Below are 144179 nucleotides of genomic sequence, written 5' to 3'. Positions count from 1 at the left end.
AATCAATTTAATGTTTAGGGACTCAAACCCTTTTAGCCAATTAAACCACCAAGGTTATCATTTAAATCATTACATGGCCAACAAGGCCTTCATAAAACCATTTACCAATTGTTCATATTCATTAGGCCAATGTATTAGTTCAAAACACATTTCCATTCAATTTATGGTCATCAAGCCCTTTATAAAATCATTCATCCTTCATTGGCATTCTTATACCTAGCATTAGCCCAAAACCCAATTCATCATGTGACTAGTTTGTTCTCTTAGACATTTTTACAAACATATTGAGGGCATACCTTTAACAAGACCAAAACCAACGTAAAAACCATCTAGTTTTGGGTTAACCATGACCTAATTGTCAAATCACAATCACCAAACGTCTTCATGTGCAAACCCATCTTTAAAATATGTAAGAACACAATTTAACCAAGATTAAACAATACTCAATAATATGCAACAAAACCCTTTATCACACCCCTTTTTTAACTAAAAAAAGATTCAATTTTAAGTTTAAAAGGGTTTTATTATTAAGTGACAAAAGAAAATATTTTTTTCTTAAAGGATCTTTTACAATTAAATTTAGAGTCGCCATTTGACATAAATTGGGTACGCAAAGTCACCTTTGGAAATTCTTTTTCAAAACAATTTGACTCTAAAACTGATCTACGAAAAGAGATTTCGGCTAAGGAATTTTATTGACCGAGGGAAAGGTGTTAGGTACCCCTCAATCCCGTGATTGAAGCATCATCGCTCCATAGAGTGTATCGGCTAGTATGACACTATGAATGTATAAAACCACATAAAACACAAAAAATAATCAATCAAGAAAACTAAACAAAACAGATCAAAAAATATAGTGTCCAATCTGAATTATACTATCCCAAAAATAGAAAAATGTGGAAATATAAATCCTATTCTAAACTAATCCTTGAATAAGCTCCACCCGACTTTTCGAACCTTGATCGCACGCTATCTTCAAGTACAACTTTCTCGGGGCGTTCCTCGGGTAAGAAAATATAGATACCTCAGGGAATTCCTCGACCAAATAGTATAATTGATCCAAAAGTGATAAAAAAAAACCATACAACACACATTTCAAGAATTCACTAATCTGGAATTCTTAAATTTGCCTACCCTCTATCGTTTTCCTATAAATTCACGGCCTTAAACGTAATACTATTGAGATCAACATAATTGACGTTCACTTTGATTTAAACAACCACCAATTAACATAAGTTGATATTCATCTTTATCAATCTTCGATTCCCACCCTCAAATTCATTTCAACCAACATGATTAATTAAATTTCATACAAAGTCAACAACAAACCACGACAAATAAAATTGTTCAACCAACTTGTCAAATTCACCAACCACATGAATCACGTAAATCATAACATCAACATTACAAAAAAATAAAAATAGGAAGAAATAGAGTAGAAAAATTGACCTCGATAAATTAAATTTCTTTTTTTTCTTTTTCTTTTTGATGATCATGAGCTTACCAAAGTCCGATCAAAATCCTCAAATAGAAAACCTCGACCACGAACTCACCAATCGAACGAACCCTAAAATCCAAGCACAATTAATTTAATCCCTTTTTGTTTCATCATAATCTTAGGCCAAAACTCTAGAGATTTTCGCCGAAATTAACACTAAAAGAGTCGAATTTTTTATTAGAAGTGGGCGAACAATGGAAATCAATGGAAGAACATTTATAAGGTAGTGCCGATGGTGGATTTACCACCAGAACAATGACCAAGCCATCAGTTTTCTCACTTTTCACTCTTTGATCACTCTCTTGATCTCTGTGTTTTTCCCTCTCTCTTTATTTTGCTGTCAATCTTTCCTCACTAGTGTACATGTGGCTTTTCTGGTGAGAGCATATGAATTTTCATTGGGTTATGTATTCTTTGGTGATGTGTGTGTATCTAGTATGTGTGTATATTATTCTCTGTGTATCTCTATCAATGAAAAAGTAGAGTGATATGTTTATGTAAGGAGAGTTGAGGATCTATTTTTGTGTGGGTGATGTATATATATTCTTTTTAGTGAGAATCTGTATATGTGAGTGTGTCAATGGTAAGGAATATGTAATCTGTGTGTTGTGCGTATATAGCGTGCCTCCGTTTATATGATGTTATGTGTATTGTCAAAAATATGAGGGGAGAGGGCAGCCTAGGGGTATAGGGGTATGTGGAGGGTCGGGTGTAGGGTGGTGTGATGTAAGGTGTCAAAATTTTATTGAGGGGAGTGGTTAATTTTTTATCAAAAGAATATTGGGGATTGAGTTTGTTAGGGGTTTGTTAGTTTGTCTTCTAGTGGAAAAATTATCACATGGTTGAGGGTACATGATAGGATAAGGTAAATAGGCGGAAAATAATTTTTGGAGAGATAAAATTACGTGTCTACATCATGCCCTCTTTGATTTAAACACAAAGTATTTTCAAACAAAGAAGTAGACAATGAGACATAATTTTGACTCGAGCATTATTAAAAGAAAGAAACAAAAGAAAGAAGGGAAATCGAGTCTTGATTTTGGAAATTCTACCTGTCTCAAGTTATATGAGAGTCAAGTCACAGGTATCTAAAAGGACTGGAAGGAGAAGGACTATACCCAGTTGGAGAGTCGAGTGAGCCCTGTCGAGGTTTTGGTCTGCGGCTCTGTTATTACATCAAAGATGAAAATTACAATTTAAAAAAGTAAATGAAATTTCAAAAGTCCTATCTATGCAGCTTCTTTTGGACTCCTTAATTGAGTTTCTGATGCTTTCAAAATTTACAAAAGATTTGATCTTCCTTGGTTGAACTTGAAATAGATTCTTTCTCTATACAAAATCTGATATTGGAGATAAACTTACAAATTGACCATGTTCTATCAATGGTACTTCTGAACCTTGATCCTGAATTTGAAAATATTCACCCTATTCTTTAAGTGGGCTCTTGACTTACAATTTCTTCGCGTTGTTTCTTGACTTTCAATTTCATCACCCTATTTTCCAGGCGTGCTCCCGACTTGCTATTTTTTAATCTTTTGATTTTTAATTTCTTCACCCTATTCTTCGGGCGGGCTCCTAACTTGTAATTCCTCACTTTATTAACTTTCAATTTCTTCACCCTGCTGCTTGACTTTCAATCTCTTAACCTTATTGCTTGACTTTCAATTTCTTAACCCTGTTCTTCAGGCGAGTTCCTGACTTGCTATTTTTTTTATTTTTTTTATTTTTAATATCATCACCCCACGGGCACCCAACTTGTAATTTCCTTACTTTATTGACTTTCAATTGCTTCACCCTGTTGCTTGACTTTCAATCTCTTTAACCTTGTTGCTTGACTTTTAATTTCTTCACCCTATTCTTCAAGAGGGTTCCTGGCTTGCTATTTTTTAATTTTTTTGATTTTTAATTTCACCTTCGAACGGGCACCCAACTTGCAATTTCATCATCTCATTTTTTAGGCGGGTTCCTGACTTGCAATTTCATCACCTTGTTCTTCAGGCGGGCTACTGACTTGCAATTACCTCTCCCTATTCTCTGGGTGAGCTCTCGACTTACAATTTCATCACCCAATTTTTATAGCGAGGTCTCGAGTTGTAATTTCTTCACTCTATTGTTTGGGCGAGCTACAAACTTATAATTTTATCACCCTATTCTTCAGGCAGGATCCCAACTTGTAATTTCATCACCCTATTCTTTGGGTAGGCACTCGAGTTGCAATTTTTTCACTCTATTCTCTGGGCGAGCTCTCAATTTGCAATTTCATCACCCTATTCTTCAGGTGGGATCCTAACTTGCAATTTCCTTACTCTATTCTCTGAGAGAGCTTGCGACTTTTAATTTCATTACCTTATTCTTTAGGCGGGCTCCCGAGTTGTAATTTCTTTGCCCTATTTGTCGGGCGGGCTCCCGAGTTGTAATTTCTTTACCCTATTCTTTGGGCAGGCTCTCGAGTTGCAATTTCATCACCCTGTTCTTCAGGTGGGCTCCTGACTTTCTATGTTTCTCAGATAATTCCTTTAAAACCTTAGTATTTCCATGAATCCCCTAAATCTGTCTATTGACAACAACCTTCTGCAGGCCTTGTTCTGACTCACAATCATGTTTCTTTTATGTGCGGGTTTTTTGTCTTGCTTTGTGCAATTGAAGAAGTTGGTAGCCAATTTTGAAATCTTTTCTCACTTATTTTGACATGGAATTGACTCAAAGGCAAGATAAAAATGACAATGATTTTTTTATTTCGATAACTGACTCAATAAAATAAAATAAAATAAAAATAAAGAGAAGAAAGAAAAGATAATGAATGTCCCCATTGAAAAAAAAAAGAAAAAAAGAATTTATCTGAAAATAATAGTCAATTCTAATGATTATGACATGTATTTTGGATCTTTCACCAATTGTTGTTGAGTTAATGGCCCTAAAATTGAGTTACTTCATTGGGCCAATTCGCATTCAGAGACCTCATTCGGCTAGTGACGCCTTGAAGGGTTTTTGACAACAACCCTATCTCATTTTCTTTCTCTCAGCTCACCACCATTGCCCTATGGTGTCGGTGAGGGTTTTCACAAATCAGACTCTCTTATTTTCATTTCTCTCAACTCACAGTTGTCTTACGGTACCGGTGAGGGTTTTCACCAATAAGACTCATATTTTTATCTCTCTCAACTTACCATCACTTTATGGTGCCCGTGAGGATTTTCACCAATAAGACTCTTATTTTTATTTCTCTCCTGATTCCTTATACCGAGGAAGACGAGTAGTTCCCAGAATATGTCATCATATCTATTGCATGCTTAGTCTAAAAATTATCAAAGATTGATCTAAAGGTTTTTCTTTGGTTATAACTTGGCTTTTGGATAAGGTTAGAAAGAAAATATGACATAAGGCCCAAACGATACTTGAAGTGAGGTAGGACTTACAACTTTTGGAATCGACTCAAACAATAAGGATTAACTCATGCCCCAGTTTTTTTTGGTTGGGTGATTCTAAATTGTTTATTTAGTTGGACAGAGTCCCGAGTAGGAAAGCCTACGTATCTCACTCCTGAGAGAGGAGAATCAGGTAATACGAAGTTTCGACAGCTCGCTCTTTTGCTTGATTCTAATTTCTTCTCTTTTTTTCTGACTCTTGTTTTTCCCTTTAAAACCTTTTCTGGGTTTATTTTCTTGACACTCTTCTTTTTCTTTCTTTTTGACACATTTTTCTTGACTCTATTGTTTTACTTGACACTTTTCTTTTGAACTTTGTTGATTCTTATCTTGATCCCAAAAGAGGGGTGTGAAAAGAATAAAAATAAAGCTCGAACGGGGTTTACAAAGGATGACATAATGTTTGGATAGTAGAATGAAATGCCTCCTCATATCAATACTTGAAAATGCAAGTACATATCATGCAATGTGAAAGTGAGAGATGGAGATCCTTCATGACATTTTTACAGCACTAACTTTAACTGAATTTGTGCATCACTACTTTTGCACTTTGTTCAACATACAACTCCACTTTTGTTGTACATTCCCCATGTTGAATGACTCATTATTTCGTGGAGCTGATTTTCTTTCTGTTTCCTTTAACACATGATCGCACATTCACTATGTTACCTAATTGAGACTTGTCTTTCAATTAATGATCAAGTTATTCTAGTGATTCTCAAAATAATTTCCTTGATTTTCAAAGAAGGCTTTGACTTGATTACCAAATGCCTCAAAACTCTATCTATTTTCTCAGATGCTCTCTTTTTCTAACTTTAACCCTCTGATTCAATGTTTCAAGATTAAACTGGATTTTAAAATATGGCTGAAAATTCCGCAAGCATTTCATATCACTAAAATCAACATAAATTATATTATGTAAAAAAAGACAGACAAATTAAAATAAGATAAAAGTAAAAAAGGACACTATATTTTGATGAAAGGAAAGATAGAAGGGCTTAAACATAAACGACAAGGACATAAAACAAGATAGATTCTAAATTACAACCTTGAAATAATTCAGAAAACAAAAAGGGGAAACAAGACTAGCTACCAAGACCCCTTCCTAGTAAGGAGAGGGGTGTCTTCCCAATTACAGAGCTTGACATTTAGCCACTGATTTGCATATCATGACTAGAGCTTTCATCACCATCAAACACATTTCCCTCAACAAATAAGTTATGGATCTTCATGCTCAACTAATTGCTTCCCATGTATTGTTCATCACCATATGTTGGTGAAGGATTCTATATGGCGGTCGAGGTGTAAACGTTTTGCGTTACAATCACGTTTTCTTGAATCATCTTTTCTATTTCTCTTTTCAAAGTACGACAATCTTCAGCACTGTGACCCTAAATATTAGAGTGATATGCACATCATACATTAGGGTCAAAATTTCTTGAATGTGAGTCAGGTGTATACCCAAGGAAAGGAGTAATCATGCCCCACTGTCTCAATATCTAGAACAAACTGGCATAGGATTCCCCAGTAGGAGTGAAATTATCATTCTCCTTCCTCCTCTTTGCAAACTCTAGCCTTGGTTGAAACTTGGATTTAGAGGTACCTTGGTAAATATGTAGGGTCCAAGGATAATGTTGAGGAATCGGTGTTTGCCATTGTGGATAAGATGATGGAGTATACAATTGTGCATTGTTCAAAGGATATTGAGAAGGTGGAATGGAATATCTTGGATTTTGGAACGAGAACCATGTTGTAGGTGATTATATGGATCTAATATGTAAGCTCGAGAATGAGGCTGACAGTATTGGTGAGTTGGACCTCTCGAGCTCTGCTTTGGCCCTGGAACGATAATAGGTATATTTATCTTCTTCTTCTTCTCTTCAGTCTCCCTTAATTGATTGCAGTATCGTCCCAAATGTTTCACAGAATCCTCATGTCCATTATGTTCCTCAGATTTTGATATCTCAAAGATTTGAGAAAGGTCAACACTTGAAGACATGCCCCAGTATTTATATGAACATCTTCTTTACCCTCCAGTCCTAGGGAACTTTCCATGGCATTTTTCTGCACTCTTTATTTTTCCAACCATTTTCTCTGGCTCTTCAGGTACGCTAGACTTCTTGTTAATAAATTTTGGTGGTCCAATAAACTTAAAAGTAGGCTCAGAAGTATAACAATGATCACCAAGAGTATTGAACATGGGCCCACTAGAAGTATGGGAAAGCCCAACCATTGGGCGACTAGCCAATGTGGATGTCTCAATAGAGAATTGAGCAACAAAATCACAGAAGACAAGTGGTGTTGTGAATGTAGTAGGCTTATGCTGAGGAGCTAGAGAAAGAGTGGTGGAAGTATTGGGATGCTTTTGGCTTGGAATAAATTCTGAGTCATGTTGTAGTGCATCAACAATAGTAGGAAACCGACTTTGCAATTTTGGTGGAAAACTTGAGCTTGGTGGTAGATGGAGGAGGGGGCAACCCACTCGCCTAAGCTTGGTCCATTTTCGTCATTTGTTGCCTTAGTATCCTAATCTCTTGCTTTAAACTCTCATTTTCTTGACTCTTTATTTGATCCATGATGTCACTTTCTATATCTTTGTTGAACACAACTAACCCTTTCTTGGATTTGGTGTGACGTGGAGAAACAACTAGAATACGACAAACCAACCACCTTAAACTAACTGAATAAGAAATAACAAACGTGTTAGAGTTCAACACTTTCTCAAAACCTTTTTCTTTCTTTTTTTTGGAAAGATCACCGAACCCAAGAAGGGCGCCTCGTATCTCAGCCTCGAGAGGGAAGAATCAAGTGTGTGTAGTTCGTTAAATTTTGGCACAACATAGCCGATCAAACTCTCTTTCTTTTTCTTTTTCTTTTTCTTTTTCTTTTTCTTGAAACTTTGAGAAGAAAAGAAAATAACAAATTGTCAAAAGAATTGACAAAAATCTTTTTGAATTTTCCAGCTTCCTACACAAAATGAAACTTATGATTACTAAAGAAAAATCTTTCTGGATTTTCAAGTTTGAATTTCATATGAAAATAAAACTTGAAACTATTAAAGGAAAATCTTTTTATGATTTTTTTAGAGATGTATATGATACCTACTCTAAATGAAGAGTGAAGAAAATCTTTTTGAATTTTTCTGATTCCTACACAAAATAAAACCTATGATTACCAAAGAAAAATCTTTTTGGGTTTTCAATTTTGAATTTCATATAAAAATGAAACTTGAAATTATCAAAGAAAAATCTTTTTGTGGGGTTTTAGAGATATATATGACACCTACTCTAGTAAAGAGTGAAGAAAATCTTTTTGAATTTTGTAAATAAGATCCCCAAACCCACAATAGGCTGCCTACATATCTCACTCTCTAGAGAGGAGAATCAGGGGTGCATAGTTCGTCCAGATTGGACAATTAGGGATTAACTAATAGATTGACTCTAACTTAAGAGATACTACCAAAGAAAAATGATGAAAAATGTCAATAAAATCTTTTTTTAGTTTTTGATTTGACCCTTCACATAAAACTGACACGAATAACTATGCAAGAAAAATCTGTTTTGGTATTTTCATTATAAGAAATGTACAAAATTCTACCATCTTTTGTATTTTTCTTTTATAAAAAGCTCCTATTAAAAAAATCTTTTTGATGTTTTTTTTTGTTTTGAGAAAATGAGTGCAAAAGGTAAAACTCTTTTTGATTTTTGCATTATGAAAAATACAAACCATAAAAACTCTAAACAACTACGAAACTCTTTTTTTATTCACCTTCCTTTTCTTCTTTTTCCCTTTTTTTTCTTTTTTCGAACTGTTCTTGCCTAAACACACACTTTTCCCCAAATCAATCCATCAAATGACCCTGTTACCATCCAAGATGCAATAATTAGCGCGTAGAGATGCTTTAGGAGTGAGTCTCCTATAAAGGACCAAGTGGATCCCACTGGTCTCAATATGATGCAGATAAGCATAACCTAAAGGCTGAACTAGGCTGGGGTCGACTAACAAGGCTGTTAGGGGGTACATATATTCGATAGTGGTTGTGACTACTTTCCACCTACTCCATACATCCAACGGTCCCCCTCCTAAAATAAGGATGATTCAATTAGAGTCCGTGTACACATAAGCATAAAAGTGGTAACACATAAAAGAAAACTGTAAACACGTAGCACATACACATCTAACAATGATAAAACAATAACACAAATAATAACACAAACAAAATATTTTTACACCTATAGTGTCAAACTAAGCCGATACAACTCAAAAATAACCTCAGGTTTTGGAAAATTCCCCAGCAAAGTCGCCAGAGCTGTCACACCCCCTTTTTTAACCAAAAAAAGATTCAATTTTGAGTTTAAAAGAGTTTTATTATTGAGTGACAAAAGAAAACATTTTTCTTTAGAAAAGGATCTCTTACAATTAAATTCAGAGTTGCCACTTGACATAAATTCGGTGTGCCAAGTCACCTTTGGAAACTCTTTTTCAAAATAGTTTGACTCTAAAATTGATCTGCGAACAGAGATTTTGGCTAAGGAATTCTATTGACCAAGGGGAAAGTGTTAGGCACCGCTCAATCCCGTGGTTCAACCATGGTCTCTCCATAGAGTGTATCGGCTATTATGACACTATGAGTGTATTAAACCTAGTATGACACTATGAGTGTATTAAACCACATAAAACACAAAAAACAATTAATCACATAAACAAAACAAAATAGGTCCAAAAATATAGTGTCCAGTCCGAATTATATAGTCCCAAAAATAGAAAAATATGGAAATGTAATCCTATTTTAAACTAATCCTAGAATAAGCTCCACCCGACGTTCCGGGCCTTGATCGCACTCCATCTTCAAGTACAACTTTCTTGGGACATTCCTCGAGTAAGACAATACGGATACCTCGGGGTATTCCCCGACCAAATAGTACAATTGATCCAAAAGTGATAAAACAAAACCATACAACACACATTTCAAGCATTCACTAATTCAGAATTCTTAAATTTTCCTACCCCCTATCATTTGTCTATCGATTCATGGCCTAAGACATGATACTATCGAGATCGGCATAATCAACGTTCACTTCGATTTAAACAAACATCAATTAACATAAGACGATATTCACATTTAATCAATCTTCGATTCCTACCCTCAAATTTGTTTCAACAACATGATTAATTAAATTTCATACAAAGTCAACAACAAACCACGACAAATGAAATTGTTCAACCAACTTATCAAACACATCAACCACATGAATCACGCAAATCATAACATCAATATCACATAAAAATAAAAATAGGAAAAAACATAGTAGAAGAAATGGACCTCGATAAATTGAATTTCTTTTTGATAACCGTGATCTAACCAAAGCCAGATCAAAATCCTCGAATAGAAAACCTCAACCACGAACTTGCCAATCAAATGAACCCCAAAATTTGAGCATAATCCCAATTGATTTAACCCCTTTTTGTGTCATCATAATCTCAGGCTAAAACTCAATAGCTTTTCACTGGAATTAACACCAACAGAGTCGAGTTTTTTATTAGAAGTGGGCGAACGATGGCAATTGATGGTAGAATGTTTGGGGGGCGGTGCCGGCGGTGGATTTACCATTGGAACAGTGACCACGCCATCAATTTTCTCACTTTTCACTCTCTGATCACTCTCTTGATCTTTGTGTTTTCGCTTTCTCTCTTTATTTCACTGTCGATCTTTCCTCACTATGTGCGTGTGTGGCTTTATCGGTGAGAGCGTGTAAATTTTTGGTAGGTTGTGCGTTTTCCAGTGATGTGTGTATCCGATGTGTGTGTATGTTATCTCTGTGTATCTCTATCAATGGAAAAGTGGAGTGTTGTGTCTGTGTATAGAGAGTTGAGGATCCAATTTTTATGGGTGATGTATGTATATTCTTTTTAGTGAGAATTTTGTATATGTGAGTGTGTGTAAATGGTAAGGAATGTTTAATCCATGTGTTGTGCGTATATGGTGTGCCTCCGTATATGTGATGGTGTGTGTATTGTAAAAAAAATATAAGAGGGACACCTAGGGGTATAGGGGTATGTGGGGGGTAGGGTGTGGGGTGGTGATGTGAGGTGTCAAAATTTTATTAAGGGGAGTGTTTAATTTTGTAATCAAAAGAATATTAGGGATTGGGTTTGTTAGGTGTTTGTTATTTTGTCTTCTAGTGGGAAAATTATCACATGGTTGAGGGTACACGATAGAATAAGGTAAATACGTAGAAATAATTTTCGAGGGACAAAATTACGTGTCTACTCCCTCAACATTAGTTTTCAAAACCACTATTAATGAACCATAATCAATGTTTAAAGCACGTGATATTTGAGAACTAACAATAAGGGAAGAGTCACATTCCTTATTCAAGAAGATTCATGAAAAAAACTTGACTCTTGAGCCTGTAGATGAGCACCTTGTAGAAACCTTAGCCTAATCTTCAAGAGAGTGTTTAGAGAGAGTTTTTAGAATGTTTTGATATTTAAAAGTGTGTTATAAAAGGCTACAATGTGTTATAAGACATGGGTACTTAAGGGTTTTTGGGTGGGAAATAGCTAAAATGTCCTCAACTTAAAAGCTGAAAAATAGTACGTAGGAGGGTACGACTTCCCCCTAACTCGTACCCCAATCATACGAGTGGTACACATCACTCATACCATAGACAGTATATCGTACCCTAATTCTGTCCGACATACGAGTTCATGGCCTAATTCATACCCAATCATATGATTGGTACCCATAAATTGTACCTTAGGCAGAATCATCTAAGCTAGACATAGGACACCATACGGTTTTGACACTATAATTCTCGTACCCTAACATACGATTAGTATGATGTCCATTCATACCATATACATAAATTAACCAAACCATACTGAGTATCTTACGACCAAAGACTCCCAACCGTATCCACATCATACGATAAGTAAGCATATGTCGTATGATATCCATCGAGCTCAAAATACAGAAATATTCTAAGGGTCAAAACTAGGGTGTTTCAAGTTATCAGTTATTTACTTTTTCTTCAACTTACTTTTATTTCAGTCAGTTAGAGTTAGTTGGGGGACTGTCCCAACAACTCATCACGTTTTAGAGGCTTTTAGATAGATCTTTATATTTTTATCATGATTGGTTGTCAGACGGTTCTTTGTTCTATTTCCAATTTTATTAGGTATTCTATTTTACATTAATATGGATTCCACCAGTTATTTTAGTTAGCTTTCTCCCAATGTTTTTTCACTTTATTCATTATTCTAATGCATGTCAGGTCATGGGTTAGCTTGGGGTCACTTGTGACCTTAGGCACTATGTTACAACTAGGGGTAGTCTTGGGTCGTTACAAACTTGGTATCAGAGCAGCAGGTTTAAAGTGTCCTAAGGTTTCTGAAAGTCGCATTAAGTATAGTCTTGTTTATAGGTATGAAACGCGTCATGCTTATGAGCGAGAGGCTATGGAATATTGTAGGAAGGTCTCACTTCTTTCATAATTCATGCCATGTGATAAAGTGTGAACTTTATTAAAATTTCTCTTCTAATTTGTCCTCTATCCGTTTAAGGATAATGCCTCCAAAGAGACTAATGAAAGGAGAAATGAGAACCAGCAAGCACCACCGCCAGTTCACTAAGAATCCTTGAATAAGAAGGTCTCTTATGTTGAGTTAGGGGTGATTTCATAATGCTAGCCCAATCTATGACTACTCAAAATAACCAGACGATTGTTGCCCTAGCCAACTCAGTAGTGAATATGGCGGCAGCTAAAATCCAAAATTTCACTCAGATGAAACTGCAAGCGTTCTTTGGGTCTAAGTCTGAGGAGGATCCACAAGAATTCTTGGATAGTGTTCAAAAGGAAACTGATATCATGGGTGTTACTTCTACTTAGAGTGTTGACTTGGCTGCTTACCAACTACAAGGAGTGGCTCATACTTGGTTCAAGTAGTGGAAGAAAGATAGAGGTGTAGATGCAGGGCTAGTAGAGTGGGATGAGTTTGCTGCTGTATTTCTGGATAGGTTCTTTCCACTTGAGTTGAGAGAAGCTAAAGTACAGGAGTTTATTCAGTTGTAGCAATGGGGTATGAGTGTTAAGGAGTATTCACTTAAGTTTACTCAGTTGGTGAGGTATGCTCCGACAATGGTGGCTGATTCTAGGGCTTGAATGAGTAAGTTTGTGTCTATTTTTTTGAGGGGGATGTGGTTAAGAAGGGTAGAACAACTATGTTGATTAAGGAGGTGGACATCTCCAGGTTGATGGTCCATGATCAAAATATTGAGGATGAGAAGCTCAAAGAGAAGGAAAGAGAGAATAAGATGGCCAGAACTGGTAGTCTCATCCGAGGTCAGATGGTGAGAATCATTCTCAGTTCTACCAGAAGTCTTCAGTCCCAACCCCATCTTCTGCTAGTGTAATAGTGCCTAAGTGACACAACCCGACCTAGGACCTTGTCATAATGAGCATCACAAGTCCAACCGGGACTGGGGACCATCCCTACTACCCAACCCAACAAATCTACGGATATCCCAAGTTAGATTAATTTCGAACATATAATAGATAGAGTTAGCACATAATCCAAGACTCTGGGATAGGTCTATAACCATGACCACCCACACGAGTTCAACCTTCTATTACCCAACCGATAACCAATACCAAACCAAACCATAATCCAAAACCATAACCATATAAGTTCCACAATAAGTATACATAGTCCTAAAATAAAAGAGGATGGAGCAACTAGCAATACAATCAATCGGTATTAGCCCCAATACCAATGCCAATACTAAGGCTGACACCCCTATTGATCCCGCCCATTCTAACCTATAGTAGTTCAACAAAAACCTCTAACCAAAAAAATACCAAAACCCGGTTGGGATATGCCCCCAACCATAGCCAAAACCAATATCCATAAATAAACCAAAGTATGAAATAACATCCATAAATGGAGCCTTCCGGGAATAGAGAAGCTCACCACTTCAATCCAATAGTTGATCCCGAAGTCCAATCACTATGTAGGAGGAGTAGAACTACCGGCTCTTGCATCATGTAGGGATTCAGCCGTCCGAAGACGGGTTAGCGGGTGAACTCTAGCATGAACTAAGGATAAGGATAAAATAAGGCTAGCAATTAAAACCTAGTAAACCAACCATATGCATACAAACCCTACTTATATATAAACATGCCGGGAAAGGGAATCGGGTTTAGCATGCATTTTATACAATTAACCTAGGTATGAGTAGCTTAACTATCCTTCACCACTCATGGGCTATATGGGTTCAGTGTAATCCCCTTAACGTGCCCCGATGTGTGTAGCCGCAGAAACCGAAGATACCATTAGAGTAGAGGATTCCTAAATACCCTTACCCTCCATGATACATATGTACAGTGTACTTAGAGGATTTCCATGTACCTCATAGTATCATATAAGGTTGCCGTGGCCTACCTCTTATGCCGACAAATATGAGTTTCCATTGTTCATTCATTGAACTCCTACTTCATGATTAGCAATCATACCCCACCGTTATTTCCCAATTAAAACCATTTCCAACCAACCTAACCACTGTTATTAAACGAGGCTATACATAGTGGTATCATCATACCGACTATAACTGCAAGTATTGTTCGTAGCCAAATCTTTTTGAGATCAAGGGATTCCCATTTACCCATAGTTTATGTTATCTAATTAACTTGGGGGAGTCCCATGTACCCCACAAGTGTTCCATTATTATGATTACTTCGGGGAATTCCATAGTACCCTACAGGAATGATTGTTAAACCCAAAACCATTTCTTTTTGACCTTTCCAAAGCATTTAGCCATTTATGGTTCCATTATCAAGTTTAAACCATGTATAAGTTCCATTAAAATCTATCAATGTAGTGAAAACATTCTCATAGGAATTTTATAAAACATATTAGGGGCATAGTATTTCCAAAACTAAAGCAACTTACAAAATAACCATTTCCATGGAACCAATTATCCAAAACCACCATTAAAGCATATGAAAGCATAATTAAAACATGGGATAACCATAACCAAAACCCCCAATATTTGAAAATCCAAAACCATACAATAATTAAATCATGAAAACATTAAATAAAGCCATGCCTTTTGTTAGAACTAACAATGAGAGAAGAGAACATTCCTTAAACCAAGAAGATTATGGAGAGAATCACCAACACATGCCCTAAAGTAATACTTAAGATGAAACCCTAGCTTTCTTTGCCCAAGAACATTGGAGAGAATTAGAGTGTTTTTTCTAAGTGTTAAAGAATAGAATAATAGGGCAAATAACCTCCAAAATGAGTTAAAATTCGTGGGGCCTCATTAGGTTAAGTGGGGAAATGTCCAGATTTCTCTCACTTAAACTACACCAAAATCTCGTCAAAGGGATATCCCTATCAGTCGTACCCTCCAATATGAGTGGTACCAACCACTCGTACCTAAGGCCATCTTTCTTGGACCCAATACTGTCCAAGGTCTGACTCACCCTAAATCATGTCGTATCAAAGCATATGACTGGTTCCCATGATCCTTACCCCTGGCAGAATTGAATCTAAAGAGGATTGAACACTTCCCACTATACGAGTTCATGGTATGACTCGTACCCTGGCTTATGGCTCATAGTGATCCACTCGTACTTAGATCCAACTTAGTCTACTAAGTCTAAGATTAAGTGAAGGAAAAACCCAAACCAAATGACCCTTGTCCAACGATACGACTCATACCATCCAAGATATATCCATTCTAGAAACCAAATCCAACCCACTAACCAACACTGGTCAGCATACGACTAACCCGTACCCCTTGTATCCCAGTGTATGAGTCATTTCACCTAGGCGTATCCTATCCAGAGACCAAAAATATAGGAAGTTTTCTAAGGGCCAAAAACACAGAGTGTTTTAGTCTCCCCCACTAGGAACATTCATCCCCAAATGACGGATAAGGTAGGGTAACCACTAGCACGTTTCATTTGCATTATATAATATCAATCCAACCTTTAACCGAATTAGAAAATGCAGATGCAAAGATATTAATTTCTCATTTAACAAAGTTTGAAAATAAAAGTATGTTGAAGAACACATACCTTCCACACGAATCCCTAGAGCAGAAGTCCTCCTCCACTTCCCATGTAGCCTCTTTCACCTTATGTTTCTGCCATTGAACCTTAATCGAGGCCATAAACTTGGTCCATAACCGACGAACCTGTTGATCTAATATCTCAATCGGGACCTCTTCATAAGACAAAAAATCCAAGATACCCAATCCCTCCAAAGAAACCACCAAGAAGAATCACTAAGACACTTCCTCAACATAGATACATAAAATACCAGATAAATAGAGCTCAACCCAGAAGGCAACTCCAATTCATAAGCCACATTACCAACCCTCCGCAAAATTACATAAGGACCAATAAATCGGGGATTGAGCTTCCCCTTCTTACCAAGCTGCACTACTCTCTTCATGGGAGATACCTTTAGGATCACCTTATCCCCAACCTCTAACTCCAAGTCTCTATGCCTTACATCTGCATAGGACTTTTGGCGACTTTGAGGAGCCTTAAGATTATCTCGAATCACCTTCACTTTATCCATAGCCTGATAAACCAAATTTGGACCAAACATATCCGCCTCACCAAGTTCAAACCAACTAATAGGAGATCTATACCTCCTACCATACAATGCCTTAAAAGGGGCCATTCTAATACTAGAATAATAGCTATTGTTGTAAGCAAACTCTACCAAAGGTAGATGCTCAACCAAACTACCACCATAGTCAATCACACATGCCCGAAGCATATCCCCCATTGTCTAAATAGTTTTTTCCATTTACCCATTCAACTGAGTTTGAAAAGCAGTACTCAGACTCACCTTAGTACCTAGTCCCTTCTGAAAAGACCACCAGAAATGAGATGAAAATTACATACCACGATTAGAGATAATAAAAATAGGTACCCCATGCAACTTTATTATTTCATAAAGATAAAACTTTGCATAGTCCTCAATTGAAAAGGTAGTCCTCACTGGAAAGAAGTGAGCAAACTTTGTCATACTATCCATGATGACCCAAATCAAATCAAAGTGGTTTAGATATCGAAGAAGACCGGTAATGAAATTCATTTTGATCACCTTCTATTTCCATTTGGGCAAATCAATTTCTTGATATAACTCACCAGGCCTCATGTGCTCAACTTTGACTTGTTGGCACACTATGACTTGGCTACAAAATCAGCCACATCCCTTTTTATTCCATTCCACCAATATATCTCCTTGAGATCATAATACATTTTTATCGAACCAAAATAAACAACATAGCGTCATTCATATGCCTCACCCAATACCCTTTGTAGCAAACCTTCGAAGTCAGGAACACACAATCACCCTTGGTACCATAAAGTACCATCATAGGTGATCTGAAAAACCATCACTTTTTGCCCACCTACATCACTTTTGATTTTTATTAAGGTAGGATCTAGCACTTGCTTCTCCTTGATCTCTACACTAAGAGATGATCTAATCACTTCCTAAACCATTACCCAACCATCCTTGGAGTCCAAAAGACGAACTCCAAGATTAGCCAAGTGGTGAATGTCTTTTCTAATTCCCACTTTTTTTCTCTACATGAGCCAAACTTTCCATGGACAACTTACTATGGGCATCAGCAACCATGTTAGCCTTACCTAGGTAGTAGTGAAGACTTATATCATAGTCCTTGAGAAGCTCCAACCATCTCCTTTGTCTGAGATTTAGCTCCTTCTGAGTGAACACATACTATAGACTCTTATGATCAAACAAAATATCTTCGTGCACTCCATACAAATAATGTCGCTAGATTTTCAAAGCAAAAACCACCACTAAAAGCTCTAAATCATGAGTAGGATAATTCTTCTTATGCACCTTCAGCTGCCTGGAAGCATAGGCAATCACCTTCTCATGTTACATCAAAACACAGCCAAGTCCCACCCGAGATGCATCACAATAAACTATAAATCCCTAGTTATCTTAAGGCAATGTCAAAATTAGAGCCGAAGTTAGCTTATTCTTATGCTTCTCAAAACTCCCTTCACAGGTTTTTGACCAAGAGAACCTTACCTTCTCCTGAGTTAACTTAGTCAAAGGAGTAACTACTGTCCAAAATCTTTCCACAAATCGCCCATTATACCTGGCTAAACCCAAGAAGCTCTGAATGTTGGTTAGAGTTGTGGCTCTAGGACACCTTTTAAATACAGCCACCTTTTGAGGATGAAAAGTTGTCTTAAGGATATCCTCTTCCCTTATTTTAAGTTTATGATACCCAGACCGAAGATCTACCTTAGAAAATAACTTGGCACTTTGAAACTGATCAAATAAGTCATCTATCCTTGGAAGAGGATACTAGTTATTGACCATTACCTTATTCAACTGTTGATAATTAATTCACATCCAAAAGGAACCATCCTCCTGGTGCACGAACAGCACTGGTGCACCCCATGGGGATATACTAGATGAATAAACCCCTTATCCAGAAGATCCTTAAGGTTCCCCATGAGTTCTCTCAACTCAATCGGAGCTATTCTATAAAGAGGAATAGATATTGGACGAGTGTTCGGAACCAAATCAATACCAAAATCAATCTCCCTATTCGGAGGAACACCAAGAAGATCATTCGAAAAGACCTCAGGAAACTTACTTACTACCATAATCGAGTGAAAAGAAGGACCAAGTGATAAATACACCCTTTAGAGATAAATATTTGAGCTCTAAGATAAGAAATAAAACTCCCCCTAGGAGATGAGGAACCACCCTTCCACTCTATAACTGGTTCGCTGGGGAACCTAAAGACAACCTTATGGGTCCGACAATCTAAGGATGTGTAATAAGAGTGTATCCAATCCATCCCCAGAATAACATCAAAATCTACTATTTCCAGCTCAAATAGATCTACAAGGTCTGTTTGCTACCAACAGATACCACACACCCCCTATAGACTCTTTTAGCAATAACTGAGTCACCTACTGGGTAGAAATAGAAAAAGGATCTGAAACAACCTCAGGATCAAAACCAAAACACACATCCACATACGGGGTCACATAGGAAAGAGTGGATCTCGGATCAAGCAGACAATACACGTCACAAGAAAAGAGTTGTAACATACCAGTAACGACATCAGGTGATGCCTCAAATTTCTATCAAGATACAAGAGCATACAACCTATTCTGGCCTGTGTCGGTACCAAAAACAGGAGCAGATGTCTAAGCCACACCACTAGGCGCAGGAGCAGAAGATGAAGCAATTGGAGCCTTGATCTCTCCCGAAGCACCCTTACCAATCATATGATTTTTGAGCATATGGCCTGTCTGACCATATTTAAAATATTTGTCCCTCCTATTATCATAAAATCCCCGATGAAGACGAATGTAGAACCGTCAAGGAGGACACAAAGAAGTCGACTGTGCCCCAATCACCTGAGATTGGGCACCTTGTGGCTAAAAATTATCACCACCTTTTGGACGCCTGTCACCCCACTGCTTTGGGTAAGGAGCGCTAGCAGAAGAAAAGGAACCAAAACTAACTCACTTCTTTTTTAGCTATTTACCGCCATCCCGACCATCCTCCTGCTGGGTATCACCCTCCTCAGAGAACTTTTTCCTCTTACCCAGCCTTTTCCCAAACTTTTCCTATTTTCTCTTTTTATCCTTCACTTGTTGCATGTGGACAACCAACCTCAAAATATCCATATCCTTAATCAGCAAAGCAGTCTTGCTTTCAAGGATCAAATCCTGAGATAGCCCAGAAGTGAACTTTCTTATCCTCACTCTCATATCAGACACTAAGTTCGAAGCATACCTTGACAGTTGATGGAACTTCAAGGCGTATTCCTTGACAGATATTTTTCCCTACTTAAGATTCACAAATTCTTCCATCTTCTCTTCCCTCAGCTCCTGAGAAAAGAAGCAATCCAAAAAAGCATTAGAAAAAGCCTCCCTAAGGACGACTCCTTAAAATCACCTCTATCCCTATTGTACCATTAGAACGCAACATCCTTGAGCTGATAAGCTACAAAGTTTACCCCTTCCATATTCGTGGCCTGCATCACCCTAAAGATTTTCTCCATCTCATCTAAGAAAGCCTGAGGATCCTCCTCCACCTTTGCTCCAGTAAAAGTGGGAGGATTTATCTTCAAAAATTAGCCAACCCTTGTGGCCTCAGTAGATAAAACACAACTGAGCAATAACATCAATTGATTGGCAAAATTCTGCCTTAAGTCACCTCACCTTGAGGAGGACTAGTAGCAATAGGGGGACTCTAAAACAATCAGGGATAGGACCTTGAGATCGAGTGCGAACTCCAGGTGCGGGGCGTACTCCATCAACATCATCCCCAGATGGGACAAAAGTATTTTCTTATGTTCTAAATCATCGAGGCATGATCTAAAAAGCAAACAAATATATATTAGAGGAATTCCAGGACTTAGACTCCAAGCTTAAAAATAGAATACCATGAAAGTGAAATATTCCTAAATGCCTTGTAGCCTCTCTCTTATGTATTTGGTGCACTACACTCCTCTAAAAGAGACTCTACTAGACACGGCTTTATGGACTCCTAGTTGACCATGAACCTAAAGATCTAATACCAACTTGATATGACCCGATCGGGGTCTTGTTATAATGGGCATCCCAAGTCCAACCGGGACTAGGGACCACCACCTTACCTAACCCAACCAACCTATATATATCTAGAGTTGGATGAATTCTGAATATATAACAGATAACATTATTACATAATCAAAGACTCTGGAATAGGTATATGACTGTCACCACCCAAATGAGTCCAATTATCCATTACCCAACTGATAAATAATGCCAAACTAAACCATAACCATATGCATTCCATAATAAGTATATATAGTCCCTAAATAAAGTGGATAGAACAACCAATAATACAGTCAACCGGTATCAGCCCAAATACTAATTCCAATACTAAGGCTGACACCCCTACCGATCCCGCCCATTCCAACCCATAGTAACAAAAACCTCTAACCAAAAGAATACCAAAATCCAATTGGAATATGCCCCCAACCATGAGTTTTCAATGTTCGTTCATTGAACTCCCACCTTCACTGTTTGCTATCACACCCCGCCATTATTCCCAAATTAAAACCATTTTCAACCAACCAAACCATTGTTATTAACTGAGGCTATATGTAGTGGTGTCGTCATAGTAACTATAACTTACAAGTATTGTCCTTTGCCAAACCTTTTTGAGATCAAGGGATTCTCATGTACCCATTGATCATGTTGTCCAATTAACTTGGGGGAGCCCTATGTACCCCACAAGTGTTCCATTATTATGATTACTTAGGGAATTCCATTGTACCCTACAAGAATGACTGTTAAACCCAAAACCATTTCATTTTGACAATTACAAACCAATTAGCCATTTAAGGTTCCATTACCAAGTTTAAACCATGCATAAGTTCCATTAAAACCCATCAATGTAGTGAAAACATTCTCATAGGCATTATATCAAACATATTGAGGCATAGTATTTCCAAAACCTAAGCCAGTTACTAAATAATCATTCCCACGCAACTAATTATCCAAAACCACAATTAAAGCATATAAAAGCATAATTAAAACATGGGAAACCATAACCAAGCAATTATAACCAAAAACCCTAAATTATATTTGAAAACCCAAAACCATACAATAATCAAATCATAAAAACATTGTATAAAACCATGCTTTTAGTTGGAACTAAAAATGAGGGAAGGGAACATTCCTTAAACCAAGAAGATTATGGAGATAAATCACCAACACAAGCCTTAAATTTATCCTTAAGATAAAACCCTAGCTTCTTTTTCCCAAGAACTTCGAAGAGGAATAGAGAGTGTTTTTCTTCTGAGTAATAAAGAATAGAATAATAGGGGAAAAAACCAACTAAGTGAGTTAAAATTCATGGGGACTCATTAGGTTAAGTGGGGAAATGTCCAGATTGCCCTCACTTAATCTGCACCAAAAACTCGTCAGAGGGATAGGACTATCCATACCAATCGTACCCTTCAAAATGAGTGATACTCACCACTCATACCCAAGGCCATGTCTCTTGGACCCAATACTATACAAGGTATGACTCACCCAAAACCATGTCGTATCTAAGAATAGGACTGGTGTTCATGATCTGTACCCCTTGTAGAATAAAATCTAAACAGAATTGAACACTGCCCACCATACGAGTCCATGGTACAACTCGTACCCTGGCTTATGGCTCATAGTTAGCCACTCATACTCAGATCCAACTTAGTCTACCAAGTCTAAGATTAAGTGAAGGAAAGACCCAAACCAAATGACATGTGTTCCCCGATACGACTTGTACCATCCAAGTCATATCCATTCCAAAAACCAAATCCAACCTACCAACTAACACTAGTCAGCATACGACTAACCCATACCACTCATATCCAGTGTATGAGTTATTTTCCCTAGTCGTATCTTTTTCAAAGGCCAAACATCTAAGAAATTTTCTAAGGGACAGAAACCCAGGGTGTTTCAGTCTACCCCACTAAGAATATTCATCCCCGAATGACAAACAAGGTAGGGTAACCACAATCACAATTCATTTGTATTATCTAATATCAATCCAACCTTTAACCGAATTAGAAAACACAGATGCAAAGTTATTAATTTCTCCTTTAACAGAGTTTGAAAATAAAAGTATGTTGAAGAAAACATACCTTTCGCATGAATCCCAAGAGCAGAAAATGGATGTGGGTACTTGGACTTTATGTACTCCTTCGCTTCCCATGTAGCCTCTTCCACCTTGTGGTTCTACCATAGAACCTTAATCAAGGCCACATCTTTGGTCTATAACCGACGAACTTGCCAATCTAATATCTCAATCGGGACCTCTTCATAAGACAAAGAATCTGAGATACCCAAGCACTCCAAAAGAACCATCAAAGAAAAATCACCGAGAAACTTCCTCAACATAGATACTTGAAATATTAGATGAATGGAGATCAACCTAGAGGGCAACTCTAATTCATAAGCCACATTACCAACCCTCCGTAAAATGTATAAGGACCAATAAATTAGAGACTGAGCTTACCCTTCTAACCAAACCGCATTACTCCCTTCATGGGAAATACCTTTAGGAATACCTTATCCCCAACCTCAAACTCTAAGTCTCTATGCCTTATATCCACATAGGACTTCTAGAGCCTTTGGGTAGCCTTAAGCCTATCCTAAATTACCTTCACCTTTCTCATAGCTTGAAAAAACAAATTCGGACCAAACATATTTGCCTCGCCAAACTTGAACCAACCAATAGGAGATCTATACCTCCTACCATACAATGCCTCAAAGAGGCCATTCTAATACTAGAATGATCGCTATTGTTGTAAGAAAACTCTACCAAAGGTAGATGCTTAACCCAACTACCACCATAGTCAATCACACATTCTCGATGTATATCCTCTAATGTTTGAATTGTTTTTTTTGCTTCCCCATCCATCTGAGGATGAAAACCAGTACTCAGACTAACCTTAGTACCTAATCCCTTCTAAAAAACATAAGTAATTAGATAAAAATTGCATACCATAATCTAAGATAATAAAAATAGGTACCCCATTCAACTTTACTATCTTATAAAGACACAACTTAGCATAGTCCTTCACCAAAAAGGTAGTCCTCACTGGTAAAAAGTGAGCAGACTTTGTTATCCTATCCATGATAACCCAAATCAAATCAAATTAGTTTCGAAACTGAGGAAAACCAGTAATAAAATCCATGTTGATCACCTCCCATTTCTATTCAGACAAATTAATTTCTTGATATAACCCACTAGGCCTTATGTACTAAACTTTGACTTGTTGGCACACCATGCACTTGGCTACAAAATCAGTCGTATCTCTTTTCATACCATTCTACTAATATATCTCCTTGAGATCATGATACATTTTTATCAAACTAGGCTAAACAATATAGTGTGATTCATGCACCTCAACCAATACCCTTTGTCGCATACTATCAACATCAGGAACACACAACTTTCTTTGGTATTGTAAAGTACCATCGCTGCTAATCTCAAAGACCATCATATTTTGCCTACCTATATCACTTTTGATTTTCATCAAGGTAGGATCTATCACTTTCTTCTCCTTGATCTTTATATCGAGAGATGATCTAACCACTTCCTGAACTATTACCCCACCATTCTTGGAGTCCAAGAGAAGAACTTTAAGATTGGCCAAGCAATAAATGTCCTTCACTAATTCCCACTTTTATTTCTCTACATGAGCCATACTTCCCATGGACAACCTGCTAAGAGCATCAACAACCACTTTAGCCTTACCTGGGTGGTAGTGATGACTCATATCATAGTTCTTGAGAAGCTCTAACCATCTCTCTTGCCTAAGATTTATCTCTTTCTAAGTGAACACATACTGTAGACTCTTATGATTAGAAAAGATATGTACATGCACTCCATACAAATAATACCACCAGATTTTCAAAGTAAAAACCACTGCTAAAAGCTCTAAATCATGAGTGAAAGAATTCCTCTCATGCACCTTCAATTGTGCTGAAGCATAGGCATTCACCTTTCTATGATACATCAAAACATAGATAAGTCCCACCGAGGATGCATCATAATAAACCACAAATCCCTAGTTACCTTCAGGCAATGTCAAAACTAAATCCGAAGTTAGCTTATCCTTAAGCTTCTCAAAACTCCCTTCACACGCTTCTGACCAAGAGAACTTTACCTTATTCTAAGTTAACTTAGTGAAAGGAGAGGAGCAGATACCATTGAAAAGCATTCCATGAACCACCTATAATACTCAAACAAATCCAAGAAGATTCAAATATTGGTTGGAGTCATTGGTCTAGGCCATCTTTTAACTACAACCACCTTTTAAAGATCTATCATGATCCCCTCACTAGAAATAATATGACTAAGAAAAGTTATAGCTTTCAACCAAAACTCACACTTAGAGAACTTGGCATATAATTACTTCTCTTTTAAGGTCTGCAACACCACACAAAGGTGATTGACATGATATACCTCACTTTTAGAATACACCAGGATGTCATCATTGAACATAATAACAAAAATATACAAGAACTGCCTGAAAACCCTGTTCATCAAATCTATAAATGTCGTCGAGGCATTAGTCAAGCCGATATACATAACCAAGAACTCAAAATGACCATAGTGAGTATGAAAAGTCATCTTAGGGATATCCTCATCCCTTATTTTAAGCCATTGATACCCATACCAAAGATCTATATTAGAAAATTAATTGGCACCTTACAACTGATCAAATAAGTCATATATCCTCGAAAGAGGATACTTGTTCTAGATCGTTACTTGATTCAACTATCGATAATCAATATACATCTGAAGGTAACCATCCTTCCTATACATGAACAACACTGGTGCACCCCACGTGGATACACTTGGACAAATAAATCCTTATCAATAAGATCCTTAAGTTTCTCCTTGAGTTCCATCAACTCAATCGAAGCCTTTCTATAAGGAGGAATAAATATTATTCGAAATTGATTCTTGAGTCAATTCCAGTAGTAAATGCATTTCCAAAAGTATTTCATAAAGATCTTCCTACAGTTCCTCCCGAGCAAAAAAATTAACTTTAGAATTGATCTCCTTCTAGATATCCAACCTATTTTAATTCCACCTTACAAAATGGCGCCAAATAATATTAAAGAATTGAAGAACAGTTAAAAGCTCTCTTAGACAAGGGTTTTATCAGGTCAAGTATCTTTTTATGGGGTGCTCCAATTTTTTTTATGTGCAAGAAAGACAGTATACATCAATTATCATCAGTTGAACAAAGTCACAATCAAGAATAAATATCCTATCCCTAGGATTGATGACTTGTTCGAAAAACTTTAGGGTGATAATTTTTTGTCTAAGATAGACCTTAGATCCGGTTGTTACCAGCTTAGAGACAAAGAATGTCACATCCCAAAGACAGCCTTCAGAACTTGGTATTGAATATTTAGTTATATCTTTTGGACAATGAATGCCTCTACAAGTTTTATGGAATTAATGAATATGGTGTTCAAGTAGTACTTTGATATGTTCATTATAGTCTTCATATATGATACCCTTGTTTATTCTCGGAGTGCAGGTGAAAGTGTAGATCATTTGAGGATTATTCTGAAAACTCTTAAAGAACATTAGTTATTTGCTAAGTTCAAAAAGTTCAAATTCTAGTTGAAATTAATAGCTTTCCTTAGTCATATTATTTCTAGTGAAGGTATTTAAGTTGATCCTCAAAACACTGAATCGGTAAGGAACTGGCCTTGACCCATTTCTCTATCAGATATTCAAAGTTTCTTGGGCTTAGCTGGCTACTACAGGAAGCTTGTTTAAGGATTTTCCTCTATTGCTTCTCCCATGTCCAGACTGACTTAGAAGAAAGTCAAATTTCAGTGGTCCAATTCTTGTGAGAAAAGTTTTTAGGAGTTGAAGACTTAACTTACCTCTACTCCAGTTTTTACTCTACTATAGGGTTCAGATAGTTTCACGGTATATTATGATACTTCTAGAGTTAGTCTTGGTTGTGTATTGATGCAGCGGGGCAAGGTTATATCATATGCCTCTAGACAATCCAATCCTCATGATTAGAACTACTCGAATCATGATCTTGAGTTGGTAGCAGTTGTTTTTGCCTTACAAATTTGGAGACATTAACTTTATGGGGTTCATGTCGATGTATTCACTAATCACAAGAGTCTTCAATATGTATTTAGTCAGAAAGATCTAAATCTTTATCAGAAAAGGTGGATAGAGCTGCTAAAAGACTATGATATGAGTGTTTTGTGCCACCTGAGTAAGGCCAATGTTATGGTCGATGGCCTTAGCAGATTGTATACAGGAAGTATCGCGCATGTTGAGGATGAAGAAAGAGTTATTTTGCGAGGTTCATCAGCTTGCTAGTTTGGGAGTTTGGTTGGTTGATTCAATCAAAGGTAGTGTTTGGGTTTGGAATCTTGTTGAGTTGCCAAGGTAAAGAAAAAGCAAGATAGAGATCTCATTTTAAAAAACTTAAAAGAGGCAATTTGGAATTAGAAGGTTAAGGTTTTCTCCCAAGGGAGAGATGGTTTTCTTCACTGTTAAGGCAAAATTTTGTGTTTCATATATGGATGACTTGAGATAGCAAATGTTAAAAGAAGCTCACAGTTCCTAATATTCTATTTCAAGGACCTACTAAGATGTACCGTGATTTGCAGAAAGTCTATTGGTGGAATGGCATAAAGAAGGATATTGCAGAGTTCATGGATAAGTGTCTAAATTGTCAGCAAGTTAAGGTTGGGCACCAGAGGCCTAGTGGTACTCTTTAGGAATTCAGTATTCTTACTTCAAAGTAGGAAGTGGTGAATATAGATTTCATTACAGGTTTGCCTCATACGCATTGATAACATGACTCTATTTAGGTCATCATGGACCGAATGACTAAGTCAGCTTATTTCTTTCTAGTTAATACTTCAGATTCAGTCAAAGACTATGTCAGACTCTACCTTAGGGAGTTGTTGAAATTATATAGACTTTCTTTGACCATTATTTTAGATAGAGTTACCTATTTTACCTCTCATTTTTGGAAGGCTTTCCAAAAGGGTTTTTGTACCCAAGTTCATCTTAGTACAACTTTTCACCCGCAGACAAATGGTCAAGCTGAGAGGATCATTCAAACCTTAGAGCACATATTGAGGGTGTGTGTGATTGATTTCAAAGGTAGTTGGGATGATCACTTTCCTTTGATTGAGTTTTGTCATAATAACAGTTATCACTCTAGTATTTAGATTGCTCTATTTGCGGTGTTTTATAGTTGGATATTTATATCCCCTATTGGTTGGTTTGACATTGGTGAAGTTGCTTTGATAGGGCCAGTATGAAGCGATGGAAAAGGTTTAACTGATCAGAGAATGGCTAAAAACTACCCAAAGCCACCCAAAGCCATCAGAAATCCTGTGTAGATATAAGGAGAAAGGAACTTGAGTTTGATATTGGTGATTCTATCTACTTAAAGATTTTGCCCATGAAAGAGGTGAGGACGTTTGGTAAGAAAGAGAATCCCAATCCCCGTTACACTGGTCCTTATAAGATTTTGAGATGATATGGTAAGGTAGCCTATAAGTTGGAATTGCTTGTAGAGTTAGCATTAATGCATCCAGTCTTCCATGTCTCCCTATTAAAGAAATACATTGGTGACCCAACATCTGTAGTCTCTTTGGAAAGGATTGACGTGGAAAATAGCCTCTCTTATAAGAAGGTCCCAGTTGAGATCCTTGATCATCGGATCCATAGGCTAAAGAATAGAAAGATTGCCTTGGTAAAGGTTTTGTAGAGAAATCATTCAGTTGAGGGAGCTACTTGGGAAGCAGAGGTAGATATAATGAACAAGTGCCCCCATCTTTTCTCTTCGAACTCAGTCCCAGGATGAGGTAATAATTCTCTTAATTAATTAATTCTTTTATTTCTATCTCAGACTATACAAATATCTTCATATAATAGAAAGCATTCATGAATTCAGTTCAGTCCATGCATCAATAATAAAATCAGCTATCAATTTATGGTTCAACTCGTAAGCGTTTAATGCAAAATCTTAGTTTTTCCCCTAGTACCTCGGCTTAGTCAGTTTCATTTGAGGATAAATGATCCCAAGGGGGAGATATTGAAATGCCCCAAGTTTCTGAGCTCTAGGTCCATCAAAAGATAGGCTATTGAATTAGCATTCCAATGCCAAGTCTAGATGTACCGTAGAATTGTTGCCAAGAAATTAAGTGGCTAATAAATTTAGCTAGTTCCAACGAGTCCAACACATGGCTCATTGTCAAACTAAACAAGTTATTTTCTGTGAACCCATTGTCACAATAGTATAGAACTAAGTACTCAGCCCTTGGCAACGACCCTTTATAATGACTCGTTATCATACCTAATGAGTCATTAGAAGGAAAGTCATTGTCATAACCAAAAAGACTCAAAATTCAGGTCCTCAGTTCACGATTCAGACCTCGACTCATGACCAGTCATTACTTGAGTCGTGACGGCTGTGACAAAAAATTCTTGCATGATTTATGAAGGATTATTTAGTACTTTCCCATTCTTTTAACCCCTAACCCATATTGTTTAGGCTTCCCCATGGATAGAATATAAGCTTAAACTCTTCCAATTTCACCATTTAATCTTAAAATTGAATCCATAACAAGAATAAGTGGTTCTTTCATACCCAAAAACATATTAGGGTTCTTAAATCTTCAAGTCCTATTTTAGAGAGTTCATTAAGGATTTAATCTCCAGTTATGTGGGATTTTATCAATGGTTCCCTTCCACCCATTAAGTCCCAAAAACTTCTAAATCCTTAAGTTTACTTTCTCTTATGTTTGGGTTCCAGGTCAAATATGATGTTCTTTACTTTACTCAGTATACTTTTTAATTGCACCATGAATACATGTCCTCCCATAAGAGTGATATCTTCCATGTTCAAAAATCTTGAATTTTCTTAATATGATTCATCATTGAGTTTTTGTCTTGAAGTATAAAGTTCCCTATTATGATCAATTTATAATATTATCATGTTCAGTTACATTATTTAGTGCTGGTGGGTTATGACACCCAACACCTAAGGAATTATTCATATATCAGTGTACATGTCTTGAGCACTTTAGATTCTCCATTGTGGATATTTTCATAATTCAATTATAATGAGAAATTTAGTTTATGTTTTCAGTGTCATTCAGTTGGGAGTAGTACATAGCATCGAGTGAATGCAGGGATAAAGGCTCACCTGCCAGTTAAGGATTGAGACCTTTAGTAAAAGTTCCTAAGTTCTAGAACTATGTCACCACCATAGGTTATGAGGGGTCACCCTCTAGTTGATGATTGACACCCTAGTCCTTCAGTACATCAGTTTAGAAGATCCATGCCAGCCAGTGTTAGTACCCCTGGCAAGGTATCAGCACCCTTCTGAAATACCCTGGGATCTAGTCCTTAGAAATTTCAAAAGTTTTGAAATCTCTGGACATCATACGACTAGGGTACTTGTCATAAGATAGGGTACAATTTAGGGGATCTTGGTCGTATGTTAATCAGTGTGGATTGATTGGTTTTTGTCTGAGGTACGAATGGATCATACTAGTCATATATTAGGGTACTAGTAGTATGATGCCAAACTGTATAATGCCCTAAGTCTAACCTAGAGGAGTGTATTCTACCTAAGGTACAGTTCTTGGGTACTTGTCATATGTTTGGGTATGGGATGGCCTTAGTGTTTGTATGTTAGACAGTGTTAGGTCCAAGGGATGCCTAGGGTATAAGTTATGGGTACCGCTTATATGGTATGGTATGGTACGGTTTGGGGGTAGAGGAGGTCGTACCCTCTTGTGAGAATTCTATATAGTTTAAGTTGAGGGTAATCTGGACATTTCTCCTCTTATCCTCTTAAGACCCCACAATATAAAGCACCTTTTTAGGGATTCATTAACCTATTTGCAATCATTCAAACTCTCTTAAGCACTCTCAAATTCTCTCAAGGTTCTTGGGTCAATAAAGGTTAGGGTTTCATCAATAGGAAAAATTTGGGGCTTACGAGGGTGGTTTCTCTCTATCTTCTACTTAATCGAATGCAAGTTAATCCTTTCTCATTTTTAGTTCAACTAAAGGCATGTTTTAATGTATGATTTTCATGGCATAAATATGGTATGGTTTTGGGTTTTGAACTATATGTTGGAGGTTTTGGTTATAAATGGTTAGTAATGGCTATCCCATGTCTTAATTATAGTTTATCATGTATTAACGATGGTTTGCACATGTGGTTGCATATGAATGGATTATTGGTACTTTGTTTTGGTTTTGGAAACTATATTCCCGCAACATGTTTGATAAAATGCCTATGAGAATGCTTTTATTACATTGTTAAACTTTTATTAAAACCTTTGCATGGTATATAGTAATGGAACCCTAAATTGGTTGGGATAGTTTTAAATGGTTAAATGGTAAACTCTTGGTGGTCATGGTTATGGTTAAACTGAAAGACTTGTGGGTTACATGGGAATCCCCCAAGCAAGCATTATAATGAACTACTTGTGGGGTACATGGGAACCCCTAAAGTGAAATTAATAATAATGAAATCTATAGGTACATAGGAATTCCTTTTCTTTAAATAGGTTGGCTAAGCACATTGCTTGTAAGCTATAGTCGGTATAGAGATACCACTTCTTATACCTTGGTTAATAATAAATGGAATTGGTGGTTTAGTTATGTGCTAATGGTTTTAATTAGGCAATAATAGTGGGGTGTGATAGCTAGTCGTGAAGGTGTGAGTCAATAGATGGATACTAGACTCATATTTGTCGACATGAGAATTGGTCATAGAGACCATATACTATACTTATGGGGTACACAGGAATCCCTTAACCTATACTTGTATATATGTATCATGGCGAGCAAAGGGTACACCAAAATTCCCTACTCCTATGGTATCTCTAGTTCGTGCGACTACATGCATCGGGGCCTATTTTGGGGTAACGCTAGACCCATATAGCTCACAGGTGGTTCTAGTATAATTAAGATACGCATACCTAGGTTAATGGTTTTAAATGCATGCAAAACCCAATTCTCTTTCCCGACATGGATTATATATATGTATTGTTGTGAATGCATATGGTTGTTTACTTGGTCTTAAAGGTTGGAATTATTTTATCTTTTTCCTGAGTACTTGCTAGTGTTCACCTATTTTTGGGTGGTTATATCCCCACGTGATGTAGGAACTAGTCGTACTACTCCTCTGCTCAGTGATCGAATTTGGGATCAGTTTGAGTTGGATTGAAGTGGTGAGCTTCCATATTCCTAAAGGCTCTATTTTATGTCATGGATTTCTTTACATACTTTGGAAATTTCATAGGTTTTGATTTTTACTATGGTTGGGGGCATATCCCAAATGAATATTAGTTTACTTTGGATAGAGGCTTTTTAGGACTACTATGGGTTGGTATGGGCGGTGTCGATATTGGTGTTAACCTTGGAATTAGTATTAGTATTAGGGCTAACATCGGTTGAATATATTTGATAATGATTGTTCCATTTTCTTTTGGACTATATATATAAACACATTAGGTTATTATCTCGGGTTGTGGGTTATTGGACGGATTCACTTAGTTGGGTTGGTTTAGGAAGTAGACTAATCCTAATGTAAATATATCTACAAATGAATTATCTTGTTATGTATTTGGAATTCATCCAACTCAAGGTATGTGTTTGGAGGTTGGGTTGGGTATCGGGGGTGGTCCCCAATCCTGGTTGGACTTGGGATGCCCATTAGGACAAGGCCCTAATTCGAGTCTTGTCAAGTTAGTATCAGAGCTTTAGGTTCATGGTTAATTGGGAGTCCACAAAGTCATGTCTATTAGAGTCTTTTTAAGGGTGTGTAGGATGCCACACTCATAAGGGAAAGGAAACAAGGCATTTTTGAAATATTTCTCTTCCTTGTGTCCTATTTTTAAGCTTCGGAGACTAAGTCCGGGAATCTTCTCTAATCCATATTTGTTCACTTTTTAGATTATGCCTCGATGATCTAAAGTTCACAAAAACTTCTTTATCCTAACTGGGGTTGATGTTCATGGGACACGCTCTTTTCATGGGATCTATACTCAGTCTAGGGGTCCATTCCTTAATTTATTTGGAGTTCCACCAGTTTCCTCTAGTCTTCCTCAGGTTGTTGTGATGAATGCTGAGTTTTATCAGTCGATTTATATGATTGCTCAATTGGTAGCCTCTTAGGCTGAGCATGGTGTTCCTATTACTCCATCTTCTAAGGCTACAAGGGTTGGCCAATTTATGAGGTTGAACTCTCCATCCTTTACTAGTTTTAAGGTAGAGGATGATCCTCGGGGTTTTTTGGATAAGATGGAAAAGATTTTTAGGGTTATTTATGCCACAAATGCTAAAGGGGTATAGTTTGCTACCTACCAACTAAAGGATGTGGCATACCAATGGTACGAGGAATAGGATAGGTAAAGGGGTGATGTTAAGGAGCCATCTTTATGTGACACTCTCCAATGCATTTTTGGACCACTTTTTTCCTCAGGAGATGAGGGAAGAAAAAATGGAGGAATTTGTTAATCTAAAATAGGGAAAGATGACAGTCAAGAAGTATACCTTAAAGTATTACCAGTTGTCTCAGTATGCTTTAAAGATGGTGTAAGATATGAGGGCTGAGATGAGAAAGTTTGCCTTAAGATGGCCTCGTGATTTGTCCTTGAAAGCAAGAATACCTTGCTGATTAAGGACATGGACATCTCTAGGTTGGTTGTTCATATGCAACAAGTGGAGGAGGGAAAAAAGTGGGTTGAGGTAGGGGAAAGATAGGGTAATAAGTTTAGGTTCTCTAAGTAAGGTAGTGGCCAATAGCATAGTAGTAGGGATGGTTGTAATTGGCTAAAGAAGAAGTGGGAAAGTTCTGGTTCTTTCTCCATAACTAGTGCTCCTGACTCGAAGTCATTGGGTGATAGGCGTCAACTGGGTGGAGACAACTTTAGGGCACAGGGTGCCCAATCTCAGGTTAGTGGGGATCAGTCGGCTTCATAATATCCTTTCTGTAGGTTCTGTGGTTGGTTGAATTGGGGTTTTTATGATAAAAGGAAGGATAGGTGCTTTAAATATGGTCATCTAGGACATATACTTAGAAACTGTCTTGTTGGTAAGGTTGCTTCAGGGGCAAATAAGGTTCCAGTTGCTTCATCATCAGATCCGACACCAAAGGGTGCACTATCTAGTTCTAACACTAGTTGAAACCGTCTATATGTACTCACTACCCAACAAGAGTCCAAGGCATCACCTGATATCATGACTGGTATGTTGAAAATCTTTTCTTAGGATGTTTATTGTTTACTTGATTTGAGGTCTTCTCTTTCTTATGTAACCCTATTTATGGCTGTGTATTTTGGTTTTAGTCCCAAGGTTATTTTGGATCCCTTTTCAATTTCTACCTTGGTAGGTAACTCTATGGTTGCTAAAAAAGTCTATAGAGGGGTGTGGCATCTGTTGGTAGTAAGGAGACTTTGGTGTATTTGTATAAATTAGACATGGTGGATTTTAATGTTATTTTGGGCATAAATTGGTTACACTCGTGCTATGCATCATTAGACTTTCAGACACGTAAGGTTGTCTTTAGGTTTTATGGTGAGTCAATTATTGAATGGGAGGGTGGGTCCCTAGCTCCTAAGGGGAAGTTCATATCATGTCTTAGAGCTTGGAGATTAATCTCCAAGGAGTGTCTCTATCATTTAGTCTGGGTTAAGATTCTAACTCGAAAGGTCCTTCCTTGCATTTTTTTAGTGGTGAATGAATTTCTTGAGGTCTTCCTTGATTACCTTTCTAGTGTTCCCCTAATAAGGAGATTGAGTTTGGGATTGATCTGGTTCCGAACACTCATCCAATTTCTATTCCCCATTATAAAATGGTTCCATCTAAATTGAAGGAGCTTAAGGGGAAACTTAATGATCTTTTAGAAAAGGTTTTCATCTATCCTAGTATGTCACCATGGGGTACACCGATGTTATTCGTGCGTAACAATGATGGTTCCCTTTAGATATATATAAATTATCAGTAATTGAATAAGGTGACGGTTAATAACAAGTATCCTCTTTCAAGGATAGATAACTTGTTTGATCAATTGCAAGGTTCCAAATTCTTTTCTAAGATTGATCTTTGGTTCGGGTATCATCAGCTTAAGGTTAGGGAGGTAGATATCCCTAAGACAGGATTCCATTCTTGGTATAAGTACTTTGAGTTCTTAGTGATGTTATTTGGGTTGACCAATACTCCAACAACGTTTATGAATTTAATGAATAGGGTCTTCCATTAGTTTCTGGACCTGTTTGCTATTGTGTCCATAGATGACATCCTGGCGTGTTCTAAGAGTGAGGTGGATCGTGCCAATCACCTCTGTGCTATGTTATAGACCTTAAAAGAGTAATAGTTGTATTCCAAATTCTTAAAATATGAGTTTTGGTTGAACACTATCACTTTTCTAGGTTATTTCTAGTAAGGGGATCATGGTGGATCTGTAAAAGGTTGTAGTGATTAATAAATGGCCTAATCCCATAACAACAATCGATATTTGAAGTTTTTTGGGTTAAGCTGGCTACTATAGGAGGTTTGTGAAGAGTTTCTCGACTATAGCTGCCCTATTGACTAAGTTGACTAAGAAAAAGGTGAAGTTTACTTGGTCTGATGCTTGAGAGGGTAGTTTCAAGAAGTTGAAGGATAAGCTAACTTTGGCTCCAGTTTTGACTTTGCCGAAAGGCATTGAAGGGTTTGTGGTTTACTGTTATGCATTTTGGGTGGTACTTAGTTGTGTTCTAATGCATCATAGTAAGGTAATAGCCGATGCTTCTAGACAGTTGAGTGTACATGAGAAGAAATATCCTACTCATGATTTAGAGTTGTTAGTGTGGTGTTTCCAAAGGAAATCTGGCGGCACTATTTGTATGGTGTACACGTGGATATCTTCTTGGATCATAAGAATCTGCACTATATGTTTACTCAGAAAGAGCTTAACCTGAGGCAAATAAGATTGCTTGATATTCTCAAGAATTATGATATGCGTCTTCACACCATCCAAGTAAAGCTAACGTAGTTGTTGATGCTCTTAGCAGGTTATCCATAGGGAGTTTAGCTCATGTGGATAATGAGAAATGGGAGTTGGTAAAGGACATTCACCAATAGGCTAACCTTGGAGTTCTTCTCTTAGAATCCGAGAATGGTGGTGTGTTGGTGCAGGAAGTGGCATGGTCGTCTCTTGGTATAGAGATTAAGGAGAAGAAAATGCCAGATCCTGTCTTGATAAAAATTAAGAGTGATGTAGGTGGGAAAAAGAAGATGGTATTTGAGGTTAGTGGTGATGGTACCTTGCGGTACCAAGAGAGGTTATGTGTTCCTGACATCGATGGGTTGCGATAAAGGATATTGGCTGAGGTACATAAATCGCTCTATGTTGTTCATCCCTATTTGATGAAAATGAATCATGATCTCAAAGAGATATATTAGTGGAGTGGTATGAATAGATATGTGGTTAGTTTTATTACCAAATGTATGGTGTGTTAACAAGTGAAAGTTGAGCACATGAGGCCTGGAGGCTTATATCAAGAAATTAAATTGCCTGAATTGAAATGGGAAGTAATCAATAAGGATTTCGCTACCAGTTTTCCTCGGTCCCAAAATTAATTTGATTCGGTTTGGGTGATCGTGGATAGGATGAAAAATTTAGCTCACTTTTTGCAGTAAAGACTAACTTTTTGGATAAAGATTATTTGAGGTTGTAACTCTAAGAGATTATAAAGCTGCAAGGGGTACCTATTTCTATTATCTTTGATCGTGGTACACAATTTTCATCTCACTGTTGGTGGTTATTTTAGAAAGGGTTAGGGACTAAGGTTAGTCTGAGTACTACTTTTCACCCCGCAGATGGATGGGCACACAGAGAGGACTATTCAGATATTGGAGGATATTTTTCATGTGTGTGATTGACTATGGGGTTAATTGGGTTGAGCATCTACCTTTTGAGAGTTTGCTTACAATAATAGTTACCATTTTAGTATTTGGATGGCTCTTTTTTAAGGCATTGTATGGTAGGAGGTGTAGATCTCCTATTGGGTAGTTCGAGCTTGATGAGGTAGATATATTTGGTCCAAACTTGGTTTATCAGGCTATGGAGAAGATGAAGGTGATTTGGGATAAGCTTAAGGCTTCCTAAAGTCGCCAAAAGTCCTATACCGATGTAAGACATAGGGACTTGGAGTTTGAGATTAGAGATCAGGTGTTCCTAAAGGTGTCTCCCATGAAGGAAGTGATGCAGTTTGGGAAGAAAGGGAAGCTTAGTCCCTGGTATGTTGGTCCTTATGTGATTTTGAGAAGGTTTGCTAATATTGTGTATGAATTGGAGTTTCCTGCTAGCTTGAGCTTCATTCATTCGGTGTTCTATGTATCTATTTTGAGAAAGTGTATTGGTGATCTATCTCAAGTGGTGCCTATCGAGGATATTGGTATTTCAGATTCTCTATCTTATGAGGAGATCTCGGTTGAGATCTTACATCATCAGGTTCGTCAGTTACAGACCAAGGATGTGGCATCGGTAAAGATTCTATAGAGAAACCATAAGGTGAAAGAGGCTACTTGGGAAGTGGAAGGGGACATAAGTCTAAGTATCTGCATTTGTTCTCCAATTCGTATATTCATGCTTAAGGTATGTATTCTTAATAACATCCTTGTTTTCTGGTTTTGATTAAAGAAAAGGTTGATTTCCTTACATTTTTTTTCTAACTTAGTTAAGGGTCGAAATGGGGGTGTTGGGATATAAATCATGCTTATACTACCTTGTCCCTCATTCGGGGATGAATGATCCAAGTGGAGGAGAATTGAAACACCCTGGGTTCTGGTCCTTAGAAATTTCTAGAGTTTTAAACTCTCTGGGCATCTTATGACTACGATTTAGGGGGTCTTGGTCATATGTTAATCAATGTGGATTGATTGGTTTCCATCCAAGGTATGAATAGATTATACTAATCGTATATTATGGTACTAGTGGTATGATGTCAAATTGTATCATGCCCTAAGTCTAACCTAAAAGAGTTTATTCTGTCTAAGGTATAGTTCTAGGGTACTTGTCATATGTTTGGGTACAAGATAGACTTGGTGGTCGTATGTTGGATAGTGTTGGGGTCCAAGGGATTCCTAGGGTACAAGTGATGGGTACCACTCATATGGTATGGTATGGTACAATTTTAGGGGTGAACATACCCTCCTGCGAGAATTCTATATAGTTTTAGTTAGGGGTAATCTGGATATTTTCCCTCTTAACCTCTTAAGTCCCCATGACATAAAACACCTTTTTAGGGCCTCATTAACCTATTTTCAATCAATCAAACTCTCTTAAACACTCACAAATTCTCTCAAGGTTCTTGGGTTAAGAAAGGCTAGGGTTTCTTTATTAGGATCAATTTGGGACTTACAAGGGTAGTTTCTCTCTATCTTCTTCGTAATCTAAGAAAAGTTACTCCTTTCTCATTGTTAGTTCGACTAAAGGAATGATTTAATGTATGGTTTTCATGGCATAAATATGGTATGGTTTTGTGTTTTGAAATATATAATGGAGGTTTTGGTTATAAATGGTTGGTAATGACTTTCCCATGTCATAATTATGGTTTATCATATTTTATTGGTGGTTTGCACATGTGGTTGCATGGGAATAGTTAATTGGTACTTTGTTTTGGTTTTGGAAACTATATGCCCTCAACATATTTGATAAAATGCCTATGAGAATGTTTTGTTACATTGTTGAACTTTTATCGAAAACTTTGCATGGTATAAAGTTATAATGGAACCCTAAATTGGCTTAGATGGTTTTAAATGGTTAAATGGTAAAGTCTTGGTGGTCATGGTTTTGGTTAAATTGAAAGCCCTGTGAGGTACATGGGAATCCCCCAAGAAAACATCATAATGAACTACTTGTGGGGTATATGGAAATCCCCCAAGTGAACTTAATGATAATGAAATTTATGGGTACGTGGGAATCCCTTTTCTTTAAAAAGGTTGGCTAAGGACATTGCTTGCAAGCTATAGTCGGTATGACGATACGACTTCTTATAGCCTTGGTTAATAATAAATAGAATTGGTGGTTTGGTTGTGTGCTAATGGTTTTAATTGGGCAATAATGGCGGGGTGTGATATCTAACCATGAAGATATGTGTCCAATGGATAGACATTGGAAACTCATGTTTTCCGACATGAGGATTGCTCTTAGCAACCACATACTATACTTATGGGGTACACGGTAATCCCCTAAGTTACACTTGTAAATATGTATCATAGAGAGCGAAAGGTACACATGAATCCCTTACTCTTATGGTATCTTCGGTTCCTGTGGCTACATGTATCGGGGCCCATTTAGGGGTAATACTGGACCTATATAGCCCATGGGTGGTTATAGGATAGTTAAGACACACATACCCAGGTTAATGGTTTTAAAGGTATGTTAAACCTGGTTTCCTTTCTCGACATGGATTATATATATATATGTATATATATGTGTGTGTGTGGTTGTGAATGCATATGGTTGTTTACTGGGTCTTAAAGGTTTACAGTATTTTATCCTTATCCTAAGTACTTGCTAGCATTCACCCGCTAACCCGTCTTCAGGCGGTTGTATCCCCACATGATGCAGGAACCAGTTATTTGTGTTGGATTGAAGTGGTGATCTTCTATATTCCAAAAGGCTCCATTTCATGTCATGGATTTCTTTACATACTTTGGATATTTCATAGGTTTTGGTTTTGGCTATGGTCGGGGGACTGACTCAACCGAATATTGTTTTACTTTCGGATAGAGGCTTTGTAGGACTACTATGGATTGGTTTGAGCAGTGTCGGTATTGGTGTTAGCCTTGGAATTGGTATTGGTATTGGGGCTGACACCGGTTGACTATATTTGACTATAATTGTTCCATTTTGTTTTGGATCATATATATATAACACATTGGGTCATTGTCCTTGTTTGGTTGGTTATTGAACGGATTGACTTGGTTGGGTTGGTTTAGGAAGTAGACTTATCCCAAAGTCAGTATATCTATAAATACGCTATCTTGTTATATTTTTGGAATTCATTCGACTCAGGGTATGCGTTTGGAGGTTGGGTTGGGTATCGGGGGTGGTCCTCGGTCCTGGTTGGACTTGGGATGCCCATCACGATAAGGCCCTAATTTGGGTCGTGTCACCTCCCAACTGGGGTTATAGGTTGGACCCTGATTTGCATAGATTGGGTTATGTTGGTTATCGTTAGCTCCCACAGTTCTTAGTTTACACTTCAGTCTATGTTCAGTTCAATTTTGCATTGACCTTGTGCTCAGTTATTCATATATTGAGTTTTGATTCAGTATATGCTAAAACTTGGTCTTGCATTCTGTTTACATGTTCATGCATTCATGTTTAGTTTATACTAAGTTAGTTTTCCCTCTTGCATACTCAGTACATTCAAAGTATTGATCGCATACTTTTTGTGCTATATTATAGGTTCGGCCACTCAGTACCCGAACCACTCTTAACATGCTCCCGCACCACTCAATACTAGATTTGGTGAGTCCTCGTCATTTGGGGACTAGTTATCAGTTATTTACTTTTTCTTTAGTATACTTTTATTTCAGTCATTTGGAGTTAGTTGGAGTTTTGTCCTAACAACTCAGCATGTTTTAGAGGCTTTCAAACAGATATTTAGATTTAGAATGATTGCTTGTTAGATAGTTCTTTGTTTTATTTCCAGTTTTGTTACGTATTTAGTTTTACATTATTATTGATTCTACTAATTATTTCAATTAGTTTTCGCCTAGCTTTTGGTCACTTTATTCATTATTCTAATGCATGTTAGGCCATGGGTTAGCATGGGGTCACTGGTGACCTTAGGCACCATATTACGACTAGGGGGTAGTCTCAAGTCATTACATCTACCTTGGATTCAGAGGTTATTTTGAGATATGATAGTCGTATTTGTGTTTTGAGGGTTGGAGACCTAATTTAATTGATATTGTCGGAGGCTTCCAGCTCTAAATATTCTATTTACCCTTGTATAACTAAGATGTATGAAGATTCGAGGTAGCATTACTGGTAGAGTAGAATGAAGAGAGATGTAGCGGTGATCTTAGGTGTATTTATACACCTAAATGTCATTATTTACGTGTGCTTAGCTTAGTTCGGAGGATATCTTAATGTACTTAATGAAGTGTAGAGTGTGTATTTGTGTACTTTGATGAGCTTGAGCTATACTTGTTCTAGTGATGCTAGCTTGAGCTATACTTGTTCTAGTGTACTTTGATTAGCTTTGTTATGTTATATGAGCTAATTATTTTTATATAATATTGTAGGAGACAATTTGAGGTGATATGGAAGATAAATGAAGCCTACAAACAAGTCACAAAAAGTGAGGAAATAAGGGTCAAGCAGACCAGAAAAAGAGAGCAAAGATTGATCAAAACTCACCTCGAGGGATTGGCCTTGCGCCGCACCCCCACCCCCTACCCCCATCCCAAATAGCATGGGAGGGGTCCTTGATCCGCACCCCCTATGGTGAGGGAAGACTCTTTGGTGTGCTATGGGCCTAAATCACACCCCCTTGTCCTTTCAATGACCATGGGACGAAAATCCCCTCCCCCATGGACGTCTATAAATTAGTTTTTCACATGTTTAAGTTAGGGGCAAAGTGGTCAATGCATATGTTTCATATGGGGAAGCCTATGGAAGAACTAAATCACTATATAAGGAGTACCTATCCATATTTACGAGATATTTTTTGATCAACACATAATTGGAGAGGAGAAAGCATTAAGGGCTCCAAACTAGGGTTCTTTGTTCTTTAACTTTATTTTTTTTGTAGTTTTTACTTATGATTCATTTCTGGTGATTCTGTAAATGACTAATAGTAGATAAACACTTCTTTCTTTGGTTTATACCTACAACATGATTGTGTAATTATGGTTTGTTAGTTGGTTAATGCGTTTATCATATAATTGATTATTCTTGCGTTCTTGTTTTAGACTATGAGTAGCTAAACACCCTCTTTATAGGGTTAAGGCTACAACATGATTGTGTAATTCTGGTTTTCAAGTTGGTTAATGCCTTTATCAAGTAATTGATTATTCTTGCATTCTTGGTTTACTATTCCGAAGAGTCATGAACTTTTAAGCAAATCCAAGTCCTAAAACGAATCGATCATAGGTGTGGAGAGACAGAATGAAGAACGTAGGGAGTGTGGATTATGTATTTAATTGATTTAATACTAATTGTTAAAAGAAGATTTACAGTTAGGATAAAGATATACTGAAACGCCCTACTTGGTCAATGAAACGGAAAGATGATGTAGTACATCTAAATTAGAGATGTACATCCCTGTTTAGCTGTGTAGTTGTGAGAATAATTTGGGTAGATGATTGAAAGGATGACCATCCCCAATTTATGTTATAAACCTTGTAAATCAGTAATCACAATAAACACCAACAATGGTTAGGAACCATAGTTATGCATGAATGTGAAGTATATGCCTCAACCCTGGAATTCTCAATATATTGTTTGCAATCCAAGTCTCATATCGCTGTTATTTCTATTATTTAGCTTTTAACAAAACAAAAATCAAACTTTTTTTGGTTGCAAAGTGTATTTATTTAACATTAATAGTAATACTTAAATTGGAGAGTTTGCTAAAAATCAAGTCCTATGGGATCGATATTCGGATCATAAGAGTCACTTTACTACTTATTTGGCCATGTACACTTGTGTGTGGTCTTGGACGCAACACATTTTTGGCACCATATCTAAAGACTTGAAAAATTAGCAATAGTCTAATTCTTAATTTTGCTATTTTGTTAAGTGTTGATAAGTTGGTCTTAGCTACTGAATTTCCAGATACAGGTTTGAATCTTAAGTAAGCTCTAGCAATAAAAAGGGATTTGGTCAAACCATATCCCAAACTTGAGCGACACTTGCACCAGTGAAGGAGAGAAGAAGTAATTTTCTACCCAATCCTGCAATTTCAACAAGAAGAGACCATTTCTATACCAATTGGTGATGAACAACCAACTCGTAGGATAATGCATAAAGTGTCAATCCCACCCACAACTAATTTGACCTCCAGTATTCAAAACCAGCTATAGGAGGTTGATTTGAGCCTAAGTAAAACATGGTAAAATTGTTGCACAACTACAAGCAATTTATTTACCTGTCACATGAGGATCTACAAATCCATCTACAGAACTTCTTGGAGATCAATAACACTTTTATTTTCGCTGGAGTCTCCACGGATTATATGAGGCTCACTTTTTTTCCATTTTTACTGTTGAGGGAAGAAAAGTAATGGTTAAAGTCAAAACCTTCAAACTCAATCACAACTTGGGATGATTTGGTAAAGAATTTCTTTATCTAATTCTTTCTTTCTGGCAAAACTGCAAGGTTGAGGAGTGAGATCCTAAGTTTCTAGTAGAAGCCAAACAAAAATCTCTATCATGCATGAGAGATATTCAAGTATCTTCTCAGAGATTCCCACATCACTAAAAAAAACAGGTATTAGCTCATACTTTTGTTGAAGAACTTGACCATAAAACAAAAATTTTGCTAGATTCAGCTACAATTGATCTCCCTTCTTGTCCGATAGCAACATTACTCAGAACATTATTTTAAATTGAGTTATGATTTAATGGGTCATTTTCTACAGATCTATGATGAGTTGTATACTCTTCTTAACTAAATTTTACAAGGTAATTAGAGTGGCAGGGTGATGTTTCTAGAAGTGTGATGAAAAAAGCCTGAAGGTATGATAGAGTAGATAGTATTACAGCATTAACTACACATTTGGCCTTATTTTTGAACCAGATGATGATGCAGTTAAATAATTTGGGTTTAACTCAACCTTTAGGCATAGGTTAATTCAATTTAGTAGGGTCAGACTTAGTGTGAAATTTGTACGGGTAGTGGTCTCTTTGCTGATCTATTTGGGCTAATTAGCTCAAGCGTAGAACTCAAGACCTTAAGGGGGTTTGCCTAATGATATATAAAATCCAAATCAAGTTATGGCGATAACTTTAAAAAGTTGTGGAGATTTGACTGATGCACCTCCAAAGAGAAATCATGAGGTGCAAGAAAAATTGAGCACACCTAAGCAGTCGAAAAATCAAGTTAAATCTAGAGAAGCTAATAAAAAGAGAAAGTGTGAGTACCCAAACAAAAAGTTAGTTGAGAAATCTCATGAGAGAACGCCACCACTATTCCCGCATAAGCTTAAAAAGGACAAATAGGATGCTTGTTTTAAGAAGTTCTTCACATTCAGAGAACTTTACACTAACCACCCTTTGTTAGATGTTTTGTAGGGAATGCCTAAGTATACTAAGTACTTGAAGGATATAGTGACAAACAAAATGAGGCTATGTGATATTATGACTGTAACACTTACTGAAAAGTGTTGTTCTATGGTTATGAGCAACATGCCTAAGAAGCTCAAGGACCCTCTTTCCATACAAATTAGTAAAAATGATGTTATTCAAACTCTGAGTGATTTTGAGGGCAAGCATCAACTTGATTCCCCTTTTGGTGTTTAATACTCTAGGTTTGGAAAGCCTAGGCCCTTTTTCAGTTGTGCTACAGATGGAAAATAGAACTAAAGTTTTCCCGAATGAGTCATTGAGAATGTTCTCATCAAGGTTGGTAAGTTCATTATTCCCATTGGATTTATTGTTCTTGATTATGATGCAGATGACAGTGTACCACTCTTATTGGGACGTCCATTATTATATACTGAGAAGCATTGATAGATGTTAGAGAGGGCATGCTCAAGATGATATTGTATGATGAAGAGGTGGTTTTTAGAGTTTAAAAAGTACTTAACAACCCTCACACTATAGAGATCTATGCATGATCACAGTGATGGAAGTGGATGTGTATGGGGTGGAGAAGACCAAACCTATCATTATATTTCGTGCTCATGGAGATGCCTAAAGTGACAAATAATCCTGAGCTTGATAAGCTTGAAGGGAATTCTGAAAAAGTGAGTATAAGAAAAGTTGCAGACCTTGATTGTGAGCACTCAAAAGGTCAGAAAAGAAAGAGAAGATGGGCCCCAACAAGAAGGAACAAAATGAGAGAATATGGATAACGAGTTGTGATGTGAGTTGTGTCCCGATAATAAATCAGGTGCAACTAGGGAGGAAACGCAAGTTACGATAGTTATTTTTATTTTCTTGATTTTTCTTCAATATCACCTTTTGTCTTATTTTTTTGTGTTGACAGGTTGAAGGGAGGTCTCAGTACCTGAGATCTAAGCTAAGGATCATAGCAAGAACAAAGTTTGCGGTCCCCTGAACCTCCTTGATGGATGAGATGCTACTAGGCAGACCTAGAGGCCTCAGAGAGTATCTCCATTCTTTGATATATATTTTAGGGACAAGGTAAGATTTTAAGTTTGGGGTGGAGAATCTTTTGATATTTGTTTAGGGTGAAGTGCACTATAGGATTTTAATTTTTATTTATTTTCAAGTTTTTGATAAAATTTTAAAAAAATTACAAAAAACTTTTATCTTTGTTTATTTTTAATTCTTTTTGTTTGATCTATTTAATGAAAGCACACTTCACCCATTCCTCAATTTTTTTGGTTAGTTTCTTAGAGAAAGCCCTTTAAACCCAATATCTTTTTGATTTTAGGAGTAATTTTAAAATTTTTGTCATTAGGAATAAATAGATATGTTTTTTCTAGGTTCTATACATGATGTAAGTTGGTTTTGTATATTAAAGCATGTATAATAATTTGAATGACTATTTTTTAGACACCTAAGCTCATTTATTTGACTCTTGTGTGATGTTGGCTTAATTTTCAATTTTTTCTATTGTTTGGTTGGGAGTCTATAAAGATCCTTCTTGAGTTGAACATGTGCCAAGTGTGTGTGAGGTTTTTGTTGTATTTTGTGATTTTATATTGATGTCTAGACCTTGCCCGATGTGTTTGTAAAGTGAATAAAGAATGTTAAGTTTAGTAGATGATATACGCATTCCTTTGACAACCTTGTTTTATACATGTTTTATCTACCCTTTTTGTATGACCTTAGTTAGCTCTGTTGAGTCATTAGCTAATCTTTGGTAGCCTTATATGTAGCTTATTTCTTTTCTTTCATTTGACCTTAATTTGATACAGAATGTGTTAGTTGAAAAATTAATATGTTAAGGAGTGGATAAGTCAAGAGGGAAAAAGTGAGAGTGATACCCCAAAGAAAAAGCTTTTGGTGTGTTAAAAAGTTTATGTTTTTTTTAGGCGTGAGGAGTAGAGTAATTAAAATAAAAATTGATCAAAAGTGAATCATGTGTTTGTAACAAATAATCCCTACAAAATATGTATAAGCTAGCTTAAAGAGATGGGGCAAAACAAAAGAAAGGTGGGAAGATAAAAGTTTATGGAAATAGGTTGGCTGTAGATGAGTTCTAATGTAAAGTGTGATATATTAAAGCAGTTAGGGAAAATAGTCATGATGTGTTATAGAAATATAGCACTTTTGACGCTTAAAATATGGAAAATATCCAGGTTTCTGAGGTTATTTTGTTAGATATGATGCTTTTTGGGTATGTTTTGCAGGAAATCATGTTTTGGATGCCAAGTTTGTGAAAAAGAAGTTTTTGGCTACTTTTTGGAGCAACTATGGATATTCAGGACACTTTCTGGATTGATCATGATCAAAGCATGTTCGAGAATAGAAGAAGAGCTAAAAAAATGACTATTGACACTTAGCAAGTTAACCTATGAACCACATGTAGGACTTACGAACAACAGGTAGGCAAAGCAAGTGAAGGAAGACCAAAATCCTGAGAGCTGAACTTGCAGAAATTTTTTGCCCGCAACCAGCGTCCTATACTTGTGCCCAGGGTAAGGATCAGGTACTACCTGCACCAGGGGTTTGAGCATAGGTACAGACCACATGTGGCCACTGACCTAGTTTTCTCCTATTTCGTTTAGGATTTGGTTTTAGGCTTTCCTTATGTACTATAAATACTCTTTATGTGTTTTTTAGTAGGAGTTATGCACTTATGATACTCATAAACATATTTTGATTCCAAGATCCAAGTTTGATCTTGGAATTCTCATGTATTAACTTTAGTTTATTAATTCAGTTATGGTAATGGGTTTTTACACTTCTTATCATTGTGATTTCATCTATGCTTTCAGTTATAAATGTTATTGATTTCTTCTCAAGGATGAGAGGCTAAAAGTTATGGCTATGGTTGTGAAAACCCTGTGAATTGACAAAGCAGGGGAAGTGCGACTATTGAAGTAAACTGATACCCATGCATGCATTGCTTTATCTTAGTTATAATAGTTTTCTTAATGGATACATACATTATAATCCCTCCTAGATATTGCTACTTACTCCAAAAGAGGATTAGTGACTAGGAAAAGATAAAGACAATAGTAATTTGGAGTTTAATTGTCGATCCACGCTTCTAGGTTCTATCTTTGTAAGATGGTTAGATTTTATCTAATAACTAGAGACTCAAAAGTTAATAGTTAACTGGGATCAAGATAAGATTTAGTAAGACGACATCCTAAGGTAAAGGGTGAAATCCTTCTGCTTGTCCAAAAGATTGTAGAAGGTACATAACTTATTGATTCTACATACAAAGTATCGGGTTAATTCAACAAAGCATGATAAGCCTATAGAGTTAAAAAATCCAAGTGAACACAATTATGGTATTCACCTACACTGATTGCAACCGAAGCTAATATAGTTTCTTGCTCTAGATTACTATATCAACCCCCCCCCCCAATTAATTTTCTTGTTTTTCCCATTGACTAAAACTGCTGAGATCTGTAATTCCATGTGTTCCCTTAGGATTCTACCCTAATCTTTGTTGGGTTATTATATTTTAACAGCAACCATATCATAATCTAAAATGAGGTGTTATTTAGATGCCATCAAAATTTTGGCGTCGTTGTTGAGGAGCACGGTGTTGATTTGTTATTTAAAGTTGTTGCAATTTTTAAGTTTTTCTTTTTTTCCTTGTTCGTAGTTGGGTATACGTTGGTGTATGCCTAGCATGCAGAGTAGAGGTAATCCCTTACTCCCCGTGAATCCGAATCCAAAGAGGATCTTACAAACACCTACCTATTAGGGTGTTTAAGCAGAAAAAAAAATGAACCTCCTAAAGGGGTTCATGATATTGTACCTCCCCCTCCTCCCAAAGAAGTATGAGATATTGTTAATCATGTAACTGGTGAGTTGATAGCGTAAGTTAAAATTGAGGGGATGGCAACAGAAGAAGCTCAATGGGTAGCTAGAGAGGCAGAGATAGCTGAGTAGAGACAAGCAGCAGACCGCCGAGCAGCACTTGGTGGAAATCAGAATAGAGTTAGAGGTTTTTGTGTTCATGTAATCGTATCATATCAGTATGTGCAGCCATATATAGATGATGAATAAGATTTGGGATAGGTTGAGCTGGCAGAGACTGGAGCCATAGTTCCTCCTATTTTACCCCCAGTTATCAAGTTTGACATCACGAGCACAACGATCCAACTTCTAAATCTGAAGAATGTGTTTGTAGGTCTGCCTATAGATAATTCAAACCTTCACTTCCTTCTGTTTTACTTTGATTTAGTGCTTTAGGGATAGTGCATAGTTTTAAGTTGGGGTTGGGCACATCATGCCACTGTGGGTTTTTATTGTCATGCTTCTTTTCCCGCCGATCATGGTATGGTTGTAGAATCGGCATGTCTAGGATAATTTTATGTCATATTGTCTTTTGTTTTGTATTGTGTTGTGTTTTCATGTAATTAGGAGATTTTTGAGTATTTAGGGCAGTAGTCATGTTTTGATTGATTTTTGATACCTCTCCAAAAATTTGTGTTGTAAAACTGTGTGAATGTATATATGTGTGAACATTATGGATCTTGTTATGGCATTAGAATTAGGGACATGATAATCACTTGCTAACAATTGCATGAACTAGATAGGTAGTAGTTCGTACTATTGACTCTGTGCCATGTGTGTGTGAGATACTACCCAGGTTCCTTTGTGTGTTGAATTCAGAACTTGTCTGGTTATTCTTTCCTAGGTTTAAAGATAGTCGATTAGGAAAGGATCATAGACCGTTTTTTATTTCATTCCACTTTTAGCCTAAATGACCTTCCATATGTGAATTGTATCCCTTGATCTTTGTTTTGAGTCTTGTAGCCTATTTTTATTATTTCACCATTCACCTTCCCATTTATATTACAATGAACCTATTTTGGTCCTGGTCCTCTTTGGATATTGTGCAAACTCAACTCAAGCAAAATGCCTAAGTTAATGGTGGCTATCATAGGGTTGTATGATGTAGAATGGGTGTGAAAAGGGTAAAATAAGAGAAAAAGTTAGTAAGGCAGGGTGCAATAGAAAAAAAAAAGAAAAAAATTGTGAAAAAGCAAAAAAGAAAGAATAAAAGACCACACCCAACATGAATGTGCAATAAAGAATAAAAAGGGAGAAATAAGAGTGAAATAAAAAGAAATTGGCTAGTAAGTGAGACCCCAAGGTTAGTGTAGTGCCAAGAAGGTTTAGTCACTTAATATATCCATATGTACCATACCAGACCCCAAGCCTACATTACAAGCCGAGAAAAGTCCTATAGTGATCCTAACTTGACTATCTGAATGCTTAGGTAAAAGAAAATATGGGCAAGCCTATGGTATATGACATGCATTGCTTCAAACTTTTCTTCTGAGTGTGAGTGTCTCATGATTGTCTCTGCAATGACATGCATTATTTCATACGAGTGAGTGGGACATCTTTGTTTTGAGGGCATTTGAGTCATATTTCTAACTATTTGCTTGTTTTTGGATAGTGTAACTTGTACATATGAGTGAGTGTCTGTTGCTAATGTAATTTCCATACCTTGATCCCATTGTGTCATATTATTGTGCTTCATGTTCATACACAGTTATTTTAAAAAGTAAGACTGGAGGGGGTGTTGTGTTCTGAGCTTAAAGTGTTGACTGGCTACTTTGAATAGCTTAGATTCTCTTAGTTAAGCATCGTTTTTGTTTTTATTGTGTTTTGTTTCCTGAGGACATACAAACATTCTAAATTGAGTGTGTTGATGTGCTATAGAAATATAGCACTTTCAATGCTTAAAATGAGAAAAATATACAGGTTTCTGAGGTTATTTTGTTATATCTGATGTTTTTTTGGTATGTATTGTAGGAAATCATGTTTTGGATGCTACGTTGGTGTAAAAGGTGTTTTGGCTACTTTTTGGAGCAATTATGGATGTTCAGGACACTTTCCGGCTTGATTGGGATCAATGGATGTTCGAGAATTGAAGAAGACCTGAAAAGATGGCTCTTGGTACTTACCAAGTCAACCTACGAACCGCATGTAGGACCTACGGACCGCAGGTTGTCAAAGTAAGTGCCATAAGTCCAAAATCTCGAGAGCTGAACTTGCAAGAATTTTTCACCCACTACCTGTGCCTTGTACCTGCGCCCAGGTCTAGGATAGTAGGTACTGCCTACACACGGGGTCTGAGCACAGGTACAGACCACATGTAGCCACCAACCCAATTTTTTCCTATTTCGTTCGGGCTTTGGTTTTAGGATTTTCTCATGTACTATAAATACCCTTTATGTGTTTTTTAGTAGGAGTTACGCACTTATGATACTCACAAACATATTGTTATTCCAACATCCAATTTTGATCTAGGAATTCTCTTGTATTAACTTCAGTTGATTAATTCAATTATGGTTGTGGGTTTTTACATTTCTTATCATTGTGATTTCATCTATGCTTTCAATTATGAATGTTATTGATTTCTTCACGAGCATAAGTGGCAAAAACCTCTAGCTAGGGTTGTGGAAACCCTGACGGAATAAGAATTAAGGGAAGTGAGACTATTGAATTGAACTGATACCTATGCATGATTGCTTTATCTTTGTTATAATAGTTTTCTTAATGGATTCACAAATTAAAACCCCGCCTAGATATTGCTACTTACTTCAAAAGAGGAGTTGTGACTAGGAAATAATAATGACAACAGTAATTTGGAGTTTAACTGTCGATCCATGCTTCTAGGTTCTATCTTGGTAAGATGGTTAAATTTCATCTAATAACTAGAGATTCAAAGGGTAATAGTTAATTGAGATCAAGATAAGGGTTAGTAAGGCGACATCCTGAAACTCAAAAGGTAAAGGGTGAAATCCTTCTGCTCGTCCGAAAGACTGTAGAAGGTACATAACTTATTGATTCTTCATGCAAAGTATCAGGTTGGTCCAACAAATAATGATAAGCCTACGGAGTTAAAAATTCTGGGGGAACACAATCCTAGTGTTAACCTACACTGATTACAACCGAAGCTACTATAGTTACTTGCTCGAGATTACTGCATCAACTCCCCCCCCCCCCAATTGCTTTTCTTGTTCTGTCTATTGACTGCAACTGATGAGATCTATAATTCCACATGTTCCCTTGGGATTCGACCCCAAACTTTGTTGGGTTACTATATTTTAACAGCAACCGTATTATAATCTTAAAGGAGGTATTGCTTGGACGTCATCAAAATTTTAGCATCGTTGTTAGGGAACATAGTGTTCATTTGTGATTTGAAGTTGTTGCAATTTTTGAGTTTTTATTTTTGTTTTTGTTCGTAGTTGGGTATACAATGGTGTATGCCTAGCACACGGAGTAGAGGTAATCCTTACTCCCCATGAATCTGAATCCAGAGAGTATCCTACAATCACCTAGTAGGGTGTTTGAGCAAAAAAGAGATGAACCTCTTAAAGGGGTTCATGATGTTGTACCTCTCCCTCATCCCAAAAGAGTACAGGATACTGTTGATGATATGACTAGTGAGTTGTTAGCTCAAGTTAAAACCGAGATGAGGGCTATAGAAGAAGCTAGCGGGTAGCTAGGGAGGCAGAGCTAGCTAAGTAGAGAAAAGCAGCAGACCGACAAGCAGTACTCGATGGATATCAGAACAGAGCTAAAGGTACTCGTGTTCAAGTATTCCCAGCATATCAGTATGTGCAGCCATATATAGATGATGAAGAAGATTTGGGATACATTGAACCGACGGAGAACGAAGCCATAGTTCCTCTTGTTTTACCCCCAGGCATTAAGTTTGGCATCACGAGCACAATGATCTAACTTCTAAATCTGAAGGGTGTGTTTGTAGGTCTGCCTGAAGATAATGCAAACCCTCACCTTCCCAATTTCATTGGGATCTGTAGTTCGTATACAAATCCAGGGGTGAATCAGAAAGCATTCAAACTATGGTTATTCCCCTTCTCACTTACAGAAGAAGAATCTTTATGGTTAGGTGAACTGCCAAGAGGCTCTATCTCTACATGTAATGAATTGCATAGTCAATTCTTGAACAGAATCTTTCCTCCATACAGGATGTTGCAGCTTAAGGATAAGATTTATAATTTCAAGCAGCTGCAGTCAAAATTTAAGTACGAGGCAAGGTTTAGGTTCAAGAAGAAACTGAGTATGGTGCCCAATATAGGTTATTAGGGACGTCTACAGAGTCTTGACCATCAGCTCTAGAGCCATGGAAGACACCATATCTTGAGGAGCTTTTATGAGACTAAGTTTGGAGGCAGCTTTGAAGATGTTAATTCAGATCTTGCTCATTAATCAAGGGTGGCAAACTCGGGAGGTTGAGAGGGGATTTGGCACTTATGCTATTAGTGCCTCATGCGACCAGAAAGTAGCTGATGACATAGTAGCGCAAGAGATTGAGTTTCTAAGAACTAATCTTGGGGTACTAGAAAAGCATCTTATAGCAGCGACTTTTGAGAAAGTGAATGCAGTAGCAGTACAAAGTCAGTTTCCAAAGTTTACGAGTAAGAATTGGAAGAAGAAGAGAATTATTTGGATTGTTAGGTGGCGGGTTTCGAGCGCAAGGGCAAGTAAATCAAGGTCAAAACTACTATGACTGATACAGAGACCATAGTAGAGAGTTAAATGGTGACTAAAGAAAGAAGGATAACTACAAAGAGAAGGGAGATAGGTACATTCCACCTAGCAGACGAGATGCAGAATCTAGAATAGAAGAAATGATGGCTAAGTTGGTGAAGGGTCAAGAAAATTAAGAGATCAGCCTTAAGGAGGTTAAGTCTAACATTTTAGGATTCACCCAGAAGGTCGAGTCACATGCCACTACTATCAAGCAGTTGGAGCATTAGTTCGGGCAGATGTCAACAACTCTGAACCAAAGGCAACTAGGTACCCTTCCAAGCAACATGGTTCAAAATCTGAAAAGTGATGATCATGTACTTGCTATTACCATGGGGAGTGGTATCACTGCTATGGATCCCCCATGACCTGTTGCAGAAGATGTTGATGATGAGACACCTGCTGGTGAGTTCGAAAAGGTAACAGGTGATAAAACTAAAGCTCCTGAAGAAAAAGGTAAGGGTCTGGTCATTGAGCTAGAAATCAGACAAATTTCGAGACCTCCCCTACCTTACTCTCAGAGATTAAGGCAAACGAAAGAGGAAGGTAAGTTCAAGCAATTCATTAAGATATTAAAAGATTTGAGTTTGAACATTTCTCTTCTTGAGGCGCTAAACCAGATGCTTGGATACACCAGGTTTATGAAACAATTGAGGATGTTGATGGTGTGCACCACTACAGTGCAGTCACTAGGTCTTTGGCGAAGAAAAAGGGTGATCCCAGAGCATTCACTACACCATGCACTATTGGGTCATCCCCACTTGCCAGAGCCTTGTGTGACTTTGTCACGACCCCATTTGGAGTCATGATGGCACATACCACATCCTACCAGTTAATAAGTCAATACCGTAACCCAGAGCTATTGCAATGGGTTACCTTGGTAAGAAAAAACAACATGTACCCTAAATGTGAAGACAATATATAATAACAACATTTCACAACGAAGGACAACCGATATTCAGACACAAATCCCATGACCTGATAGTATTAATAAAAAAGCTTCTAACATTGACAATAGGAATTTACAATCTCAGAATCAAAAATGTCTTAAATAATCTAATACATTTGTCTCGAAAGCAAAAGATAAATAAGGATAGAGGGGAAAGAGGGCAACTCAATCTCCAAGAGCTCACCCTGTCTCCGAATAGTCAACTCACATGAACTAGCTTAATGGCAGCAACAAGAACCTGGGTCTACACCAAAAAGGTACAAAAGTGTAGTATGAGTACCAAAGCACGGGTACTCAGTAGGCATCATCGGCCGATTGATCTCAAATATAATGTAAAGACGATATAAAGTAAGACAATAATCTTAAAGCCAAGGGATAAGATCGAACCTGAATCTGCTTTGATACCACTATAACAACATTTATTCTACTAAAGCAATAACGTGAGATACTATCTCAATATACTCCATAATCTCCATAACAACCGAATATCATCTCCAAAGCGTAAAGCCATATACACAATCGCAAAGAATCTGCTTGCCATAATCATCATCAACCATCTTTAGAACAATAAGCATAAGAAATTACCATGATGTCCTATACCTCCAAAAAGTACACAAAAAGAGAGTACAATAAAGAACCCATCACGGCGTCTCATACCACCGGAGAGTACATAAAAGAATATCAAACAAAACTTATCACGGCATCCCATACCACCCGAGAGTACACCAAAAGAATACAATCAATAATACAATAAAGTGCCACTATTCTATCAGTTAACCATAATTGTGGGTAGCTCAATTCTGCCATAGCTCATACCAAATTCCACTTCCAAATACCCATACCGTAATTTAACACAAAGATGGCAACATTTTCATAGCATAGGCATATATTCATTAATTCTATAATTCATTGACAGACACCACGAGAATTCAATACTTGTTATCTTTATCCTTCCATGAATTAATTGATTACAAGTCTTATCATTACTAGCTATCAAATTGGGGGGAAACTACAAGCCATCCATATTATAGGTTATTCAACTATCATAAGGCCATTCTTTAGCTAGCATCTTCATGACATGAATAATCAATTAGGCCATCTCAACCTCACATATTAGAAGATAATTTAACTAACCATCATGCAATACTAGGTTCATCATTACTAAGCATGTCACAATCTTAAGGGCTAATTTCCATTTTTTAATCAAGTAAAGTCCACCAACTTTGCAATAAGAAGGTGTCTCCCAAGCTTAAAGGAAAATTCTATAGATTTGTAGTCCCGCCGGCTATGTTGTATGGCATGAAGTGTTGGCCTGTTAAGAATTCTTACATCCAGAAATTGAAGGTGGTAGAAATGAGGATGTTACGTTGGATGTGTGGTATCACAAAGGCTGACAGGGTTAGGAATAAGACTATTCGGGATAGGGTGATAATGGCATCGGTGGAGAATAAGATTTAGGAAGGGAGGCTGAGATGGTTTGGGCATGTGAAGAGAAGGGGCACGGATGTACCAGTTCATAAGTGTGAGAGATTGGCCTTGAATGGTTTCAAGTGGGGTAGGGGTAGACTAAAGAAATACTGGAGAGAAGTAATTAGACATGACATAGAGAAATTATGGCTCACTGAGGACATGACCCTAAATAGAAAAGTTTGGAGGAAGAGTATTAGGGTAGAGGGCTAAGGGGTGTGGTCAAGTCATAGGTGGGAGTTAGGTGAGTCTCGTGTCGCTTGGTTAGTAGTGCTAGGGTTGGGGGGTTTGTGCCTTTTGTTGGTTAATGTACTTTTTGTGGTTGTGGTACTGCTGTTATTTATCATGTTGTATGTTTGCGATGTTTGACCAAGGTCTTGGTTTTTTTTCTTGAGCCGGGGGTCTATCGAAAACAACCTCTCTCTACTTCTTTGAATGTAGTGGTATGGACTGCTATATTCTATCCTCCCCAGACCCTACTATGTGGAAGTATACTGGGTTTGTTGTTGTTGTTGTTGTTGTAAAGTCCACCGACAAGTTTACTAGGCTTCTAGCCTCCAAATAGAAATCATATATTTTAGAAGTAACTAGTTATCACATAAGCCACTTTCCTAGGCAAGATTTCAGAATACAACTTCTTATTTAAGTCAAGGATATATATATTAGGTTAGCCCTTGATTCTACGCAAGATTATTCACACCACTAAGTCTTAACTCAATATTAGGCATAGGTTTCCTCTAGTTACTAATTAGCATCAACAAGGGTCACACCTCTCATTTAGTGACTTGGAACAAGAAATGAATAGCATTATACCAAGAGAGACCTCATATCTCAAGCACATAGATGGTTAGCCTCACATGGCCTAACCTTACAAATATCAATGCATATAAGTAAATTTTCCCCACACGGCATTGTAATGTTTTTACCTCTTTCGTATTCACTGGGCATCATCACAAGATCAACATATTCCTCCAAATTTACCGGACATCATCATAATATAACATTTTCTTCCGAACTCGAATCGAGCAAAATCATATTATCACATTTTCCTTCGAACTCGAATCGGGCATCATCATAATATCACATATTTCTCTGGACTCGAACCGGGCATCATCATAATATCACATATTACTCCAGATACAACAACATACATCTATATGCTTAGCAAAACTAATAAACATACACAAGTTCATAATATAAGAAAGTAGGGATGTCGGATACACTTGCCATTTCACCTTGCTAATAAGCTTCACACATAATATGAGCATAAACAAGAGCATGAGTATTTACAAGACATGCATAATAACCACTTAACAAGATTTTTCAAATCATGATCACAAGATTATTTGATAATCAAATTCAACTATCACAACTCCTATGTAAATATATAATTTAGATAATCAACACGATTCTAGGTCGCTAAGCATCTTACTTCGAGCTTAAGGTGGGTCAAGTCCCACTTCTAAATCCCCAAGAAATCCAAAGCTTTGCTAACACAAGTCTAGCTTCTACCCGAAATTAGGCTAAGTCATTCATACCTCACATAAAGGCGTACCAATCCTTTCTAGGTCTATAGGGAAAGTATCTTCAAAAATCCTTCCTAAGTTAACCCAACACCAAGGTCATCTCCTATCTAGGCATTATATAGATCAATACACTCATAAGGATAGAGAAGCATACCATTCATGACTACTTAGAACAACTATAGTGTTCTCACACTAGTCATGAGACCACAAATAAGCTGTCAAAGGTCCTAGACTAAGGGTCAAACATCATATATTACCATTTAATAGCCTATAGTAATTAGTAAATCCCAAGTTCACCATTTAATCAATCAACTATCATCTAAATTCCCCGCCTAATCTTGCAAGATATCAATAATTACATTACAAACAAGCTCAATCTAGTCAATGGGTAAGCCTAACCTACCTTGAATCCAAGAAACTCACGATCAAACGAGCTTTTCCTTTCCATTTTGTGAAGCTTCCTCTTCTACAAGCAATGCTATCAACAATACAATCTAAGCATTACAATAAGAATAACAATACCCATTATAGCACCATTGTGCCATGGGTTTCAAATGGACACCAAAACCCCAATTGGGTTTCACCCTTGGAAAGGAGTTTCCAAGACCAACCCATAGCCTAACTATCTTTAGGAAGTTAAAACCCATAAGTAATTTGAGTCAGTTACTTAATTTTGGGGCTACAATTGACCCACAATGATTTTGGGGTTTTAAGTTAAGAAACCATGAAATAAATACCAAGTTAGAGGAATTCTTACATTTGATTAGAGCAAGAATCAATCACACAAGTTGTTTAAGCTCTAATTCAACCCGCAATACACACTTAGAAGGTTCTACACTCAATTAGGGTTTCTAGGTTTAGAGGGAGGAACAAAATGGAAAAAATCATGTAAGATAGCACTTAAATATGGACCACCCAGCCCTCTGATGTCATGGTCGCGGCCCCCGTGTCACCACGGTCTTAGCCTTGCGGTCGTACCTCCTTAGCCATGGTTGCGGCATCTCGGTGCATGCTATGCATAGCTGAAGCTTGGAACTTGGTTCCGAGCTTCGTCCAATGCCTTAGGATGCATTCGAGGTCCATTTCGAACAAATAAGATATGAAACCCCATAGTTTGTGACGTTGCAGATATGTTGGCAAAGTTGAACTTTGCATACGAGGTTGTTTAATAAAGTTCTCGCTTAGTGGTCAATTAGGACCAACAAAGACTTCAAATCGAGGAAAGGGTCTCTAAAACCTAAATGAACTGTCAGGTAATTGAATGATCGGTCCTCATAAGTCATTAATGACTTAGGACAGCTATGGAGAGATTTATCGGAGGAAGCAGGCAAGAATATGGAAAATGGCCTGAAGGGTCATTATAACATCCACTACTAAGGAACTTTCATCCCCGAAAGTTAAAGTCAAGCAAGTACCTGAAGTCTTGAACAGGTGAGGATACTAGGCCCGCATCTCACTCTTGATATCTCAAGTAGCTTCCTCTACTGGACGATGCCTCCATTGAACCTTGACCACCTAAATCTCCCTAGTACGCAGTCGTCTCACATCACTAGCCAAATTAAGCACGAGCTCCTCCACAAAGGTCAACTGATCATCCAACTAGACCGAATCCCATATAAGCACATGTGAAGGATCCAAAATATACTTTCGTAACATAGATACATAAAAAACCGGATGAACAATGGCAAAGTCTAGAGGTAGGGCCAACTCATACCTCCCATAGATAAAACTTAAAGGAATACATAATCACCTTCTCCGAATCTCAAGGCACGAAGTCTACAGTCGGCATAGCCCTTCTGCTACTCTGGGCTGCTCTCAGCCTATCCTGAATCACCTTGACTCTATCTAATGAATCCTGAAGCAAATCTATACCACAGGGTCTAACCTTGGATGTCTCAAACCATCCTATAGGAGAACAACACCTCCTACCATAAAATGCAGCATGAAGGGCCATCTCAATACTCGAATGATAACTGTTGCTGTAGGCAAACTCTGTCAAAGCTAAGTATTGATCCCACTGACCTCCAAAGTCCATAACACAAGCTCAGAGCATATCCTCAAGAAACTGAATAGTCCACTCTGACTGACTATCGATTTACAGATGAAGGCTATACTCAAATCCACTTGAGTACCCAAATTCTCTTAAAATGCTCACTAAAACCTTGAGTAAACACAGAACCACGATCTGATATAATAGACACAGGAACCCCATGTAAATGAACTATCTCCCAAATGTAAATCTAGGCCAATCTCTCGGCACTGAAGGTCATTTGAATAGGAATGAAATATGTTGACTTAGTCAAACAATCCACTTCAACCCAGATACCATCGTGACCATGGTAAGTACGAGGCAAACCACTGATCAAGTCGATGGTGATTCTTTCCAATTTCCAGTTGGGAATAGGTAATGTCTGAGTCAAACCAGTAGGATGTTGATGCTCAACCTTAACCTGCTAACAACATAAGTAACGGGTTACAAAGTCTGCCATATCTCTCTTTATACTATCCCACCAATACAACTGCCGTAAATCTCTATACAACTTGTCTGGACCGGGATAAATAGAATATCTAGAACCGTGAGCCTCATACAAAATAGATTGAATCAAATCATCAAGTTAGGGAACACAAATATGACCCTAAAATCTCAAGATACCCTCAAAATCTATGGTCTATCTCCCAGACTCACCGTTCACTACTCGTTCACAGAGAAGGCACAACTTATTATCCTCAAACTGACAATCACGAATATGCTTAAACAAGGAGGACCTCGCCTCTACACAAGCCAAAACCCTCGCTAGATTCGAGATATTGAGGCGAACCATCAAATTAGCTAAGGACTGAATGTCCCACGCCAATGGCCTCTGAGAAACTGAAATACAAGTCAAACTACCCATACTCACCACCTTGCAACTTAAGGCATCTGCCACCACATTAGCCTTACCTAGATGGTACAAGATAGAAATATCATAGTCCTTTGGCAACTCCATCCATCCACACTGGCGAGCATTAAGATCTCGCTGATCATAAGATGCTGAAGACTATGATGATCTGTGAAAATCTCATAATGCATGCCATACAAATAATGCCTCCAAATCTTGAGCGCAAAAACTACCACCGCCAACTCTAAATCATGAGTGAGGAGTTACGCTCATGCACCTTAAGCTGTCTAGAAGCATAAGCAATAACACGACCCTACTGCATCAAAACACAACCACGCCCAACACCAAAAGCATTACAAAACACTGTAAATTCCTCACTCTCAACAGGAAGGGCTAACACCAGGGATGAAGTGAGACAATTCTTGAGTTTTCCAAAGCTTGACTCATACTCTTTGGACCATCAGAAAGGAACTTCCTTCTGAGTCAACTTAGTCATAGGGGCTGATAAGGTAGCAAAGATCTCAACAAATTGCCTATAATAACTAGCCAAACTAATAAAACTGCGAACCTCAATCAAAGATGTAGGCCTAGCCCAATCACGAATCGCTGAAATCTTAGTTGGGTCTACCATAATACCTGCCTTGGATACCATGTGCCTGAGAAAAGATACTAACTTAAGACAAAACTATCACTTGGAGAACTTGGAAAAAAGCACATGCTCTCTCAAAACCTAGAGAACAATCCTCAAATGTTGTGCATGCTCCTCAGTACTCCTCGAATACATAAGGATATTATCAATAAACACTGACAAAAGAGTCTAGATAAAGTCTGAACATATGGTTCATCAAGTCCATAAACACGATTGGAGCATTAGTCAGCCCAAAAAACATCACCAAAAACTCATAGTAACCATAACGGGTCTTAAAGGCTTTCTTCAAGATATCCTCAGCCCGAATCCTTAACTGATAATAACCAAACCTCAAATCTATCTTAGAAAATACGGTTGAGCCCTGAAGCTGGTCAAATAAATCATCAATGCAGGGCATAGGAAAACTGTTCTTCACCATTATCTTAGTCAGCTGCCTATAATCAATACACATCCGCATCGACCTATCTTTCTTCTTTACAAACAAAATAAGGGCTCCCCACGGGGACACACTCGGTCTAATGAACCCCTTCCCAAGAAGATCCTAAAACTGAGAGTTTATCTCCTTAAGCTCTGCAGGAGCCATACGATAGGGTGTCATAGAAATAGGTTGAGTACCAAGCACAAGGTCAATCGCAAACTCAATCTCACGGTCAGGGAGAATACCAGGTAGATCATCAGGAAACACATCAAGAAACTCACATACAATAAGAACAGAGTCGAGTGTTGAACTCTCTACACGAGTATCACATACATAAGAAAGATAAGACTCAAAGCCTCTCGACATAACTCGTCTAGCACAAACATAAGAAATAATCCCCATTGGTTCATGACTAATCGCTCCTTGCCAAATGACTGAGGGTATATAGGGCATGGCGAAGGTAATAGTCTTGGCAAAATAATCCATGACCGCATATAGTGGGATAACCAGTCCATGCCTAGAATCACATCAAAATATAGCATAGCCAGAATAATAAAATCAGCATAAGTATCAACATCACTAACTGTCACGACACATGATCTGAATACCCTGATCCACTACTAAGGAATCACCTACGGGAGTAGATACACGCAATGGCATAGATAATAAATCACTAGTCAAATCCAATTGTGGTGCATAATAAGCAAATATATAAGAATAAGTGGATCTAGGATCAAATAAAGCAAAAGCTAACTTACAGCATATCAAAATTATACCTATAACTACAGCACCTGAAGTCTCAACCTCAGGCCTAGAAGGTACTGCATACAACTGACCACGCCCATCACCTAGCTGGGCTCTTGAATGAACACCTACCCTGCCTGCCTGAGTACCACCTCGAGTGCCCTGGTAACCACCTCTAAGGCTTTGCACATTACGCCTACCTGAAGAGGGAACTGCCCTAATGGGAGTAGCTCGTTGAGCTAAAACAACCATCGCCCTATGACTAAGGCACTCTCTAGAGAAATGAACAGGAAGTCCACAAGTAAAACATGACTCATGAGAAGAATCAGAACTCACATAACCAACAGATAAACCTCTCATAAACTGATTACCGCCCTTACTAGGGTGTCCACTAGAAGTAAACTGATCCCCATCAACTGTCTGAAGAGCTTCCTTGAACTGGTTAACTTTGAGGCTGAAAAGATGGATGCAGAGGATGTCTAGCAAAAGAAATGCCACTTTTGAACCGAGAACTACTACAGCTCCCACCAAATCTGCCCTGATACTTAGGCCTTTTATCATAGCCCTCATGTTGCATGTCCTTAGCAGCCTCACAAAGGTCCTACCAGTAGCAACTAAACTTTGAGTAACCATCCTAATAGGAAGTCTCAATCCTCTCACAAAGTAGCGAACCCTCTCATACTCTGTATCTAAGATAGCAGTCGCATGCTTAGCCAACTTATAGAAACGAGCCTCATACTCAACGACTGTCATAGAACTCTACTCTAATCTAGAGAACTGATCTCACAAATAATCTCTAAGGCTACGCAGCATGAACTTCTCCAAGAACATCTCGGAGAACAGAGCCCAAGAAAAAAGGGAAAATCCAACTGGTCTAGAACTCATGAACCCTTGCACCAGTGTCTAGAAGATAAGTCTAACTTAAATATGGTGTATTCCACAACACGAGTCTCCACAAGGCCTAATCCATAAAGCTTATCCTCACAAGCAGTTAAAAACTCAAATGCATCCTCTCCGGGAGCACCAAAAATCTAGGTGAAGCCAATATCAAGAATCTAGCCAACGTCTTCTGCTCCTCAGCAGACATAATAGGCTGGGTCCTAACTGGCTAAACAACTATCGACTGAACAACTGTCAGAATAGGAGGAACCTCAACTCTAGGAGCTGTAGCTTCAGGTTGCACTCCTGCTCCAGTAGTCTGGGAACCATCAATAAAACTCAACAACTGAATAAAACCATCTCTAAGCAAAGAAGAGGGAATAAATCCTGGTGGAGCCTGGTCTATTCCCTGGCCCACCGCTGGCTGAGGTAGTGGAGTCTCTGGCTTGGGTGCAGGAATAGGGTCTGGGGGAGGTACACCTTGGTCCCTAACTAGGGACAACTCACGAGTCTGGGTCTCAAGACCCACTTCACGTATCACTAAAGCATGAATCCTGGGCATCTGCAAAGAATTAAAGTCAAAAAAATATTCTACAAACCAATTCAGACTCTTAGCACGATAAGAATGAAACAAGTGAAGGACTCCTAAGAATGTCCCATAGCCTCCCAAAGATAGGAAACGTACATCAATATTCCAGTCCGCACACTCTATTAGACACTTGCTCTTGTATCAATGATATCGATGAAACCTTGGCTCTGATACCAATTTGTCACAACCCCATTTGGAGTCATAATAGCACCAACCACAGCCCACCAATAGGTAAGCCTATATAGTAACTCGAAGCTATTACAATGGGTTACCTTGGTAAGAACGTCCAACATGGACCTTATATGTGAACACAGTATATAACAACAATATTTCACAACTAAGGACAACCAATATTCAAACACGAATCCCACAACTTGATAGTATTAATACAAGAGCTTTTAAACTTGACAATAGGAATTTACAATCTCAGAATCTAAAATATCTTAAATAATCTCATACATTTGTCTTGGAAGAAAAAGACGAATAAGGATAGAAGGGAAAGAGGACAACTCGATCTCCAAGAGCTCACCTTGTCTTCGAATAGTCAACTCACACGAATTAGCTCTATAGCGGCAACTAGAACCTGGGTCTGCACCAAAAAGGTACAGAAGTGTAGTAAGTGTAACAAAACACGGGTACTCAGTAGGCATCATCGGCCTACTGATCTCAAATATAATGTAAAGACGATATAAAGTAAGATAATAATCTTAAAATCAAGGGATAGGATTGAACCTGAATCTACTTTGATACCACTATAGCAATATCTATATACTACTAAATCAATAACATGACATACTATCTCAACATACTCCATAATCGCCATAACAACGGAATATCTTCTCAAAAGCATAAAGCCATATACACAATAGCAAAGCATCTACTTGCCATAATCATTATCAACCATCTTTAGAACAATAAGTACAATAACTTACCACGATATCCCATACTGCCGAAAAGTACACAAAAAGAGAGCACAACAAAGAACTCGTCACAGCATCCCATACCACTAGAGAGTACACAAAAGAATATCAAACGAGAACTCTTCACAGTATCCCATACCACCAAAGAGTACACCAAATGAATACAACCAATATTACAATAAAGTGCCACCATTTCATCAATTGAACAAAACTGCGGGTAGCTCAATTCTGCCATAGCTCATTACTGAAATCCACTTCCAAATACCCATACTGTAATTTAACATAAAGAAGGCAACATTTTCATAGCATAGGCATATAGTCATTAATTCTATAATTCATTGATAGATACCGCGTGAAGTCGATACTATTTATACTTAACCTTCCATGAATTAATTGATTACAAGTCTTATCATTACTAGCCATCAAATTAGGGGAAAACTACAAGCCACCCATATTATAGGTTATTCAACTATCATAGGGCCATTCTTTAGCTAGCATCTTCATGATATATGTTATCAATTAGGCCATCTCAACCTCACATATTATAAGATAATTTATTTAACCGTCATACAATACTAAGTTCATCATTACTAAGCATGTCAACAACCTTAAGGGCTAATTTCCATATTTTAATCAAGTAAAGTCCACCAACTAGTTTACTAGGTTTCTAGCCTCCAAATAGAAATCATATATTTTAGAAATAACTAGTTATCGTATAAGCCACTTTACTAGACAAGATTTTATAATACAACCCCTTATTCAAGTCAAGGATATATATATTCGGTTAGCCCTTGATTCTACACAAGATTATTCACACCACTAAGTATTAACTCAATATTAGTCATAGGTTTCCTCTAGTTACTAATTTAGCATCAACAAAGGTCTCACCTCTTATTTAGTGACTTGGAACAAGAAATGAATAGCATTATAACAAGAGAGACCTCATATCTCAAGCACATAGGCAGTTCGCCCCACACAGCCTAACCTTCTAAATATCAATGCATATAAGTAAATTTGCCCTACACGGCATCATAATATTCTTACTTCTTCCAAATTTACCGAGCATTATCACAAGATCAATATATTCCTTTGGATTTACTAGACATCATCATAATATCATATTTTATTCCAGACTCAAACTGAGCATCATTATTTTATCATATTTTTCTCTAAACTCGAATAGGACAACATCATAATATCATATATTCCTTAAGATTCAAATCAGGCAGCATCTTAATATCACATATTCCTCTAGATACAACAACATACTTCCACATACATAGCCAAACCAATAAACATACACAAAAGTTCACAATATAAGGAAGTAGGGATGTACTGTACACTTGCCATTTCACCTTGCTAATAAAATTCACACATAATATGAGCATAAACAAGAGCATGAGTATTTACAAGATATGCACAATAACCACTTAACAAGATTGTTCAAATCATGATCACAAGATAATCCGATAATCGAGTTCAACTATCACAACTCCTATATAAATATATAATTTAGACAAACACCATGATTCTAGGTCACTAAGAATTTACTTAGTTCAAGCTTAAGGTGGGTACCACTTCTAAATCCCTAAAAAATCCAAAGCTTTGCTAACACAAGTCTAGCTTCTACCCGAAATTAGGCTAAGTTATTCATACCTCACCACAAGGGCTTACCAATCCTTTCTAGATCTATAGGAAAAGTCTCTTCAAAAATCCTTCCTAAGTCAACCCAACACCAAGGTCATCTCCTATCTAGGTATTATATAGGTCAATACACTCCTAAGGATAGAGAAGCATACCATTCGTGTCTACTTAGAACAACTATAGTGTTCTCACACTAGTCATGAGACCACAAATAAGCTAACCAAGGTCCTAGACTAAGGGTCAAACATCATATCTTACCATTTAATAGCCTATAGTAATTAGTAAATCCCAAGTTCACCATTTAATTAACTATCATCTAAATTTTCAGCCTAATCTCACAAGATATCAATAATTACATTACAAACAAGCTTAAATTAGTCTATGGGTAAGCCTAACCTACTACGAATCCAAGCAACTCATGATCAAACAAGCTTTTTCTTTCTTTTTCGTGAAGCTTCCTCTTCCACAAGCAATGCTATCAATAATACAATTTAAGCATTACAATAAGAATAACAATACCTATTATAGCACTATTATGCCATGGGTTTCTAATGGACACCAAAACCTCAATTAGGTTTCACCCTTGTAAAGGAGTTTCCAAGACTAACCAATAGCCTAACTATCTTTAGGGAGTTAAAACCCTTAAGTAATTTGGGTCAATCACTCAATTTTAGGGCTATAATTGACCCATAATAATTTAGGGGTTTTGAGTCTAGAAACCATGAAATCAATACCAAATTAGAGAAATTCTTACCTTAGATTGTAGCAAGAATCAATCACACAAGTTGTTTAAGCTCCAATTCAACCCACAACACACACTTAGAAGGTTTTACACTCCATTAGGGTTTCTAGGTTTAGAGGTAGGCATAAAATGGCTAAAATTCATGTAAGATAGCACTTAAATATGGACCACCCATCCCTCTGATGGCGTAGTCGCAGCCCCCGTGTCACCACCATACAGCTTTGTGGTCATACCTTTTATCCATGGTTGTAGCACCTTGGTGCATGCTATGTATGGTTGTAGCTTGGAACTTGGTTTTGAGCTTCGACCAATGCCTCGAGATCCATTCGGTGTCCATTTTGAACGAATAAGATATGAAACCCCATAGTTTTTGATGTTTTGGATGCGTTGGAGAGGTCAGATTTCATATTCAAAGTTGTTTACTAAAGTTTTCTCTTAGTGGTCAATTAGGACCAACAAAGACGTTAAATTAAGGAAAGGGTCTCTAAAACCCAAATAAACCGTCAGGTAACCAAACTATCGGTCCCTGCAAGTCATTAATGACTTGGGATAGCTATGGAGAAACTCTATTGGAGGAAGCAGTCAAGAATATAAAAATGACCTGAAAGGTTATTACAACTAAGGAGCTAGTAAATATGATATCGTTGGCCGTATTCAAGCAATTAGGTTTGAATTCTCTAGAACCGACTTCGATACGGCTGTTGATGGTTGATAGCACAGTGAAAAAACCTGTGAGAATCTCTTTTGATATGATTGTGAGAGTGGATAACTTCATCTTTCCAATTAACTTTATCATCCAAAACTGTGAGGTTGACACTGAGATGCCTATTATATTTGGAAGACTATTTATAGCCACAGGTAGAGCTGTGGATGACATAGGAAAAGGTAAGCTAAAATTCAAAGTCAATGGTGATGAGGCTACATTTAACATCTAAAAATCAATGAAGCAGACAACCAAAATGAGGGTAGTATCGGTGATTAATTGTATTGATGACCCTGGAGGATACTCCTATGGGTATCTTGATAGATTTTGATTAGTAAAGATACACGCGTCGTGCTGTGACGTTAAATCGAGCGTTGCATGAGAGGTAACCTATGGGCTTATGAGTGAAGTCTAAGTAACCAACATCTCCACATCGTGCCACGATGTTAAATCAAGTACTAAGTGGGAGGCAACCCACTATTGTTAGTGTTCACGTTTTTGTGGTTTTTCCTTTTTGTAGATTTTAGCTCTTTGACTTACCCAAAATATGGAAAAATTGCTACATTCATCAATTTCCACGTAAGTGAGTTGTGTGATCAACCCATCATAGTTCCCACATGGTAAGTTGAGTAATAAGTTGAAAACTTTAAATTTTGAGGATGAAAATGGAAAGTTATAGACTTTGGAATTTAATTTTAATTTTTTGAACCACAAACTTAGGTTACGAGACCATAAATATCTAAAAAATGTTTGAATATGAGTAGATTCTCCCAATCCTAACAGCTCAGTAGAAGAGTACCTAAGGCAGCGACGTAGAGACACTTAGTAGGGGTAACACACAGATTCATGAGAACAGACATGCCAGGCTTCTCAGACAGTTGCATCCTTCCAAAGATAAAATAAGCGCGGATATCACCCCCACAAACTCATTCACCTGATGATGATGAGGAGGAGGAGGAGGAGGAGGAGGAGGAGATAGATTTTGATCTACTCCACAGGTTATTGCTTAAGACCCCCAGTCTGAGGAGGGGTCCTAGGATTTATCTGATAAGGTAGAGCACGAAGAGCCATCTGCGATGCCCTAGTTTGAGTAGGTACCACTACTTAGGGATAATAGTCAAAGGTACCCTAGTTTGAGGAGGGTACAGAATAGGCTACTCACAATGCGTTAGTACAGCAGGAGTAGAGTCCTGCTCCTGAACCTGCCTTAGATGCACCTCCTGAAGATGGACATCAGAGGTGATATGTGGAAGGGATACGAGAGATATATAATATTGACATTCATGTTTAAAAGGCATGTAGGCATACCAAGTGCATTTATGAGGATCACCGAAATAACCTATGGGGTCAGATCGAGTACCATAATTAAAGGCGGCATTTGATAGATATCAGCTAGAGTGGATAACTAAGCTACTTGGTTCCTATAGCCTATCTATGGTATGGGAATTTTATGAATCCTACAGCCCTACAATAGTCATTCCTATACACAGATATCCAGGCCTAATAAGATTTGCTAGGCAGCCACAGCTTGACCATACACTGGTTAGAGGGGTCAGAGTTGAGATTTAGACAATGGCTATCTGCAGAGTTATCTTTGGCCCATATTACATCAATTATGTATCTACAACTTAGTTTTACTATAGACTGAGGGTCATAAATGATCAAAAAATCATTTGGGAGGCTGAGCACCAGTGAGAGAGAGTTGAAATGGCTAGGTGGATAACCAATTATATTTCACCTTTGGTTTATACGACCCCATGGATTTAGGGGCACGCTGTGATAAAGAAGATCCTATTGACATTTGAGGTCAAGTTTTGGTGGATGCTGATTAGATACCAAAAAATACCCACTACTTTGGATAATACATTGACATGGGAGGGAACAACACTAGTTGCGTGTGTGATGGCCGATTATACCATTAATTTTCTTGTCATCCTTAGGTATGAGTTACACGATAAAGCATTTAGGGAGCTGAATAATCTGCCATTACCTTGCATGATTTAGAGGTTATATGATGAGGCTGGTGTGCCTGAGATACCAGGGGTAGACGATAGGATACTTGCGATGATGACTGTACAAACAAAGACTATGAAGGATCTAGCAAGTCCAGGCACTTCTAGAAGATCGAGACAATAGGTAGCAGTATACTACGAGCCCAGTCTGAGGGCCCAGTAGTTTCCAAAGAGCCTGATAAGGCACATCAAGGTGATGTAAGTGTTAGCATTTAGCCCCGACTTCGACATCAGAGACAGTGGGTGTACCTTTAGAGCCTACTCACCCATTCACTACAACTCTTGCTTCAATTACTATATCTAGCAAGTTTTTATAGAGCTTAGTGGACAGCCAGAGGTCTACTGAGACTAGAGTAAGTATTGTTGAAACTAAGATGACTACCCTCTACGAGCAGATAAGATCAGGGGTCAGGACTAAATTAGAGTCGACACTGAGTATTGCACTGTCTGGGCTATATAAAAACTTCCAAAAATAACTTGATGAGTTTGAGAGATGGGTTATAACCCTATATATAGAGACAGATATACCGGATCTAGCCCAGTAAGAGAGGAGTTTGATAAATTATAAGCATAGGTACACCGTCTCATAGAGATTCATGTTGTAGCCACTCCTTCAATTATACCCCAGATGGTCCAAATTTCGACGTGCATCGAGAAAGTTAATTTCTTTACAGAGGGTGATGAGTAGGTCCCAACAGTTGGGGCCAATATAGGTAACATAGATGACTTATAGAACCCTAATTTACCATATCACCAGGCCGTTAAAAAGAATAGACATGATTCAATGAAGTCTGCATCCATCGATAGGTAGAGGCGTGCATCTATAACAATGGGTGCATCATTTAGCAGTGCACCGCCACCTCCACCACCTCCGCCAGCTGATATGCCCCCATATTGGGATGCTCATGATTCGGGCGTCTAGTGCATCCCAGATATGTTCTCACATTCCCCTGTTTTACTTTGATTTAGCATAATAGAGATAGTGCATAGTTTTTAGTTAGGGGTGGGCCTATCATGCCACTGTGGGTTTTTATTGTCGTTCTTCTTTTCTCATCGGCCTCGGTATGATTAAAGAACTGGCATGTCTAGGATAATTTTGTGTCGTATTATTTTTTGTTTTGTATTGTGTTGTGTTTTTATGTAATTATGAGATTTTTGAGTATTTAGGGCAGTAGTCATATTTTGATTGATTTTTGATACCTCTCAAAAAATTTGTGTTCTAGAAATGTGTGAATGTATATATGTGTGAACATTGTGGATTTTGTTATGGCATTAGAATTAGGGACATGATAATCACTTGCTAATAATTGCATAAATTGGATAGGTAGTACTTGGTATTATTGACTCTATGCCATGTGTGTATGAGATACTACCCAGTTTCTTTAGTGTGTTGAATTCAGAACTTGCCTGATTAGTCTTTCCTAGGTTGAAAGATAGTCGATTAGGAAAGGATCAGAGGCCATTTTTTATTTCAGTCCACTTTTAGCCTAAATGGCCTTCCATGTGTGAATTGTATCCCTTGATCTTTGTTTTGAGTCTTGTATCCTATTTTTATTATTTCACCATTCACCTTCCCATTTATATTACATTGAACCTATTTTTGCCCAGGTCCTCCTTGGATATTGTACACCTCAACTCAAGCAAAATGCCTAAGTTAAGGGTGGCTATCATAGGGGTGTGCAGGGTAGAATAGGTATAAAAAAGGAGAGAAAAAGTTAGTAGTATTGGGTGTGGTAGAAAAATAAAATACAAAAAATAAAGAAAAAATATGATAAAGCGAAAAAGAAAATAAAAAACCACACCCAACATGAATGTGCAATAAAGAAAAAAAAGAAATAAGGGCGAAATAAAAAAATTGGCTAGTAAGTAAGACCCCAAGGTTAGTGTAGTTCCAAAGAGGCTTAGTCACTTGATATATCCATATGTACCATACCAGCACCAAGCCTACATTACAAGTTAAGAAAAGTCCTATAGTGATCCTAACTTGACTATATGAATGCTAAGGTAAAGAAAATATAGGCAAGCCTATGGCATGTGACATGCATTGCTTGAAACTTCTCTTCTTAGTAAGGGTGTCTCGCGATTGTCCCTGTATTGATATGCATTAATTCATATGAGTGAGTGGGACATCCTTGTTGTGAGGGCACTTGAGTCATATTTCTAACTATTTGCTTATTTCGTATAGTGTAACTTGTACATATGAGTGAGTGTCTATTGCCAATGTAATTGTCATACCTTAATCCCATTGTTTCCTATTATTGTGCTTCATGTTCATACACAGTTGTTTTGAAAAGTGAGACTGGAGGGGGTGTTGTGTTCTAAGTTCAAAGTGTTTACTATCTACCTTGAATAGCTTAGATTCTCTTAGTTAAGCGTATTTTTTTGTTTTTGTTGTGTTTTGTTGTCTGGGGACATGTAATCATTCTAAGTTGAGTCTGTTCATACGCTATAGAAATGTAGCACCTTCGATGCTTAAAATGAGAAAATTTTGCAGGTTTCTAAGGTTATTTGGTTAGATTTGATGCTTTTTCGGTACATTTAGCAGGAAATCATATTTTGGATGCTAAGTTTGTGAAAAGGGTGAAAAGGTATTTTTGGCTACTTTTTGGAGCAATTATGCTTGTTCAGGATACTTTCTGGCTTGATCGTGACAAATACATGTTCAAGAATCGAAGAAAAACTGAACAGATGACTCTCAGCAGTTACCAAGTCAACATACAAACTACATGTAGGACCTAAAGACCACAGGTAGGCAAAGCAAATGCCAGAAGTTTGCAGGAATTTTTCACCCACTACCTGCGCCCTATACTTGTGCCTAGGGTTAGGACCGAAGGTACTACTTACGCTCGGGGTTAGAGCGCAGGTATAGACCATATGTGGACACCGACCTAATTTTATCCTATTTTTTTGGACTTTGGTTTTGGGGTTTCCTCATGTATTATAAATACCCTTTATGTATTTTTAGTAGAAGTTACGCACTTATGATACTTACAAACATACTTTGATTCCAAGATCTAAGTTTGATCTTGGGATTCCCATATGTTAACTTTAGTTGATTAATTCAGTTATGGTTGTGGGTTTTTATACTTCATACAATTGTTATTTCATCTATCCTTTCAATTATGAATGTTATTGATTTATTCACAAGCATGAGTGGCTAAAACCTATATCTAGGGTTGTGGAAACCTTGGCGGATTGACGAAGTAGGGGAAGTGTGACTATTGAATTAAACAGATACGTATGCATGTATTGTTTTATCTTTATTATAATAGTTTTCTTAATGGATACACAAATTAGAATCCCTCCTAGATATTTCTACTTACTCTAAAAGAGGAGTAGTGACTAGGAAAAGATAACGAAAATAGTAATTTGGAGTTTAACTGTTGATCCAAACTTTTAGGTTCTATCTTATTAAGATAGTTAGATTTCATCTAATAACTAGAGACTCAAAAAATAATAGTTAACTTGGATAAAGATAAAGGTTAGTAAGGTGACATCCTGAGACTCAAAAGGTAAAGGGTGAAATCCTTCTGCTCATCCAAAAGACTGCAGAAGGTAAATAACTTATCGATTCTACATGTAAAGTATCAGGTTGGTTCAACAAAGCATAACAAGACTATGAAGTTGAAAATCCCTGGGGAACACAATCCTAGTGTTCACCAAAACTGATTACAACTGAAGCTAATATAGTTACTTTCTCGAGATTACTACATCACACCCCCCAATTACTTTTCTTGTTTTGGCCATTAACTACAACTATTGAGATCTGTAATTCTATGTGTTCCCTTAGGATTCAACCCCAACCTTCATTGGGTTACTATATTTTAATAGAGACCATATCATCATCTAACAGGAGGTGTTATTTGGACGTCATCAAGTAACCATTACTGCCCAGAATACTTCCTACTCATCTTTTAGCCTACATTACAACTTTTAAGGTCCTACTTGATCCTAAGATTTGATATTCTGATATTAATGAAGTGCGACACTAAGGAATATATTGTGGTTCATCTTATATGACATGTGAATTTGTTGTGAGTCTAAGTGGAATTTGATTCTTACACCCATTCTTGTGATAAATGACATATTGATGAGTGAATATGGGTGACTCTCTTGTGGTAGGGGGCATGTTTAATAATGGACGGGTGACTTATATGATCTCTTTTTTGAGTAATATTCAGGGGTTTCCCAAGTTGTTATATTATATTCTTGACGTTAGAAAGTCTTGAAGTAGTATTCATATGGTTTAATTGTAATGTGACATGTCTAATGTAGAACTTACTATTAATGTAGTCGTTGTAGTTCAAGCATCTTAGTTGTAGTAGTGATTTTAGATTCTTCCTTGATGGTGTTTAATGTAATGAGTTTTTTGAGGATAAACAAGTATTTAGGTGTGGGATGGTTATCTTAGGCGTATTTATACACCTAAATGCCATTATCTACACGATTTTAGCTTAGCTTTGAGGATAACTTGATGTGCTTAATGAAGTGTAGAGTGTGAATTTGTATATTTGTATGCTAAGTCATATTTTTAGATTGTTTATGGTGCATTTGAAACAAGCCAAGAGTCAAAATGATCAAATAGAGTTTAGACAAGAAAACTAGTGATGCTAGCTTGAGCTATGCTTGTTCCAGTGTACTTTGATGAGCTTTATTATGTTGTATGAACTAAAACTTGCTATATGATGTTGTAGGAGACCAATGTAGGTCATAATAAATCTAAATAAATCCAATAACTAAGCCACAAGAAGTGGGGAAACAAAAAACAAGCAGATGAAAAGAAGAGAAACAAAAATTGTCTGAAACCTGGCCTTGTGCCACACACCCGCATCAGAGGATCCTTTATATGCACCATCTATTGTGAGGGAACACTTTTTAGGGTGTGTTATGAGCCTTTATCACACCCCTTTGTGAAATGCCCCAAACTTTGGCCCTTGCAAATTTCTTGAGTCTTGAATTTTCTGTTCATCATATGACTCACACCATAAGTCATATGGTGTGGTGAAGGATCTAGGGACCCTATTCGTATGTTGGTTAGTGTGTTTTATGAAAAATTCTATCCTGGCTATAAGAGACTCCATACAAGTCGTAAAGTGATGTAACAAGAAGCTAGGGTCCAATCGTTTTTTATACAATGTCTAGCCCTTGACGTTCTGCCTTAGGTATGACTTGATGGTACTAGTCATATAGTATTGTGATGAGTAGAGAAATAAAGTCATAAGTTAGACCAAGTTTGATGTCCAACCTTCTGTTCTGGTGACGGCTTGAGGGTACCAATCGTATAATGTGGTGACGAGTTAGAGAATTAACTCGTACCCACCTGTGGGTTTTCTACAGCTTTTAAGCTAAGGGTATTTTTGACATTTCTCACCCCAAGCCCTTCATACCCATGTATTATAATGTTTTTTGGTCATTTATTACATACTTAACAAGATTAAAACACTCTCTAAACTCTCTGAAAAACCTCTCAAGAAGATTGGGCTAGGGTTTCTTTAAGCTGGTCATTTAGAAGCTTAGATATCAAATTCTCCTCGTGAATCTTCATAACTCTGGCATGTGACTCTTCCTTCATTATTAGTTCAAAAAAATCATATGTTTTAAACATTGTTCATAAATCATTAATAAGGGGTTTTGAAAACCATGATTGAGGGCTTGAATGAATAATATAGAGTAATGTTTTCTCATGGTTTAAATTATGATTATACATATTTTCATAATTTTCTTGCACATGTGGGTACTTGGGAATTATGATTTAAAATAAGGGGTCATGGTTAATCCTAAATTAATGGTTTTGTCTTGAATAATGGTTTGATAATGGTATGCCCTCAACCTGCTTGTGAAATTGCCTATGAGAATGATCTTGTCAAATATTGAATTGTGTTTTGAACTAAGTTATTGGCCTATGAATGTAAGTGGCTGGTAAATGGTTTTATGTATGCCTTGTTGGCTATAAATTGGTTTGAATTTCTAAATAGGTTTGAGTCCCTAATTGTTGAATTGAATTGATGTCTTTAGTTAAACAATGGGTTCGAGTCCCAAAGTTGATTAATAATTATTATGGCATATTGTACGCTTGCAAGTAGGGTTGGTATGACGATACCAACGGAATGTCGTTGGTAAGTTATCGGGTTAATAGTGGTCTATGTGTAATGAATGTTTTAATTAGGCTTTAAAGTGGTATGTGTAGTCGGGCCGTGAAAGTGGAGTCCGAAGGACTAACACTAGAAACCATGCTAGCCAGTGCGGGTGACTAAATGACTGGAAGGTTCAAGTCCCCTATATTGTATATATTGATGCTTAAGTCACCTTAATTATGTCGGGAGGTTCGAGTCCCCCATAAAGGCATATATGAATATAGATATTCTCTGGTTTGTGTGGCTACACGCACTAGGGCCCTTCCAGCTAGGGAAGATATAGGCCCATATAACCCGTAGGTTCCTTATTATATGACGGTTATGCTACACAACCCAGGTTAAGGTTTTCAAATGTATACTAAACCTTGTTCCCTATCTTTTCATGATATATATGTATATGTATGATTGCATACAGTTATTTTACTTGATTTGGAATAATGGTATTATATTACTCCTCTATTTGTGAGTTACATGCTAGTGCTCCAACCGCTAACCATCTTCGGACGTTGTATCCCCATGCGATATAGGTACTAAAACTTCTTCTACCTTTTCTACGTAGTGATTAGGTGCTCGAGTTAGTTCGTGAGTTGACATTGAAGTGGTGAGCTTCCATACTTTAGAAGGCTTTGTTTCACGATCCTTGTCTCCTATGTCTTAGACCTTGTTTAGACTTTGTTTTGGATACCGTTTGGGGCATGTCCTAACATTTTATTGATTTTGAATTTCGTAGAGGCTTTGTTGAATTACTGTGTATTTGGATGGTTTGGTTGGTTTTTTAGCGACGAACGATTGTTCAGTTACTGATGGTTGGTATAGACTTATCATTTAATTATTATTAGTCTTATTTTTTGCTGTCTTATTATATGTTCGAAATTCATCTGACACTTGAGGTGGATGAGCTGACTAGGTTAGGTGAAGGAAGTGACCTCCGGCCTATGTAGTACTTGAGATACCCATCACAGCCAAGACCTGGTTTGGGTCGTGAAACCGTGGCCCTACATTCCCATGCGATGCAACCCCTACCCCCACCCCAGGACGTCTAACAGTTTATTTTTCACTTGTTTAAGTGAAGCACGATAGTTATATTTAGCCTATGTTTCGTGTGAGGTAGCCTATGGAAGATCGAAAGTACTCTATAAGGAGTACTAAGCTATATTTACAAGATATCTTTGGATCAACACATAATTGGAGAGCGAAGAAAGCACCAAGGGCTCCAAACTAGGGTTCTTTGCTCTTTAACTTTAGTTTTCTTGTAGTTCTTATTTATGAATTCATTTATGGTGATTCTTTATGTAACTATTAGTGTCTAAACACCCTTTTTAGGATTGAGGATACAACATGATTGTGTAATTTTGGTTTGTTAGCTGGTTAATGTGTTTATCAAGTAATTGATTATTCTTGCATTCTTGTTTTACTATTCTAAAGAGTCGTGAACTTTAAAATAAACCCATGTCCAAAATGAATTGACCATATGAGTGGAGGTACAAAATAAAAATGTAGGGAGTGTGAATCATTTCTTTAATTGATTTAACACTAATTGTTAAATAATGATTTGCGGCTAGGATAAAGATATACTTAAGCGCCCCACTTAGTTAATGAAACAGGAAAATAACATATTGCATCCAAATTAGAGACTCACATCTCCGCTCAACGATGTAGTTGTGAGACTAACTTAGGTAGATGACTTAGAGGGTGTCCATCCCCAAGTAATATTATCAACCTCATAAATCAATAATCACAATAAATACCAACACCGACAAGAAACAATAATTATTTATGAATGTGAAGCAGATGCCTCAACCTTGGAATTCTCAATATATTGTTTGCATCCAAGTTTCATATCATTGTTATTTCTATTATTTAGTTTTTAAGAAAACAAAACTTAAACTCTTTTTGTTTCCAATCATATTTTTTTAACCTCAATACTAACGCTTAAATTAGAGAGTTTGCTAAAAAACAAGTCCCTATGGGATTGATAATCGGCTCGTAAAAGTCGCTTCACGACTTGTTTATCCATGTGCACTTGGGTTCAATAAGTAGACTTTGTAGCTTGTTGCCTATGTTGTCAACCGGTAGAGGCTGAGCATTAAAGACCTGGTGGCCTTATTTAGAGATTACTTATTCCCAAGTGGAAGTAAGAGTGGATCACTATAGACTTCAGTAGAGGTTTGGCTCGCACTTCCCGTGGTTTTGATGGCATTTGGGTTGTTACAGATTAGTTGACCAAATTAGCTCATTTTCTCAATATTTAGATGTCTTTAGTGCAGAGTGTTTTGCTCGTATCTATGTTCGTGAGATAGTTTGCCTACATGGAGTACCTTATTCAATTATTTCAGACAGAGGGTCGATGTTCACTTCTAGCTTCCGAAGGACTTTTCATGAGGAGTTAGGTACTCAGGTTGACGTTAGCACTATTTTTTGCCTTTAAACCGATGGGAAGTTAGAGCAAACTATTTAGGGTCACGATCCGAACCAGGGCTTAGCCATGACGGGTATCTCAAGCCTACTATGGGTCGGAGATCACCCCCTTAGCCTAACCTCAAGAGCATAATAATAACAATAAAGTGGAAGCCAATCAAATAATAACGAAAAGATTAATAGATAACTTAAATGAAAACTAGGAGTCAAAACAACAACCAACCCATACTTGTCCACAAAAGCCTCTAATACCAAAATATCAACTAAGTCGGGACATGCCCCCGACTGTGACAAAAAATATCAAAAAGTACTATAATAATAAAGAAAGAATAATAAAATGACAATGACTTCCGAAAGATGGAAGCTCACCACATCACGACAACTCAACGGGCGTGATAAACCACCTAATGCGGCACATGAGCAATAGAAAAGCCTTTGGACCCTACATTATGAAACGATGTAGCATCCTAGGACGGTCAGTGGGATAAGCATTGGCATGTAACTCAGAAAAAGGGATAAAATAGTGTCATGTCTAAAATCAACCAAAACCACATGCACACATTCATATATATATATATATATATAAAAGATGTCCGAATAGGGTAAGGGCTATGAACATGAGAGTTTTAAAACAATTAACCTAGACTGTGGAGCTTGATCCATCCTAAAGGACCCCATGGCTAGATGGGGAGCTGAAAGGGCCCCAGTGCGTGTTAGCTAATGAATTAAGGCAAAATCGAGGGAAAACTAAAGCCGCCAAGGTAATAGCCGTCCCAAATATATGTATATCTAGTATGCATCGATTACACAGTCATATAGACCCCCAATATTGGCAAACATGGTTTCCAGTGTTCATCCCCTAGAACACATACCTTCACAATGATCTACACAACCTCCTTTAAGCCCAAATTAAAATCACCTAACTTATAATTCGAATCATTAACCCATGAGTCATTCATTAAGGTATTTACCACTTGGTATCATCATACCAAAATGCTGGCAAGCTAAATTAAACATGTTAAACAAATCCACATAACTACATTGACTCCCAAGTTCCATTTAAAATCCAAACCATGGCCACCAAGGCTAGCCAAATCCATTTTTGTATCCATTTATCCATTAATGCAATGCATTAGGTCTAAAAAAAAGTTAAACCATGTAATTTGACATATTCAAGATTAATTTTACAAAGTGATTAGGGTTAATGCCAATTCTAAGACAAAATTCATCCAATTTAGGAAAACCCATGTCCCCTATTTCAATCATTTAAACAATGCATTAGTTCAGTCCTAAAAACATCAATGTAAAACATCGGATGAATAATTCAATCAGTAACAACCAAAATAGCTCAACCTAATTTCAAAACCCTCAAATTAAATCACATACAGATCCATTCAATTAATGCCATAATGTAAAATTCAAGTTTACGGAAGAGAAACATGACTGAAATACACAAAAAAATTAAAGTAAATTCATAGTTTCAAGCCCAGATGATGAATGCACTGTAAAACCCTTGAATATTATTTTATTTTGAGTTTGAGATGGAAAGAGAATGATGATCTTTCAAAACTGAAGGAAATAATATTATTTTATGTTATAAGGTCGTACAAAGGGTAAAAAGACCAAAAGCGCCTCACCCCAAGTAAAAAAAATAAAAATTAGATGAAATTAAAATACTGGCGTGGAATGCCAATATCGTGGAGGTTAGCCTCTGTGCCACGCCAATATCGCGAAGGTTGACTTCTGTGACATGGCCTTATCGTACACCCTCAGTGCCTCGAGGTTCCAAAATAACCCCAAGTCCCTTTCAAAAAATCTGAAGCTTTCCCAAAACACCATTTTAGCATCCCTAAACATAATTCAAGGCAAAAATTGATGTTACGCACGTGGGAGGATCAAAAATAAAATCAACGAAGATTTACGGGGTCTCACATTATCCCCCCTTAGGATCATTCATCCCTGAATGATGAGTTAGGACACTCTTAGCACGAGAATAGAAATAATACACTAGAATCAAATGACCAACTCAGAAAATGAAAAGAAGAAAATGAACCTCATACCTTAAGCAGTTTCATCCAACCTAAGGAACAAGAATGGATACTTAGCCTTCATATTTTCCTCAACTTCCCATGTAGCTTCTTCCACTTTTGATTTCTCTAAAGTACCTTTACCGAGCCTTGACTTTGTTCCTCAACGTATGAACTGGCCTATCCAATATTTTAATTGGGACTTTTCCATAAGACAAGGAATCTATAATACCAACATCCTCAATAGGCACTATCAAGGAAAGATCACCCACACACTTTTTCAGCATAAACACATGAAAAATAGGATAAATCAAAGCTAAACTTGCAAAAAAATCTAACTCATAAGAAACATTCCTAATTCTCCTCAAAATATGATATGGACCAACATAACAGGGACTAAATGTAATGCTCCAAGTTTTTGGTCCTTGGAAATTTTTTGAGTTCTGAGCTTTCTACCCTGATAACGACTCACCTGACGAGTTGTAATGTGTCTTTACGGGTCATAAGATACAGTCGTAATGAGCCCAAAAATATTTTCTTAATTCATTACCTTGATAATGACTAGACTTAACGAGTCATAGGAGGGTATTTCATAAGTTGTCCAGTGTAATGCCTCTATTAAAACTGTTGAGACTACAACTTGACCCTATGAGTCATAGTCTCTCATTACGAAATGTAGGGTTCCAGTCGTAGTGTTTATAGTGAAGAGCCTAAGGGGGTTATAGCTTGGCTACAACTAGATGTTCCAAGTTGTAGGGTGACCCTACGAGTCGTAAGGTCACTCGTAGAGACTAGGCAATTTTTTCAGTCTTTTTATTAAGGGTATTTTGGATATTTCCCTATTAAACTAAACATAACCCATGACCTATAAACCCTATTGAGATTTTATTTTCATCCATAACTCATCAAATCAAATAATTCTTCTCTCAAAAACTCTCCCAAGTAACAATACTTAGGGTTTCTAAGAAGCGGGTCAACTAGAGCTTCCAAGGGCAAATTCTCTCCATAATCTTGGGTATTTCAGGCATGTTACTCTTCCCTCATTGTCAATTATGTAAAAGAATTTGATCTAAAGTATTGTTCATGAGATCTTTATGTTGGTTTTATAAAAAGGGTTGAGGGTCTTAAATGTTTATTGTTTAACAATGTTTTACCAGGGTTTCTTAATGAATATTCATGCTTTAAAAATGGTTTTGAACTTGTGGATTCATGTGTATGGTGAATGAACTAGGGAATTGTGATTTTCCCAAACTTGTGACTTTTGAAATGGTTATGACCCCAACCCCATAATGTGAATTTGGTTTTTAGTTATGAGAAATGTGGAAATTGAACTATTCTTGAACTGTTGCACTGTGATAAAGAACTGAACCTTAAGGATTCATGTTTCCACAAATTATTGCATAATTGAACCGAGAAAGTTGTGAATTTCCCCGGGTAATGAAACTTTTTGGGGATGTTGTTGTTACCTTGCAAGTGTAGTTGGTATGACAATACCGACAATGTATGACTTAATGTGTAATATGGTTCAATGAATGAAAATATGCGATAAATATTTTTAATTGGGATTTAAAAGAAGGTTGTGTAGCTGATTCATGAAAGTGGAGGTTCAAGTGACTGATACTAGAAATCACGCTAGCCAATGCGGGAATCGTTATGGCTTGAGGGATTGAGTCCCCTTGCTTGTGACAAGGTGATTTGAGTCCACCTTATTGCTATCATTATGATTGGAGGGCTTGAGTCCCCCATATAACATTTCATTATCGGGTGCTTAAGTCACCTTAGTATATGATTGGAGGGTTCGAGTCCCCTATGTATAAATATATGATCTTTCTTTAGTTCGTATGGATACACACATTAGGGCCTAACCAGGGGGTGAGAGTAGAGGCCCATATAGCCCATAGGTACGATTATATGATGATTGAGCTACACAATCAAGGTAAAAATTTTAAAATGCATGTTAAGCCTTCTTCCCTATCCTGGCATGTGATATATATATATATATGTATATGCATTTCATTATGTGCATTGGATTTTGAATGAGTTTGAAAATGTTGATCGTGGCATTAAGTTATCCTTATCCCTGAGTTACATGCTAGCGTTCACCCTGTTAGCCATCTTCGGACGCTGAATCCCTATGGGATGCAGGAATTGGCCATACTTCTACTTCTCCTGCATAGTGATTCAGATTCTGGGTTAGTTTATGAGTTGATATTGAAGTGGTGAGCTTTCGTACATCGGAAGTCTATATTTCATGTTTTAGTCTCTTATGTCTCAAATTGTTTAGACTTGTTTTGGCTATAGTCGGGGGCATGTACTGACACTTTATTGGTATTCAGTTTTGGTCCTTTGTTTAGAAAGCTTTTTGGGATTAACGTGGGATTGGGTGTTGTTGGTAGGTTATTTGGCTGGTTTTTCATTGATGAATTATAGACATGGTTTAAATATCTGTAAGCTTATCCTTATGTTATCTTGTTACATATTTGGAATTCATCCGATATATAGGATATTGTGTTGGTTGGTTAGGTGTAAGGGGGTGATCACCGGTCCATGACGAACTTGAGATACCCGTCATGGACAGGCCCTAGTTTGGGTTGTGACACTGAATTTCCCCTTTTTTCCAAACCTCGTGACTCCTTTCATAGGAGATACCTTCAAAAATATCCAATCACTTACTTCAAACTCCAATTCTCTCCACCTCACATCCGCATAAGACTTTTGGCGACTCTGAGTAGTCTTAAGTCTTTCTTTAATCACTTTTACCTTCTCCATGGCTTGGTGAACCAAGTCAGGACCAAATAACTTAGTCTGACCAACCTCAAAGCATCTAATAGGAGACCTACACCTCCTACCATAAAGAGCCTCGAAAGGAGCCATCTGAATGCTAGAATGGTAACTATTGTTATACACAAACTCAATAAAGGGCAAATGATCAACCCAACTACCCATAAAATCATCACACAAGCCCTTAGCATATCCTACAAAGTCTGAATAGTTCATTACGTTTGTCCATCTATTTGAGGGTTGAAAATGGTGCTAAGGTTCACCTGTGTGCCCAAATCTTTCTAAAATAAATGCCAGAAGTAACATGAAAGTTGTGTACCTCAGTCTAAAATAATAGACACTACGCACCATGCAACTTTACAATCTCCTGAATAAACAACTTAGCATAATCATTTACTGAGTAGTTAGTCTTCACAAGCAAGAAATGAGCAGACTTAGTCATCCTATCCATAATAACCCAAATCGAATCATACTGGTTCTGAGACCGAGGAAGACCCGTAATAAAATCCATATTGATCATCTTCTACTTCCATATGGGCAACTCTATCTCTTAGGACATACCACCAGGCCTCAAATGTTTAACCTTGACTTGTTGTCAAACCATACACTTAGTAACAAAATTTGCCACATATCTCTTCATATTGTTCCACCAATAGATTTTCTTTAAGTCACGATACATCTTAGTTGAAACTGGATGAGCTGTATATCTAACTCGTGAGCCTCGATCAAAATTCTTTCCCACAGCCCATCAACATTAGGAACACATAGCTGACATTGATACCTCAAGATACCATCTCCCCTAATCTCAAAATCCATAACCTTTTGCTGACCCACGTCATCCTTAATCAGCATAGATATAGGATCTAAATCCCTTTTTTCCTTTACCTCAGTGCCAAGAGATGATTTAACCACTTCTTGAACAATCACTCCCTCATACTCAGAATCCAAGAGACAAATACCCAAGTTAGTCAGCTTGTGAATATCCTTCACCAACCCTCTTTTCTCTTCATCAACATGAGATAAGCTTTCCAGAGACAACCTACTAAAAGCATCAAAAACCCCATTATCTTTACCTGGGTGGTAGTGAAGGCTCATGTCATAATCCTTAATAAATTTAACCACCTCCTCTTCTTGAGATTCAACCCTTCTGCATAAACACATACTACATGCTCTTATGGTTGGAATAATTATCCACTTACACCCCATACAAATAATAGCACCAGATCTTCAAAGCAAAATACACTATCGCCAACTCTAGATCATGAGTCGGATAATTCCTCTCATGAATCTTAAGTTGCCTAGAAGCATAGGCCACAATCCTACCATGCTACATCAAAGAGCAACCCAGTCCCAAATGGAATGCATCACAGAACACAACAAAACTAGCAAACTAGCATAGAAGTAAACTTATCCATCAACTTCTCAAAATTACCCTCACAAGAATCGAACCACAAAAATTAACCTTTTTTGAGTTAACTTCATCAGCGGAGTAATAATAGATGAGAAACTCTCCACAAACCTTCTATGATACCCATCCAAACCTAAGAAACTCCTAATGTTGGTTTGAGTCATAGGTTTAGTCCATATCCTAACTCCCTCAACATTCTGTGAATCAACCTTGATCCTCTCACTAGAAACACATGTCCAAGAAAGGCCACATTATTTAGCCAAAACACACACTTAGAAAATTTTGCATACAACCTCTGGTCTTTAAGAGTCTGCAATATAATTTGGAGGTGATTGATATGATCCTCCTCACTCTTAGAGTACATCAAGATGTCATCAATGAAAACTATAACAAACAAATCAAGAAACTGCTTGAAAACCCAATTCATAATCCCCATGAAAGCAGCTGGAGCATTAGTCAACCCAAATGACATAACGAAAACTCATAGTCACCATACCAGGTTTGGAAAGCAGTCTTGGGAATATCAATGTTTCTAATTTTCAACTGATGATAACCCAAAAGGATATCAATCTTAGATAAACACCTAGCACCTTAAAGCTGATCAAAGAGATCATCAATCCTAAGAAAAGGTTACTTATTTTGTATTGTAACCTTATTCAACTAACAATAGTCTATACATATCTAAAGAGACCCATCTTTCTCTTGCATTAAAAGTATAAGAGCACCCCATAGAGAGACACTAGGACAAATGAACCCTTTATCAAGAAGATCTTTCAATTGCTTTTTTAGCTTCTTTAATTCAGTCAGATCCATTTGATAAGGAGGAATAGAAATAGGATGAGTATCAAGCAGAATATCAATCCCAAAATCTATTTCCATATCAGGAGGAATTCTAGGAAAAATTATCGAGAAAGACTTCAGAAAATTTATTAGCCATAGGGATAAATTACAAAGAAAGACTTTTTGAGTCAGAATCCTTAACCCAAACTAGATGATATAAAAACCCTTTGGAAATCAACTTCTGAGCTTTAAGATAAGAAATAAACTTTTCTTTGGGTACTAAGGAAATCCCCTCCAATTCTAATACTGGTTTATTGGGGAAATGAAAATTGACCTTTCGGGTCCTATAATCTAGAGAAGCATAGCATTAATGAAGCCAATCCATCCCAAGACAACATTGAAATCCACCATATCCAACTCTATCAAATCCACCAATGTATCTCTATGAAAGATTGACACCACACAACCCCTATAGATTTTTCTAGCAGATATAGAATCACCCACTATAGTAGACATAGAAAAAAGGGTCGAAAATATTTTCAGGACTAATACCAAAGTGCAAAGCCACATGAGGGGTCACATAAGATAGGGTATAACTCGAATTAAACAAACAATAAACATCATGAAAAAGAGATAAAACATACCAGTAACAATATTAGGGGATGCATTAGATTCCTGACGAGTAACAAGTACATATAGATGATTTCGGCTAGTGTCGATACCAGAAGTAGCACCCTTTAGTGCAGGAGCTGAAGATGTGTCAACCAAAACTTTATTAGCCCCAGTGGAAACCCTGGCTGAAGGATAATCTTGTTGTATGTGACCAAGCTGACCACAATTATAGCATCAATTTCTTCCCTCCTCATAATAATCATGGTAAAGTTGTCCACAAAAATCATAAGAAGGATAAGGTGGGGTTAATTGAGCTCCACTAGCCTGAGACTGGGCACCCTATGCCTTAAGACTACTGCTAGACTAAAAATGATGATCACACAAAGGCTTAGGATAAGGAACACTAGAAGATGAATGTGAATTGCCTCTGTTCTTTTTCTCAATCTACTGTCTACCATCTTTTCCACTATTCTGCTGACCCCTTCCCTGCTCAGAATATCTAAACTTCTTATTCTCTCTCTCTTCTATCTCTATCTATTTTTTTTCATCCTCTACCTGTTGCATATAAACCACCAGCCTGGAGATGTCCATATCATTATTCAACATCACAGCCTTACACTCCAATACCAAATTATAGGACAAACTGGAAGCAAAAATTCTCATTTAGGACCTCATATTAGTCACTAACATCGAAGCATAACAAGACACCTACTGAAATTTCAAAGCATACTTTTTCACACTTATCTTCCCCTACTTCAAGTTCACAAACTCTTCTACCTTAGCTTTCCTCAACTCCTGAGGAAAGAAGTGATCAAGAAAAGCACCTAAAAAGTCATCCCACACTGCCTGCTCAATATTATCACCTCTCATAGTTTCCTACTCCCCATACCACTTATAAGCTACATCCTTTAACTGATATACAGCAAACTCTACACCCTTAGAATTAGTAGCATGTATCACCCTGAAAATCATCTCTATCTCATCAATAAACCCCTTGTGGATCCTCCTAAACCTTAGAGCCTATAAAGGTTGGGGGATTCAACATCATAAACTGTCCAACCCGAGTGACGGTAGATAAATCAGCAACAGAACTAACACGATCAGACTAATGAGACTGTGATGCCACCAACTGAGTAAACATATGAATAGACTAACGAAACTTTGCATTGGAGATATCTCCCAGTGGTGAATGAGCATAAGAGTCACAAAAATAGGAAGCCCGAGAAAGACTAGTAGGGACCAGTAGATTTCCACATAGAGCGGTACAATCAGGAGTAGGGACCCTAGACCGAGTCTTCACTCCATAAGTAGGGTAAGTCCCCTCCACATTCTCCTTAGGTGGAATAGAGTTTTCAGTAGAGTTTCTATGAATATCAGATCTTCAAGAAGTCATAACCTGAAATACGAGAAAGCTAATAGTTAGGAAGTTTCATAACACTAGATTCTATAACCCAAAATAGAACACATGAAATAAAAATATTCCTAAATAACTTGCAGCCTCCTCCTTATAAGTGTGACGCACTACACACCCTTAAAAAGGATTCTACTTAACATGGCTTTGTAGATACCCAATGACCCTAAACCATGCTCTGATACCAAGCTTGTCACGACCCAAACCAAGGCCTGGTCGTGATGGGTATCTCAAGCCCACCATAGGTCGGAGACCATCCTCTTAGCCTAACCTCAAGAGTACAATAATAACAATAAAGCGAAAGCCAATCAAATAGTAATAAAAAGATGTTAACTTAAATGAAAACTAAGAGTCAAAACAACAACCAACCCACACTTATCCACAAAAGCCTCTAATAATAGAATATCAACTAAGTCAGGACATGCCCTCGATAATAACCAAAAGAATTCAAAAGTACTATAACAAGAAAGATAGAATAATGAAATGACAAAGCCTTTTGAAGGATGGAGACTCACCACTTCATAGCAGCTCAACAGAAATACTCAACCATTTCATGCTGCACAGGAGTAATAGAAAAGTCTTCAAACCCTACATCATGAAATAATGTAGCATCCTAGGATGGTCAGTGGGATAAGTACTGGCATGTAACTCAAGGAAAGTGATAAAATAATGTCTGTCAAAAATCATCCAAACCATATGTACATATTCATATATACATATATTAGATGTCAGGATAGGGTAAGGGTCATGAACATGAGAGTTTTAAAACCATTAACCTAGATTGTGTAGCTCGATCTATCCTAAAGGCATCCATGGGCTATATGGGTGCATCTTCCCCTGCTGAAAGGGTCCTAGTGCATGTTAGCCGCACAAACCAGAAAAAATCAAGAAAAAAATAAATCCACCAAGGCAATAGCCATATATATATATATATATATATATATATATATATATATATATATATATATATATATATCTTGTGTACATCAAGCACACAATTATATAGACCCTAATAGTGGCAAACGTAGTTTCCAGTGTTTGTTCCTCGGGGACTTACACCTTCATGGTGAGTTACACAACCCTCTTTAAGCCTAAATTAAAATTAATTTACATATAATTCAAACTATTAACCTAGGAGTCATTCATTAAGGCATTTATCACTTGGTATCATCATAGCAATATGCTTGCAAGCTAAATTAAACATGGCAAACCAATCGACATAATCATACTGATTCCCAAGTTCTATTTAAAATCCAAACCATGAACACCAAGGCCATACAAATATAGTTTTATATTTATTTATCCATTAATGCAATGCATTAGGTTCAAAAAAAGAGTTAAACCATGCAATTTTTCATATTCAAGATCAAGTTTACAAGGTGGATTGAGTTTAATGTCAATTCCAAGTGAAAATTGATCCAATTTGGAGAAACACATGTCCCCTATTCCAATCATTTAAACAATGCATTAATTTAGTCCCAAAGAATCAATTTAAAGCATGAATAATCAATTTAAAATATGAGATGACTAATTCAATCAGTAACAACAAAAACCCCTCAACCCAATTTCACAACCCATAATTTAAATAACATGAAAATCCATTCAATTAATGCCACAATATAAAATTTAGGTTTAAGGAAGAGAAAAATGTCTGAAATACACAAGAATTTGAAGTAAATTCGTAGTTTGGGGCCTGAATGATGAATGCATTGTAAAAACCCTTGAATGTTCTTGGGTTTTGAGTTTGATAGAGAAAGATAATGATTTGATCTTTGATAACTGAAGAGAATAGGACTATTTTATGTTATAATGTCGTACAAGGGGTAAAAAGACCAAAATCCCTTCACCCAAGTAAAAAAAACAAAATCTAGATGAAATTAAAACACTGGTTTGGCGTGCCAATATCATGGAGGTTAGCCTCCATGCCATGCCAATATTGTGGACGTTAACCTCTATATCACTGCCTTATCGCAGACCCTCACTGCAGGCCCAAAATGACCCTAAACTTCTTCTGAAAAATCTGAAACTTTCCCAAAATACCTTTTTAATATACCTTACATAATTCAAGTCAAAAATTTATATTACACACGTGGGAGGGTCAAAAATAAAATCGGTGAAGTTTTATGAGTTCTCACATCAAATTCTTGATGATATGTTTGGGGCATGTGTTATAGACTTTAGAGGTCAGTGGGAGCAACACTTAGCCTTAATAGGGTTTGCCTATAATAATAGCTACTATTAGAGTATTAAGATGGCAACATTTGAGGCATTATATGGTAGGTATTGCTGATTTTTAATAGGTTGGTTTGACACCTCCAAGGTTATACCCCATAATACTGATCGTAGATAGGTTGATAGTAGTTCAAAGTAGGCAAAAAAGTTACATTGATCATAGACTTAAAGCCTAGAAGTTTAAAGTAGATGGCCAGTTTTCCTTTAAGTATCGCCCATGAAGGTCATGATAAGATTCTAAAGGAGGGGCAAGCTTAACCTCAGGTTTATAGAGTCATTTGAGATACTTCAAATAGTTGGAAAGACAGATTATGAGTTGGACTAGGACCTAGGTTTTTGTAGTTGTTCACCAGTTTTCCATGTATCTATGTTGAGGAGCTATATTTCAAACGAGTCTCACATGTTTCGATATAATTTGGATGTCGGGTGATTGCGCTCTAGAGAGAATCTAATGGTTAAGGTTTAGTGGATACACCGCCCAGTCTAGAAGTCTACCTGAGATATTAAGAGTGAAATGCAGATCCGGTATCCCCACCTATTTGAGCCTTCAAGTACACCTTGATCATTTACTTTCACGAATGAGTAGTGGGCCCCACCAACCCATTTTAGGTTAAATATCTTAATTATCTCCTTGTATACCTAGGAGGCCTTCTTTTATTTCTTTATATATATTCTTAAGCCTTAGTATGATGTAGTGATAACGCTTAACTTACACCTCAATTTAGTGCAAGGCGGTCGTCATCAATATATTTACCCAACTTTGGAGTCGAGGTCAATCCACAGGGAACAATGTAAGTGGTGATTAAATCAATTTGAAACTATAGCTACAAGTTAAATTCAAACAATTGGCACAAAAAGAAAGACAAGTGAGGGTTTAGTTTAACACGTAATTGTTTGTCACTTTGATTTCGATGTTTGTAACCAAGATTTTATAAAATAACCAGGATTATGTTCACTAGGGCTTATGGTACATGACAGATGCAAAATTTTACTCAAGATTCTCACGGTGGATAGGATGAAAAGCTATCTTTATCGATGGTATGCTTAAATGTCTCTCAACCTATTCAAGCGTCTAATTTCCTAATCCTCTTGGACTTAGGGAATCTCTTATCACTACACAAATTTTACCTCAGCTTAACCAATTTTGTTACAGCGCTGATTATTAAACGAAGCCTTTTCGAGTCCCTGTTGATAACTCACTTCCTACTGTTTATGATTTCTTTCTCAAGCAAACCAAAGTAGGTACACCTATTGTTTGCAACCAACGGACGTAAATTATAGTATCATAATTATCAAGAAATCTTAACACCTATTAAACCTTGAATAATTAATTTAACACCTTATCATGACCTAACCCTAGATTCCATAATCCAGGTTACAGGAGTTTAGCTACTCATGACGCAAGAAACAAGCATGCAATTTGCATTCATAACTGAAAGGATTAACTTACAATGATGAATGGAATCGAAAGTTAACTTGTATTTGAATCACAAGGAAAAAACACCAAAATATTGTTCTTGAGATAGGGAGGAAAGAATATCATTTTTTTCTCCTCAATAATAGATGAATAATGCTCCAAACCCTAAAAGTGCTATAAATACTTAATTCTAAATAAGGAAACAAAAATTAAGGTTTCAATTTTCTCTTCAGAATAGACGACGGTGATCTTGACGGCGTGTCAGACGTCTAACGGCATATGCAAGATGTCGTCAAAGATTCTAGTGAATTGTTATCTTCTGATTCTTCTGACGGCAAATCTGACGGCGTGTCAAATATATGACGGCTCGTGAAAAATGTCTTCACATCTTCACTGGAAATCATCATGATCTGCTTCAATTTGATGACAATTTTGACACCTCGTCACAGCTTTGACAGCGCTTACGAAACGTCGTCACATTTCATCTCAACTCCTCAGGTTCTGTCTAAGCTTGACGGCAACTTTGATAGCCTATCCCATGTCTGACAACGCTTCAGAAATGGTGTCAGCTATACTTTAGCTTATTCGCACCAGATTTTAGCTGATTTATTCTTCTTTTCTTTGGTTTCCTCCCCGATCTCTTGTATCTGCATTAAAACAATAAAAACAATCAAAAATAACAAAAATTGCTTAAGACTTCACAATTATTTAGAGTTAAAAGCCTCAAATGTGTTATCATCTTCTCACACATCAACACCCTCAACTTAAAATAATTGTTTGTCCTCAAGCAACCAAAACACAACACTACGATGCTTAACCAAGAAATACATAAGATACCCATAGAAGTTGATTTTCAATTTTAGCTCAAAACACATGGCACTCTCCAAGTTCAAGTACTTATAAACCCAACTATGTTTATAAATGAAGATCCACAATGTGACACAAAGGAATCAAGATTTGGCATCAAGTTAGAAACAACAACCATGCATAAATACAAGCTACACTACCCAAACAAGTAGGCAGCTAGAACCTGTGTGCCCTTACAACAAAGAAGTCCCTCCTAACTCATGTATGAAATCAATCATGTCAATGTTGGGATGATCAAGAGACACTCACTCTCAGAAAGAAATTATAATTAATGTATGACAAATACCATATTCTTGCCCTTATTTTCATTACCAAGGTTTTCAGACAGTTGAGTTAGGATCACTATAGGTCTTTTTCTTCGACTTGTAATGTAGGCTTGGGGCTAGAATGGTGTTCATGGATATTTAAAGTGACTAAGCCTCCTTGATACTACACTACTCTTTTGGGGTCCCACCTCTTAGCCTTTTTCCATTTTTCATTCATTCTTGATCACACATATTCCGGATGAGTGCGGTCTTTTTTTTTAACACTTCGTTCTTTCTTTTCACAGTCTTTTTCTTTTCTTATTTTTTTTACCACATCCATCATTTAAATCTTTTCTTTTTATTCGGCCTCTCTTCATACACATTTCACATCACACACCCCTATGATAGCCACCCTCAACTTAGGTTATTTTCCTAAATCAAGGTGCACAGTATCCAAGGAGGACTAAGGCCAAAACAGGTTCATTCTGAGTTAAATAAAAAGGTGACAGATGTCATAAAAAGAATTAATCTATTCAGGCTTAAAAGAGGGATCAAGAGAGATATCATGCACACAGGGCAGTTAATTCAATCATGTCAATGTTGGGATGATCAAGAGACACTCACTCTCAGAAAGAAATTATAATTAATGTATGACAAATACCATATTCTTGCCCTTATTTTCATTACCAAGGTTTTCAGACAGTTGAGTTAGGATCACTATAGGTCTTTTTCTTCGACTTGTAATGTAGGCTTGGGGCTAGAATGGTGTTCATGGATATTTAAAGTGACTAAGCCTCCTTGATACTACACTACTCTTTTGGGGTCCCACCTCTTAGCCTTTTTCCATTTTTCATTCATTCTTGATCACACATATTCCGGATGAGTGCGGTCTTTTTTTTTAACACTTCGTTCTTTCTTTTCACAGTCTTTTTCTTTTCTTATTTTTTTTACCACATCCATCATTTAAATCTTTTCTTTTTATTCGGCCTCTCTTCATACACATTTCACATCACACACCCCTATGATAGCCACCCTCAACTTAGGTTATTTTCCTAAATCAAGGTGCACAGTATCCAAGGAGGACTAAGGCCAAAACAGGTTCATTCTGAGTTAAATAAAAAGGTGACAGATGTCATAAAAAGAATTAATCTATTCAGGCTTAAAAGAGGGATCAAGAGAGATATCATGCACACAGGGCAGGTAATTTAGGCAAAAAGTGGACTAATATCAACAACGGCCTATGATCCTTTCCTAACACCTATCTTTCAACCAAGGCGAGACTAACCGGGCAAGTTCTAGATTCAATATACAAAGGGAACTGAGCTAGACCTCACACACACATGGCACAAAGGTACATCACAAGCTACTACCTATCTGGTTCATGTAATTGTTAGCAATGATTATCATGTCCCTAGAACTAATGCCATAAAAAGATTCACAGTAGTCACATATAGATGCACATCACACAGTTATCAGATAGACAGCTGGAGAGGTGTTTGTCATTCTAAGAGAAATCAACAAAAATATATCAACTGCCCTAGATACTTATTTTTCCCTTAATTAACCACAACCCATCACAAAACAAAACATAATACGCCTAAACATGCCGGCTCTACTACGAACAAGACTCCGGGGAAAAGAGGCATGGCAACAAAAACCCACGGAGGACATCAACACCCACAAGTAGCCCCACCCTTAACTTAAAATCATGTAATTTCTCCAATGCATCAAACCAAAACAAGAGAGTTAGAAACATACATGTGGCACCATAGGTGTGAAGATCTGATGTCAATCACATAATATGAATACAAATAATAAAATACCTTGAGTCGCCTCCCAAGAAGCGCCTGGTTTAACGTCGCAATGCAACTCATTATCTTGACTACTCAAACTTCGTCAATATACCTTGTTGATAATTATTTATGTCTCCACTTAGAGGATTTAAATTGTCGACCCGTCTTTTGATCTTTACATCTTGTAGGTCCATTGGACAAATGTGAGGGCATGATAAGGAATGTTCTATCATGCCACTTCGAAGACTTGAACCGCTTGCCCAATTTAGCATTGAACTTTTGTGTGGGCTCATTAGGAAACGATGAGGATATTAAAAAGACACTAAATGGATATCGATTTTTAAGCTTCTTGGCCTTCAAGACTAGGGTTGTAGTATACCCTTTTGGAAAGATAAACTCCAAAATGTAAGAATTTTTCTCCTCATTTTCAAAATTCATCATTTGCTTCGGTGATTCGACTTTTATCAAATCCACCAAGAATAATGTTGAAAAGTGGTTCGAATGAGGACTAACTCTCAATTTTGGAGTAGCATCCCTATTAGTATTTTTACCCCGAAATGGACTAGAGTCTTCACAAGGATTGTGCTTGATTTCTTCTTTTGATTCTAGTACCATCTCCTCTTCTTTGGCATCTTCATTCATAAATGGTTCGGTTGGTTGGGAAATCACCGAGGGTTGCTCAACATCAATCTCATCATCAATATCGGATTCTTGCTTCTCATCTTTACACTCGTCCATTATGTTAAATGATTTCACAAATAAGATATCATCTAAACATAATATGGAAAAGTTCTTTGAATGCTTGACCTCTATATCCATATCCTCTATCATTCTTCTTTCCTCATTATTTGCCCTTATGTCTTGATGTATATCACGTATAATCTCATTCGTTGTGTCCACACCCAACATTAGTTGAAGCATAGCTTTAATGCCACTCTTTTCGGTGCTTCGTTCTTCCTTTTCTTGACCATAAGACCTGTCATACTCATAAAAAAAACTAGAACTTGGGTTAGCGCAATAGGGGGAGGAGGCATTTTGGAAATCACTCTAATGTCCATCTCGACCGCCACATAAAGAGCAATCATACTCCCGGTAGGATGGAGATGGTGCACACATCTCTCTCCAGAGAGCATATCTACAATCTTGCCAAAAGTGAGGTCATCACAATATGGACATGGATCATCAAGATAAGATTTCCAACCACCAAGCTCATGTTCATTCCACGATGCCATAGTAATAAGTAAACTAAAATAAAAATCTACCTAACACAAGAAATAAAAGAAAACTAAAAACAAATATTTACAAGTTTGAATTCAAGCTAGTAGGCTAAAATTCTAAACCAACTCAATATGCTAAATTGTTCCCCGGCAACGGCGCCATTTTTGATAACGCTCAACTTACACCTCAATTTAGTACAAGGCAGTCAATGTTAATATATTTACCCAACTTTGAAGTTGGGGTCAAATCCACAGGGAACAATGTAAGTGGAGATTAAATCAATTTGAAACTATAGCTACAAGTTAAATTCAAACAATTGGCACAAAAATAAAGGCAAGTGGGGGTTTGAGTTTAACATGTAATTGTTTGTTACTTTGATTTCGATGTTTGTAACCAAGATTTTATGAAATAACCAGGATTATGTTCACTAGGAATTACGGTACATGACAGATGCTAAAATTTACTCAAGATTCTCACGGTGGTTAGAATGATAAGCTATTTTTATCGATGGAATGCTCAAATGTCTCTCAACCTATTCAAGCGTCTAATTTCCTAATCCTCTTGGACTTAGGGAATCTCTTATCACTACACAGATTTTACCTCAGGTTAACCAACCTTATTATAGCGCTGATTATTAAATGAAGCCTTTTCGAGTCCCTGTTGATAACTCACTTCCTACTGTTTATGATTTCTTTCTCAAGCAAACCAAAGTAGGTACGCCTATTGTTTGCAACCAACAGACGTAAATTATAATATCAGAATTATCAAGAAATCTTAACACCTATTAAACCTTGAATAATTAATTTAACACCTTATCGTGACCTAACCCTAGATTCCATAATCCAGGTTACAGGAATTTAGCTACTCATGACGCAAGAAACAAGAATGCAATTTGCATTCATAACTGAAAGGATTAACTTACAATGATGAATGGAATCGAAAATGAGCTTGTATTTGAATCACAAGGAAATAAACACCAAAATATTGTTCTTGAGATAGGAAGGAAAGAATATCATTTTTCTCTCCTCAATAATAGATGAATAATGCTCCAAACCCTAAAAGTGCTATAAATACTTAATTCTAAATAGGGAAACAAAAATTAAGGCTTCAGTTTTCTCTTCGAAATAGACGACGGTGATCTTGACGGCGTGTCAGACGTCTAACGGTGTGTGCAAGATGTCATCAAAGATTTCAGTGAGCTGTTATCTTCTGATTCTTCTGACGGCAAATCTGACGGCGTGTCAAATATGTGACGGCGCATGAAAAATATCATCACATCTTCACCGGAAATCAACATGATCTACTTCAGGTTGACGGCAATTTTAACGCCTCACCATAGATTTAACGGTGCTTCCAAAACGTCTTCACATTTTATCTTAACTCCTCAGGTTCTGTCTAAGCTTGACGACAACTTTGACAGCCTATCCCAGGTCTGACGACGCTTCACAAATGGCGTCAGCTACACTTTAGCTTATTCACACTAGATTTCAGCTAATTTATTTTTCTTTTCTTTGGTTTCTTCCCCAATCACTTGTATCTGTATTAAAATAATAAAAAAAACAAAAATAACAAAAGTTGCTTAATACTTCACAATTATTTAGAGTTAAAATCCTCAAATATGTTAGCATCTGCTCACACATCATGTAGACTTCCTTCCAACTTTTAAATAGACTTGTTACCTTGTACTTAATTTAAAGACCAATCGATTCAAGTTCGACACTTACTATCCACTTATGATGCTAAATTTATGATTTGAGTTTGACATTTATTGTTCACTCTTGATGTTAAGGATATGGTTCGAGTCTGACAGTCACGGTATAAAAGTATTTCATAGATATTATTTTGGTTAACAATTACTTTATAATTATTATTATTAATATTGTTGATGGTTTTCTCTTGATTGTATCCATCGGGATTATGGGGGCTTGGTTGTGTTATCTTTCTCTTGTTTTCGCCTTTTGGCTTATGGGGGGACCAGCTAGTTGTAGTTAGCTTGTATTCCATTGAATTTATTTACTTTATTACTTATTATCAGTCAGTTGGAGTATTATTTTAGGTTTTCCCCTTCATCCCTGAATTTAGTTTATATTATTGCATCTTATTATACTTTTATTATAATTTAGCTCAGTCAGCCGATGATGCCTGTTGAGTACCCATTATTGTGGTACTCATACTAAACTTCTACATCTTTTTTTGTTGCAGATTCAAGTACTAGTCACCATCATTGATGATACATCCAGTTTTTTTTTAGAATTAGGAGATAGGGTGAGCTTTCAGAGTCGGAGCTGATCTTTTCTCCTTCTACTATTTTTTGACAGTCTTTAATTTTTTGACTACCTGTATATTGACATCATTCATTACTCATCTTTTGTATTTAGTGGCTCTTGTACGACTTTACTAAGTCATGGGCTACTCTTTTGTACACCGTTTTCTTTCTCTGCCTTTACTTAGTATGTTGCACTCATATTTATCTATTTACCATCCATTTGTATGCTTCATTTCTAGTATTTCATATACCTTCTACCAATTAGCCCATTACTAGCATTTTGGGCTATGCTTTTTCTTACCTACTAGTGGTTTATGGTAGGTGCCATCATGATTCGCTAAATCAAATGGTAACACCAATGAAAATAAATGTATACAAATGTATAATGTAAATATAGATTGGGTATGGGTTATAGCAATATCTGTGGAAGTAAATAGTCATAACTAAATGTACTTTGCTAATTTTAAGAGTGATAGTTATAAATACTCCTTCTATCCAACAATACTTGTCCACTATTGACTTGAGAAATATCTTAAGAAACAGTAAATAATAAATATAATTTTACTATTTACTTAATAAACAATAAATAATAGATGTAATTTTACTATTTACCTTTTGAATACAATAAATTTAATGCCTTGAAAAATACACTGACTGATAAATAGTATTTAATAGCAAGGGTAAAATAGGTAAAAAAAAAACATTAATATTATCCATTGGTTTTTCAAACTGTATAAGTATTATTGGACATCTATTTTTAGTACAGCAAACAAGTATTATTACTGATCTTAGGCATATTTATACTCTTAAGTGTCATTATCTATACATGTTTAGCTTAGTTTTGAGAACTTCTTTGTGTGTTTAATGAGTTATGAAGAGTGTAATTGTTTATTTATGTGTTAAGTTGCATTTTCATAGTGCTTATTGTGCATCTGAAATAAGTCAAGTGTCCAAATGATCAATAGAGTTTAGACGAGAAAACTAGTTGTGCTAGGTTGAGCTATACTTAGTTCTAATGTACTTTGATGAACTCTATTATATTGTATGAACTAATGCTTTCTATATGATATTGTAGGATATTATTTGAGGTGCTTTGAAATTTAATTAAATCCTACAAACAAGTCCTAAGATGTGGGGAGAAAAGGATCAAATGCACGACGAGATAGGAGCCAAACGGTCCCGAAAGTGCACCTTTGTGGGAGTGCCTTGGCCACACCCCCTAAATCTGTATATGGGGTGTGTGAAACACCCCCTAGGGAAACCCCTCTCTACCTTAGCCTTTATTTGAGTGGGTTCACCCCAAAGACTGGCCTTTGGACTCGCGAGGTGACGTAACTCCTGGGGCATCCAAAAGTTGATTTTTAAGTCTTTTAAGTGAGGACAATGTTGTAGCATATAATTCATGTTGGGATACCTGTGGATGGACTAAAATACTATAACAGTAGAACTTAACCACAATAACATCCATATTTGTATCAATACACGAATTGGAGAGGAAACAAGACATCAAGGGGCTCAAACTAGTTCTTTAACTTTACTTTCTTGTAGTTTTACTTTATGAACTCATCTATAGTAATTTTTTGTAAGACTATGAGTGGATAAACACCCTCATTCTAGGGTTGAGGCTACAAACATGATTGTACCATTATGGTTTGATTATTGATTTATATGTTTATCAAGTCATGTGATTATTCTTACATTTTTGTTTTACTATTCTAAAGCGTCATAAACTTTAGGATAAATATACTCCCAAAATGAATTGGCCATAGGAGAAGAGGGACGGAATGTGGAATTTAAGGAGTGTGGATGATGTCTTTAATTGTTAGATACTAATTGTTAAAGGATAATTTGCAATTAGGATAGGGATATACTTAAATGTCCCAACAGGTTAAGGAAATGGAAAGATAGGTTAATGCATCCAAATTAAAGACTCATATCCTTGCTCAACGATGTAGTTATGAGATTAGTTTGGGTATATGACTTAAAGTATGGCCATTTTCAAGTTATAATATCAACCTCGTAAATCAACAATTACGATAAACACCAACTCTGGATAGAAACCATGATATGCATAAATGTGACATAAATACTTCAACCCTGGAAGTTCTCCATATATTGTTTACAATCCAAATTTCATACCATTGTATTTTTTGTTACTTATTTATAATTACAAAACTCAAACTCGTAATTAGTTACGAATTGCACTTATTTAATTTTATTAGTAATGCTAGAATTGGATAGTTTGTTAATCACCAACTCCCTGTAGGATCAATATTCGGCTCATAAGAGTTACTTTACTATTTGGGTGATCATGTATACTTGTGTATGCGCTACAATGCAACAATTACACAGATGGAATTTTTTTTGGCCAAGTTTAAGGAAAAATTTTGATTGGAAGTTAGGGGAGAGAGATGACACTATATTTACTATTTTTAAGGAAAATAATTAAATAGAAAAACAAAAACTAGAAAGGAATTCCCTCCGCTATTTTTGTATCGTATGGCTATCAAATGTCAATTCTTTTAGGTCTTTTATTTTTTTAATAATTATTTGACTAAAAGACTAAGAGTTGTGTATACATTTCAATTCCTCTATCATTTTTCAAATTAAATACCCAAATCTACTCCAAAAAATACAAATTTAAAACACAAGTTTCATATATCATAAAGGAGATAAGGCACAAGTAGCCCTTAAATACTACTCTAAGTTGATATGACACACCAAAACTTTACGGGGATCCTATTACCCTATAAACTCTTTTTTTTTCTATATTTTTGTGCTCCTTTTTGCTAATATGGCTGCCAAGTAGTAGAATATTTGCTCCTTGACCTCCATAAAGTGTAGGTGTGTCAAAGCAACTTCGGATATAGTGTAGGGATACTTATGTCTTATCTCTATCATAAAGAACAAATTTCAACCATCAAATTGTCAATATAACAATAAATTTAACATACCTATTTAATACTTTTCAATTTTTATATATGTATGGTAAATCATACATGACTTAGTCACTTGTTAAAATTGACTGTAGTTTCAATCATATGTAAGTGAATGTGGAATTGAAAAAATAAATATATTATTTTGCCTAAAAGTTGTCTAATATTGAATATTCGTGCATAAAAATATAAGACGAATATTACTTAAATGGGACAACCAAAATAAGACATCTAATGAAATATTTACAATATTGTTGAATTTTTATAAAAACCAAAACATATTTCACTTTAACATTTTACAATGCGAGGAACAGTGCAATCCCATGCTATTTGTCCACACAAGTTAGGACTCATTTAAAATTGATTTCTTAAACCAATTTACCAATATGAGTTTGGAGGAAAAGCTTCAATAGATATTATGTTTCAACATATTACTATTCGCTCTTTAAGTCTGATCATGAAATCTCGATGACTTCAACTGATTGCAATACAAAATAACAGCGTGTGAAAAAAGACTATTCAATAATATTCAATAAGATCCATTTAAGTCTAACCCTTCTCATGTTTATTCATGGAATTCAATAGCCTATTGACATGCTTTATTAATCCAAAGCTTAAATTTAATCCTTATTCAAAGTCAAATCTTCATCTTTGTAATCCTAGAATATTTGGAAGAAACTAACGATTTTCATGGTCTAATATTATTAATACCAGTGGTAGTCATCTTTAATTAAAACAAAACGCGAATAAAAACTCATCTTGAATTAGCCAAATGAGGCATTGCTCAAAATTGTCTCTTCTATCTCTCTACACTTATTCAAAAGGTTGAAAAATGAACGGAGCATCAAGATGGGGGTGTTTATTGACGCACCAACTAAAGTTTTCCTTGGCTCGGGGGCTAACTCCATAACCCTCCTTTTCTTACAATAAGGAACCCATTATTTACCATCGCGCATGATGAGATATTAAAAACTATGACAAGAAAGCCTTTCTCACCTCTGAGAGGGTGGATCCATAGAGGCAAATCTAAAACTTGGAACTTTCGGGTATCAATTACCTAGCAAACACATCCTTTAGATCAACCTTGAACTTCGATTCAACAAAGTACACAAAATATAATTTTTTAAATAACATTATTAATATTATAAATATACATCATCCATTTATAATTATCCTCGATAAATTTTCATATTTTGAAATGAGAAAAGATATCAAAACACCCTTAAACTTGTCCGACGAATTTACTTTTGGCATTTAACTACACGACTATTTATTTACCCTCTTAAACAACTTTCAAGTGAATTAATATCACTCCTAATGTTGACGTGACTAAAAAAAATAAAAATTTAAAAGCGCATATCTTTTTAAAAAAAAAAATGGACCCACTAATTTATATATTATATAATTAAGAAAATTAAAAATATGGTCAAATTCTTACTTCCTTTCTTCTTCTTCAAACACCCCACCCTCTTTCTCCTTCTTCAAACCCCACCCCCTTCTCCTTCTTCCCCTCACCCTCGCCCCACTTTATTAATTTTTTTAAGAAAAGTAAAAAAGTAAATTTTAATATCATTTTTACAACTCCTATTTACAAATTCCTAAAGTTCTCTTTTTCGTGATAATTTGGCACAGTATATATTTTTGAATTAAAAACACATATAATATTATTTGGTAGAAAAGAATAGTTATAAAGATAACTGAAATTTTAGTTTGTAGTTGGTGTAATTTTTACTTTAATCTAACTGAAAGTTTACATAGAATTCAAGGTAAAATTTATGATTGTTCTTATAGAGGTGGACTGATAAGCATAGGGGTGGGCTGGGGTGGGGGAGATGGGTTGAAGGTGAAAAAATAAAGAGTGTGTGGAAGGGAGGAGTTTGTAAAAGGAAAAGAAAATGGGTTGAAGAAGAAAGAAGGTGGAATGTGGGTATTTTTTTCTTTGCCCTCTCTCTCTAATCAGTTGAAAGTTGTTTAGGGGATAAATAAATACATGTGGAGTTAAAGGTGTAAAGTAAGTTGGGGCTTTGGGCCACAGGTGACAAAAGAGATTTAAAATGAGGTGTAGGTGACACAAGTCTTAATAATTGAGTAGAGGTGACAATTACTTAATTATGGATTAAGAAAGTTTGAAAAATTTTAAAATAACCCACAAGTTTTTAAATTTATTCTTTGATCCAAATGTTAGTTAATATAACGGGAAACGAAAGGGGGAAAGGCACATTTTTTTCTCTCCCCATCCGTTGTTATTTTCTCTCTCTTTGCGATATTTGTTGTTCATTGTTGTTGTTGCTTTATTCATCATCTTCTAATTCATTATCATCATATTATACTTCATTATCATCTTTATATTCTTCTTGTTGACCATTGTTGTTGTTATTGTTGTTGTTACCCCAACTGCTGCTCTTTGACCAAATTCTTATGTCAAATTTTATTTCGTAAATCACTTTCAACTTTGGCATTTACTTGAGAGGAGACTTTCGTAAGTCAAATTATGCTTTTTAGTTGAATTTTTCATCTGGGTAAATGCTAATGTGTTGTTTTTTCAACAATAGCTAGCACGCGAACATGAATGCAACATAAGAGCAATCTGTTTAAATAGATCCATAATCTGCGGCACCAGATAAATGTCCTGTTATAACATTAGACTCATGTTGGATTCATGTTTATAGTTCTAGGTGCCCGTAATATGAATCGAATAGATGGTTATTATGTTGCACCAAATTAGTAATCTATTTCAACAGATAAATAATCTGTTTCAACAGATTACTAATCTGTTTTGAACAACAAAATACAGGTCTTGTCACAAACCCAACAGATAACTCAACTCATATGTTGATCTCTTGTTATTGATACTGGAGTCAAATTATTCCTTAATTGTATACATATCATTCGTTGAGAAAAAGAAATAGACAGCACGAAAATTAAATAAGAAATAAAAGTCAAATGCATCAAACATAAATTTTTATAAAATAAACAAAAAAAATATATAGGTAAAAGAAAAAAAAAAGCTTAATTATTATTATCATCATTATTATTTGTATGGCCAGCCGGCCAATCTTCAACCGGCAGCAGCATTGCCCTCTTCAACCTGCGGATCTCCCGCAGTATCCTTACTCTGACGGCGGCCAACTCCCAATGCAAGTCATGAACCTCCTTCTACAGTTCCCGCATGGCGTCTCGTAAAATAGCGACATCCTTTACTAGATCATCCACATCTAAAAAATGCATAAGTTGACAAAACACACACGTAAAAATAAAAGTAAAGAAAAGAAAGAATTCAAATGTAATACAACGTTTATTTACACAAAAATCAAGAAAAAAACTTACCAGAGACAGGAAAAAGTTATCAAGTCGTTGAAGAGAAAGTAGTTGAAGGTGTACCAAGAGCAAGGAATAAATAGTGTGTAGTAGAATGAACAATTGAGTAAGGAGGGACCTATTTATAGAAGATTGAACTTGAATGAGTTAGGAAAAAATCACAATTGTTCACCACCATTTATTAATGACATTCTTGATTACTGTAAAAAATTATGACTTAATTAAATTAAGCAATATTGTGATAAGTCATGACTTTTCAGCTTTATTATTATTAATAATTGGTTCTTTCCAGGAACCATCTTTACACTGAGTTGGACAATAGATTATATATCTGTTGCATCATATAACTCATCTGCGACAACAAATATATAATCCATTGCAACAAATAGATAACTTGTTGCATCAGATAATATATCTGTTTCAACATATAATCTATAAATCTTTTTTAAAAAAAAATTATCTTCATGATCCAAATTTTCTGACTTTTTAATTATATATATTAATAAAGCATATTTAAAGGAGCAACTGTTCACCTCCATTTATTAATGACATTCTTGATTACTGTAAAAAGTTATGACTTAATTAAATTAAGCAATATTGTGATTAGTCATGACATAATTTTTTAATTATATAAATTAATAAAACATATTTAAAGGCGCAACTTTTCACCTTCATTTACTAATGACATTCTTGATTACTATAAAAAATTATGACTTAATTAAATTAAGCAATATTATTATTAAAATAATTAGTTCTTTCCAAGAACTGTTTTTACATTGAGTTGGGAAACAGATTATATATCTGTTGCATAAGATAACTCATCTGTAACAACAGATATATCATCCTTTGCAACAAATAGATAACCGGTTGCATCAGATAATATATCTGTTGCAATATATAATCTATATATCTTTTTAAAAAAAAATCATCTTCATGACATCCAAATTTTTTAAATTTTTAATTATATAAATTAATAAAGCAAATTTAAAGGCACAACTATTCACTTTCATTTATTAATAACATTCTTGATTACTGTAAAAAGTTATGACTTAATTAAATTAAGCAATATTGTGATAAGTCATGACTTTTCAACGTGTTATTATTAATAATTAGTTCTTTCCAGGATCTATTTTTACACTGAGTTGCGACAATAGATTAAATATATGTTGTATCAGATAACTCATCTGTGACAACAGATATATCAGTCGTTGCAACAAATAGATAACCTGTTGCATCAGATAATATATCTGTTGCAACATATAATCTATATATCTTTTTTAAAAAAAAATTATCTTCATGACATCCAAATTTTTTGATTTTTTAATTATATAAATCAATAAAGTAGATTTAAAAACAAGAATATTTTTGGTGAGTTTTTTATGGTTTAAATTATGTTTATCATTTATTTCCTTATTATTTTCTGTGAAAAGAAATGACTTAATTAAATCAAGCTGGTGAGTTTTTTATTATTGTAACAAGTCATGACTTTTCAGCTTATTAAATTTAAATAATTTTTTTCTCAATTTAAAAATCGAATATATCTGGTTTTCAATAACTGTTTCTTTAATACCCATTTTTTTAATTGAGTTATGGCAATAGATTGTATATTTGTTGCATCAGATAACTCATCTGTTTCAACAGATATACCATCTGCTTTAATAAATCGACCATTTGTTTAAGGAGCATTTTTTATTTCTTCTAATTGATTCATCAGTCGCCTTAGATGAAGAATTTGATGCATCAGCAGTGTTTTTTATTTTTGTTTGTTAAATGTGTTTAGACAAAAAGTCACAGTTATGACTATTCATTCACTTTTTTCTTAACAATCATATCATCATATAACTTAATTAATCCAATGTTGTGATTTTTTAAAAATTAAATAATCTTTCTTTTATGATTATAATATCATTTAGTTCCTTATTATTTATTAACGAACCATTTTTAGGAGAATTTCTCATCATGACTTTTCACCACCATCTGTTGCCACAAGTGTTCAATTCCTCCTCCAACCATCGACATGTTGAGAATAGGAAATAAATAGAATCATAATTAAATATTGAATAAGTATTACAAATTCAAAGTCGACCAAACCAAACCAAACATATAAATAGATTTTTTTGAATCTCTTATAGGTAGATCGAATATAAAAAAGGAAAATACATACATTAAAAGATATAAAAACATAACCTAATTATTATTACTATTATTACTATTATTATCATCAACCGGTCAATTTTCATCCGACAGCAGCAGGGCCCTCCTCATCCTTGCTCTGAAGTCGTCCAAATCCCTCAGGAGTTCATCAAACTGCCATTGCAGTTCCTGCAAGGACTTGATATGAATCTTCTTGTACGAATATGGATCAGTCATATTAGTATTGTAAGTGTAGTAGAATAAACGAGTGAGAGGAGGCCGGAGGGACCTATTTATAAAATGATTGAATTGGAAGGGACTTGACTAAGTCAAACAAAAAGTCACGACTATTCATATCCCTTAGTTAAATAAAACTGGTGACTTTTCGAATATGTAAATTAAAAAAAATAGATCTAAATACAACATTTTATCTTTTTATTGTATTTCGGAAAGAGACAGATTGGTAATCTGCTGCAAAATATATTCCACCTATTAGAAAACTTACAATATATTGACAATCTATTGCAACAGATGGATATATAAGTTTGCTTTTCCATCAGCTGTGGTGTTTGTTGCAACTTGCTAGTCATCTATTTATTCAATTTCATCGAGAGCAATAGATTTTTCTAAACATTTCTTGGCCAAACTCAATTTTTGCTCTTAGATTATTTCTCTTTTTTTCTTTGCATCCTTCAAGCTGGCCTTCAAATTTAATTTTTGCTCTTGGATTCCTGGATGCAAAGAAAAAAAGATAAGCAATCCAAGAGCAAAAACTAAATTTAGAGGCCAGCTTGAAGGATGTAAAGAAAAAAAGAGAAGCAATCCAAGAGAAAAAATTGAGTTTGGCCAAGAAATATTTAGAAAAATCTATTGCTCTCACTAAAATTGAATAAACAAATGACTAGCAAGTTGTAACAGATGCCACAGCTGATGGAAAAGCAAACTGATATATCCATCTATTGCAACAGATTGTCAATATGTTGTAAGTTATCAGACAGGTGGAATATATTTTGTAACAGATTACCAATCTGTCTCTTTTCAAAATATAATAAAAAGATAAAATATTGTATTTAGATCCATTTTTTTAATTTACATATTCGAAAAGTCACCAATTTTATTTAATTAAGGGATATGAACAGTCATGGCTTTTTGTTTAACTAAGTCAAGTCACCACTTCCAATTCAATCATTTTGCTAGTGTGGTCGTTCTCAGTTAGAGCTCTTGATCTTTGGTGAGTTTGTCAACGAGGACCGCTTTCTTGGCAGCTTTCTTATAATCTCCTCTTAGTTCTTCTTAGCTCTACGCTAGATTAAGGAGAAGTATGGAAGGTTCTCTTTGAGTTTTTCCAAGGCAAATGCTCTCTCAGTTGATAAATCTGGTGCTGCAGCATATGTGGATAGTGCTGCACTCAATGCAGAATAGTTTTCTGGTAGAAGCAAGTCATGAGAAGACATAATCAGTAATCTCTCGATATCAGCTTTTGTTGTGTCAAGTAGTTCTATTGATATCTTGTCATCTATATGAGAAGATTGATCAGCAGAAAAACCAAGTGATTGAAATCATTTAATCTGTTGACTAACTTGAGCAAAGACGTCTGCTAGACTATCAAACTTCACAGGGCAATCTAGTGGTTCAATAACATCAGATGTCTTGTTTCCGGTATTAGCTAATAATTAGGAGATTCTTCCTTCCTCACCATCCTGAAAAGAAAAAGCACTCAAAATTAGATGGAGTATCTCTACATAAGGACACAAGATGAAATAATCTAGCATTCAGTTTTCCTCATAGGGTTAACGATAAATCCAATTGAGTCTTTGCAATTGCATGGTGTTGGTATTGTGTTCATCTCGACCTGAGTCATTAATTGATCACTCTGAGTTGAAATGAGTTCTCATTAACTTAATGTTACGCTTAATAATAGTACCTACATCGATCTAGGTGGAAAGAAGGATGAATGAATAAGCTCACAGGGTCAACTACAAATCCAATTGAGTCGTTGCATTTACATGGTATTAGTATTGCGTTTATCCCGACCTGAGTCGTCGATCGATCACTCTGAATTGAAATAAATTCTCATTAACTTAATGTTAAGATTAATAATAGTATCTACATCGATCTAGATGGAACTAGGGATGAATAAATGAGCTCACAGGGTCAACTATAACTTTAATTGAGTCTTTTGGTAATTACATGGTGAGACGATATTATGTTCCTCTCGACCAGAGTCGTCGATTGATCACTCTGAGTTGAACTGATTCATACTACCTCATATGTTCAACTAATACCTTAATTGAATAATCTAGGACTAGGGGTGAGTTCTCATAGGGTCAACTACAACTTCAATTGAGTCTTTGGGCAATTACATGATGAGATGGTATTGCGTTCTTCCCGACTAGAGTCGTCGATCGATCACTCTAATCCAGATCAATTCTTACCACCTCATATGTTTAAGTAATACCTTAATTGATTAATCTAGGACTGGGGGTGAGTTCTTAAATGTCAACTACAATACATGACAGCGCCTATTTGATAATTTACAATAGATGGGTAATCTATTGCAACATATGACTTAATCCATTTGATAATTTACAACAGATGGGTAATCTGTCGCAACAGATAACTTAATCTGTTTGATAGTTTACAAAAGATTCGTGATATATTCCAACAAATGACATAATCTATTTGATAGTTTAAATATATGTGTAATGTGTTACAACAGATTACCTAATTTATTTGATTTAATCCAACAGAAAAGAAATTTGTTGCAACAGGTTGAACATTTATTTATATATAATTTCAATTAAGTTCATATGTTAGACTAATACCTTAATTGAATGTGAGTTCTCATAAGGTCAACTACAACTTTAATTTAGTCTTTTGGCAATTACATGATAAGATGGTACTTCGTTTCTCCCGACCAGAGTCGACGATCGATCACTCTGAGCCGAACCAATTCTTACTACCTTATATGTTAGACTAATACCTTAATTGATTAATCTAGGACAGAGTACTAATACCTTAATTGAATAATCTAGGACTAAGGGCGAGTTCTCATATGGTCAACTACAACTTCAATTGAGTCTTTTGGCAATTGCATGATGAGACGGTATTGCGTTCCTCCCGACCAGAGTCGTTGATCGATCACTTTGAGCTGAACCGATTCTTACTACCTCACATATTAGACTAATACCTTAATTGATTAACCTAGGATAGGGTACTAATACCTTAATTGAATAATCTGGGACTAGGGGTGAGTTCTCATATGGTCAACTATTGATTAATCTAGGACTAGGGGTGAGTTCTCGTAGGGTCAGCTACAACAGATGGCAGTGCCTATTTGATAATTTACAACATATGGGTAATATGTTGTGACATATGACAATCCATTTGATAATTTACAACATATGGGTAATCTATCGCAATAGATGACTTAATCTGTTTAATAATTTACAACAGATTCATAAACTATTGTTACTTAATCTAATTGATAATTTATAATAGATGCAAAATCTGATGCAACATATTGAACATTTATTTTTATATAATTTCAACTGAGTTCATATGTTAGACTAATAGTACCTAAATTGGTTAATCTAGAACCAAGGGTGAGTTCATAGGATCAACTAGAGTATTCGGTCAACTACAACTTCAATTATTTTTATACAATTTCAATTGAGTTCATATGTTAGACTAAATAGTACCCTTTTGGCAATTGCATGATGAGAGGGTTAAAAATTATGTATATCTTTTATAATTTTAAAAATAATTAAGATCAATTCGGACCAAATTAACATTTTCAAAACTTGTCATTCTTTTAGATAATACAAATTAACCCATACAAAATATTTCATCATTTCAAATCTCAAGTTCTCACTCTTTCTCTCTCATTCTTATTCAACAATACAGTACAGACAATAACTACCCAACAAATTTGCTCAACCCTCCATAACATATCATTTTTCTTCTCATTTTTGACCACATAGGTGTTATTTTTGACTTCATTCTTGCTTGTATCAGTCATTTTCTTTGTCTTTGTAGGCAACAGAGTTCGAGAAGAGTTCTATATTTGTTATTTTTTCTAAAAAAAATAAGGGCTTTTAAGTTAATAATGAAAAATAAAACTTTTAGTTGTATTATCTTTGAGAATGGATTTACAATTTTGAGTTTTCATGGTAAAATCGTAGGAAAAACTCAAGAAATCACTAGTTTCCGTTATAGTATTCCGTTGACTATCGTGGTATTGTTGGATGGTGTTTATGGTGTTGGTGGTGGTGGTGGTGGTGGTGTTTATGGTCTTCGTGGTGTCACTAGTGGTGGCATTGGTTGGTGGTGTTTGTGGTGGCTAATGGCGGTGTCGGTATTAGTGGTATTTATTTGTGCCATTGGTTGGTGGTGTTTGTTGTGGTGGTGGTTGGTGTGTCGGTATTCGTGGTGTTTGTAATGTATCTTTTAAAATTTATGCATACATCAATTGTAATGTAATTTTTGTTTTTCTGTTGTTTGTAGGTAAAACATGTCTCCCAAAAGAAAAGAAAGTGAAAGTAGATCAATGTCTGACCACCCAAAAAAAGGCTACAGTACAGAGGGATTTGAAAGAGCTTCCTGAACAATCTCAGTCAGGGAAAAGTGAAGCTAAGGATAGATATGAAAACAATATTGAGGGAGGTGGACAAGGGTCTATAGATTGTGAAGAAGAAAATAAAAGTAAGAAAGAGGAGTAATTAAAGAGTAAGAAAGAGAAAGAGGATGATCATCAACATGATGATAATGGATCACCAATGGGCCGTGAATTAATATCGACATCCCAGCATGATCCTATCAAAACTTTTAGTATTGGCAGGTTTCAAGTTGCGATGCCGATAAATGACCCAGAAGCAAAACAACTAACTGGTCAAATTGTACTTAAATGTCAGATGGGGAAAAATTTTGAACATTTGATGAAAATTATGAAGAACGAAAACATAGGTGGACTTTTTAAGAAAAGCTACTTTGGATGCTTTCTTGATCTGCTTAAGGACCCCTCTACCTATATCCATTTCCCTATGACAATGGTATATGGTCTTCTCAAGCGCAAGATCAAGTAGTGGGGGATGATAAAGATTTGAAGGAAGGGGAAAAAAGAAGATGGATGGAATCTAGATCAACTACTGTGGCATGCCTGTTTGTTTTGGCTTGCAAGAGTTTGCCATAGTGACGGGCTTGAGATGCTATCATCCAGAAGAACCACCACCCTGCAAAAGATCCAAGGCAAGAAAACACAAGAAAAAAATAGATGGGTTGTCTGACATTTCTCGACGTAGCTACAAAGCATCGGATTTGTTGACAGATCTCAAGGATAAAACCATACCAGAGCAGTATAGGGAGAAATTATGCTTAGTTTGGTTTGCCCATTTGGTATTATTAGCAAGAGACATCAACAAGGTCATAGAAGATGATTTGTTGGTGCGTGCTGAGGATTTTGATAAATTCAACAATTATCCCTGGGGATATGACAGCTTCTACTTGACTGTCCAATATTTACTGACAAAGCTATCCTCCGGGACAACCACACTATACTGTTTTCCTTGGATTTTCATGGTAAAATTAATCACTTATTTTAATCATCCATTAATTTATATTGAATATAGTTATTATGAGTTTTTTTATTTGCTTCCTGTTTATATTTTTTTAGGCTTGGGCATTTGAATCCATTCCTCCCCTCCGAAACTAGTTAATGGATTACCCGAATGAGGTTTCTCATCTAAGGATATTTGGCTAGTTGGCTGCAAAGAGTAACACCAATATTAAGGAGGCTGGTCTCTTTAACCCTTCAGATGATGCAGTACTTATTCTTCAAGTAAAATAATTTTAATCAAAGAAAGATATTGAACAGATGTTATATCTGGTGCAATAGATGTTATATCTGATGCACCAGATGGGACATCTATTGCGAAAGGTTACCCATCCTGTACCAATTGGTGTAATAAATGGATAATCTGTTGTGACAAACAATTGATATCTTGCATCAGATTACCCATATTTTGCTTTGGTTCTATGAATCCGACTCCTAACAAATTAACCATCTACTACAAATTATGTAATAGATGTGTAATTTGATAACATATTGTTCATCTGTTGTAATGTACATATCATCTGTTGTATAATAGATTACCCGTCTTGTGCAACTATTACAACAGGTGATTGATATTTTGCATCAGATTATCCATGTGTTGCTCTATTTCTCTGAACCAGACTCAAACGGATTTTAACCATATACTGCAAACTATGCAACAGATGGGTCTTTTTTTTTAAATATAACCCAACTGTGAAAATTATTATATTATATGATTTAAATGCATCTGTCTTTTTTTTATAGTTTGTGCATCCATGGATCGTGCCTACTGAGGAGGAGTCGGTGATGACTTTTTATATTACTCTAGGTTATGTTGATACTATAGCAAACCCAACGGTGGAGTTAATAAAGAAGGAATTGGCTGGAGTAATAGCCATAAGAACAGCAGTTAGGCAACGTCAGCCTAATGTTGAGGCTCTTTAGGACCAACCTACTAAGGCATATGTAACGCCCCAAAAATGGGTCCCAAAGTGTCACCGGTGCTTAAGGCTACAAGTAGCCCCAAGCTAACCCTTTGAGCCTGCTACTTCACATAATAACTTGCGTAGAGATAAAATAGACAAATCGCACTGTTATATCAAATCATAAGAAATACTATGAAAATACTTCGTCCGAACAACCATAGTACTGGAAATATCGACATACTAACAATCTGACAACTAGTCTGACAAAGCCTCTACTACTCAAGAACTAGAGAGCCATTGGGATAGGTCCCTAACTGACTCATACTCAATTGGAAAGAAATGAACAACTACTAGATAAACTGAATATCTGAATATAATCGGTCCTCATGTCTGAATATAATCGGTCCTCGAACCATAAGGACTCACCACTGTGGAGATGTAGATAAAGACACTCGGGGATCACTGACGAGGCTGGGATGGAGCACCTGAACCTACATTATGAGACAATGTAGCACACAGACGTATAGTGGATCAGTACTTTGGGAATGTACTGAGTATGTGGGGGTGTATGCAAATAAATAATCAGTGTCACAAGTCTTAATCAAAAACATACATGCTATAATTGATGACTCACATAGCTTGAATAAAATTCCAATAAGTTGTGGTTAGGAAATAGATAACAGAAATCACGTGAGTCATTTCACTTTATTCTGGATTTGTATTCTTTCTTTGTTCTCAACTTTTAAATTAGATGAAATCTTAAAATATCAACTTTCAGGACATAAGCTATAATTTCATGAAAGCAAGAAACTTCTTGGGAACTTAATAATCATAACACTTGAAAACTTTAAGAATCATAGGGTCATAGCCTTCAAAATCAATATATCTTTAAACTTACACTTTTAGCTTAAGGATAGTAAAACTTCTTTAAAACTCAAGAATTTGATACTTTAGGAACTTTAAGACTTGAGACTCTAGAAAACTTAAGAGACTTTGGGACACTTGGGACTCGAGATTATATAACTTTGGGAGTTTCTTCTAACCGACATAAACCATGTGAGCTACATAGAGTCCAACATCTCGCCCACGTTGGGGAGAGTTGTTCTATCCTTGCCATCGGAGTAGAACCTTTAACTTTTAGTGATCACTAGATTAACCCACTTGGGGTAAATCAGAAACCTACGGGGGCACGTAGTTCTTGGGCATGAGACCTCGGAATCAAGCCCAACTCGGTGCTAAATACTACTCCCTTACTTAGCTCAAAACTTTAAGAAAATCCACCTTAAAAAATTCAACAATATGTAATGGGAGCCAATATGCTTCCCCTTTATCTCAAATCAAACAAATAATGTGAATTTCTTTCTTAGCTTAGGATCAAAACTCAATTCTTTTCTTGAAATCTTGACAGACTTTTCATCAAAGTTTTAAAATCTCAACAACATGGAAATATAAGTACAATTCTTGGAGTATCAATCATTCATCCTCAAAGACTCACAATTTCACAATAAAGTTCAACTCATGACAATAACTCTTGAAAATTCTTGGAAACATGACATCAATATAGAAATGTGCAATTTATATCATGGACTCTCAATTTAGATCATAATTGAACAAAATAATCATGTAATTCAAGACTTGAACAATTCCATAATCCCATAAACATGAAATATAGAAAAATAATATGAATTCATCTTGGAAATACGAAATTCTTTAAGGAAATCTAAAATTTTTGGGCACAAGAATGAAAGAGTATTTTTGTTCAAACCCCACATACCTTGAAATTAAAACTTTGAGTAAGTTCTTGACTTTGGGTTGCTATTCTTGAAATTAATGGGTGATTCTTGTAGCCCTCGAAATAGGGATTCCAATTCTCAAAAAATTATTGAAAACTAACAGCTAACTTTTGAGTTCTCTTGAAGTTTGTGTAGAAACCCTAAGCTATGTTCTTGGTGGTTTTTTATGAAAGTATGAATAATATGATATTTTTGGGGTGTAATATCGTGATAAGGATGATAAAGGAGTGGGAAAATATCAACTTTACCCTTAATGAGACAGAGAAAAGAAGCTAAAAACTGGGCTCAAAGGCTATGGCCTGGGCGGCGCCTTGCCCAGAGCCTTAGCTAAGTTGGGAGGCGCCCCTTAATAGCCTTTAGCTACTATTTTGGCCCCCCAAACGCCTCCTAAATGGATTCTAAAAATTCTGAAACTCACCCGAGATACCTTACGACCTTGCCCCATCGCAACGCAACAACAAAATCAAGAAATAGAGGTCGGGAAGGTCGCAAAATAATTCATCAAAGTTTGAGGGATCAAAAATGAACTAAGTGTTGGAACACTTAGCTAAAATTCTAAGTATTAAGCTTCTTTTTACTTGCTTCAAAGGCTTTGACGACGAGGAAACTTTACGGGGTCTTATAGTAGATCTAGGTGCTTCTTCTGGTGGAGTTGTTGGTGTTGGTGACAGGCAGGCATGAATATCCATGTGTCCAACAACACCAAACCAATAGCAATAACCGCAACAATGTAATATCTTCTTGCTCGATTTTGTTTCTCTTCAGAAGCCTTGACTTTGTTCAACAAATCCCAGATTACACGATTTGCTAGTAAGGGTGTCGTTCTTCATACCAATCAAAGTAATCACATCCACCCAATTTCTATAAAAAAAAAAAAAGAACACAATTATAAAATAATTATAAGTCAATAATTAATCAACTAATTAAATAAAAAAATATTACCTTTGAAATCTTACAAGTAAAAAACCTACGACCTGGATTTTATTGAGTCCAAGAAGTCTTTAACAGAGCTTCATGACCGTACTTACAATATCAAAAATCTTTATCACAAAAAATAGTGGAAGATGCGCTCAACATTGTCAAGCTCAGTTGGAAAAAATAAAAGAAATAATTTGAAGAATTTGGATAGATAAAATAAGATGACGATGAAGAAGAAGATTTGAAAATTTAGGGTTAAATTTTAGGAGAAAGATGAATATATAAGATAATGGGGGGAATGACTGTTGGGGGCTAAGTGACGGCAAGTCAGCAAAATGTACCGGACTGACATATTTGATGCCTATTTTATTTTACGTGTTTAAAATAAACACTGTCTACTTGATGCCTATTTTATTTTAGGTGTTTGAACTGAACACCGTCGATGGGTTCCACCTTTTTTATTTCAATTCAATTTAATCTTTTTACACGTAGTGGCAATTTTTTATATCCAACGAAAGTTGAATTTTTATAATGCAATAGATTCTCCATCCGTTGTAATAGTTATTCTACCTGTTCTGACATATAGTTTATCTGTTGCAATAGGTTGGTCATCTATTGCATTATCTCAATATTTCTATCTAAGTTCATCTGTTGCAACAGCGGGAAGACCTGTTTGATAAATTCCAACAGATTACCTACCTATTGCAACATATGTCTAAATCTGTTCAATTTTTCCAATAGATGTGTCGCCTATTACAACAGATACATTATGTATTACAATATTTGAATCTAGTATTCTTTTTCAATTAATAAGTTCAAATCTAAGGAATAAATAAAATTCATAGACAAAATAAAATAAATCGAAGCCTTCAGAAATTAGCTGAAACAAGTCAACGAATAAATAAAATATAAAAAAATTGTTATGGGTACAGATCTTAACAAATACATCAACAACAATTTAAGTATAATGACAAGGATTACTTTGACAGGCTCAATCTATAAAGATCTACTCAGTATGGACAAGTTGTTCTTCATCCAGTGCTATGGAATTCGGCTTTGCTCATTATGGATCTTTATTGTCGCTTACGTATGGTTTATGAGCTTTCTGTTCTCTGTATTTCCATAAAAGAGTAGCATATTCCAATGTTGTTTAGCAGTAGCTTCTTCTACATCTACCTGGAAAGCCAGGATTGGTCAATACTAATAATGGATATACAACAAACGGAAAAGGATAACTCATCTGTTATAGCAAATCAAACAGGTCTTCCTCTTATTTTAAATTATCCCAAATATATTATATTTTTGTTGCAATAATGAATAAACTGTTGGGATAAATTTCTACATGAGGAAAACCCTGTACGATAATTTTCAACGGATGAACCATCCATTGCAACATATGAATCATCTGTTGCAGCAGATAGGTCATCTGTTGGTACAAATAAAAGTGGTATGAAGAGATTTTTGATTTGCTAAAATAGATGAGACATATATCGCAATAGATACTTTATCTGGTGCAACAAGTTAGTCAACTATTACAATAGATGTATATATTTATTTGATAATTTTCAGCAGATGTGTCATCTGCTGAAACAGTTATGTGTCTGTTTATATTGTCAGTTGGAAGACATATATATTCACCTTGTTTAGCTCGTGTTGCTCTCTTTTGTACATTGCTTAGTGCAACACACAGACAGAGGAGTTGCAATTTTACTTTTTTGGATGCTTGATAATGCCCTAGAAATCACTCTCTTTCTCCTCTTAGCCCTAATCTCTAATAGAGATGATGGAAATAAAATCCTCTTTGATGGAATGAGACCCCTCTTATATGTCAATTCCTTTACAGAAGCAGTTAATGCATTAATAGCATTAATCACTACATCATGTTTTGTCCTGCAGTCCTGACATTTTCATGCAGAACATTTGCGGGGAGAGGCAAAATATCTATAACCAGTATGATCATACTCATAATGGTTTACTTTAAATACAGTAAGATGAGCATCATTAGCACCAACAGCATCACCACTAACACTACCAACAGCTTCATCACCACTAAGACCATCAACAACAACAAGCCCACCCTCCAAAATTATTTTTCTTATAATGTTTGTTGCTCCAAACAATTCCATTTTTACTCTGTCTGTGACCTTAGGGCCCGATAAAGTTTGTACAGACCGTAAAGTAAGAAAAAATGGCATCTTCAACTCTCGATTGGTCGGAACTAGCGACGGATGCACAATCTAACATAAATCATTACATATATTAGAATGATGATTAGATAATTCAAAAAAAATCATTACTTAAAAGAAAAAATTAATTATAATTATACTTACCGCATCCTTCGGGGGTTGAAGAGATTAAGAAATTTTGCATTTTTATCAGTTTTGGCCGACAATCATCTCAAGATTCTTGGATAAGAGACTCCTTCCTGATAGTTTACTTGTTGTCTCAAATAAGGAATAGATTCAAATGTCCAAGCCTATAAAATAACGCCAATAAATCAAAACCATTATTGAGTAAAAAAATGAATGATATCATAATAGAAGAAAGAAATATTTACCATGAAAGCCCATGGGAAGCCATATAAGTTGATTGTCTTTGGCGCTAATGGAGTCAACAAATATTTGATCATCATTTTGAAGCTTTCATACCCCCAAGGATAGCTATTAAACACCTCAAGATCCTCGGAGAGCTTTATTAAACCGAGGCTTATGTTGTTGTTAACGTTTCTCGCCCAAAGAATATTATGTACAAACCAAATCAAGCACAATGATTTCTTGTGCTTCTTGTCCTTTACCTTTCAATGCTTCTATCAATTTGTTGTTTTTAAGCTTAGACCAACAATGGACACCAGGTCATCACGATCACACGACTTGCCTTTGCCTTTTTTGGGTGTGGGGGGTGCTTTTTTAGGGTTAGAATAGGTATAACTTGAGAAGCAAGATAACATTTTAGTCCAGTAACTATGGAAAACTCCTTCCAACCAAAACAAATAGGCATGCCACAGTAATTTATTCACACCTCATCCATATTATCTTTGTTTTCATACATAAACCTACGCTTAAGAAGTTCATATACCATTTTCATTTGGAAATGAGCATTGTTGTCCTCCGGTAAATCAAGATATTTTTCAAAGCAGCTATCCCTGAAATAAGCATCCATTTTTTGTTCTCGAAGTATTTTTCTAAAGGCGTTGAAAGATTTTCCCATAGCTGACTTAACCACAAAATCACCCGTTAAATCTGTGGCACCATCGTACTGCATTCTCACAAGATAACGATCAATACTGAAGGCTTTGACCAACTCTTCGGTGGAAGGGCTATTAGCATTTGCATCATCTCTTTTGAGACATTCCTCCTCCCCGTGTTCATCATATTCTTCCCCCAATCATAGAGTGGTGGATATAGCCTAGCTACTTTACTTATTTCTTTACTCGGACTTGATTCGATTTCTGTTCTTTTGGGAACCATATTATCTAAAATTAACAGGAACATAAAAAAATATATTATAGTTGATTAATGCATAGTTAAAAAGGGATAACAGTAAATCAAACAAGCAAAATAGTAAAATAACTATTGCAATAGATCACCGATCTGTTGTACCAGGTAGTATATTTGTTGTAGCATATAACAAACCCGTTGAAGTGGATGAGTAATTTGTTGCAACAATACAAAATATATCACTCATCTTTTAAGATAGATGAATGATCTGTGTAATAGATCACACATTATTGCAACATATGAGTGATCCGTTGGGACAGCTAAATAACCTAATGTAGCGGATAAGTAATTTGTTGCAACAATACAAAACAAATCACTCATCTATTGAGAAAAATGAATGGTCTGTGTAGCAGATCACACATCTGTTGCAACATCATCTATTGCAATATATGAGTGGTCTGTTGGAACAGTTAAATAACCTGTAACAATGGCTGAGTAATCCGTTGCAACAATATAAAATATATTACTCAACTGTTAAGAAAGATAAATGGTCTGTGCAATAGATCACAAATCTTTTGTAACATCATATGTTGCAACATATGAGTGATCTATTGGAATAAATAAATAACCTATAGTAACGGCTGAGTAATCTGTTGGGACAATACAAAACATATCACTCATCTATTGATAAAGATGAATGGTTTGTACAATAGATCACACATCTGTTGCAACATATGAGTGGTCTATCAGAGCAGTTAACTAACCTGTAGCAACGGATAATCTGTTGAAGGAAACAAAAAACAGTAGCATGATTTTGTTCAAAAAAAAAACAACAATTTCACCATTTTTACCAAGAACAAGAACAGAACAAATCAACCCAAATTGTTGTTTTGGTTTTATAAGCACAAACAATAAAAATCAAACTTCAAAAAAATGCAACAAACAACAAAAAATCATAATTCACTTCGAAAAGAGAAGAGAAGAAATACCAAAAATTAGGATTTTATTCAGACCGCATTTCAAATTAATGCAACAACTATTAAAATTGTTAACCAATACTATAAGAGAAGTTGGCTCAAGTTCCTCATTTTCTTCAAAACTAAAAAGGCCATAAATTTTTACCTGTGAAAAAAAAAAGGAACGATGAAGAATTCGAAGCTGTTGTGGTCAGAGAGCAAGGCTGTCACATCGATTGAAGATTGAATTCAAAAAGAAACTCGAAGCCCAACTATTTGTTGTCGGATGTTGAAGTTATCTAGGATTGAAATGAGAAATTTGCCGAACAGTTGGTTGGGAGAGAGTTGAGAAAAGCTGTCGAGAGAGAGATGAAAGACAGGTTGATTTGAATTGAAGAGAGAAACTCGAAGCCCAAATATTTGTCGCCAGAGGTAGAAGTCACCGGGGTTTAAAGGGAGAAATTTTGTAGAACTGTCGGTTGGGAGAGAGTTGAGAGAAGCTGTCGAGAGAGAGGAGAGAGTAGTTGATTTAGATTGAAGAGGGGTGTGGGTCGGGTTGATTTGTATTTTTGAAAAGATTAGAAAGTTTTGAAAATATTAATCAAGTCCACAATTAACTTCATCAAGTTTCCTAATGATGTTTTACCCTTTAAGTTGGTCAATGTCACCAATCCTTCATTCAACACTTAAAAGACATTTCCTTCAATTTTCTCAAGTAAGTTTGTCGGATAAACTTAGGGATGTTTTGATGTCTTTTTTCTTTTGAAAATAACCAACGTTAACATCATTACTTACATTTGTAAATGCATCACGTTCTATGTAACAAACTAAACAATCATTTAAATATTTATCACTAATGCTACTCCACGCTTCATTTATTATTTGCTTCGTGAATAAGAATGTTCTCTCTGCATTTTATTAAATCTTGTTTTATCAGTATAATACTTTATTAACGAAGTTATGAAGATGAAATAATAAGTAAATGTTCTTCGCAAAGATAAAGGAATTGTCTTCCTTACCTACTTAGTGCTAATATTTAATCAAAGTTTAAAAATAAATAAATTAGTCAACAATAATTCTACTAATTGATATTAAGTCAACTAAAATTAGAAAGAAAAAAAAAGAGATCGTAACTCAACTTCGGTTGTTGAACGCCTTATTTAAGGGTTTTAACGGGTCGGTTTGGATCGATTATTGATCAAAATCAGAACCAAACCAATATAATCGATTTTTGGTTCAGTTATTAACCTTAAACAAAAATAAAAGAAACAATTCATTCAAGAGGGAAAAACAAAAGACAACAATTCATTCAAAGAGAAAAAATAATCTTAAAATTACCACATAAAACAGTAACATCACGTACATCATAGAAGATAATTAAATTATAAATAAAATTAGATGAATATATATATATATATATATATAAGATATTAAATTATAAATAAAATTGGATGAAAATATATATATATATATATATATATATATAAGATATTAAAAGTTATTCATAATATATTATGTATATATAATTTATTAATTCTGTTAGTTTCTTCGATTTTTTGAGCGCAAAACCAAAAAATATCATCAGTTTTTAAGAATATAAAATCAAACCAACTAAATAAAGTTTGAGTTATTTTATTGATTTGGTTCGATTTTTCGGTTTGAATTTGTTTTTATCCAAATTGTGAACACCTCTAGCTCAAATCATTTAACAAGTTAAAAATTTTAAAAATGAGTTGTTACCTGGGCATGGCTCGATTACACGTCACCCAGGAGGGATTTCGGACCTTTTGTAAGTGACACCGAGGTATCTTTTGATTCTTTCGGTGTCACTTTAATAATTTACCTATATCTACTATATACGTAGAGTTTTAATGAAAGTTTACGGGTGCCGTGATACTCCCACATGCTTTAATATATTCACCTTAGGTGGATGTAATTCAGTTTGAGTGAAGTGAGAGGGCTAAAAGGAAGCTCTCCCTATAGAGAAAATGGTATTAAACTATTGTCGATCAATTCATGTGACGAACTGAACATCGCTAGGATTAAAAATTTGTAAAGTACCAAATCAAATCAAGATCTCCATTACGTCGTACATTATGTTACTTCCCCAAAATCGAAATTCTTGATCAATGGTGGAACCAGATTCCACTGATTCTTCAGGTTTAGTGCAACTAAAAGTTTGAAAAATTTATGTAGAAAGCATAATGAGACTACAAATAAGACAATTTGATTCTAAGTAGCCATATTTCATTCTTTACTCCAGCCAAAATACTTTATACCAAAGAAGAAGGGGCGAATTTATACGCTAAAATGATGCATGTAAACCCGCGGTTTCTTTGTCAAATTAGATATTTGATAATATATATATATATATATATATATATATATATATATATATATATATATATATATACATATATATATATTATAAAAGTGATACAATATTATATTTAGTGACGCATGTTATAACAAGGCGTAGAGAACCATGATCTTTAATTTTTACCCTGTAGAGATTAATGTTGACTCAAAAGATGTAATACTTGTGCTTAAGAAAGGAAACTTATATTATGACTCCATTATTGATGCATGTCGGTACGTGTTGAAAAGGATAGGGAATCCACTAGTGGTGCATTGCTTTAGAGAGCAGAACCTTGTCGCGAATGTTGTGGCAAAGAAAGAAGCAACAAAAAAGACTTTTTGCAACACAATATTTTTTGCAGTTCTTCCTATGTATGCTCTTAAATATGAATGGAGATACATCCTAGAAACTTCTCATATAGGAACAATAAACAATGTCCTAATTCTCAGACTCTTTTATTTTGGAGTCTAACTAACAATCGGTCATGTAATGTATTAATACTCCAGTTGCTATTTTAGCAGACTTTTGGCGATGAAAATTAAATTTTTTTGAAGTTGGAGTTGAAGTTGTTTTTTACCATATCTTTTGAAAATATTTTTAGACTTTTGAAAAGTCTTTTTTAAAATATAATTTTATACCCTCAACTTTTAAACAATCAAAATCAACCAACTAACTAATTTACCTATTAACATATAACAATGAATTATTCACTGCACATGACAACTAATTTATCAAGACTAATATCACAAACAAGCATGTTGACAGCAAGTTATTCTGGTAAGTTTTCACATAGATTGATCTTAATAGTTCAATATCAAAATTTCTTGTATCTTTTAACTCCACATTATATATGATAAATTAGTTTTTATTAAAACAAAATTTGCCTGATTGAAGAAACAACATTTCCTGCAAAGCTTTCTGTAAGTGTCTCTTGTTAGTTATTTTGTTCAAAGTGTTACTTAGAACTTTGAATTTGTTATTGCCCACCAATATGTTACTGAAAGGAAATTCATTTTAAGGTTCAGGTTTATATACTTTATTTTGTTACATTAAGATGAAGTTGTTGCTCTTGCTGATACATAAATCTAGACCATACTTGAATTATCTGTTACTGAATAGCTATGATTTGTGTTTCTTTTATTTTCTCTGTGAGAAGTTTTGTGCTGGAATAGCTACTAAATTTTGGTATTTGCCGGTAGAAATTGTAAATGGATGCCTATACTTATTTTGGTGACAAAATCTATAAGCAAAACTTTATAAATCTACAAAATATACTATATGACCAATAATCCCTGCATGAACAGATTTCATTACTGGAGTGATAGAACTTCCGTACATCCCTAACAATGATCAAGCAAATTGACATTGCAGGCATAATGATCTGAAGTTTAGAGGGGTTTTGTTGTAAAAAATTTAAAAAATTGAGGTCATATGTATTAATAATAAAAATTGAAATTGGAGTTGAAGATAATTGAAAACAACAAAAAATTGTTTTCACTTTTCAAAAAACAAATTGAAATTATTTTTGAAATTTCCATGCCAAACACCACAAATTCTATAAAGTGAAATAATTTTTTGAAAAAAAGTGAAATTTTTTTATGTAGTTAATACAAAGTCTTAAATTACCAAAAAAAAGATTGGTTGGCTGAGTGTTGCTTCTTTTTTTTTGGGTGGGGGGAGGGGGGTGGTGGTTTCACCTCTTGCACCACAATTTGGTGAATGTCAAGTTATTTATTAGAGAATTAGGATCAATTATCACTTAATACGTATTTTTCTTGTTTTTAATTAGTTAAATTATTTTTCCACTGAATTTCCTATTTTATTTTTCTGCAAAAGCTCTAATTTCTCCAGAAATTGTGAAAGCACAATATTTTTTTCTTTTTAAAAAATTACCAATACATATTTCTTTATTTCTTTCGATTTTCATAATACTAGTTTCTTGCTTTTAAGCTGTGTACTTTCTTTTTACCAAAAAAGAGTTGTGTACTTTCTTCTGCAGTAGCAGAATGTGTGTCTCAGTTAGATTTCCACTGCACATGCTCAGATGATCTGCCTGATTTGTTGAGTTTGTACTTTTTTGGTATTTTGTCACGAATTCAAGTTGTGAAAATAATCTTCTTGTAAAAATGTAAGGTGATACTGGTATAATAGACCTTCTGGTCCGACCCGTTCTCAAACCCATAGAATACAAGAAAGAAAAGTATTTTCGACTGTAAATCTGGATATTGGCAGATTAAGATTCACAAGGATAGCAAATACTTGTCCAAAAAAAAATAATAGTAGATCTAGAAATGCACAATTAATAGACGAAGTAAATGAAAATCTAATACATGTAGATGAATATATGTCAGACAACAAAAACACATACTCTATCAGGAGTATGGAAGTATTCGAAGAAGAAAAAGACACATTAGACTCCTCAGATTCTGAAGAAGAAGAATTTATAAATGAAATAGGACTAGAAAAGATGAATCCAGACTATCATGATTTAGTCAACCTTATAAAAGAATGTGAACATAAATTTGAGAAAGGTAAAGGACTAGACAGTAATCAGTGTTCTTACTGAAGATGGATTCCAAGTAAAAACAAAAGGTCAAAATGTAGTAAATGTTATATAGAAGGATACATAAATTGTATAGAAAGAGCCTCAGGAATCCATCCAACTTAACTTTCGAACTTAGACCAGATGTGCGAGTGGACAAACAACAGATATGCCTGATCGACAATTTATGGATATCCTACAATAAAACACCCAGAAACAATAGTTATTTTATTTCTGTCCTAAATGCCTTAAGTTATTATTTTACTGAGAAAAATAGCACTAACAGATTTAAATTTTATGTTGTTCTTAGGAGACAGACACAAGGAGTATTTCAGACATGGATAGAGTATCTATAATAGGAATAACAAAAGTAGACATGTCAATAAATGGAGGACTTTTCTACTGTAATCCAGATTATATGATAAATTCTTTAGAATTTGGGAAATATATAAAGATAGGTATTCAAACTAAAGGATATGAAGAGATGAATAATGGAAATAATTTACTAATATGTGTAGGATTTATAGGAAAACTTGCCACTAATAGTAGTACAAAATTTTGATTAAAAATAGATGATGTAGTAAGTTTAATGGAAAATAAATGTATTAGATTAATGAAACCCCTAAAGATAAATCCAGAAGACTATGCAGGATTAGAATGGAATTTGGAAAAAATTACTAAGAAAGAAATACTAAAGCAAACTAATCATTTAATGTATATAAATAATAAAGGAGAAACTTCGGTAAAATTCACAGACTATCAATACACGAATGAAAAAGAAAATGATGAAGAAGTTGAAGAAAGTGAGAATACTAATTTTATGAATATAAAAATACTAGAAGAAGGATTTGAAGTAAATAAGGCTATAATGAAAGCAGAAGTCCTATACGAAATAAATAACAATAGAACATTCAAATGTATAGGCTGTAAAATGGGAAATCCCAATCTTACCGAAACTAAAGAAATTTTTGTCAAATGTAAATTAAGAACCGATAATTATGGTTACACATTTAAAAAATAAAGAAAAAAAGAAGACTTAGAAATGACTTATAGTATGGATGAAATACAAAGTATAAAAGAATTTATGGAAAGTGCGGCAAGTACTTCAAGCACTTTCCAAAGGACGACTGGAATGCAAAGGGTAGTTATAACAACAGAAAATTTACCAAGATATAGAGTATTCAGAATAAACCCTAAAGAATAGATAGAATAGAACATAAAACCTAGAGGAAAAATAATGTCAGTAGAAGAACCCATTAGGTTACAAGAAGGTGGTAATAAAGAAAAGATTTTAAATCTAGCGGCTCATGACCCCAGACATGGAATGTTGTAATAGACATATGGAAGAATATAGTTGTAGCAGATTACATGCAACACATACAAGCTAATCAAGAGCCAGATGCACAAAATATGTATAGATATCTAGAAACGTTCTTAGGAGAGACTACTAAAGTATTATGGGAAGCATATAAGACAATATCCTAGAATATTTTCAGAGATTGATAGAAATGGGGGCTAACCCATATAATTTTGTAAATAAAGTACATACTTTACTAACAGGTGAAGATCCCAGCAGTGGATTAACAGTATTACAGAAAAAGGCTTTAATAAATCTAGAACAATTAAGTATAAATAATTGGTTAAAAATTAAGGAATTTTTAAACGAGTATTTCTATTATTGTACAATTAGTGAAAATTCGTTTGACCAGACTTTAGGAAAAAGATTATTTAATAAATTACCAGGAGTATTAGGAGGAGAAATAAAAGAAAAATAGTCCAAAAGAGAAGGAGTAGTACAAAATTCAGACACAAAATGGTCAATAGGACAAAGAATACAATATATAATGAAAATATTACAAGAAAAGTGTATAAATCCAAACACAAATATAATTAGAAAGAGGTTATATAGATTTCTGTAAAAATATATATACTACACAACATTATGATCAAGATTATAAGAAAAGAAGATATAAAAAATCATATAAAAAGGATTATCGTCCTACGAAAACATATTTTTTAAGAAAGTTAGAAGCGAAAAAACCATATCTAAATAACCAGAGACATGTAAGGAAATATAACACCAATAAAACTTATAAAAATAAATTAGAATGTTTTACTTGTAGAAGTATAGAACATTTAGCAAGTACTTGTCAAAAAAGAAATAATAGTAGATCTAGAAATACACAGTTAATAGATGAAGTAAATGAAAATATAATACATATGGATGAATATATATCAGACAACGAAAGCATATACTCTATCAGGAGTTTGGAAGTATTCGAAGAAGAAAAAGACACATTGGACTCCTCAGAAGAAGAAGAAGAAGAAGAAGAAGAAGAAGAAGAAGAATTTATAAATGAAATAGGACTAGAAAAGATGAATCCAGACTATCATGATTTAGTCAACCTCATAGAAGAATGTGAACATAAATTTGAGAAAGGTAAGAGACTAGACAGTAACCAGTGTTCTTACTGTAGATGGTTTCTAAGTAAAAATAAAGGGGCAAAATGTAGTAAATGTTATATAGAAGGATGCATAAATTATATAGAAAGAGCCTCAGGAATCCAAAAATCAGAAAATAATTTAAAAAAATTTTACAGACAAGCACCAATAAATAGAACAACAGATGATAGAATATTGAAAATAGAAGCAAAATTGAAAAGATGGAGATAAGAATAAATAACCTTGAAAAACATAAAAAAATTAATTAAATAAGAAGACTTATTAGAAGTAGAATTATTAAATACGTCTGTCGAAAATAATAAAGTCAAACGAAAAAAATCAATGAATATATCATTTGAAGGAATGGTATGTACTGAAGAAAGAAACATTAATATAGTCAAAGTCTTAACAAGAATAAAAAAATCAAGATTATGAGTTTGAAACCATAGCTATAGTCGATTCAGGATGTACAAAAAGTATTCTAAATAGTAGAATTTTACCATCAAGACTAATTAAAGAATTATCAAAACCCCAAAAATCCATGCAAATGGACGAAACTCATAACATTTATACAGACTATATACCAAAAGCAAAAGTAAATTTCATTAACACTTGTGAAAAATTCTATGAACCATCATACAAACTTAATGGAATACTAGTTAGAGACTTAAACATAAAGCCAGACTTTGTGTTAGGATTAAATTTTATGGTACAAAATAATAGAAGATATTTTATTACTAGAGACGGGGTAATCTTCGCAAGCAATATTACTCACTCACCAGTATAGACACAGCCTATATTAACTAAATATCATTTTCTTAAGGATAAATCAGAAGAAAAAAGCTCAAATAATCAGATAAAATCCAAAAATTCACTAGAATGTGATAAGGGAGAAAATTGTACATGTAGTGACAGTAAAAAGATAACAATGTATGAAGAATTACAAGATTTATTAACAGTAGAATAATTAGAAAAAGACTACACTCGAATAGAAATGGATACAGAATTATACAATTTTAAAAGAGGAATACAACAGATAGGAGTAATGAAAGATCAAAAAGACCTAGATAAAATAATACAAATACTAGACAAACTAGAAATAATTGGAGAAAAACCCTTGCAGCACTGGGACTCCAATCTAATTACCTACAAATTAGAAATAACCAATTTAGAATATACTATAAAACAACATCTATAGAAGCTACAAATGAAGATCTTAAAGATTTTGAAGTACAAATAAAGGAACTATTAGAATTCGGGATAATTAGAAGATCTAAGTCAAGACATAGATCAACTACTTTCATAGTAAGAAACCATATTGAAATAGTACGAGGGAAAGTTAGAATGGTAATAAATTATAAAATACTAAATGATAATACTACGATGGATGAATATAAAAAAAAAATAGAATTAATAAATAGAATACAAGGAAAAAAAATATTTAGTAAGTTCGACTGTAAATTCAGATATTAGCAGATTAAGATGCACGAGGATAGTATAGAATGGACAGCTTTCAACTGTCTAGAAGGGCATTTTGAATGGTTAGTTATGTCATTCGAACTAAAGACAGCTCCTCCAATTTTTCAAAGAAAAATGGATAGTATTTTTGAAAATTATAAGAATTTTGTATTAGTATATGCAGGTGAGTAATAACATGAGATAACATTTAGGATATTTACACTAAGTTTTTAAATTATTTGTGGACAATAGAATAATAATTAGTAGAAAGAAAATAGAACTATGTAAAAACAGTATTAATTTCGTAGGAGTAGTCATTGGGGATGGTAGAATAAAACTATAACCAAACATAGATAAGAAGGTCGTAGAAATGCCAGATAGATTAGATAAAACCAAGGATTTAGAAAAGTTTTTAGGACTACTAAATTGTGCTAGAACTTTCATAAAAGATTTAGGAAGATAGCAGGGCCGTTATATTCTAAAACTGGATCAACGGGCTAGAAGAGTTTTAATGCTGAAGACATAAAATTAGTCCAATAGCTTAGACACATGATCCAAGACATCCCGGACTTGACACTACCATTAGAAATAGACTATTTAATAGTCGAAATAGATGGAAGTCTTCAAGGATGGGGAGAAATATTAAAAGAAAAACCTAATAGATACAGTGAGAAGAAAGATGAGAAAATGTGTGTTTATTCAAGTGGAATAATTAAAGAAAAAGGCAATCTGAATAGTATAGACGCAGAAAGCAATCTGAATAGTATAGACGCAGAAACACTAGCAGTAATCTACAGTTTAAATAGTTTTAAGTTTTATATATTAAATAAACCTAAAATATTAATAAGAACTAACTACGAAGCTATAGTAAAATAAAAATAAAAAGTAATAGTAAAAGGAGGTGGTTAAATTTTTTAGATGCCACTTCAATTTATAACATTGTTCTAGAATATATTAAAGGATAATAACCTAGCAGATCAACTTAGTAGACTAATGAAAAACGACAACTAATGAGTATTGTTTCAGTATGTATACAGGCAAGGAAAAAGTTAAGGCTGAGGCCTCATCCTCCCAAGACTATCTGAGGAATTTAATGAGCAATACTTATTACAGACCACTTATAATATTAGAACATTCGAAATTAGAAAGGATGATTTTCGGGCCTCACAACTTGATCAGTTATGAGCCGTCCAACTTAACTTTCAAACTTAAAGCAGATGTACGAGTAGACAAACAACAGATATGCCTGATCGACAATTTTTGAATATCCTACAATAAGACACCCAAAAATAATAGTTATTTCATTTCAGTCCTAAATGCTTTAAGCTATTATTTTACTAAGAAAAATAGCACTAATAGATTTAAATTTTATGTTGTTCTTAGGAGACAGACACAAGGAGTATTTCAGACATGGATAGAGGTGATGGACTCTATAAAAGACTATACAACCCCTCTCTATAAAGGCTTCAATGATCTACAGAGGCATTAGACTATGCCCGAGGAAATCTAGGGCCAAACTACTATATTTCTCTTGCTACCAAATATGAAAGAAGTTCCCCAAAATAATATCAAAAAAGATAGATAAAATTATATTTTACGATCATTATTATTCGATAACCGAAGCTTTTAAAAGACTAAAACACGCAAATAAGACTCTAAGACAAGACAATGAGAACCTTGTAAATGAAAAAAAAACAAATGGTAGAACATATAGGCATTTTACAAGATTGTATTAGAGTTCTTCATTATGAATTATCCCAGCAGACTCAACAGACCGATGAAACTCAAATGGTTTCGAAGAGTTCTCCATGTCCTTTAAAAATGGATAAAAAGGGTGTGCATTTTCCGAAGAATGTAAAAAGACCTATTGTATCGGGTAATGATACAGCTAGTCCAGTTCAAACGGTAGCTAATAAAAACTCATCAAATCCGTTAATAGCTGACACTTTGTCAAAAAGTGTAGGGAGAATTCTCCCAGCCAGTTTCAAAACAACAGGTACTCAGACACTAGATGAAGGAATGTCGGCGCCTGCCCAAGACAAAAATGAAAAAGGTTTCTACCTGCGAAGAAAGAAAAGTAGTAAAATAAATATAGAACAAATAGTGGCAGACTCTATCAAAAAATTGCTAGCAGAGCAGCCTAAAGAAATAGCAATGGAAAATCCAAGGTCTGAGCCAAGATCCAGGATTTTCTTAGGAGAAGAGACAAGACCAAGAAGTGGAACAAGACTAGGCCTCTCAATTAGAGACAGTGAAGAATAGGATCCAACAATAGAGGATGAATATAACTTAGCTATGGATCAATTCGCTCAAGACTCAAATGCAGACGATGACTCAGGAATGAGTTTTGATCCAGAAGCATTACACAATTTAAAAATGTAAGCAGTGATTATACTCATAAAAATAAAAAATTCAAGACGTAAGCAATGACGAAAGACTGATGCTAGGTGAAAAATAAATGGACGGATATGAATTAAAGAAAAAACATGACCATGTGATGATAGGGCCCACAAAATCTACCCGGCATGCAAAAGTTTCTTAAATACATTTGAAGTCCAAAATTGAAGTCCGTCAGATGCCTATAAATACCCACTTCGTCAGACTTAAGAAGATAGAGTGAAAAATAAATTGGAGCATTCAAGATTAGAGGAAATACAAGAGTGAGAAATTATTAGTTTCTAAGTTTGTTGTCTAAAAAATCCAAAAAAAAAAAAGAGTAAGTAAGTTTGTGTATAGTATGTAAGTTCTTTTCTCCGTAGCTGCGAAGTTTTTTAAGGGGCTCCCGAAAGGGAAACCTCTCTTCACCTTAAGGGCGTGTAAGTAGTTGTTATTTAAAATCATTGTATCTTTTCTCCCTACTATGTAAATTATGTTTATTATATGAAATTTTCATGACTTTCTGTAAACTATTTGTTAAATATACCCCCAGTATATGATTAGTCTCTCAGTGTTTTAGCAGTAATGATGGATTAATCTGTAAATTTCTAGGGATCTGAAAAGTCCAAAGAAGATTTGAAAGGACTGGCGTGTTGTCCCGGGATGTGATTAAAGAATATAGAAAGTATAAAAGAATTTATGAAAAGTGCGGTAAGTACCTCAAGCCCTTTCTAAAGGACGACTAGAATGCAAAGGGTAGATATAACAGCAGAAAATTTACCAAGACATAGAGTATTCAGAATAAACCCTGAAGAACAGATAGAACAGAACATAAAATGTAATTTTAACAACGGAGAACATATATTACATGGAAATGACCCACAACTAAATACTATTACAGACCTTATAATAAACCTAAGAGAAATGGTTCAAAAAGAAAATACTAAAATATTGAAGACTCTAGAGATATTAGAAGATCTGCAAAACAAACAAAAGAAACCGTTAGATAAAATAGAACAAAATTTTGATTTCCTAAAGAATCAACAAGTGGAACTAGAAAAGAAAATTAAAGATTTAATTAATAAAGATAAAGAGGGTATCTTAAGAAATACGAAAATAAAACTAGTGCTACAAGAAATAAAAAAAGACATTAGCCAATCAATATATATATAAAGGAGAACCATAGAGGAGGTGATGTGACACCTCTATATGGCCTCCATTCATATTTAACCATAGAGAAGTTTCACTAAAGCTCTTAACTTTCACCTTTAGTTATCTCTATTAGTTTTGTTCTTAATGATACTCACAATTGTCAATGTAACCTTTCATGTTTATAACCTCCAAAATTGACGTATAAGTTTATAATATGTAAGTAGATTTTATACTTTCTTGTTTCAACTAAATGATTACTACATAGTGATATTTCTATTTTTGCATTAAAAATAATGGTCATTCCCTGTGTTTTTTAATAGGTGCAAATATGTATATATTCATGTTTACCTCTTATTAATTCTGCATTTCACAACTGATCGAATGATGTGATCATAAAAAAATAATATGGCATATGTTATATAATAGAAATTTTGTTTAGTGTTTTCTTCTTCATTTTTAAGGCCTGCATCCTTATCGTTCTAGCTACAAACATGTTAATATTTAATTAATTTTAGGCGATTCAAGTAAGACAAAATCAATATCTACTAACGCCAATTATTTATTTATTATTGTATGAAACCACAAGTTTTGAAAGATCTACTTTCACATTTATTAATGTGCTACTGAACTACTATTTTAAAAGCGGACTTATTTTAGTTTAAGAATAGTGACATTCAAAAGAGAGCAAGATAGAACATTTTTTGTTGATGAGAATTTAATTTAGATTTCAAATTTTGTGTTTTGAAGTGAAAATAACTAAAAAATTTGCAACTAATTTAAAAGCATGCACATGAATTTGATAAAGTTCTTAACCTTTTCCTTTAATGGGCATCTTTATTAGTTTTATTCTTAATGATTTCAAAATTGCCAAGTTATATTCTTAATGATTTCAAAATTGCCAACTTAACCTCTCATGTTTATAATCTCCAAAAATTGATTTATAAGTTTGAGATATTTTACTTCATAAAAATTATAACACTTTATTACACTTGAAAATTTAAAAATAGAGAAAATGAGAAAAAAAGGTCAAACAAAGAGATATTTCAAGTAGTTTTATTAGAGCTTGTTTATAGTATGGTATAGTTAGATTTTATGTATATATTAGATTTTGTCTCTCTCTCTCTATATACATATATATATGTATATATGTTCACTTTTTTTTTTTGAAAAAAAAACACTAAAGTGTCACTATTATTTCTTATACAGTATGATGACTTTTTCATTTTATTATAGCGGTTACTGTATTCTTTTCAATTTCTCTCCTCTTAGTTTTGTTCTTAATGATACTCATAATTGTCAACATAACCTTTTATGTTTATAACCTTCAAAATTGTTGTACAAGTTTATGATACTTCTTTCTATAAATAATCTAAGAATTACATATATACACAAGTTAAAGTTACATAATTACATTAAATCCCAAATTGGTAAAGTATTTACACAAATCCCAAAATAATTATAAAAATTTCCTTATTTTGTAATTTCTCTCTCCTAAATATTATACATGTAAATCACCGATTTTGACTTCCGTATTTTACTCTTCATTGCTCCGATTATTCATCTGATTTTTACTCCATTTTTTAAATCCATCTTTTACGGAAAAATTGAAATAACGTCTACCTAGTGGTTATCAAATTGTAAGTTATCAAGATTTAGTTCTTTTTAATAGTTTACTTCATTAATTTTTTGAATTTTTTTGTGCAACTTTACCAATTCAAGGGTTTTTCACTTTTTATTTTTTTGCATGTTCAAATTACAGTATTGTTCAATCATATTCAAGTTCAGTAGTTCAATTTTTTCGTTATTTTTCATATAGTACAAGTTAGATCTTTGATTTTCTTGTTTTGTAGTTCGATTTAACATTATTGTTACGTCAATATAGTGTTAATTGGTAATGGATTATCCTCCAAGTTTTAGTTTAGGAATTACTCAGTTAGATGCAAATGAAAAAGATATTCCACTTGGATTTATTCCTGGTACATTTGATGAACAGGATCCGAAATTCGCAGAGAATCGGTCAAAGCACAGAAACGACCCCATTACAATGAAGAAATTGAGGGATAAGGCCGTTTCTAGATCAAAGAAGTCTAGTTCAAAAGCGTCAACTGAAAAGAAGTTTGATGATTCCGGCCAACCACGTCTTTCGAAGGTATTGATTATGAGTTTATGTATAATTTGACATATGTATAATAAGACATCATACATTAGCTTTTTCATCACACTAATGTATAATGTTGGTATTCTGAAATATATTTCTATAGGTTATACATTGGTTTAATAAAGCTGATATTAATTTTGAGATGTATAAGTTACCCTCATACATGTGTAATTGTTGTTTAATTATGGTCTAATATAAATTGTTAGATGTATAAATAAACATCATACATTTGTATTTGTTATTTAATTTTGGTCCTAATTTAAATTTGTAGGTGTATAAGTTACCATCATACATGTTTATCTGTTGTTTTATTTAGAGTCTAATATAAATTGTTAGATGTATAAGTTACCCTCATACATGTGTAACTTTAGTGTAGTTAGGGTTTGATTTTATTATACATTAATACAATTTATTTGTAAATGCATAAGTTACCCTCATACATGTATAACAGCTTATATTAATTTTGAGATGTATAAGTTACCCTCATACATGTGTAACTCTTGTGTATATATGGGTCTGATTTTATTATACATTAATGCAGTTTATTTGTAAATGCATAAGTTATCCTCATACATGTCTAACAGTTGTTTAATGTGGGTTTGATTTAGTTTTTAAATGTATAAATGACCCTCATACAATGTGTAACTGTTACCTAATTATGGTATATTTTTTCTTAGGGCTTGAAATACCGAATTGACAAAGTCCTACCACACCCATTGCATATGGAGAGCTTATGTAACCGGGCTTTCGGTGAAGAGATAAAGGAATATTTTGGAGAGAATGTTTTAGGAGTATTTAGAAAGATGATTTTTGGGATATTTTTGGATTTTCCACAGTACAACTGGATAGGACAAATTTCAAAATGTCTCCTTATGCTTGAAAATCAGTAGGATAATAAGGACGAGCTTCATGTTTGGGTACAAGGGGAAATCCTCAAATTTACAATGCTTGAATTTGCCATTATTACCGGTCTTAAGTGTACCGGTAATATTGATGATTATATGTATATTTTATCATCAAAATCAGCGTTGATGTCGAAGTATTTTCCCGACAATAAAGGAGCAATAACTAGATCAAAATTGATAACACGTGTGAAGATGGGAAATTTCGATAACTTTGAAGATGCTCTAAACCTGGCGATATTATTCTTTGTTCATACATTTATATTTTCTTAATATAAGGAAGCACCAATCAGTTTAGCTCACTTTCAGATGGTCGAGGACGGTCGGTACATTCACTTTCCATGGGAAAAGATTACATTTAAAAAGTTAATGAGTTTCTAGCGGCAGGATTTCAATATCGCAAAGTAGTTATATTCATTGGGTGGAATGTCGCACACTCTAAATGTTTGGATATTTGAGTGCTTCTCCGAGGTAGAATAAAAAACTATTGTTCAACAAAGAAACGTAATCCTAAGAATACTAAACTGGTCTGTGGAGTGTACAAGGCCTACGTACGAATCTTTTATGTCTGGAATGTTCAGTAATGTAATTATTTAACTTTGTACTTATTTTCTTTGTTCAAGTCATTTTATTTATGTGCAAATATTTCATTTTGAAATTAATTTTTCTAGCATTCGTACAAGAATATACAACCTACAACCGAAGAGGTTCGTAGGTTGGATTTGTTTTTTTCTTAAGATTTTGAGACATTTGATCCAACAACTTTTGCTGGAATGTTAAAAAGGATAGCAGATAAACTTCAACAGCGTGTCGGTACCATTTCTAAAGAATTTGGTAATTGCAGCACTATACCACCATGGAAAATCCTCATAAAGGCTGGTTTAGCTTAGCCTGTATCACCTGACCAACCTTTGAAGAGAAAAAAGACTGTGATGTTTCAGAAAGATAGTCCAGTGGTGATGGATGATGATACATCTACACGTGATCGTCCAGTACATCATGTATCTAATTTGTATCGTGAAACGCAAAAAAATGCAACAGACAAATGAGAAATTGGTGTGTCTGAATTTAAACATCATCAATAAGGAGAAATTGGTGTGTCTCCTGAGTGTCACCAGCATAAGTCTATTCCTTCATCTTCCATACAGCCAAAAGGATTTCTAAATCAAGTTTAGATGGTGATGAAATAAAGAATTACATCAACAAATGTGTAAGTTAACTTTCTTATTTAATTTTTTTTTTTTTTAAAAGCATGATGTGTACTAAATTTTTTTTCTTACGTTATAAGTTTGCTGAAAAGATGACTGAGCTGGTTACACTAATATCAAAAATACCTGCTTAGGTCGTCAAAGCATTGAAGAATGAAGAAAATAAACAATCAGAGGGATAACAATTAAATTTCATTTAATTTTGTCTAACATTGATGAAATGTTCATACATTCAGCTTATTCGTGTTATATAGGAGGAGAAAATTATTGATATACAACAAAGTCAAGAAGACGGATTCATGAAACATGAGAGTCCATATAAGGAGGATATGTAGGTACTTTTTTGTCAATTATGTTGTTGTGTTACTATAACTCTACATAACTACCATATCAAAACCAAATATTATTTTTTTTCTACAGCATGAAGATTATGATAAGGGATCAGTCAACGATATAGAAGAGTCTTGTGATGAAGAATTTAATAAGCAGCACATTCCTGAAGAGCAAGAGTTGCTGGTATTTTTTTTTGTCCCTAATATTTGTTATGTACTAAATAATATATTTATACACGTGTAGCACCAGTCAAAATATTTAAATTTGGGCAGTTTTATTTTGATCATACATTATCTTGAATGTATAATGATCAGTTATACATTAATCATACTACTTTTTTTCTTCAACAAAATACATGTTATTTATGAATATTTTCATACATATGTATGTTATTTACAATTACTTAAATAACATCATTCTTGGTTCACCTAAAACACATTTATGAATAACTGTTCATAGACGTTGATTGTTATTTAATTTAGGATGTGAATGCGGCCAATAAAGAGGCAGGTCGTGAGGATGATTTGAAAAATGAAGATTGTTCTGATTTGAAAGTTTTGGAGGTATTTTTCTGTACATCATATTTTTTCTACAATATATGTCTATATAAATGTTGTAACTGTTATTGGTTGAAAAGGGATCGTAATGTTATCGGTTGAATATAAAGTAGATTGAAAAATATTGCTTTTAATATTTTGTACATTGTTTAACAGTTGTCTTAATAACTACAAATTTTTGTCTTCATTCAAATTGGATGATGATAATTATCACATAACTAATGGGATGAGAATATGGCCTATGAAGAAGAAGGTAGCGATGATGAATTGGAAAAAAAGAGCATTCCGAATGTAGAAGATTTGTCGGTATTTTTTTGGTCCCTAATATTGCTTAATTACTACAAAATGTTTCTATACACATGTAGAACCTATTAACTTCTTCATATTGGGCCAGTTAAATGTTCATAAAACATTCAATTGAATGTATAAGAAGAGTCATACATTGAACATTCAAACAGTTTCTTGAACATAAAGCATGTAGTTTATGAATATCATCATACATATTTATGTTATTACTGATATAACATCGTTTGTGAATCACCTAACACATACATACATATTATGTTTATTCAAGTGGGGGTTGTAGTGAATGGTTTACCTTGTACAAACATATGATATGTAAGAATTGAATATATATATATTCATATGCACCCATTACAGATAGAAATTTCTTATCACGGGTATTAAACTTTATTTCAATCTTTTTCTCTTACTTTGAATAATTGTTCACACACGATAATTGTTATTTAATATAGGATGTGAATATAACCGTTAAATAAGATGGTCATGAAGTGGATTTGAAAAAATAGGAATGTACTGATATGGAAGATGTGCAGGTATTTTTTGGTCCCTAATATTGATTTTTTATTACAAAATGTATCTATCTACGCGTTGGACCTGGTAAAGGTACGTAATGGGACTTAATGTTTCTCTGGTGCATATTAAATTTTTGGGATATTGATGCTTCCATGATTTCAAACATTGTTGTACAGTCGTTCTCTTAACGAGTACTTTTAAACTTGATGCACATTGGGTGATGATGATTTCCTGAGAACTTATTACTTAAACATGTTGATTATGGAAAATTGGTTATTTATTATCTACTACAAAATGATTTTTTTTGTGAAAGGACATTAATTAACTGTACTAAAATTGTTGGTTATGCACTGGTATTTTAATGCAAAGATACATGTTCCAGATTACTAATTGTACTATATAAATGAAAGAATAACATTATATGTGTGGAATTACGTTTAACGTAATATGTAATAATAAGTATCGTTCACCTTAGACATAAATGTCATAAGCATTTATATAGTTAAACATTCAGATATTGTATTTATACATTACACATCCTTATATGTACACGTAGGATGAAGTTGGTGGAACAATAACTAATTTAATTCAGACAGCTGTAGATACAATTTTATTTGGTTTGTCAACACCTTTGACTACAAAGTCATTGGATGTTAGTGCTTCAAATGAAATGTTCGATAGCCAATGGGACCTTCCGGATAGTCAGATTCCACCTGATTTTCCTGATGCTCAGGTTCGGGATCTTGAAGCTACAAAAGCAAAAGCACCTGCCAAAAGGGAAAGAAAGAAGTCCAGGATTTTAAGGTCACTATACGTTACAAAGTATGGTTCTGGCTCTAAGGATGCGGGTGATTTTGATAAACAGGAGAAGCTGAAGTATACTTTTGATGGGTACACCATTAACCAAGATTTGCCAAGCAAATTGATGATCGATTACTCCCAGTGGATTGCCGTAGGATTACTGAAAACTCATTCTGTCAAGTAAGAAATTTGGTATTCTTTTTTTCTAACAATACTATGCCATCATAAATATTTATGATGTGTACTCAATGGTGATTTTCAGGAAAAAAACGGATAATCACTATCGAGTAAATGCTTCTGGATTAGGTTACCCACAATTGGACTTTGTCATTGCACACCCACAGTCCAAGAATTGGTTTTACTTGATGTCTGAACGCAAGACATGCTGGAACGATGAGGTAACTTAATCTAAATATGATCCATATCATAAGTGCTTTTGTTGATAGTTAATTTTCTACACTACCATAACATAAAACTGACAACTTACGGCTTCTGTTACTTTTATAATATGCTCTAAATTTTTTTAAAGTCTAATTTTGAAATGTAATCTGAAATACTAATATTGTAGGTTCAATGTTGTATTACATTTTTGTACATGTTAGCATATTGTACTAACACGGCCTAATATAGTAAAATGTTTATCATACATGTGAACCAATGTATAATATGATATAAGGGTGTCAAGTGGGCCGGGCCGACCCGGCCCTCGTAACTAACCCGGCCCGATAAGCCCTAGGGCTTTAGGGTTCCAGGTCCCAGACCGATTATTTTTTAAAATAGGTCCGGCTAATCCGGCCCGAACCAAGCCCGGTCCAAGCCCATCGATTAATCGGCCCGGCCCGGATACCTTTTTAAAAAAAATAAAAAAAAATTGGGATTTTGGGCCAAACTAGCCGTTGGCCCAACGGCTATATAGTCGCTTTTGGGTCCAAACGGCTAGTTTGGGCCCATTTATTAAAAAAAAAAATTAACTTTAAAAAATATTTTTTAATCCCAAAAAAAATTCTATAAATACCCTACAACTTCAAATCATTTTTCACACAATTTTTCACTCTCTCAAATCTCATTGTCTCTCAAATCTCAATTCTCAATTCTCAAATATTCAATATATTTAATTTGTTAAAGTGTTCACTTTAATTTTTTAATTTTTCGTTTGCAAAGTACGAGCGGAAGTTTCTAAAGTCGCAACCTTCGGATACTTCTAAAATTTGGTATTGTCGTTCCATCTCTTACGTTTAATTTTTATTTATTGTATTAATTGTTTAATATTTAATTTTATTATATTTATGTATTTTGAATATTTTTAGTTTAATTTAATTTATATTATGGATAAATTAAGAAACCTCGCTACTAAAGGTGTTAAAAAATTTTGTCCCGGAAGCGATAGTGGTAGTAAAAAGTGAATTACTAGCGGTAGAGGTAGTTCAAGTAGTAGATATACCCGTGTGCCTTCGCCTCCAGTACCTCTGGTACACCTTTTGAGGAAGAAATAGGTATAGGTGCTCACGATATGGATTATGTAGAAGCTCAGAAAAATTACGGTATAGAAGAAGAAAATGAAGTAGATGCGGTTAATTTAGATGAAGATAATGAAAATATTGCTGAGACACCCACAATAGGAGATGTTAATGTTAAATCTGAATCGGTTAATCTCCCTCCCCGTCCTCTCAGTGCCCCAAGACCTCGTAAAAAAACTAGTGTTGCATGGCAATTTTTTGAACGTATATCAGATATTGAGGTGCAATGCAATATTTGTCAACAAATATATAAGCATAGAAGTGGAGGCAAGCAAGAGGGTACGGGTACGTTAATGAGACATATAGCTGAAGATCACAAAAGAGAGCTAAATATTGCATAAGGTGGTGGGGATGTTGGTGGGCCAATGCAAACTAGAATGAACCCAGCAACCGATCACGTAGCTAAGAAGTATAATAAATTGAGGAACCGGGAAGAAATAGCTAAAATGGTAGCTGTGGGTTGTTTGCCTTTTAGTTTTCCTTCTTCTGATGCCTTTATTCGTTATATACAAGCAATTTATAATCCTATGTTTAACGGTGTTCCTAGAACTACTTGTCGGTCTGATATTTTTAGACTTCATTCACAATATTGTTTTTATTTATCAACATTGTTAAAAAATATTCAATGTAGATTGTCCCTAAATTCTGATCTTGGTCGTGCTTTAAATAAAAATGATTATTTAACCGTTATTTGTCATTGGATGGATAGTAATTTCGTGATGCAAAAACGTATTCTTGCTTTTTATATGATGAAGATCGTAAACATACTGGACAATTTATTGCTGATTCTATTGTTAAAATTGTCGGATATTATAATATCGAAAATAAAATTTTATGTATTGCTTTTGATAATGCTTCTAACAACAAGACTGCTATAAAAAAATTAAAATCTACGCTATCTCCGCCCTTGCCTGAAATTTTTCATATTAAGTGTGCATGTCATATATATAATTTAATTGTAAAAGATGGTCTTGAGTTTTTTGAGCTTTATATTGAAAAAATTCGTCTTGCCATTGGTTTTATTCAAGAAAATAATCGTAGATCGAGAATTAGAGAATTTAAAGCTAAATGTCAAGAAAATGGACTTACACCGATTTTGATGCCTAAGGAAACTGATACTAGATGGAATTCTACGTATGAATTTTTAAAAAATTGTTATAAATATAGAATTCCTATTACACTAGCTTTTAAACAACATTGCGGTTCATTTTCTGATTCTGCTGATTGCATGCTACATAATTCTGATTGGGTTGTAATTAATGATCTTATTAAGTTTTTAGAAAAAATTTGTATAGCTACGATTGAATTTTCCGGTACTTATTATCCTACTGTTTGTAATATTTTGACATATATAGCCGATATTTCTGGTTTGCTCAAAGAATATAAAAATAAAGAAGGTTATAAAGAAGCTGTTGGCGCCATGTTTACGAAATTTAAAAAATATTTTTTCCCGATTTCCCCTATTTATTTGGTTGGTGCTATGCTAAATCCGTGCACGAAATATAATAAGATGTGCCACTTTAGTACTCTTATTTATACTAACTTAGAAATAAATACTAACCATGATTCTAAACAAGTACAACCTAATTTGTGGACGGCTACGGCTGATGCAAAAGATTACATAAAAAAATTATATAATCACTATGCTGATTTATTTGATTTAGCCGTACCTACAAATATCACTCCAACTATCGCTCCTCATTCTCCCGAGGAGCCATCATCTTCTAAAAGGCCAGCACATAGTGGTTTTTCTGATTCGTTTTATGATTTAAATTGTTGGAACAGTGTTGATGAGAGAACTTACACATTAACTTATCGGGAAGAGCTGAAATATTATCTTCGGACGACACCGGAGGATCGCAGACGACGGATTAACACGTTGGATTGGTGTTGGAGTAATGAAACACAATATCCTGTGCTTTCAATATTAGCTAGAGATATCTTGAATGTTCTAATGTCAACCGTTGCATCAGAGAACGCCTTTAGTCAGGGACGACAGCAGCTTGGAGACAACCGACACTCATTGGGAAGCAATGTAATGAATGTTCTAGTTTGCCTCAGAGATTGGATTACATCGCAAAGAAGAAACCAAAGAATGGAACCGGAGCCGAGCGACGAGCTGAAACTTGAAGAAATTATACTTCACGGGAGAACTCAGCAGAATCAAGTCTAATGCATGGTTTTGCCCCCGTTGACTTCGACTATCCTATGCAATTTTCCGTTAATATTAACATGAATGAGTTGGAAAAAATGATGCATAATTTGTAGATTTTTCATTCATGTAAATTATAAATTTTGGATCATTTTGCAATCAATAAAATTCTCCAAATTCATTCACTCCTTAGTCCTTGCTTTCTATATTTTTCATTTAACAGTTTAAAATTTTAAATTGAATTTCTAGTTTTCTACTTTAAATTAAAAACTTACTTCTAATATATTATTAATTTACTACCAAATATTATTAATTTATTATATTAAGTAACATATGTTTTGTATATTTGTGAATATATCTTCTATATAAGTATATATTTAACGTATACATATGTATATATTTTATAAATTAGTATATAAGTATATCTATATATATTGTAATTTATATATAATGTAGTATATTTTATAAGTAGTAGTATATATACATTGAATGGTGCGTATACACGTGTATATATCTTCTATAGAAGTGTATATTTAACGTATACATGTGTATATATTTTATAAATTGGATATCTTTTGTAGAAGTCTATATTTAACGTATACATATGTATATATTTTATAAATTAGTATATAAGTATATCTATATATATTGTAATATATATATAATGTAGTATATTTTATAAGTAGTATATATACATTGAATGGTGTGTATACATGTGTATATATCTTCTATAGAAGTGTATATTTAACATATACATGTGTATATGTTTTATAAATTGGATATCTTCTATAGAAGTGTATATTTAACGTATACATGTGTATATGTTTTATAATTTAGAATATAAGTATATCTATATATATTGTAATGTATATAAAATGTAGTATATTTTATAAGTAGTAGTATATATACATTGAATGGTGCGTATATACGTGTATATATCTTCTATAGAAGTGTATATTTAACATATACATGTGTATATATTTTATAAATTAGCATATAAGTATATCTATATATATTGTAATGTATATATAATGTAGTATATTTTATAAGTAGTAGTATATATACATTGAATGGTGCGTATACATGTGTATATATCTTCTATAGAAGTGTATATTTAATGTATACATGTGTATATATTTTATAAATTAGTATATAAGTATATATATATATACTGCAATGTATATATACTGTAGTATATTTTATAAGTAGTAGTATATATACATTGAATGGTGCGCATACAAGTGTATATATCTTCTATAGAAGTGTATATTTAACGTATACATGTGTATATATTTTATAAATTAATATATAACTATATCTATATATATTGTAATATATATATATTGTAGTATATTTTATAAGTAGTAGTATATATACATTGAATGGTGCGTATACACGTGTATATATCTTCTATAGAAATGTATATTTAACGTATACATGTGTATATGTTTTATAAATTAGTATATAAGTGGGTGTGTGTGTATATATATATATATATATATATATATATATTGTAATATATATATATTGTAGTATATTTTATAAGTAGTAGTATATATACATTGAATAGTGCATATACACATGTATATATCTTCAATAGAAGTGTATATTTAACGTATACATGTGTATATGTTTTATAAATTAGTAAATAACTATATCTATGTATATTGTAATGTATATAAATTGTAGTATATTTTATAAGTAGTAGTATATATACATTGAATGGTGCGTATACACGTGTATATCTTCTATAGAAGTGTATATTTAACGTATACATGTGTATATGTTTTATAAATTAGTATATAACTATATCTATGTATATTGTAATGTATATACATTGTAGTATATTTTATAAGTAGTAGTATATATACATTGAATGGTGCGTATACACATGTATATATCTTCTATAGAAGTGTATATTTAACGTATACATGTGTATATGTTTTATAAATTAGTATATAAGTGTGTATATATATATATATATATATATATATATATATATATACATACATATATATTGTAATGTATTTATATTGTAGTATATTTTATAAGTAGTGGTATATATACATTGAATAGTGTATATACACATGTATATATCTTCAATAGAAGTGTATATTTAACGTATACATGTGTATATGTTTTATAAATTAGTATATAACTATATCTATGTATATTGTAATGTATATACATTGTAGTATATTTTATAATTAGTAGTATATATACATTGAATGGTGCGTATGTATGAATAATTGACAAATTGTGTATATGTGTATATATTTTTTAAATTCTAATGTAGTATATACTATATATATATATTGTATATATATTATTTAACGTATTTATAATGTATATAGGTGGGTATATGTAATGTATATTGAAAGAAAGCTTTTTTTTTATATTTTTTACCAGGTTTGACCGATTTTTTAATCGGGTTTGATCGGATTTTGGTGGGTTTGACCGGGTTGGGTTAAGTGGGTCGGGTTAGGGTGGGTTTTAATTTTTTTACTGTTTGGCCCGAACCGACCCGACCCGTCTAGCGCCAAAATCGGCCCTCAACTCGGTTAAAATAGAAGGGCCGATTCCGGGTTGGTCCGACCTGGCCCATTTGACACCCATAATATGATATCATACATGCAGTATTTTCCATTATCAGATATCCAACTTTAATCAACATGTCATGTATAATAACATGTAACACCAATTATTGTTAGAAACATCATATTAACACCATATCATCTATCTTTTAATTATGAGTAATTTAAATTTGTATTACTTCCAGCCCTGGAATATAAATCTATCAAATTCAAGGATGTATAACTGTATATCATACATGTAGTGTCAGTCTTGTATGCTTCACTGCATTTGACTAACTTTAAACAACCAATAATGAAGCTAGTGATTTCTTTCAATGGTTTTTACTTTGTTATCCTATTTTCACGTGTAGCATTTAGATGTGATCTTCTACCACTTGAGAAAGAAATCAAAGCTTCATCTAGGTGATAATTATAGATATACAATGACTGGCTGCTTCTTTAAAACATATGTTGAGAAAACACATACTCGATATTATCTAGCGGAACCGGCAGTTGAGCTATCCTCACAACAAGACTATGCAGAATCCATTGTGGTGGCTAAGAATGAAAATGTTATTGCAAATATAATTCATGGATTCTATATTCCGGCTGGGTTACCATAGTACATGGTTGATAAGTTATATGTTTCAATTAACTGTGGAAAAGAATTT

This window comes from Capsicum annuum, chromosome 3 (assembly GCF_002878395.1).
Source record: "Capsicum annuum cultivar UCD-10X-F1 chromosome 3, UCD10Xv1.1, whole genome shotgun sequence".
NCBI lineage: Eukaryota > Viridiplantae > Streptophyta > Magnoliopsida > Solanales > Solanaceae > Capsicum > Capsicum annuum.
The sequence above is the reverse complement of the archived record's forward strand: the minus strand, read 5'-3'. Positions refer to the sequence as shown.